General features: G+C 50.0%; 5 protein-coding genes across 19 annotated transcripts; 1 reads left to right on the top strand and 4 right to left on the bottom strand.

The window, feature by feature from the left end:
• Positions 1–13,633: 13,633 nt before the first annotated feature.
• On the bottom strand, positions 13,634–39,243 carry C1H19orf47 (chromosome 1 C19orf47 homolog). 2 transcript variants are annotated; one of them, XM_006995820.4, is made up of 11 exons: positions 39,141–39,243; positions 35,785–35,900; positions 31,749–31,800; positions 28,753–28,840; positions 28,553–28,667; positions 27,050–27,131; positions 23,522–23,659; positions 20,813–20,962; positions 17,313–17,383; positions 14,960–15,305; positions 13,634–14,381 (listed from the first exon to the last, which is right to left on the bottom strand). In XM_006995820.4, exons 2-11 carry the CDS (start codon positions 35,827–35,829, stop codon positions 14,284–14,286), a joined length of 1,185 nt encoding a protein of 394 aa, XP_006995882.1. In that variant the 5' UTR covers positions 35,830–35,900; positions 39,141–39,243; the 3' UTR covers positions 13,634–14,283. The 2 variants fall into 2 exon arrangements, with proteins under 2 accessions (XP_006995882.1, XP_006995881.1); XM_006995819.4 differs by lacking the exon at positions 13,634–14,381 and having other exon boundaries at positions 14,675–15,305.
• A 126-nt stretch (positions 39,244–39,369) lies between these two features.
• On the top strand, positions 39,370–62,482 carry LOC102917724 (5'-3' exonuclease PLD3). 14 transcript variants are annotated; one of them, XM_076574757.1, is made up of 15 exons: positions 39,371–39,518; positions 44,179–44,323; positions 44,963–45,145; positions 47,139–47,199; positions 50,775–50,865; positions 50,980–51,054; positions 51,147–51,289; positions 51,704–51,887; positions 53,200–53,314; positions 53,391–53,518; positions 55,402–55,602; positions 59,224–59,363; positions 60,721–60,886; positions 61,789–61,888; positions 61,993–62,482. In XM_076574757.1, the coding sequence occupies exons 5-15, from the start codon at positions 50,839–50,841 to the stop codon at positions 62,178–62,180; spliced, it is 1,467 nt and encodes a 488-aa protein (XP_076430872.1). In that variant the 5' UTR covers positions 39,371–39,518; positions 44,179–44,323; positions 44,963–45,145; positions 47,139–47,199; positions 50,775–50,838; the 3' UTR covers positions 62,181–62,482. The 14 variants fall into 14 exon arrangements, with proteins under 14 accessions (XP_076430860.1, XP_076430872.1, XP_042129217.1 ...); XM_042273283.2 differs by having other exon boundaries at positions 44,179–44,327; XM_076574745.1 differs by lacking the exon at positions 47,139–47,199 and having other exon boundaries at positions 39,370–39,518; positions 44,179–44,327.
• Positions 62,483–63,323: 841 nt separating this feature from the next.
• LOC102918242 (homeodomain-interacting protein kinase 4) lies at positions 63,324–72,144 on the bottom strand. Its single transcript, XM_006995823.4, has 4 exons — positions 71,392–72,144; positions 65,922–66,278; positions 64,600–65,475; positions 63,324–63,817 (listed from the first exon to the last, which is right to left on the bottom strand). Exons 1-4 carry the CDS (start codon positions 71,854–71,856, stop codon positions 63,638–63,640), a joined length of 1,878 nt encoding a protein of 625 aa, XP_006995885.1. The 5' UTR covers positions 71,857–72,144; the 3' UTR covers positions 63,324–63,637.
• Positions 72,145–81,338: 9,194 nt separating this feature from the next.
• Positions 81,339–100,534, bottom strand: LOC102918546 (periaxin). Its single transcript, XM_015989254.3, has 7 exons — positions 100,452–100,534; positions 95,549–95,592; positions 95,365–95,463; positions 95,141–95,266; positions 91,514–91,670; positions 85,933–86,129; positions 81,339–85,326 (listed from the first exon to the last, which is right to left on the bottom strand). The coding sequence occupies exons 4-7, from the start codon at positions 95,165–95,167 to the stop codon at positions 81,544–81,546; spliced, it is 4,164 nt and encodes a 1,387-aa protein (XP_015844740.3). The 5' UTR covers positions 95,168–95,266; positions 95,365–95,463; positions 95,549–95,592; positions 100,452–100,534; the 3' UTR covers positions 81,339–81,543.
• Positions 100,535–107,802: 7,268 nt separating this feature from the next.
• Positions 107,803–111,053, bottom strand: LOC102919065 (SERTA domain-containing protein 1). The gene is made up of 2 exons (XM_006995826.4): positions 110,898–111,053; positions 107,803–108,808 (listed from the first exon to the last, which is right to left on the bottom strand). Exon 2 carries the CDS (start codon positions 108,803–108,805, stop codon positions 108,092–108,094), a length of 714 nt encoding a protein of 237 aa, XP_006995888.1. The 5' UTR covers positions 108,806–108,808; positions 110,898–111,053; the 3' UTR covers positions 107,803–108,091.
• Positions 111,054–116,403: the final 5,350 nt, after the last annotated feature.

Below are 116,403 nucleotides of genomic sequence, written 5' to 3'. Positions count from 1 at the left end.
TATTAAAAGAGTCGTAGCATCAGGAAAGCTGTCCTAGACTTATTTATTTGGCTTCTTTTGACACAAGGTTTCTCTGAGTAACCCCGACTGTCCTGGAACTACCTGGACACTGGTTGGCCTCTAACTCACCGGGATCTACCTGCCTGGGCTTATTAAAGGGCACCAACCGGATAGTTCCTAGCTTTTTTCCTTCCTTCCTTCCTTCCTTCCTTCCTTCCTTCCTTCCTTCCTTCCTTCCTTCCTTCCTTCCTTCCTTCCTTCCTTCCTTCCTTCCTTCCTTCCTTCCTTCCTTCCTCCCTCCCTCCCTCCCTCCCTTCCTTCCTTTCTCCCCCCACCCACCCCACCCCACCCCCAGTCTTTCTTAAAGAGGAATAGGCGGATCTCTGTGAGTCCCCCAGCCTGGGCTACAGAGTGAGTTCCAGGACAGGCTCCAAAGCTACACAGGGAAACCCTGTCTCGAAAAACCAAAAAAAAAAAAAAAAAGAGACAGAGAGAGAGTAATAGAACTGGGCCGAGCAGTGCAATGCCTTTAATCCCAGCACTGGAGTGGCAGAGCCAAGCAGATCTCTGCGAGTTCGAAGCCAGCCTGGTCTACAGAGAAGAGATCCAGGACAGGCACCAAAACTACACAAAGAAACCCCTGTCTCGGGAAAAAAACAAACAAACAAACAAACAAACAAAAACAACCAAACACACAAACAAAAGGCATAGAACTGGGGTTGGTTAAGGTTCAGCTAAAGCCGGCCATGGTGATAGGCCTGTTACAGCATCCACGGGGGAGGCTGAGGCAGGGTTATCGCTGAGTGCCATCGGGGGGGAAAAAAAAAAAACAACCCACCCCACGTTAGAATATCCTCTTCTGTGACTATGGACAAACTATCTTCTATATCCACATCTGCAAAACTGAAAAAAATCTTGGAGTATCTTATAGAAAAGAGTTCTTATTGAACTGTGAGTCCGAAATATTAATGCACATGATATATATCCAAATAAATGTGGGATTTATAACTTCTCTTATGGAATAACTTGAGCCCATGAAAGACGGAATAAAATCACCCACAGGAAAACGCTCTCAGGAGAAGGGAAGGGCAAAGGGTTGAACACCTATGACCCAGCTCTGCAGAGGCTGAGACAGGAGGATCAAGAATTCCATGCCAGCTTGGGATTCATAGGGAGACCCTACCTCAAAACTTCAAGGTTTCTTTTAATTATTATGGGTGGGATTGGTGCACGTGAGTGCAGATGCTTCAAGAAGCCACAGAGGAGGGCATCATTACCCTGGAGCTAGAGTTTCTGGCAGTTGTAATCAACCCTATGTGAGAGCTGGGAACTGTACTCAGGTCCTTGCAAGACCACCATGCATCATCATCATCATCATCATCATCATCATCATCCCAAGACTAGGATCTTCAGAGAGGGCTTAGCAGTTAACAACACTCCCCTGCTCTTTCAGAGGACTGAAGTTCGTTCGGTGGGGTGGAAAGGGAATGTTTTAGTTTCAGAAAAATAGTCATGCAGCCCTGGTGGGCCTGAATTCATTACACAGCCCAAGCTATCTTTAAGCTCATGGGAATCCTCCTACGCCAGCCTTTCTAAGCACTGGGATTACAGGCAGGTGCCACTATACCCAGAGAGACAACATTTCTAGCATCCAATTTTACATTATCAGAAAAGGTAATGTTGGGCTCACAAGGTAGTTCAGCAAAGTAAAGGTACCTGCTGCCAAGCCTAATGACCTGGATTCCATCCCTGGGACCAATGTAGTGGAAGAGGGGAACTGACTCCCTCAAATTGTTCTCTGACCACACACACACACACACACACACACACACACACACCATGGCCACAAACATACACTCTAAATACAAACACACCTTTAATCCCAGCACTTGGGAGGCAGAGGCAGGCAGATCTCAGTGAGTTCAAGACCAGCCTGGTCTACAGAGTGAGTTCCAGCCAAGTCAGGGCTACATAATGTGACCCTGTCATCAGTTAAGGGCTCTTGTTGCTCTTGTAGAGGACCTTGCTTCTGTTTCCAGCACCCACATACCAGTTTACAACACTTTTCTGGTCTTTGTGGGGACCAAGCATGCATGTGGTATACACAGATACTCACACACATGACTAAAACTAATAAAAGGGTTCCAGAATATATATTTTTTCAAGACAGGATTTCTCTGTGTAGTCTTGGCTGTCCTGGAACTCGCTCTGTAGACCAGGCTGGCCTTGAACTCTCAGAGATCTGCCTGCCTCTGTCTCCTGAGTGCTGAGTGCTAGGATTAAAGGAGTATGCTACCACCACCACCACCAGATTATTTTTAACAAATAAAATAGTTCTTCCTGGGCTAGAGAGATGGCTCAGAGGTTAAGAGTACTGGCTGTTCTTCCAGAGGTCCTGAGTTCAATTCCCAGCAACCACACGGTGGCTCACAACCATCTGTAATGAGATCTGGTGCCTTCTTCAGGCCTGCAGGCACACATGCAGACAGAACACTGTATACGTAATAAATAAATCTTAAAATAAAAAGTTATTCTGGCTACATAGTAAATTACAAACCAATTGGACTGCATGAGATTCTATCCCCAATAAACCAACTAACTAACCAACCAACAAAAAAATAAAATAACAGGGGCTGGAGAGATGGCTCAGAGGTTAAGAGCACTGGCTGCTCTTCCAAAGGTCCTGAGTTCAATTCCCAGCAACCACATGGCAGCTCACAACCATCTGTACTGAGATCTGGTGCCCTCTTCTGGTGTGCAGGCATACATGCAGACAGAACACTGTATACATAATAAATAAATAAATCTTTAAAAAAAATAAAATAAAATAAAAAAATAGTTCTTCCTTTAAGAGGCCTGAGGTGACCTGTGAAGAGGGTTCACTACTCTCTTGACCCAGAAAACCCTACAAAATCACGCAAATCAAGAGGTTCAAATCTACATGTTCACATTAAGAACACTCTTGTGCTAGAGAGATGGCTCAGAGGTTAAGAGCACTGGCTAATCCTCAAGAGATTCTGAGTTCAATCCCCAGCAACCACATGGTGGTTCACAACCATCTATAATGAGATCTGGTGTCTTCTTCTGGCCTGCAGGCATACACGCAGGCAGAACTCTGTATATACATTAATAAATAAATCTAAAACACAAAAACAAAAACAAAACACCCATGAAACTGCCCAGGCCATCAGGATATGCATAGCCAAAAAGGTCCAAGTGTCTGAACAGTGTCATTTAAAGAAGCAATATATTTTGGCAGTCATATATTTTGTGGTCTCATTATCTGTGCTCAGGCCAAACAGTGAGGCTTTACACAGGCGGCCAAAGGAGCACTGGATTTCTGCTGCACATGCTTACAAATGCAGAGTGATGCTGGACTTAAGGGCTTAGATGCAGCTTGTCCAGTCATTGAACACATCCAGTGGACAAAATCCCTAAGATGTGCCCACAACTTTACAGAGCTCATGGTCGGATTGGCCCGTATGTGAGCTCCCCTTGCCACAATGAGATGATCCTCACTGAAAAGGAACAAATCATTTCAAAGCCAGAAGAGGTTGCACAAGGGAAAAAAGATATCCAGAAGAAACTGAAGAAACAAAAACTTACAGCACAGGAATAAATTCAGCATAAAATAGGTGCATACCAAAATAAAAAGAAGTAAAATAAAAGTTAGCTAAAAATAAAAGGGAATGATTTTTTTAAAAAAAAAATTCAACAGGATCTCACTGTGCAGCCCTGGCTGACCTGGAACTCACTCACATAGAATAGACTGATCTTGAACTCAGAGATCTGCCTACCTCTGTCTCCCAAGGGCTGAGATTAAAGGTGTGCACTACCATGCCCCACCTGGCTTCTAATTTTTGATGGTCCTCAGAATCTCAAGTACCACTGGGTGTACCACTACACCCAGTTTAAAAAAAAAACACAAAAAACCTATATGAGAGAGAGAAATCCTCTCTCAAAAAAAATTCTCTATATATATTTCATGTTGAGAACCTGTTGCAAACCCCCCCTCCCCCCCCTAAAAAGAGTTACCCAATAAGGAGATGTATTAGTTATATTTAAGCTCTCGCCACAAGATGGCACCATACGAGCTGCTCATCCCTACTTCAACTGGCTGGCTTACAACCTTTTCTATGGAAATCTGAGGAACATCTGTGGTATTATTCTGAACACTTGCTGTATAAAAGCAAGCCCTTATATGACATCTAAATGACGCATGTGAAATGGGCATGGCAGCCTGTTTCAAATACCTACATACTCTTTCCCTCCCTCCCTCTCCACCCCCCCCCCTTTCTCTGTCTCTCCCTCCCCCCCTCTGTCTCTGTCTCTCTCTCTGTGGTCTAGCTCGGTAGGTAAAATGCTTGCCTGGCATGCACAAGGACCCAGGTTCTATCTCCAGTACCACATAAACTGGGCTTGGCGGCCAAATCCATAATCTAAGCACTTAAGAACAGGCAAGAGGATCAAAAGTTGAAGACCACCCTGGGCTACGTGAGACCTGTCTCACACAAAACCAAAACACTTTTAAAAGTCATCAAAGAAACTCAGAAAACTGCCACAGGTCAGAGGAGTAGAAACAGAGGTCAACTAACTTGAAGGTCTGGCAGCTTTATGTCCAATTTAACAACACAAATGTGACATGGTACTGACTAGAACCAAGCCAGCTGTGTGTGGTGACACATCCAGAATCCCAGAATTTGGAAAGCAGAGTGAAAAGGTCAGAGTTCAAGGTCAACTTGAACTTGTACAGCAAGTTCTGAGGCCTACCTGCCCTACCTGAGATTATCGAAGAAGAAGACTAAGAAGAGGACATCTACCAAGAATAAGCCACTGGAAGAAACTCGGGGCTCTTAACACTTGGTTCACTGGTACATTGTAACACTTAGTACATCTGCCTGTTTAAGATGTTAGCAAAAAGAATCTTTGGTGTGGGAAAAAAAGATAACTCTGTACTATTCTGGCAACTTTTTGGAAACTATTCAGCTGACTATGGTACCACAGAGCTGTAATCCTAGCACTAGGTGAGACATGATAAGACCCCATTTCAAAAATGCCAAAGCAAAACAATAAAAGCAGGGGTTGAGGGGCATGGCTCAGGGGTTGAGGGGCATGGCTCAGGGGTTGAGGGGCATGGCTCAGGGGTTGAGGGGCATGGCTCAGGGGTTGAGGGGCATGGCTCAGGGGTTGAGGGGCATGGCTCAGGGGTTGAGGGGCATGGCTCAGGGGTTAAGGGGCATGGCTCAGGGGTTAAGGGGCATGGCTCAGGGGTTGAGGGGCATGGCTCAGGGGTTGAGGGGCATGGCTCAGGGGTTAAGGGGCATGGCTCAGGGGTTGAGGGGCATGGCTCAGGGGTTAAGGGGCATGGCTCAGGGGTTAAGGGGCATGGCTCAGGGGTTGAGGGGCATGGCTCAGGGGTTGAGAGTATTTGCTGCCCTTGCAAAAGACCCAGGTTTGCTTTCCAGCACCCACATGGCAGCTCACAACCATCTGGAACTCCAGCTCCAGGAGTTAAGAAGCCCTTACGGCCTCCATGGGCACCCACACACATACATGTCATAAATAATAAATCTTTAAAAATCGAAAATTCAGGGCTGGAGAAACAGCTCAGCAGTTAAGAGCACTGGCTGCTCTTCCAGAGGTCCTGGGTTCAATTCCCAGCAACCACGTGGTGGCTCACAACCATCTGTAATGAGATCTGGTGCCCTCTTCTGGTGTGCAGGCATACATGCAGGCAGAACACTGTATACATAATAAATAAATAAATCTTTTTAAAAAAAAATGTAAATAAGTGTCTTTAATCCCATAACTCAGAAGGTAGAAGAAAGTGGAGATCTGGCTAAATAATTAAAATTTAAACCAAGAAAAAAGAACAAAGCCAGATAGATGATGGTGGCGCACGTCTTTAATCCCAGCACTCGGAAGGCAGAAGCAGGTGGATCTTTGAGTTCTAGGACATCCAAAGCAACACTGAGAGACTTGTAGGGTATTTGTACACTGTGTGAAGGTTTATCACTGTGGTTGGTGTAATAAAAAGCTGAATGGTCAATAACTAGGCAAGAGGTATAGGCAGGATTTCTGGGGAAAGGAAGGAATCCAGGCACGTGGGAGATGCCAGAAAGACAGAAAGGAAATAGGAGGAACCAAGATGGAAGAGAGGTAATGCCACATGACAGATCGAATTAATATAAGTGAGTTAAATTAATTTATAAGAGCTAGTTAGGAACAAGCCTAAGCTACAGGCCAAGCTTTCATAATAATAAGTCTCCATGGCCAGCAGGACAGAGATTCGTTACAGTGACTATCTCAAAACACCAACAACAAAAAAAAAAAAAAAAAAAGGAAAAGAAAAGAAAGAAAGAAAAAAGAAAAAGAAAGAAAAAGAAACTACCCCAGATCTTGGTTTTATTTTGCAGTGCTGCAGTGCTGGGGATTGAACCTAGTGCCTTGTGCCTGCTACACCAGCACCCTACCACTGACGCACGCGCACGCACACACACACACACACACACACGCACGCACGCACGCACGCACGCACGCGCGCGCGCGCGCACACACACACACACACACACACACACACACTCTAGCACTCTGTCTAGCAATTTGCATCCAGGAAAGAAAAGGTAAATAAAACTCATCTCAGGAAGTTCCTGAAACTGATAAATTGACAAGGCCCCTTCCCAGGGTTAGATAATAGTGCAGTCTGCTGAGAAGACACCTGCTGAGGTGCCTGAAAGGACAGAGAACTCTAGAAATGCAGATTTCAAGTGAGTCATCACCTATGCTGTGCTGTCAGTGATGCAGCTGTCTTTGGGTCACCCCTGCCCCATAAGAAACCACAATAAACTCCTTGGTTCACTAATTTAGATTTTGGTGAAATCACACTTTGTCTCTGGGACCCTATCTGGGGTAAACTGACATTTGTTCCTGTCTCCCCAGGAAACTATTTCATTTTTGTTTTTTGTTTTTAACAGAGTCTCACTCACACTATAGCCCAGGCTGGTCTCGAACTCAGAGCAATTCCTCTGTGCCAGCTTCCTCAGTGCTGGCACTATAAGCATAAACTATCACACCCAGATGGGCTGATTGTTTTGAGACAAGGTCTCTTCAAGTTGCCCATGCTAAAGTTGAAAAAAAAAAAAAAAAAAAAAAAACAAACAGGGTTGATACTCAGTCAGGGAACAGTTGTGAACCCTTTTACTGCTAAATGTGAAAAGGTATCCCTAGGAATCTTACATGACCAGAATTTGCCAGCCTTCGATGTTCAAATTTAACTGATCCTCTGATAGTCTACCTCACAGAGGGAGGTCCATTCCTGAGAACACTGCCAGACACTCAGCAGCTCCAGGTCTGACAGCAAAGACTGGAAACTACATGGATGATGCTGGACATGACAGCACCCCAGAACTCAGCAAACAGAAACAAGGAACAAGCCATGCTTAGGGAAACTCTTACAGCCAAAGGAAGGTGATAGAAAGTTCAAGGTCAGCCTGAGCAACTCAGTAAGAGCCTGTTTCAAAATAAAAAGACTGAGAATCCACACCCACTCTTGGGCCTACGCCATCATCTTCCCAAGTCCTGTCGCTCTGTCTTAATGCCCATGTTGGTCTTTTAAACCCTTCTGTGTTTTATTTTTGGTGTTTTTAGCCCCACTCTGTGTAGGGCAGTCTAGCTACAAACCCAGGTGATCCTCCTGCAGGTGTGCACTCAACTGGCTTGAAAGCTTTTCTTTTGCATGTACATGGAGGGGTGAATGTGCAGGTGTGAACATATGTAAAGATCGGAGGTCAATGTCACGGGTTTCTCAGGAACCATCCGAGTTGGTTTATTTGTGTATGAGCGTTATGTGTGTATGTGTGTACTTGCTTGCTTCTTATGTGGCTGCTGGGGCTTGAACTCAGGTCCTCCTGCTTAGCTGCAAGTATGTCTCCAACTGAGCTATCTCTCCAGCAGCAAAAGCCTTTCTTCTTTCTTTTTTTCTTAGAGTGAAAAGCAGAAAAAGGAGATTTATTCAAGATGGTTACATTGAAAAAGGAATAAAGCAGTGGTCGGGTGGTAGTGGTCCACACCTTTAGTTCCAGCACTTAGGAGGCAGAGGCAGGCGGATCTCTCTGAGTTCCAGGCCAGCCTGGGCTACAGAATGAGTTCCAAGACAGCCAGGACTGTTACACAGAGAAACCCTGTCTTAACCGCCCCCTCAAAAAAAAAAGAAAGAAAAAAGGAACAAAGCGATGAAGTGACAACCACCTACACCCCAAGTCCATCTTCCAGATCCTGAAATGAGGGTAAAGTTTAAAGAGAATGTCTAACCACTTGGCCAAGATGGGCTCCTGCACACCTCTAACCCACACTTGTCTGAGCTGGTGCTGTAATGTGGTCTGATAAGATGTAAAGCTCTTCCGGGAGACGAAAATCCAACATTGCTTACCAAAAAAAAAAAAATTAATACCAGGCATAATGGTCTGTAATTGCAGCATTCAGGAGGTAGAGGCCTGCTTCAGCTACATAGTGAGTTAAGGCCAGGGTAGGCTGGTCAAGACTGTTGGGAGGGAGGGAAGGAGGGAAGGAGGGAGGACAGACAGACCACACAGAAGAGGGCTGAGGAGCAGTAGCAGCAGAGGCTGCAGGCAGTCAGGGTCAGGGCTGGGCATTAGAAAGGCCAGAGACAGGGCCTGGGAAGCTGGGGATTTACAGGAAGGGCTGGAGTCTGAGCTAGCACCTGGGAAGCTGCTATGGGAGTTTGAGCCTAAAGAGCACCCCAGCTCCAGGTGCTGGGCCTGGCTTGGGAGGCCCCAACTGCCAGGAGAAGAAGGAAGAACCCAGACTAGCCAGGGTTAGCCTGGGGATGGAACTGAGCTCCGAAAGCAATCAAAGCTTCAAAGGGAGGTGGACAAACTAACAGGTGACTATGTATTCTTCCTGACACTGCTGGCTCAGTGACCAGGTGCGTCTACGTCAGCCATGTGACTGGTACAGCAGCAGGAGCTGGACTCTCACAGCCATGCCCGGGCTTCGGTCACCAGCGGTACCATACTCTGCCAAATTGTACACCGTGCCAAAGGATTTGCACGTATAGTTTCTGAGGACTTTCCTGGCTTGAGCTGAGTTCCTGTTTAGAAGAAGGCAGATCAAAGTGATCCCCAGCCAAACCAATAGACCAGCATTTCCTATGAGCTGGGACCACAAACCACAATGGTTCCTCCTCTCTGTGCCAGTGGCTTTAGTAGCAAGGCTCCGAGCTGCTCCTGCGGAGGCCAGGTTAGCATGACATCACGGTACTCCTTGACTGAAGAGTGTGTACGTGCCTAGCATGTAAGAAGCCCTGGGCTCAAACCCCAGCACTACAGAAAAAAAAAAAATTCTTTATGAATTAAGCCAGGCACAGTGGCACATATACTATAACGCCAGAATCTGGGAGGTGGACTGGGGAGGAACAGGAGTTCAAAGCTAGCCTCAGCCACTGTGATGGCTCTTCTTGGTTGTGAACTTGATTACATCTGGAATTAACTAAAAACCAAGAAGCTGGGTATGCCTGGGAGGGATTTTTTTTTTTCTTTTTTCTTGTTTTGTTTTTTGAGACAAGGTTTCTCTGAGTAGCTCTTTCCTAGAACTTGCTGTGTAGACCAGGCTGGCCTCGAACTCACAGAAATGCCCCTGCTTCTGCCTCCAGAGTGCTGGGGTTAAAGGTGTGTGTCACCACTGCCTGGTTAGGGTTTTTTTTTTTTTTTTTTTTTTTCTTAATTAAATTATTTGTGGCAGCATGCCTTTAACCCAGGGCAGCCAAGGCTACACAAAGAAACCCTGTCTTTGGGAGAATTATTTGAAGTGGGAAGACCAATTTTTAATCCAGATCTTTTGAGGTGGAAAGATCCACCTTTAATCTGGGCCATGGAGAAGGAAGCTTGCTCTCTTTGCCTGCTTCCTCTCCTTCTCTTGGCAAGCCCACTCCTTCACAGGCATTAGAGCTGACTTCTTCTGGGATTCTGGTGTATACTGAGGACCAGCTGAGACATCCAGCCTTGTGGACTGAACAACTACTGGATTCTTGGACCTTCTGTTCACAGGCAGCCACTGTTGAATCCTGAATTGCCTGAATCACAGCCTATAAGCCTGTCTAATAAATCCCATACACACACACACATTCTATCAGTTCTGAATCCTGACATAGTGACTCTGAGACCAACTGGCTTCAGGAAACCCTGTCTTAAAAACAGAGAGAGGGGCCAGGCTGTGGTGGCACACACCTTCAATCCCAGCACTCAGGAGACAGAGCCAGGAGGATCTCTGTGAGTTTGAGGCCAACCTGGTCTACAGAGTGAGCTCCAGGCCAGCCAGGGCTACACAGAGAAACCCTATCTCACACACAACACACACACACACCAAAAAAAAAAAAAAAAAAAAAAAAACCAGAAAGAAAAGAAACGCAGACAGAGTGACTAGAGAGAGGGCTCAGTGGGTAAGAGTGTATTTTGCTGAGGACCCAGCACCCACATCTGGTGGCTCACAACTGCCTGTAACTGTAGCTCCAAGGGACCTGATACCCTCTTCTGGCCTCTACATACAGTACATTCATGTGCATTCATGTGTAATCCACACATAAACATACACATATATACCTAATTAAAGACTAAAACCTTCAAAAGAAGGACTGGTGGAGGTGACTCACTGGGTAAAGGCACTTGCCACCGAGGCTGACCAGCTGAGTTTGAGGCCTAGGACCCACACACTGGGGGGAAACTGACTCGAGCACATCACACAAGTTGTCCTTTACTTGACACCCCTCATCAGAGAGGTGGTGGTAGGATAACAAAAATAAAAAAACCCACAACCCCGAAATCGAAAGCATTTCATGAGAAGTGGTGGCTCTTGGCCTGCCTTCGGAGGTGGAGGGACGAGGGCGGCTTCGGTCCCAAGGCCAGCTCCAGCTACCCAGGACAGCCTGGGCAAAACAAACCTGAGTCTGCGTGTGTGACACACCCCAACCTCAATGCCACTTGGGCGAACACGTAGGAGACGGAGAAGCGGTCAGGATGGAGAGTGGAATGAGACATGCACAGAAAGAAGGCTGAGGGTGGCAGAGAAGCAGGCCATGGCCTCGAGGCCCCGGGACATGGTTTGTTGTTGGTTTTTCTTTTCCAATTTTTCTTTTCTTTTGGGAGGTTACAAGGGTGGAAGGGTGGGAATGGAAGGACTAGGAAATGAGTGGGATGGGGCTGCATGATGTGAAACTCCCAAAGATTCAATAAAAAATTATGTTTAAAAATAAAGTATGCGGTAGGAGAAAATTTAAATAAAAAGGGTTTAAAAAGGAAATAAATGCTTTAAGACAGCTAGTACACTTGCTAGCATTGTTGGCATGTGTGAGACACTAGATTTGATTCCCCCGCATTAGAAGAAAAACAAACAGAAAAGTTCTCTCTGGAGCCCATACTTGGTCCAGGCTAGATGCAGGACCCAGAGGCTGGACAGCCCAGAGATCCAGGACAGAATCAAACATGACTTGATAAAAAAAAAAAAAAAAAAGTGAATTAAATGATTCCAAATGATATTCTGCTATACTAATAGATTGGTGCCTAGCCCAATAGTCATCAGAGAGGATTCCTCCGGCAGCTGATGGCAACAGATGCAGAGACCCACAGTCAAACACTAGGCAAGGGAACCCAAAGAAAAGAGGAGGAAGGACTGTGGGAGCCAGAGGGATTGAGGACACCATGAGAACGTGGTCCACAGAATCAACTAAGCAGAGCTCATAGTGGGTCACAGAGACAGAAGCAACAATCACGGACCCTGTATGTATCCGAGCTAGGTCCTCTGCATTTTATGGTTGTGTAGCTTGGTGTTCTTGTGGGACTCCCAACAGTGAGAATGGGGGGCTGGCTGCCTCTGACTCTTTTGCCTATGATTGGGACCCTTTTCCTCCTACTGGGTTGCTTTGTCCAGTCTTGATAAGAGGGTTTGTCTGTCTTATTGTAATTTGTTATACTGTGTTTGGTTAATATCCCTGGGAGGTCTGAAGAAAAATGGAAGAGGAGTGGATCTGGGGGAAGAGGGGAGGTAGGTTGGGGGAAATGGAAAATGTTGGTCTGCATGTAATGTATAAGAGCACACACACACACACACACACTTTTTTCTTTTTGTTTTTTCAAGCCAGGATTTCACTCTGTGGCCCTGGCTGTCCTGGAACTCGATCTGTAGACTAGGCTGGCCTTGAACTCACAGAGATCCGCCTGCCTCTGCCTCTGGAGTGCTGGGATTAAAGGTGTGTGCCACCATCATCTGGTAAGAGAATATGCTTAAAAAAAAAAAAAAAAAAAAGTTCCCTGAGTCCTCCCTCCTTTTTACATAAAAAAATTTATTGGTTTGCTTGTTTATATGTGTTTTGTCTGCATGAATGTCTATGCACCATTTGCATGCCCGATGTCCTCAGAAGCAGAAAAGGGCACCAGGTCCACTGGAAATTGTTACAGAAGATTGTGAGCGACTAGGTGGGAACCCGGGTCCTCTGAAGAGCAGCCAGTGCTCTTAACTACTGAGCAATCTCTCTAGTCCCTTGTCTTCCCTTTTGTTTGTTTGTTTTTATTTTTTAGAGATGTGATCTCACTATATCACTATATATAGCTCTGGCTGTCCTGGAATTTGCTCTGTAGATCAAAATGGCCTCAAACTCACAGAGATCCTCCTGCCCGTCTCCCAAATGCTCGGATTAAAGGCGTGTGTCACTATGCCTGGCTTTTTTTTTTTTTTTTTTTTTTTTAAATCTTTCCAGTTTTTGGGACAGGATCTTACTGTGTATTCCAGGCTGATCTTAAACTCGGCCATCCTCAAGCCTCGGTCTCCCAAGTGCTGGAGTTACACACATACCTCACTATACCAGGTGCCTTGAACAGAGTTTGTTCTTCCCTTCGTTCCTCAGCTCTGCCAAGAGCTCTTCCTCCTCTTCAGCAGCCATGCCTTTCTCATGGCCAGCCATCTTCCTGGTCATTGCCCCACCTCAAGGCCTTTGACTATGTCTGTCCTTCCGTCAGAATGTTCTTCTGAAGTTTGAAAAATTACCTCTTCTTATTCTCAGTTCTCCCAATGGTGCCACATCACAATCTTCTGACCACACAGCTGCAGCAGTCCTGGCCAACACCCACCCCTCCCACCCCTCCCCTTTTCTTTGGGCAATGCCATCTTAGGACAGCGGAGAGGCTGTCAGTGGTTGGCTTATGCCTGTATAGCAGCAGTTGAGGCAGAGGCAAGAGAATCCTGAATTCAAGGCCAATCTGCGCTACAAAGTAACACAGTGTCTCAAAAGGAAAGAAGCAGTGAGAAGAAGGCCGATAGAATGTTCATGTAAAGCCCTGGGCCCAGGCTCCTGCACCACACAAAACCCTGAAATGGTGCCAGAGGCCCACGCTGTCAGAGTTCTCGAGGTAGAGATTAGAGAATTTGGAACACAAAGTCGGACAGAAGACATGGCTCAGTGGTTAAGAGCATTTGTTGCTCTTCCAGAGACCTTAAGTCTGGTTCCCAGAGCCCACATAGGGGCTGCTCACAACTGTCCTTAACTCCAGTCTCAGGGATCCAAAATCTTCCAGTCTCCATGGGCATTAGGTACTCAGGTGCCTGATACATACACAGAGGCAAAATATTTATACACACAAAATAACTGTGTTTTTTTTAAAGAGAGATATTTCAAGTCTTCTCCAACTATATATCAAATTTGGGCCATCTTGGGTTTCAAAGAAAGAAGAAAGAAAAAGAAAAGAAAGAAAGCCAGCTGGGTATGATGGCAAAAGCCTTTAATCCCAGCATTTGGGAGGCAGAGACAGGTGGGTCTCTTGAGAGTTTGAGGCTAACCTGATCTACAAAGCAAGTTCCAGGTAAGCCAGGGCTATATAATGAGATTCCATCTCAAAATAAAACCAAGCCACCAACCGACTGTGTGGCAGGAACCGGTGAACTCCACAGGAGGAGCCCTGGGGATAGAGCACTGTAACTCGGAGGGGAGGAGAGGACCTCATCAAGGGGACTGTCACCATTTACCCTTCAACTCAGGTGCTGACGCTTTGGGCCCAGCCCTTCACCAGCGCCCCCCACGGAAGGAGGGGAAGGACAGTTTGGAAGTCACAAAAATATATTAAAACAGCCGTCACCTTCCCCCAGTGCCTTTCCCAACCCAGGGTCTGCTGCCCACCACCCACCAAGGAAAAAGACCATCAATCAGGGCAGGGAAACGGAGGTGCCCCAGCTGCAGGCCAGGATCTGGGGGGGTCCCTCCAGCCTGGGAATGGAAGGCGGCTAACAGTCTTTACAGGTTCGACGCCACCGTCGACGAGGGGGCCGCTGGGAGGTCAGAGGTGCAGGAGGGTCAGGCAGGATGCAGCGGACGGTCGGGCCTTGCCACAGGGACAGAAAACAGAAGAGAAATGAAAAGAGTGAAGAGAAGAGAGACACCACAGCAGGGGGAGGGGAGAAGAGGAAGGGAAGTCGGGGTGGGGCAGAGGGAGTGCCTCCAGGGGGCGCCCCAGTGAGGGGTGGGCTGCGCGGCAGGGGCAGGCAGGGCACTTGGCTTTGGGAAGAGGTAGAGAGGGATCTACCAAGGCCACAGTTAGTGCACAGAGGACAGAGGGCAGGCCGGGAGAGTCCCGGAGCAGGCAAGGGCAGGCCACAGGAACATCGAAGGCCAGGAAAAGGCCTGTGTACCAAGTGCTTGGAACCAGCAGCATGAATGCTGGAGAGCCAAGCCTTGTGTCACCGAGAGCTGGGAGGGAGGGATGGAAGCAGGAACCTGCCTGCCATTCCATGCTGCACCCCACCCTGTGTGCCGGCTAGAAAGTCCTTCGGCCCAGTCTTTTGAACACGCTCACAGTGCCTGCATGGTCCATCTGGGCACCAAGGCTCTCAATGGAGCTGCTCCCCCGGGGCCCTACCAGAGTCCTCTGAATGGCGAACTTGACCTCAGCTGAGGACTTACTCTTGGTGCTTGTGACCTGGCTGTCCTGGGCCTCAGACACAACGGCAGCCTTGCCCAGTCTCTGGAGGACACTGACTTTGGGCAGGGACTCCGGCTTCTTCTCTGGCCCAGGGCGAGAGGGAAGTGCCGGGCGCCGCAGCCTTGGAGCTGTCGTGGTTGCAGAGCTTGTGGCCTTGGCTTTGACAGTCAGTGCTGGCTGGGGACTGGTCTTGGTGGGGCCCCGTCCTAGCTTCTTTAGGACCCCAGCATACTGCAGGACAGAGCTGCTGCTGTCATTGTCACTGTCCCAGGCCAAATCCTCATCCATCTCTGGGGTGGCCCCTAGGCGGCTGAAAACTCCTGTGGGCTGCAGATGTCAGAGAAAGGACAGTGGGTCATTTTAGTCACTCAACAGCTGCCTGCTCTGTGCTGGCCTCTAAGAAAGTCAGCTGGCAGTTCAGTGTCATCCTATGTAATGGTGACAGGGACCAGAGGCCAGGGGGCCCAGAGGAAGACCTGACTGTGCCAGGAGCCCAGGAAGGTTCCTTAGGAAAGGGCTCAGGCCACTGGAGCTCCGAAAGCTGAATGGCAGTAGCTCTAATAACGACAGGGAGAAACAGGAGTGCCTGGCCAAGGGCAGGCTGAGCACTGGCAGGATTGCCCAGGTCATTTTAGCTGTTTACGGTGTCATGCTTTCAACAGAATTCAGGGCCTTATACATAGCTGGGAATACTCTACCACTGAACTATACCCCAGCCCCCCATACTCAGTCATTTACTTAGCAGGTAGTTTATGAACCCCAGCCTAGGATGAACAGTGTTAAGGATACCATCATGGTTAGGACAACCCTGGCCATACCCTCCTGGAGTCATAGCTTGATGGAAGAGGTAGCATCAGAAATAACTTGACTAATTGAACAATATCAATGGTCAGTCGTGTACTATGAAGGACAATATGTCTTCATGGATTTTCTTTTCCTTTACTTTGAGACAAGGGTTACTACGCAGTCCACAGTCTCAAGCTGGAGATCCTCCTGCCTCAGTCTCCTGAGTGTTGGGATGATAGATGTGGGCCATCACTGCCAGCATTGAAGGGGAGTGGCAGGCTGGAGGGCAGGAGTCAGGGACAATCCATGTCTCCTCAGAGATGCCAGGGACTGCAGGCCCTCCGAGATGAGTGAGCAGAGAAGAAGCACGCCTTCGGTTTCGGAGGCAGAAGTGACAGCCACACTTCCTGAGCACTCACTAAAGCCTCACATGGCTGAACCTCCAGTCCTAGGAGCCCGTATTACCATCGCCATCATGGTAAGATTCTGGGAGGTGAGAGACAGAGGGCAGGCGGTTCCACGCTGGTGAGCACGAGACTCAGCGGAAGCCATAGTGTCCACTGTGGGTGATACCTAAGGAGCGCTTGCTGTGTCCCACATCCCAGCCTCTTGCTGACACCCATAGCCGCCCTATTAACTGGCATTATATAGATTCAGGAACCGAGGTACAAATGGCTAAAATGACAATGCCAAGGCCATCCAGCCTGTCAGAGTGAGCTCTAGGGTATTCTAACCACACTCCATGCCCGGGGCCTAGGGAATCGCTGGTTACAGCAGTCAGACTAGGTTTTGCTGTGGGCATAGTTTAAAAAAAAAAAAAAAAGAACCACCTTGGAAGCACCGGTGCGAGTCTGTGATCTCAGTACTCATGAGGCTGAAGGAGAATGATCTTAAGTTCTAGGCCAGCCTAGGCTCCAGGAAAGACTGACTCAAAACAAACAACACCCCCTCAGACATCCAGTCCTAAAGAGGGCAGGTGCGGCAGTGCATGCCTGTCATCTGAGCACTTGCGAAGTGGAGGCAGGAGGATCAGGAGTTCAATCACTTGGCTACAGTGTCAGACCGCCCAGAGCTATATGAGACTCTGTCACAAAAAAGTAGAAGCAACAGAAAAACCTCCTCTTCGTGCGGCAGCATGGCTGTAACAGTGGGGACAGGGCTATAAGGGTTAATGCAGCACTGTGGGACCCTATCCATGCATCAGGCAGAGGTGGCGGAGCTAAGGACAGATGGAGGCATCCAGCTTGGAATGCATTCAGCTGACTGAATGCAGACAGCAGGCACCTGAGCTGGAGGCTCAGGACAGGATTGCTATGGTAGAAGATCCTGAGACTAGTTAGGACCTGGGGGTGGAAGAAAGAAATCCAGCAGCCAAGCAGATTGTTACGAAAGGACAAAGGGCAAACAAGAAATCCACCTCAGCCAAGAGAAAACAGGCTCAAAGGGTGGGAAGAGAGCCCGGCCACCCGGGACACAGACCGTGGTGCAGGAAGCACACCGAGAGGACCAGCACGGCCCACACGAGCCGCTCCAGCACGCCGTACTCACCTTAGTCCCTGTCGTCGTGTCTGCTTTGGTCTCAGCCCCAAGGCGATCAAATACGGATGTTCTATGGAGACCTGGGAGAGAAGTGGCACCATGAGGCAGCACCTGCCTGTGGCCCCATGGGACCATGTCTAGGCTGAGCACAGCACAGACGCCAAGGTGAGATGACCTAGGGACAGACCATGCGTGCTCGGCTCAGGCCTTGCAACTAGCTGCACTGGTCGCTCCTGTTGCCCTGCACACAAACTCCCAAGGGTCAGATGGGGAAAGACCAGTGAGCTGGCTAGCTTTATGTCAACTTGACACAAGCTGAAATCCCCTAAGAGGAGGGAGTGCCTCCATAAGATGGCGGTAGACAAGCCTGGAGGGCGTTTTCTTAATTAGTGATTGATGCTGAAGGGCGCAGCCCACTGTGGGTAGTGCTATCCCTGGGCAGGTGGTCCTGGATTCTATAAGAAAGCAGACTGAACAAGCCATGAAAGAACCAGGTAAGCAGAACCCCTCCATGGCTTCTGCATCAGCTCCTGCTTCCAGGTTCCTGTCTTGTTTGAGTCTCTGTCCTGACTTCCCCAGTGATGCGGAAGTGTAAGCCAAATAAACCCTGTCCTCTCCAACTGCTTTTGATCATGATGCTCATCATAGCTACAGTAACCCTAACTAAAACAATCAATGAAAACTGACACCTGAAATTCATTGTGTCTCTGTATAAGTTGATGTGGAAGGGAACATGTTTCCTCTTTGAGATTGGGTCTCATGTAGCCTAGGCTAACTTTGAACTCACTATGTAACCGAGGCTGGCCCTGAACTCCCGATTCTCCTGCCTACACTTCCCAAATGCTATCCCATCCAGCTTTGTTCCTTTTAAGTCTGCAATTGTGGGCATCTGGCAGAATGTGATGAATGGTAATGAGTCCTCTACGAAATAAAACCTACATCTCAGTCAGACAGTGGTGGCACACACCATTAATCCCACTACTCTGGAGGCAGAGGCAGGTGGATCTCTGAGTTCAAGGCCACCAGCCTGATCTACAAATCGAGTTCCTGGGCTACAGCCAAGGCTACACAGAGAAATCCTCCCTCAAACAAACAAACAAGCAAACTCTACATCTCCACCAATAACAGTGTTCACAATGTTCACTGAGTCATAGCCCAAAATATTATGGAAACAAATGACCATTAAAAAAGAATAAGCCACCAGCTCAGACATGGTAGCACATGCCTTTGATCCCAGCACTTTGAAGGCAGAGGCAGGGGGATCTCTGTGAGTTAGTGAGCTCCAGGACAGCCAGCATGACAGTTGACCCTAATAAGGCAGGCACAGCACACTTCGGTTGTAGGACAGAGAAAAACCAAACTAAACTGATAGGAAAACAAGCTTCCTCCTTGATGGCTAGCTTCAGTGTTGAAAGGTACTATGCAGGCCACTGGGGGGAAAAGCCATCAGGGGCATGACCTAGCAGTGAATTCTGAATGCTAAAACATCAACCTGCCAGGCAAGATGTGCCCACTGGTCTAACAGTGGCATGAGGTTATGGAGTTAACCAACAGCTCCTGATTAGATTTGAGGCCTGCTCCACAGGAGGAAATACAGGCCTGGTATGGTAAACCTGGTCCAATGCCCATAGCTTAGGAGATCATAGGCCCAAATAGAAAATTTAATACTGTTGTTTTGGTAAATGGACATGTTATCAAGTTGCCTTCTAAATATTCATGTTTAGGGGGATGGGGGCTCTGAAAAGATGGCTCAGCAGTTAAGAGCAATTACTGCTCTTGCAGAATTTCCCAGTACCCCCATGGCAGCTTACATCATCTGTGTGACTCTAGTTCCAGAGGATCTGACACCCTCTTCTGGCCTCTGTAGGCTCTTACATGCATGTGGTACACATAAACTCACATACACATAGACTCACACATGTTCACATAAATAAAGAATAATTTAAACATATCTACACGTTTGTTTATACCCATATTAGTGCTGCCCTCATCTTGGTCAGAGAAGCTTCTTCGACAGTGGGCAGCAGTTACTGCAAAGACTCAACTGGTCAGAGCGCCGAGAGTTGTGTGCACTGAGTGCTCAGCCCTGCACGGACCACCTACATCGACCTCCCTAAGGCTCACAGGACACTCACTGCACGAGGGTGGGCAGGAGAGCATGGGAGCTGGAGAAGCTGGGAAAGGCTGACTTCTGGGTGTGACATGCCACGGGAACTAACTGCACTGTGGTCACTCACACAAGGCCTGCAGAACAGCAGGCCAACAAGGTCATTCTGGCAGGCAGCTCTAATAGGGAGCAGTAAGCCCCCCCGCCCCAGAAAAATAAAAGGACAGGACGTGAATGTAAGAGGGGGGCATGCTGGGGTATCTGGCAAGGGTAGATCCAGTCAAGGTAGAATGTACACATGGATGAAGTTATCAAAGAACAGAGACTGGAGAGACGGCTCAGCAGGTAAGAGCACTGGCTGCTCTTCCAGAGGACCTCAGTTCAATTCCTAGTATCCCAGTTCCAGGGACCCTAACTCCCCCTTTTGGCTCTCGAGGACTGCCACACATTATGCACATGAATTCACATAAGCAGACCCACAAAATAGTTTTTTAAGTAAAGTATGAAAGAATAAAAGATTAAAAATGAAAGAAAGACATAACTGGAGGAAATTTTATATTGATATCTAGAAAATAATGTTATTTGTGCCACACACATAAAAAAGACTGAGGCTTTAAGTAGGAGGCAGAACACTACCCTAGCATGCACAAGGTAAGATCCCCAGCACCTCAAAAACAGAACGTAAAAAAATAAACCAACTGGCCAGGAATTGGCAGTGCACGCCTTAATCCCAGCACTCGGGAGGCAGAGGCAGGAGGATCTCCGTGAGTCTGAGGCCAGCCTGCTCTACAGAGCTAGTTCCAGGAGAGCCAGGGCTATATAAAGAATCTCTGTCTGGAAAAACCAAAAAATAAATACATAAATATATAAAAATAAGGCCGGGCGGCGGTGGCGCATGCCTTTAATATATAAAAATAAACGAAATCAAGGAGAAAGAGTAGAGCCTCTATATTCAGTACATTTGCAAGTCCACACACTGCCCTGCTCCAGAGAGGGACAACACCCACAGGCATGGGGCCCAGGAAGAAGATGTACACCATCTGAAAGTTCCTCCAGGAGCACCGGCAGAACTTTCTAAAATGTCATCACCACCACGGGGCCACCGTCTCCACAGCACTGAGGATGAGCCCTTGCTTTGCCTCACAGTACTGGTGTCCACTGAGGCCACTCTTAGCCAGGTATGGTCACCTGCTTGCCAGGCCAGCCATAGCCGTCTTTTTATCCCTGCCCTCCAGGGATAAGGCATGAGGACCCAGCTTCATGAACTGCAGGATGGCAGTGCAGAGGTGAGGGAGTCTCTTCCTCTATGGCAGCTGCTCCCCTCTAAGCCCCCACCCACTGGGCAGGACCGTCACTGGTGACAAGCTAAGAGAGCCCCATCTGCAGCCCACACAGCCCCAACCTTTTGCTGCCTGCTGCTGCTCCAGGATCTTGCGGGTGCGGGGGGTGGTCCCCTTCGGCATGTGGATGATGTACTTCCCCTCCATCTCAGCAGTCACCCGCCGCCGCTTGGTAGGAACCACCAGGCTCTCCTCGTCCCTGCGGGCCAGAGCTGGTAAGGAGACATGGGGTCAGCTCCCTCAGGCATGGATGTTCTGAGGTTGGGGGTGGTGGGAGAACTAGCTATGGGCATGACAATCTGTCAGTCTCTGTCCTCCCTCTTTGGAGACAAGGTCTCCCTATATTGTCATGCTGGCCTCACCTCACGATCATGCTGCTTTAGCCCTGGAGGGCTGGGCTTATGGACATGCACAATGCCAGCTGCACACCAGTCTTTCATCTCCTTACTTGTGTGACTGATCTTTCATGTGCACAGCTGCCCCCGTCACCAGACTGAGCCACTGAGGACATTAGTCACTAAACCACAAGATGTGCTTGGGATTCGCAAGCAGTGGTGACTTCCCAGACATCTGGACTGTGGGACCCGCTGGGTGGGTAGATCCTCCAATCCCATAGTGCTGCCTTCAGAACTGCATGTGCTTGTGCCTTTTGCCTATTCTTTTTGTGCTTTCACTTTTTAACAAGTAACCAAGGTCCATACTTACCGTTTAGGTATTTTGCAGAACTAATTATACTTTAAAATATATGTATTGGGGGCTGGAGAGATGGCTCAGTGGTAAAGAGCACTGGCTGCTCTTCCAGAGGACCTGGGTTCAATTCCTAGCACCCACATGGCAACTCACAACTATCTGTAACTTCAGTTCCAGGGGATCAGATACCCTCTGTGGCCTCTGCTGGCACTAGGCATTCACACGATGCACAGACATACATGTAGACAAAACATCCATACACATAAAATAAGTTAAAAATAGGGCTGGAGAGATGACTCAGAGGTTAAGAGCACTGACTGCTCTTCCAGAGGTCCTGAGTTCAATTCCCAGTACCCACATGGTAGCTCACAACCATCTATAATGAGATCTGGTGCCCTCTTCTGACCTGCAGTCATACATGCAAACAGAACACTGTATACATAATAAATAAATAAATCTTAAAAAATAAAATAAGTAAAAAATAAAACTATCTATACTTATGATATGTGTGTGTACATCCGTGGCTCTCTCCCTTCACCACGTGGGTCCCAGGGACTGAACTAAGGTCATCAATCACGGCAGCAAAAGCATTGGCTCATTGAGCAGTGTCACCAACCCTAAATTAAACTTTTTTTCTGTTGCTAAGCCAGGGTCTCACTATGTAGCCCAGGCCGGTCTGGAACTTGTAATCCTCCTGCTTCAACCTCTCCACTCCAGCATGCTTTACGACACCTACTTTATACTTCAACCACAAAAAAGAATTCCCTTCACAGTGTCAGGAGGTTTCAGCACTTTATTAACTACTTTTAGCTTTCTGGTTTTTCTTTTTGGTTTGCTCTAACTCTAGCTAGCATGGAACTCTCTAGATAGACCAAACCAAACTTGAATTTGGAATGACCCCCCTGCCTCTGCTTTCTGAATGCTGGACTTACAGGTATGTACTACCATGCCTAGCTTCTCACATTTATTTACTTTTTGTTTTTTTTACTGAGTTTCTCCGTATAGCCCTGGCTGTGTTAGAACCCCCTCTGTAGACCAGGCTGGCCTCCAACTCAGAGATCCACCTGCCTCTGCCTCCAGAGTGCTGGGATTAAAGGTGTGCGCCATTACTGCCTGGCTCTTACTTTTACTTTTATGCTTATAAATTTTTGTGGTGCTGAGGATTGAATCCAGGGCTTTTGTCAACGTCATCGAAGCTACATAACAATCTCAAGGCCAGCCTCAGTTACCAAGGAGAAGTGGAAAAGCCAGGTCTCCAGTCTATCTTGGAGGGTTTCTCACTGTCCTCGAAACCAAGACACCATCACTGCCCTTCTAGAAACAGTAACAAGGAGCCAGAGAGACAGCTCAGTGCTTAGGATCAAGTACTGTTTTTGCAGAGGACCCAAGTTCAGTTCCCGGAACCCACATCAGAAAGCTCACAATGGCCTGTAACTTCAGGTCCGGGGAAACCACTCTTCTGGCCTCCACGGACACCTGTGCACACAAGCACACACCCACATACATACACATAATTAAAAAAATAAAAATAAATCTTTAAGTTAAAAACAAACAGAGGTCTACTTGTGGGACTCATAGCAGTGGGAGCAGGGCCTGTCCCTAAGGCCTTGCTTAGCTTTTGGGACCCTCTTCCTCATACTGGGTTGCCTTGCCCAGCCTTAATACAAGGTGAGGAGCCTAGTCGTACAGAAACTTGATATGCCATGCTTTGTGATATCCATGGGAGGTGTATTGCTGAACAGAAACAGAGGAGGAGTGAATAGGGGAGGCAGGGGTGGGGGTGGGATGGGAGAAGAGGGTGGAGGGGAAACTTTGGTCAGGATGTAAAATAAATTTAATTTAAAAAAGAAAAAAAGAAACAAAAATTAAGTTCTCAGACTCGATCAAGTTCACAGAGGTCAATGACCTTTGGGTGGTCTGAAGCACCTTGTCACGCTCAGCAGCACCCCCCACATACACCACGCAAAAAGCAAACAAGCACGCACGCACGCACGCACGCACGCACGCACGCACGAGCGCGCGCCTTCTGCACACCCACATTCCCCTGCAGCTCTGCCCAACACCTGCCCGAGAGTCCTCACCGGCAGCCTTGGCACCCTTCGCTGCCATCTTGTTGGAGACGGTGACGGAGATCTTGGAAGTGCTGGTGTCCGACCGCCTTGGGGGAGTGTGGGGTGGAGAGTCATGGTTCAAGCTGTTGGTGATCATTCGAGAAGCCGCTGTGGGAGGACGGAAGTGAGTCCAGTCAGGCTATGGGTGCCCTGGAGAAGGGACTGGGAAATGGCAGGAGGAGGATTCTGGAAGAACGGTCCAGGAGTGTGGGGCCAGGACGTCAAAGGAGAGCACTGGACTAAGGAAGCAGCCGCTGCTGTCACCCTGTGGCTGCTGCGTCCTCGTAATGTAAGGGGTGCTTAAGGAACCTGGAAGGCAGCTTCCTATTCCCAGGAACAGCTCACCATGTCTGACCCCTCAGAGAAAACTCCTCTAACGTCCCACCCCACCAGGACCCCCTTTTACTTCTGCTCCCCTGACCCATGACACACTTTCTTCCACAGTCCTCATCACTTGACGGGATTTTTTTTTAAAGACTTTGTCTCACTCTGGGCTGGCCTGGAACTCACAATGTAATCCTCCTGCCTCAGCCTCCTGAGTGTTGGGATTATACACACGAGCCACCATGCACAGCTTTGGTTTCATTTTTCAGTTACTTGAAATTATAAAAGGCATGTAGGCCAGGCATGGTGGAACACACCTTTAACCCCAGCACTCGGAGGCAGAGGCGGGAGGGAGGGAGGGAGGGAGGAAAGAGAAAAGGCCATCCAGAAAGGTATGAAAATGTTATGGACAGGCACTTTTGAAAGACTGGCAGCCAGAGTCGTGGGATCCCTGACTCTGGAAGGACAGCCATGCTTGTCTCTGACTTTGGACAATGGCTATCCGCTACCTTATACTGAATGCTATTCAGCAGAGCCTTTAACAATTGAATGCTGAGGCTTTCGGGCTGAGGCTAGAACACAGGGCCTCATAGGCTAAGCCTACACTCTAGAGCCGAGTTACACAGCCAGCCACAAAGCCGTTAGGATCGAACCCTTTTCTGTATGTGTGTTGTGGGCTTGTTAGAGAAATGAAGCCTGATTTCTACAGCCTCCCTGCATTAAGACCTCCGGCTGTGCCCTGCCAGCACGGACTCCAAGTTCAGCCTTGTGACTTTGTCCAGTGGCACAAGAGCAGAGCCCCGGTGCTGGAGCCTGCCTGCTACTGCTGTTTTTAGGAACCCTGTGACTCTCACCGTAGGTGAGCATGCCTAGGCTAGCCTGCTGCATAATGGAAGACACCAAGTCACCTCTATTACTCCAGCTGACATCAAGCCAGTAATCAGATGTGTAAATGAAGCCATACTTCAATCTAGACGTCATGAACCACAGAGACCCGCTGAACTGGGTCAGAGTACCATGACCAGCCAACCCATAAAACTGTGAGAAGTACATGTCTATGACTTCGTGTTTATTTATCTGTGAGAAGTAAATGTCTATAACTGCTTGCTTATGTTTATGTGTGTGTGTGTGTGTGTGTGTCCATTCATGTGTGTGAATTGTGTGACACAGAACTGTGACACTCAGATGTGTGTGTGTCCTTTTCTTCTACCTTGTTTGAGATGGTTCCTCTGGAGGCCTGAAGAGGGTGTCAGGCCCCTGGTGCTGGAGTTACAGGCATTTGTGAACTACTTGATGCCGGTGCTGGGAACTGAACTCAGGTCCTCTGGAAGAGCAGCCAGTGCTCCTAATCACTGCGCCTCTCTCCAGCCCCTACTTAAACGTCTAACCCTCCTGCTACCACTTCTCAAGGGCTAGATTAGAGGGTGCACCACAGTGCCTGACTGTTTGGAGCTGGGGTCGTGTCCAAGGCCTCGTGTATGCTGGGCGGGCACTCCGTCAGCTGAGTTCTAGCCCAGCTCCGTATGTTTTTAAATAGGGTCTCACTCTGTTGTTGCCCAGGTCTTCAGTCTGTGTGTGCACACTCATCTGCTCACTGGGATTCACTACAGCCCATACATCAATACATTGGTGCTTCTGCAGCTGTTTGCAGATTTGCACCGTCACCCAGCACATGTTCCCAGCCTATGGCAAAGGGATCCTGTGGCCTCTGGTGTCAGCTCCTGTAAGTGTCCTTCCATGGTCTACTTACTGCGAGAAATGTAAAAACTGGTCTCCTTTCTGCTTTTGCTTGGAGACTATGCAGCTTTAAATGACACCAAGCACACTGCTAAGTGCCGTGTGACACTGCACCGCATGGAGAGGCCATCGTGTGCTTCATGGAAAACGTGTGGCTTACAGGCTCTGCTCTGGAATGAGTCACGGTGGTGCTGGCTGTGAGCTCAGGGAATGACTCAACAGCATATAGTAAACAAGGTGTCCTTAAAAAGGACACATGGGGGACACTGAGACGACTCAGTGAAGAAAGGCAAGACTGTGGGTGAAGGTCCTGATCACCGAGACCCATATGGTGGAAGTGGGGGTCACATAACCACCACATGTGCCATGGCACTCGAGTACTCCCCAAACACATACACACAGAATAAATAAATGTAAACAATAAATACATTTTTTTAGAAGTATGGCTAGTTAGTTTTTTGTTTTTGTTTTTGTTTTTTTTTTAAATCAACTTTACACAAACTAGAGACATCAGAGAAGAGGTCAAAAAATGCCTCCATCAGACTGGCCTACAGACATGTCTGTGGGGTATTTTCTTGACTGACAACTGGTGGGGAGGCTGCCCCACTGTGGGCAGTGCCACTCCCGGCAGGTGACTGGTTGGGAAGGTGTAAGAAGGAGAGCTGGGTGCCGGGCGGTGGTGGCGCACGCCTTTAATCCCAGCACTCGGGAGGCAGAGCCAGGCAGATCTCTGTGAGTTCGAGGCCAGCCTGGTCTACAGTGAGTTCCAGAACAGCCAGGGGTATTACACAGAGAAATTGTCTTGAAACCCCGCCCCCCAAAAAAACCACAAGCAAACTAGGACAAAGAGGAGTGTATAAGGTAAGGTATACGGGCTGAGGTGCGGCTGAGTGAACGGCACCATCAGCCTGCTGCAGCCAGTCTGCTGCGGCCAGCCTGCACAGGCTCTGGGCTCCATCCCGAGCACCACCAAAGACTAAATCAGATGTCGTGACCCCAGAAGCAAGATGCTACGGCAGGAGGATAGTGACTTCAAGGCCAGCCTGGGCTATATAAACTTCCGTTTAAAGAGGAGGGGGGCAGGGGAGGCCAGAAGGATGACTTAGCGGGTCAGGTACTTACAACCAAGCCTGATGACCCAAGTTTGAGCATATGGTGGAAAGAGAAAACCACCCCCCACAACATGTCCCCTAACTTTCTTTGTCTTGTGAGACCCCCCCCCCACACACACACACACACTAATTTAAAAAATCATGACTACAGTGAGAAAGGGCTACACAAACAGTCACTCCCTGCCTCGCTCATTTGGTCCTTTATAGAGGGAGGGCCTCAACGGCTCTGCTTCCACCTCTGCAAACTACAAGGGGGGCGGAATGCAGATGTGTTCCCTTCAGTGAGGGATACAATGAAGGAAGAGACTGAACAGATGCAACTCACCACTAGAGGCGCCACGGCGAAGCTCACCCTGGAGGGGACTGGGGCTGCAGGGCACTGACTCAGTGGCAGCTTTGCACATGTCCTGGAAATGAAAGGTCGCAGGTTAGCCCAGAAGAGGTCCTAGAGCACTGAGCAGCACCCAGAGGCCTTAAAAGCTGTTCTGCCGGGCTGGAGAGATGGCTCAGAGGTTAAGAGCACCAACTGCTCTTCCAGAGGTCCTGAGTTCAATTCCCAGCAACCACATGGTGGCTCACAACCATCTGTAATGAGATCTGGTGCTCTCTTCTGTATACATAATAAATAAATAATAAATAAAAAAAGAAAAAGCTGTTCTGCCAGCTAGGCTGTGGTGGCGCACGCCTTTAATCCCAACACTCGGGAGGCAGAAGCAGGGGGATCTCTGTGAGTTCCAGGCCAGTCTGGTTTACAGAGCGAGTTCCAGGACAGTCAGGGTTACACAAGAGAAACTCTGTCTTGAAAAAAACAAACAAAACAAAACAAATAAACCAACAAAAAACAAAATCTGTTCTGCTCTGGGGTTGTTTTTTAATCCATTTTTAGTTGTCTGGGTGTGTGCGTGTGCGTGTGCGTGTGCGTGTGCGTGTGCGTGTGCGTGTGCGTGTGCGTGTGCGTGTGTGTGTGTGTGTGTGTGTGGTGTATGAGAGTGCAGGTGCTTGTAGAGGCCACAGGTATGAGATCCCTTGAAGCTGCACTTATAAGCAGTTGTGAGCTTCATGATATTAGTGCTAGGAACTGAACTTGGGTGCTCTGCAGGACGACCTTGAGCTCTTCATCTTCCTGCCTCCACTTCCAGTGCTGGGATCACAGGTGTGCTACCACCAGCCTGGCTAGCTTGCTTGCTCCTTCTCTTGCTCTCTGTTTTTGGGGTGGAGGGAGATCTAGTCTCCCTATGTGACCAGGCCAGGTTCAGATCCTTGCACTAAGCTCCCGAGTGCTGGGGTTAGAGCTGTATGCCACCACGACCAGATCCCCAGGTCTTTCCAAGCCGTCTATTGGGGTTGTCAAGGCACAGAGATCACATGGTGGCTTAGGAAAATGTTGAGATCTATTGCACATGTTACTATAAAGGTTCAGGGCATCTGGTGGCTGTATCAGCAAGCTCTGGGTTTGATTGAGAGATCTTGCCTCACTGAATAAGGTGCAAGAGTGATTGAGGATAATTCCCTTTATCAACCTTGGGCCTCCACATGCACATATACACGTGAACATGCACAATTCATGTGTGTCCATGTGTGTATACCACACACATGTGAAAAATGGAAAAAGAAACACAAAATTATGCTTTGCCTCACTGCAGAGGGGAGACAGAAAACAAGGCTCAGAAAGTCAGGCAACATGCCCAACGTCACAGAGCAAAGAGCTAACCCTGCCTCCACCACTGCACCTTCCTTTGCTGCCAGGCCTCCCACTGGCCCCTCAACAATCCCCTCCAGCCTCACTCACACTTTCCCCAGGCAGTCAGAGGCACAGAAGGGCACCTACCTGGCGGTGGACCACCTTGGCATGCTTGAGGATGGCAATGATGTCACCCACTACAGTCACGCCCAGCTCGTTCATGATTTCCTTATTGAGATCTAGCAACATGCTCTTCTGGATCCTGTGGAGAGGATGGTGATGAGGCCCCACCCAGCCAGTTCCCACCTCCTCCTGCCCAGGTTACCCTGTCCCATCAGCCTCCTTACCGATTGTCCACAAACATCACAGCATAATTCACAGCAGGTCCTGGGGGAATGCCGGCTTCCTTGAAGAACTGGATCCACTCGGAAGTGGCTGGGGGTTAGACAGGACAGTCATTCATAGCAAACTGCAGCAGCAGTGGCTTCCACAAATCGACCCAGTGCATGCCAGCCCTGCACTGTGAGCTCTCAAGGGACTGAGAACCCCTGAGCACCTGTGAGTCAGCAGGCACTGAGTCCCCAAACTGGGACCTGGGAGGTTTAACATGCCAGGCATGATGCTCCCAAGTTCCCGGTCCTTTGACCTTGTTCTTACAGCTTCACCTCGTCCTGGTGCCTTATCCCATGTGCCTGGCCTGAAAGCGCTCAGCACATGGCCCGGCGGGGAGCCCAGGCCTGGAGCCAGTCCATGGGCTTTAGCAGGGAGCAACCAAGCCTCAAGGAGAGGCTCTCATTCATATCTGTTATCAGGAAGCTTGACTGTTTCAATCCTGGCTCTGCCATTTCCTTCCTGTGAGCAAGGAAAAAGCTGTGAGCAAGTCAAAGCTCAGTGCCTCAGTTTCCCCATCTGTAATTTGTAATGGTACTATACATCTACCAAGTACTTCCTGGGCACACAGCACAGGTCCAATCCTGTTCCTTAGACCCTTAGTCAAGAAATCCATCCTCACCTGGCTAACACTGCAGTACTAACAGTACCCATGTGCTCAGGTCACTGGGTGGACGGGTGGACTGAGTCCAGACAGCCTTAAATGGTTTGTTTGTTTGTTAGTTTTTTAAGACAAGGTCTAGTGGAGCCCAGGCCTGGCCTCAAATTTACTCTGTAGCTGAGGATGACCTTGAACTCTCGATCCTCCTGCCTCCACCTACCCAGGGCTGGACTTGCAGATGTGTGCTGCCACCATGATCAGTGTATGTGGTGCTGGGGATTGAACCCAGGGCCTTGTGCGTGCTAGGCCAGCGCTCTGCTCACCAAGCTAATCCCCACCTGCTTCCCTTGAGTCCCTTTTTTTTCTAAAGACAGGGTCTCAGCTAGCATGGTGACACACACCTTGGGAGGCTGAGGCAGGTGGATCTCTCTGTGTGAGTTCAAGGCCAGCCTGGTCTACATATCAAGTTCCAAGATAGCCAAGGCTACATAGTGAGACCCTGCTTCAAAAAAAAAAAAAAAAAGGTCAGGATCTCATGAATCTCAGGCTTGCTTTGACCTCACCAAGTAGCTAAGAGTGATCCTCCTGCCTTACTGTGCTGGATCACAAGTGTGCACCACTTACAAAGGCCCTACAGAGCCTGGTGACCAAGGAGTTGCAGAATCTCTACATCAGGCTCACACCACCACGTCATGTATTTAAGAGAAAAGGCAAGCACGTGACCAACTGAGCTGTCATAAACCAGTGGCCATTAAGAAATACCTAGGCCACAGGTGGTGGTGCCAGCCTTTAATCCCAGCACTCAGGAGGCTGCAGCGGTGGGTTTGAGACCAGTCTGGGATACACGGTGAATGCTCCGGAGAACTACAGAGTGAGATGTTATCTCCAAAAACAAACAAAAGAGATGTAGCCCCTACCCAGAAATGTTACATTCCCTAACAGTGTATCTTAGAATCAGCAGGGTGAGGTTACTACACAAACACCAGGAGAAACCGTCAAGACTATACACTATCTATCTATCTATCTATCTATCTATCTATCTATCTATCTATCTATCTATCTATCTATCTATCTATCCCGGAACAAAACTGTTGGTCTGTCTGCAGTGCTGCAGATGCAACATGGCTTATGAAGGTCCGTTAAGGGCTCTACTCTAGCTCTGAGCTACCTCCTCTGCCCTTAGTAAACCACAATACTGAGCCATACTCCAAGTCCCTACAGGTGAGTCCTGGGCAAGTGCTCTACCACTTAGCTACACCTCAAGCCCTAAGCAATATCCCTTGACAGTGGCATCCGTAAACAAACATGTAAAGTACTACACAGCATTCAAAAGGAAAGTCAACAGTTCAGCTCCAATATCACGCTACATAAAGGCACACATCATGATGATACACTGCATGTTTTGTTATGCAAACGCAAAGCCTGGGCCTTGCTAAATATTTGTCTTTTAGTTGCTTTTAATTCCACTGCCCCCACTCCCACAGGGTTTCTCTGTGTAGCCCTGGCTGTCCTGGAACTCTCTCTGTAGACCAGGCTGGCTTCAAACTCACAGAGTTTGCCTCTGCCTCCTGAGTGCTGGGATTACAGGCATGTGTCACAGCCCAGCTTTCGATTTTCCTACATGTGCAATAGATCTCAACATTTTCCTAAGCCACCATGTGATCTCTGTGCCTTGACAACCCCAATAGACGGCTTGGAAAGACCTGGGGATCTGGGCGTGGTGGCATACAGCTCTAACCCCAGCACTCAGGAGCTTAGGGCAGGGATCTGAATGTGGCCTGGTCACATAGGGAGACTAGATCTCCCTCCACCCCAAAAACAGAGAGCAAGAGAAGGATCACACAAGCTAGCCAGGCTGGTGGTAGCACACCTGTGATCCCAGCACTGGGAGTGGAGGCAGGAAGATGAAGAGGTCAAGGTCGTCCTTGGCTCCAAGGACTCGCAGGTGAGCCTGTTAGCATGGGACTGCATCTCCGGAAAGAGAGTGGGGGATAATCAGGGCTGTCTCCCAGCAAGCACATTTAACATCTGTTGAGAACTGTGCCCAGGATTCCACATGTGGTAATCTCCTCAATCCAGACTGCAGGATTACCATCTCCATCTCACAGGTCCAGGTGGAGCATGCACCAGAGGGCCTTACCAAGTTCCCCAGGCCAAACTCCTAATGCAGGAGGCCCAACACAGGAAGAGAACAGCCAGCCTTGCACAGGCTCCAGCCCCGCCCCCACCTCAGTAGAGCCCAGCTGTTCCTGCCTGTTACCAAGCCTCCCCGCTCCACCTCTCTAGACCCAGACCACACCCCAGAAAGGGAGGTGGGCAGGCAGAGGGGCCCTGCAGGGAAATCAGACTCACCCATAGTCACCGAGACCATCGTCTCCCTGGCCGTGACCCTGCTTCCTGGAGCCTGGAAGAGAGAAGGGAGAGGTCCCATTCGTCGGCCCATGGAGAGCCTCAGGCTCCCGGTGCTGCCTGCCCGTCTGCCTGCCAGAGGAGCATTCCTGGACTAGGGGCTCACAAACCAAGAATAGCCTGGAGCAGCTGGCAGGACGTCAGCAGCCTCGGACAGACAGGGCTGCCATCACAGCTACCACTTCTGCCTGGGAAGGAGCTCAAAGATGGCGTCTTAGTTAGGGTGTCCGCTGCTGTAATAAACACCATAACAAAAGTAACTTGGAGAGGAGAGGGTTTATTTCATCTGACAGCTTGTAGTCCATCTTGGAGGGAAGTCAGGGCCGGAACTCAAGGAAGGAACCTGGAGGTAGGAACTGATGCAGAGGCCATGGAGGAGTGCTGCTTACTGGCTTGCTCAGTCAAGTTGTCTTATAACACCTTGACCACCTACCCAGGAACGACATCACCCACAGTGGGCTGGGTCATCTCATATCAATCACCAATGAAGAAAATGCCCCCAGACTTGCCTACAAGCTAACCTAACCAAGCTAACCTTTTTTTTTTTTTTTTTGGTTTTTCTGAGACAAGGTTTCTCTACTTTGTGCCTTTCCTGGATCTCTCTCAGTAGCCCAGGTTGGCCTTGAACTCACAGAGATCCACCTGCCTCTGCCTCCTGAGTGCTGGGATTAAAGGCATGCGCCACCATCGCCCGGCAAGCTAATCTTTTTGCTGTTGTTTTTTGGTTTTTTGGTTGGTTTTTTTTTTTTTTTTTTTTTCATTTTTTAAGCAGCAAGAATACTCAAAAGGGCTGAGAGTTGCAAACGCCAAGAATGGCTTTGCATAGTAAATGGAATAGAACAGCTCTGAACTATAGCTTACTTTTCCTGGTTTGGTCTGACAGAATGATTGAATGCTTTTGTATAAAAATCAGAGCCTTACGCGACAAAGAGCACGACAACGCCAACAACAACAGCACCACCAGCACTGGGTGGTCGCTGAGACACACTCCAAGTGCAACGCGCTCCAAGTCCATAGGGACACACTGCAAAGAGATGGCTCAGCCAGCCAAAGAGAAGAAGGCACCAGGCAATCAGAGAGGGCAGAGCAATGGCTTTCTGCGCCATCTGTTCCCCTTCATCCAGTACCGTTGAAGTGGACCAGAGAGCTCCTTCTTAGGTTGTTCCTGACCCCACTCAAGTAGATGCTCCTCCGACACAGCTTGGGCCTGTAATGGGCAGACCACGTCTGGGCCCCCAGCCCTGTCCCAGGTCTTCTGCCACTAGCTAACTGTCGGAAGAATCCATCTAGAAGGAGAGCCGAGAACCAGGCCGGCCTTGATGCCCAGTCCCAACACTACAGGACTTAGACGTTTGGAGCAAGGATCGTGATCCTCCTTGGAAGAGAACGGGAACGTTACACTTCTGGTAGCTGTTTCTAGGTAGATTGAGCTACTGAGTTCATTGAATAATATTAAAAAAATAATTTAAGACTGTAAACTACTGATGCAGAGCAAATAGCTAATACCTGCCTGCCTGGGTCTGCTGTCAGCAAATCTCCCTGTGCTGGTAGCATTAGCCTCTGGCAACCTGCTCCTGAGACTGGCCAGGCCTTACCAGGGCCAGGCCTAATGTATCATGGATGAGTTCTTAAGTACATTAAAGTGGAATTTTCTTTCTTTCCACACAAAAAAAAAAAAAAAAAAAAAAAAAAAAAAAAAAAAAAAAAAAAAAAAAAAAAAAAAAAAAAAAATCAGAGCCTTAAAAACAAGGATTTGGTGAGATTGTAAAATGGTGTGCCACTTTGGCAAAACAGTTTGGTGGTTGGTCAAAATGCAAAACATTGTTACTCTGTTATTCAACAATTCTACCCTTAGGAATATATCCTCAAACTACTGAAAATGTGCACCTATGAAACATGTACATGAAGGTTTACAGCAGTGTGTTGCTAATAGTAAAAAAGTTAAAACAACTCAAATAGCTATCAAATACTGGAGAGAAATAAAATGTGCCTTATTCATACAATAGAATATTATTAAGACATAAAAATGAATGAGAAACTGACAGATTAAATGACTTTGGTGAACCTTCATAATTTCATTTGTAGATCTTTCCATTTCTAATTTATAAATACATTTGGGGTTATAAATTATAAATGTACTACCTCCTGTCAACATTGTATACTTCTATTTGATGATTTCTGTGTCAAACATTATATGGAAATGTTTCCAAGTATTTTCTGTATTAACTGTGAATGAACAGAACAAAATAAATTGCCTGTGATGGAAAAATAAAATAAAATAAAATAAAATAAATGAAAAAAAAAAAAAAAAAAAAAAAAAAGACAGGGTTTCTCTGTGTAGCCCTAGCTGTCCTGGAACTCGCTCTGTAGTCCAGGCTGGCCTCGAACTCAGAGATCCACCTGGCTCTGCCTCCCAAGTGCCACCTGGCTCCTACAAGCTAATCTTATAGAGGCATTTTCTCAACTGAGAGTCCTCTTCCCAGATGACCCTGGCTTGTGGCAGGTTGACATGAAAGGACCAGCACAGAAGGCAAATGTCCAAGCTTCCATTCCTCACACCATGAGAGGTCTAGCTGGAATAGTGGCCCCCAAATCCCAGCACATGGACCCACCCACTGCTCAAAGGAAACTTCCTAACAGAGTCAGGCACAGTGGATGCGCCTGCTACCCCACTACTCAGGAAACTGAGGCAGGGGGACAGCCCAGGCTACAAAGTGAGGCTTTCTCTATTTGTTTGTTTGTATGTTTATAGTCCTAGCTGTCCTGGAATGTACTCTGTAGATCAGGCAGAACTTGAGATTCCCCTGTCTCTGCCCCTCAATGCTGAAATTAAAGAAGTATGCCACCACATCCAGTGTGAGGCTCTTTCTCAAGCCTTAAGACAAAAATCAAACATGGTAGAGTGTCTGAAATTCCAGCATTCAGAAGACTGAGACAAGAGGTTCACGAGTTCAAGACCAGCCTAGGCGACATAAGACTGCATCAAACATAAAAGATTTAGTTGGTATGTAGCTCAGTGACAGAATTTTTGCCTAGGATTCGCAAGGCTTGGGTGTGGTCCACAGCCAAATAAACAACCAGACAGGTTTCCCAAGAACCTTCCATGTGGGAGGTACTTAAGGGTCCGGAGGGGACAGAACCATGGAGCCCAGCTGGGAGCAGAGAAGCAGGGGACAGACAGCAAACCAAACAGCTACAAAGGCAGTGCTGTGGAAAAAGCACAGACGGCCGGGGAAGGGTGGGAGCCGTTTCCAACAGGCTGATCTGCAAAGACTGAGGTGTCGTGTAGAGCCCTGGGGGAGGAGAAGTGAGTGTGTGGCTCTTTAGCGGAAGACTATTCCAGGAAAGGGGACACTGAGTCTAGTGCCCTAAGCTAAAAGCTCCTCGGTGTGTTTAAGAGCCAGACCGGCAGGGGATGGGGTGGGGGTACCAGACCCTAAGAGGCTCCAAAGAAATGGAAAACCAATTGTCACTCAGATGAGCCACTGCTTAAAGGGGTTAAAGAGCTTTGGAGGCCAGCCCAAGCTACACATCACGTTCAAGGCTAGCCTGGGCTATAGAGCAGACCCAGGATCAAGCAGGTGGGTGGGGCTAGAGGTGTAATTCAGTTCGGAAAGTGCTCACCCAGCATACATGAAGCTCTGGGCTCCATCCCCAGCACCATACATACCAGGTACACACACCAGCAGTCCCAGCACTTTGGAGGCAGAGGCAGGAGGTTCAGAAGCTCAAGGCTATCCTTAGCTACACAGCAAGTTCTGGATTTGACACCAATAAACAGTACAAGAGACAGCTCTGAGAAAGTCAGGTCACGGCACATGCCAAGCACAACCAGCCACCAGGTCGGAGCATCACGAAGATGCCTTGCAACAGCCTCACCGGGGAAGACTATTATTAGTCCCGTTCTCATCAATTAAAAACAACACACCTGACTCAGCAAGGAACAGGCACTTGCCAAGTGTCTCATGTAGCAACTGACCTTTCTGAGATTCCAAAGCAAGTTCTCTCTGATTCCGAAGCCCATGGAGCAGGTCCTTGGGAGTGTTTACTCTGTGCCAGGAACTGAGAATATGTACCTCTCCTTACATTTTGAGCCTGGGAGGAAGAAAGATGAACAAAAAGAGGAAACAAAGTTAAAGACAGAGTGAACAGTAAGCCCAAGAAAGCACAGCAGGTTAACAGCAGGGCCAGGACTTGAACTCGGGTCAGTCCAACGGATGGAGGCTGAGGGACTGCTACACAGCACGCATAACCAGCCTATCCTTGGAAGGCCTCAGTTAATACTAAACAAGAGGGCTGGAGAGATGGCTCAGTGGTTCAGAGCATTGGCTGCTCTTCCAGAGGACCCGGGTTCAGTTCCCAGCACCCACATTGCAGCTCATAACTGTCTGTAACTCCAGTTTCAGGGGACCTGACACCTTCACACCAATGCACACCTACACACCAATGCACATAAAGTAAATTTAAATAAATTATTAAATTAAAAAAAAAAATACAGGCGGTGGTGGCTCACGCCTTTAATCCCAGCACTTGGGAGGCAGAGCCAGGAGGATCTCTGTGAGTTCCAGGCCAGCCTGGTCTACAGTGCGAGATCCCAGGACAGGCACCAAAACTACAGAGAAACCCTGTCTCAAAAAAAAAAAAAAACAAAAAAACAAAAAAAGAAAGAAAGAAAGAAAAAATACTAGGGCAATGAAGTCACTGTTTGAACTCAATTTCATCTCCTTTATACCATTTTGTCTGTTTGGTTTGGTTTGTTCCCATTTGTTGAAACTAGGTCTCCTGAATTCGAAATCTTCCTGCCTTCATCTCTGAGGCACTCTCTACTATCTTAAAAACCATTTCCAGGGTCCAGAAATGCTCAGAGGTTAAGAGCACTTCTTGCTTTGGTTTGGTTCCCGGCACTCACACACAGGTCACAACCACCTGTAACTTTAGTCCAAGAGGATCCAACAGCCTGGGCTCCACGTGCATCAGGCATGTGTGTGGTGCAAACATGCACAAGCAGGGAATATACATACACATAAAAATAAATGAATCTTCTTTTTAAAAAGTCCATCTCCCCAGCTGGGTAGATGGCTCAGTCAGTATTGTGTATGACGATTTGAATTCAAATCCCCACCACCCACTTCTAATAAAGCCAAGCTCTGGGGAAGTGAAGACAGGCGGATCCCTGGAGCTCAGCGGCCAGTCTGTCTGCCCAAATGGGTGAGCTCCAGGTTCAGTGAGAGACCCTGACTCAAAATACACGATAAAGGAGGACCGAGTAAGACACCCAACTTTGGCATCCGCAGGCGCGTACATACATGCACAACTGCACATGAGTGAACATACAAACAAGTACACATAACACACATACACACAGGTTAATATTTTAAAAGTCCATCTCTTTCTGAATAGTGAAAATTGACAAAATTAACATTTTTAAAATGACAGCTCTCATAACTCAAGGAATTACTATTTATTAGAATCCACGTGCTTTTATGTCCTTAGGAGACTTGATCCAAAGCGTGGTGTTGGAGGCTGATGTAGGAGAGCAAGAGTTACAGAGAGTAAGGCTAAACACCAAGGTCTCCAAGAAACCAAGAAGGGCGGAATAGGAGGAGCCTGGCTTTGCTCTGTTTTTCTGGGACTCACCTCTCAGAGCCATTTAAACGATCCTATTACTACCCATCATGCCAGCTCAGGAAATGGAAGATGAAATTTTGAGTTCCAGGCCAGGTGTGCTGCATGGAGACCCTACCTCACAAAGCCAAGAGCTGGGAAATGGCTCAATGGTGGAGCACTTGCCCAGCAAGCGCTTTACACCTGATCTTAGCCAAAAGGCCGAGACGCGATTAGCTAGCAAGCACTATAAAGAAAAAGATTAAAAAAAAAAAAAAAAAAACAGAAGAAGAAGAAGAAAGAAGGTAACCTACCAAAGAGGCCTGCCTCCAACTCAGACAACATTAGTTCAGTCCCCTGAACCTACATCCCACGTGGTAGAGACAACTCCCAAAAGTTGTCCTCATCTCCACACAAATGCACACACAGGCTCACTGCCCATTAGTGTGGCGTGGGGCAGTGAGATGGCTTCATAGGTAAAGGCCACAGGCCAAGTCGTCCTCTGACCTAGCACACACAATAAAACCTTTTTTTTTTTTTTTTAATTTTAAAATGGTGTCAGAGGGATAAAATAAGCAAACTCCAAGCTCCTGCTATGAATGGCACGTAATAAGTATGCAGTAAGTTAAATCTTAACTAAACCAGTGACAGAGTGGGGCAGTTGTGGACGGAATGTCAGCTGCACGCAGGTATGAGTGGGGATCCAAATATAAGCCTACTTAGCCAGCCGGGCATGGTGACGAACACCTTTAATCCCAGCACTTGGCAGAGGCAGGTGGATCTCTGTGAATTCGAGGCCAACCTGGTCTACATAGCGAGTTCCAGGACAGCCAGAGTTACATAGAGATCTCAAATATAAATAAATAAATAAATAAATAAATAAATAAATAAATAAATGAATAAATAAATAAATAAATAAATAAATAAATAAATAAATAAATAAATGGATAAACAAACAAACAAACAGACCAACAGACAAACAAACAAATTATTCAATTTTCAAGTATCTTTCATTCACCGCCCACAACTGAAGAGGCTGTTCTATTGTATTTCAAGTTACATTTTCCTTCTCCTGGCAAGCAGTGTTCATTTCCCAAATAGGATAACAACGTAAATTTCAGCCTTTTAAATTGAGGAACATGCACCAGTCATTATTTTAAATCAACTTCAAGACTCGGCAAACAGCAGGGTATCGATCTTGCCCCCTTGCTTTCTCTGGGCTTCCCCTCCTCTATTTTGTTAGAACTCTCAGCTACTACAATCCCAATCCACCGAGCTCTTGGCATGCCAAAGATATTCATCAGAATCTGCACGATGAACCTATGAGCCTGAGACTATCGCTGTGCAGAGGAAGCTGGGGTTCAGAGAGGTAAAGACACAGGCCCAGTGCCGCACCGCGGAGCTGAGATTCGAACCCACACCCGCTGGCCTGCATAGCCCGGCCATCTCCCGCGCTATCATCATCGGCGCTAACAAGGATGGAAGAGTAACGAGAGGAGGAGCGCTGGGCGCAGCCGCGGCGTGCACGAGCTGGCTGACGTCCCATTAAGAGGGTACTACGGTCGGCTTCGGGCCCCCATTGTACAGAGGGGGAAACTGAGGCTCGGAAAAAGAAATCGCTTATCCGGTAGCGCGGGGTGGCCCGCACTGGGAATCCAGACCCTTGGTCACTCCGCATCTTCATCCCCAACCTCCTCAGACCCAGCCCCGACAGCCAGGCCCGCACCTCACCTGGCCCTGCCGGCCCGCACCCCCACGAGCAGCCTGCCCGCCCTCCTGGTCGCGCCAACTGTCAGCCACTCCTCCCTCCGCCCCGGCCGCCCGCCCCGGAAGTCCTGCCCTGGAAACCGGATCTGACTGACCCGCCCACCTGGCCGCTCTAGCCTCCCTAGCCGCCAACCAGCGAGCGTGCGCGTATCGCCGTCACGTGACGGCACACACCGCCCGGGCTCCTCCCCTCTCCCGGTCCCTGAACTCCCAAAGAGCGCCGCCAATCAAACACGCTCAGCGCTGGGCCCCCGCCCTGGCCGCGGCCTCGCCCGAGTGCGCCTGCGCACAGGTGGGCAGGAAGGCGGGGCCGGGCTCTGGAGTAGAAGCCGTGGAGTGCAGGTACCGTGCGATGCGGGGCGCGACGCCTCTGCTGCCTTCCCTGGGTCACCCTCTCGGCTGCAATGCACCTTTCCTATGTCGTCCTTTGCCCACGTATGTGCGCCCCCATTCCTTCTCAAGTCAGATCCCACCCAAAGCGTCACCACCACCCCCTTCTGTCGCCATGACCTTCCTTACATCGCCCCCCTTTAGAAAACATTTTTTTGTTGTTTAAAATTATTTGTGTATCTGTGACTGCAGTTGCCCGAGGAGATTAGAAGATGTCAGATTCCCCGAATTTGTAGTTACAAATGGTTGTGAGCCGCCAGACCTGGGTACTGACTTTCTAACTCGGGTCCTCTGGAAGAGCAACAAGTGCTTTTAAGTGCTGAGCCACCTCCAGCCCATCACCCTTTTTACTCGTTTTCATTCCCCTTCAGGCCTGATTGGCCCTAGATTGCAGTTTTCTCTATTTATGTGACAGTGTCCCATTGTAACCCAAACTGGCCTGAAATTCACCAGACTGGCCTGGAATTTTTTTTTTTTTTTTGAGACAGGGTTTCTCTGTGTAGTTTTGGTGCCTGTCCTGGATCTTGCTCTGTAGACCAGGCTGGCCTCGAACTCACAGAGATCCACCAGGCTCTGCCTCCCGAGTGCTGGGATTAAAGGCGTGCGCCGCCGCCGCCGCCGCCGCCGCCGCCGCCGCCGCCGCCGCCGCCGCCGCCACCACCCAGCTCTGGCCTTGAAATTTTGATCCATTTGCTCAGGTTCCTGAGGGCAGGGATTACAGGCATGCTGAGCCAATCTCTGTCATCATTGTCTAGTCAGTCACCCACACATCTCTTTTATCATTTCTCCTTCACAAAACCCTCGTTTGCCCTAAATCTCATCATACCAATCATTACCATATTAACTGTCTCCATCTCTCCCCTAACACCAGTGGTCCTGACAATTGCCCTCTGTATGTCATGACTCCAGCGTTCCCCACAAGTAGCCACCCAGCCTTACAGCTTTCTCCTCCCATAGGTACATGCTCTACATATTTCCACAGTGTGGTATTAAAGCCTAGGGTACGCCAGGGTCTCGATTTCACCCCTAAACTTGTGGGTAACCCTGGCCACCAAATCATGCTTCTCCAATCCCTGCTTCCCCTTCTGTAAAATGCACACAGTGGCCAACAGGTTTGTGTGTCTATAAACCCAGTGCTTAGGAGGTAAAGAAAAGAATCAGGATTTCATGGTCATCCTCGGGTACATAACAAGTTTGAGGCCAACCTGGGCTACATGAGACTCCATCAAACAACAAAAGCACGTAGAGACACTCTTACCAGGGAGACGTGTGAAGAGTCTGAGCACCTGTTCTTTTGTTCAATTGTTTGTTGAGTCTTGCCTGGCTTTAGGCCGGCTTTGAATTCCATGTATAGCCAAAGATCCTCTTGCCTCTACCTATAGGCACTGGCCAAGATGCCCAGCCCTAATAACTTGTTCCTGTAACACTGTTCATTTACTGTGGCATTTGGGCTAACGTTGCCACTTTGTTACTGACCATGTGGCCCTCATCCATGACTGTCATCACTGTATTGCATGGCATGGGCCTGGGGAGATGGATCTGTGGGTAGCGCTTGGGTGTAAGCATGAGGATCTGAGTTTGAATCCCTTGCTCTCAGGTAAAAAATCAGATGTGGTGGCACATATCTGCAATCCTGGATGGTTGTGAGCTGCCAAGTGAGTGTGGGAAATGAATCCAGGTCCTCTGGGAGAGTGGCCAGTACTATGCTAAGCCATGTTTGCAGCACCAGATTCTTCAGTCTTACTGGCCAGCTAGACTTGTTGAATCAGTGAGCCCAAGGTTCAGAGATACTGTCTCAGAAAATGAAAGATGAGTCAGGCATGGTGGCACATGCTTTTAATCCCAGCACTCAGAGGCAGGGAGAGCTCTGAGTTCCAAGCCACCCTGAGCTATATAGCTATAGCAAGTTGTGGGCCAGCCAGAGCTACCAAGTAAGACCCCATCCAAAATAATTCAATAATAATTATTATTAACATAGTATATTGTGTATTAATTGTATATTACACAATTATAATTATATATAATATAGTTGTGTGTATTATATATTATTAATAATAATAATTCAAATAATAATTGAAGAATAGGGGAAAACACTTGACATTGACCTCTGGCTTACACACACACATACACACACACACACATACACACACACACACACACACACACACACACACACACACACTGCACTCCCCCCTAGCCTGGCCTGCGCTCATTGTCCTATAATGTCAGTGTGTCCATCCACACATGCACACACACACACACACACTGCACTCTCCCCTAGCCTGGCCTGTGCTCATTGTCCTATAATGTCAGTGTGTCCATTGACCCCGCTCTGCCACCACTGCCACACCACCCTAGGATCGCCATGTTGCAGTGACCTCTGCAACTTCATAGTCATGGACCCAAAACGCTGGCCTGTGAACTATCAGCCAGCTTGCTTCTGTACTTAGCCTCTCTATTCTGTTGGATTGTGTGACCCTCATGGCCCACAGTGAGAGCAGGTCCTAGCGCTGTGGAAACTGAGGGGGGTTGGGTAGGCTGTTTAGACCTAGTTCTCCCTGGACTTCTAGAATGGGGGACTGCAAGCAGAGACATGAAGCAGGACCTCAGCAGTGAACTGGGCATGGTGATACATGTTTTTAGTCCCAACACTAAGGAAACTGAGATGTCTAGAGTTCAACACCAGCTTGGTCTATGTAGGGAGCTCCAGGACAGCCAAAACTATAGAGTGAGACCTTATCTCCAAACAAACAAAATTCAAACTTCTGTAGTGATGAGTCACCATGTGGAGAGGTAGCTTAGACTTGTCTTATGCAATGATTTTTTTGGGGGGGAGGGGATCAGTGTTGAGATGTCTCATGTAGTATAGGCTGGCCTTGAACTTACTGTGTAATTGAGGAGAATGACCTTGAACTTCTGATCCTCCTGCCTCCAGTTTCCTAGTGCTGAGATTACAGATACATGCCAACACATAGGGTCTGGCTCAGGCATTATTTTATACTAATTAGCCATGTGAGTCTGGGCTGGAACACACTGGCTCCATTACTCTTTGGTTTGGGTTTTTTCATTGTACTTTGAAACAGCATCTCACTGTGGAGTCCTGGCTAGCCTGGAACTCTCTATGTAGACCAGGCTGGCCTGGAACTCTCAGAGATCTGTCTGCTTCTGCCTCCCAAATGCTAGGCTTAAAGGTGTGCGCCACCACAGATAGCCTTCCTTGGTTGTGCTGTTAGTAACTAAATAGCTGTATGACCTAACACTGTGTATTCCCTGCTGTGCCTAGGTTAACACACCTGCAGTATGGGGATGAAAACATAGGGTAAGCCGGGCGTGGTGACTCACACCTCTAATCAGCATTTAGGAGCTTGAGGCAAGATCAGGAGTTCACTGTCATCTTTTGCTACCTCGTGAGTTTGAGGTCAGCCTGGGCTATGTGAAACCCTTAAAATGCTAAAGAAGAAGAAAAGAAAAGAAAGTACAAGTTATCTGTTCAACGTATTTCCTTAGGATTTGCTGTGTGCCCACCATTGTGCCAGGCATTGGGAACAGATGGATAAGTGACCAGAACAGAACACAAAGACTCCTTGATTTTATGGGGGTCTATGGTCTGGTTGGCATAAGGACAATAAGTAAATGAGTAAGGAAAGTATTTGATAGGTTAGAAGGGAACACAGACTGCATGGTCGTCTTGTAGTTTCAGAGCCTGGTACGATGTCAAACACCTCTAACCCCTGCCATCCCTTAGGAGATGGAGACAGGAGGATCTGGAGTTCAAGGTCATCCTCCATCCTCAGCTACATAGTAGGTCCCAGACCAGCCTGGGCTATATAGTGAGTTCCAGGACAGCCAGGGCTACATAGAGAGACCTTGTCAAAAAAAAGTGTGTGTGTGTGTGTGTGTGTGTGTGTGTGTGTGTGTGTGTGTGTGTGTGTACATGCTCAGTGGGTGGTATTTGCAAATGTGTGCACATGCTCAGAGGCCAAAGAAGGACATCATCTGTGGCCTCCTTCATCACTGTCTGCCTTGTTCTCTTGAGACAAGGTCTCTCGCCCAGCAGCCCTGCTCTCTCTCTGCCTCTCCAGTGCTAGGGTTACAGGTGCCACACCTAGCTTTTTATGTGGCTGCTGGGGATTCAGACACAGATCCTTAGGCTTAAGTGTGTGCAGCTTACACACTTGCCCACGGAACCATCTCTCCAGTCTCTGGTTTTCATTTTGTTTTTTTTTTTTTTCAGAAAAGGTCTCACTCTGTAATCCAGACTGGCCTGGAACTTGTGATCCTCCTGCCTTAGCCTCCCAGGTGCTGGGATTACAGCATTTTGTACTGTTTCTAGAATAAAGCTCATCAATGGGTAGATTTAGTTTCATAACTAGATGGATGACCTGCATATGTGGCATATACTGCTGCTTCCATGCCTAGGTGCTGGGGCACAGGGGTGACTACAACAGCCCATAGGGCTCACAGCTCTGCAGGAGTAAGGGAGCCATCTGCAGGCAGGGGCAGCCCCTAGAGGAGGGAGCTAAGATACAGGAAGGCCGGGTAGAGAATTGGGGATAGGATGGGGAGGCATGGGGTGGGGAACCCAAAAGCTAAATGTGTAATCTCTTTCAAGGAACTGTGTGGCTGAGGTATGAAGAATGGTGAGCAAATAATCATTCAAAGATCATTCAAGGCCCTGGGGCTACAGGAAATAGCTGGGACTTTGTTCTGAGGACCTGAGGGAGCCACGGAGCTTTTGAACAGAAGAACAAATTCAGGCAGGTAGGGGATTGGAAGGTTGATGAAGAGCGGGATCCTGGGGAGGTGGCTGGAGTGGGAAGCCTGATGGATAAGGCCAGTTCAAAGCTAAGACCAGATTCTCAGGGGCCCAAGTAGCTATACATGGGGTCTGGCGCAAGTCCCAGGACTGAAGGAAGAGGTGACAGGCTAGGAATTGAAGACATTGAAAACTAGATAGAAGGTGGTGGTGGTGGTGGTGGCGGCGGCGGCGGCGGCGGCGGCGGCGGCGGCGGCGGCGTCACACGCCTTTAATTCCAGCACTTGGGAGGTAGAGGTAAGTGGATCTTTGAGAATAGGCCACCCTGGTCTATAGAGTTGCAGGACAGCCAAGGCTAAACAGAGAAACCTTGTACAAAAACAAAAAAGAAAGCTAGGTAGAATGGTCAGATCAACTTCTCTCTCTCTCTCTCTCTCTCTCTCTCTCTCTTGGTTTTATTGAGGCAGGGTCTCTCTTGAGTAGCCCAAGGTATCCTTGAACTCACTGTGTAGCCAAAAGAAAAAGAAAGAAAAGACCCTGAACTCCTGATCTTCCTTCTCCCACTTCCCAAGCGCTAGGATGACAGGCATAAGCCGTAACACCTAACTACAACACATTTCCCCTCTGTTTTTTGAGACAGGATCTCATAAGGCCCAGGTGAACCTCAGACTCCTTCAACTCCTGATTCTCCTGCCTCTGCCTTCTAAGAGCTGGGATTACAAGCATATGTCACCTCAATCACCAGTGCCCTTGAAACAGGAACCTAGACACCTTTAATGCCAGCAAGGAACACCTCGAGTTCAAGACCAGCCTGGGTTATATGGTGAGATCCTGTCCCAAATTAAATGGAAAAGACAAGACAAAAAGGAACGGATTTAGGAGTGATAGACGACCTGGAGTCATGGTGGGTGGAAGGTCTATGGGGACACCTAGGCCATGCAGCGTGCAGAGCTGGAGTTGAGGGGACCTAGAGAACTTGGAGACAAGGATGCGGACTCAGAGAGGGGAACTGAAGCGGTAGTACTGGCTAGTGGTCCACAGGGTACAGACCGGTCCCTCCAGGACATGGTGAGAAGGTTTGTACCAGAGGGCAGTGGGGTGCCTTAGAAGGTGCTGAGCAGGAGTGGGATAGTTTAGAGTTTTGATAGTTTAGAGTTCAGAAGTACTTATCACTCCCGATGCTGTTCTGGACCTATGTAACTGGTTCCTCAGACCAAACACACACAATAACTAACTAACTAACTAAATAAATAAATAAATGTAACTTTTAAATTAGAAAACATACAAACATACCTTTAATTCCAATGCTCAGGAGATGGAGGCAGGCAGATCCCTTTTGAGTCCCCGAACAATCTGATCTACATAGTGAACTCCAGGTCAGGCTGGGCTACCTAGTCAGACTTGGTCTCAAAAGACAAAACCAAAAAGAAATGTGGTGGGTGGCACTCCTGTGGTCCCGGCTGTCTGGAGGCAGAGGCAAGAGGATCAAGGCCAGCCTGGTCTGCACAGTGAGTTCCAGGCTAGCCAGGGCTACCTAGCAAGACTGGAGAGAGACCGAGAGAATGGATGAGAAGGAGCCAGAGCCAGGGGTATCCCAACAACCTAGAAAGTAGAGATGGGCTTAATGGCCCTCTGAAAGCACAAGGCCCTGGCTTCATCCCTGGCACAAGAAAAGAAAGGAAGGGAAGAAAGAAAAGTTCAAGGACTACATAGTAGAGACACTGTCTCAAAGAGACTCAGTGTAACTGGGCAGCGGTGGCGCACACCTTTAATCCCAGCACTTAGGAGGCAGAGCCAGGCGGATCTCTGTGAGTTCGAGGCCAGCCTGGGCACAGAGTGAGATCCAGGACAGGCTCCGAAACTACACAGAGAAACCCTGTCTCAAAAAAAAAAAAATCAGTGTACCTGGCACCTGGCATGGTAACTAACACCTTTAATCCCAACACTCAGGAAGCAGAGATCTCTGAGTTCCAGGAGAGCCAGTGCTAGGTAGAGAGGCCCTATCTCAAATGGAAAAGAAAAGAGAAGAATGGATGTGAGTCTCGCAGAAAGCAGCCGCTTTTCCCAGGTTTCAAGTCTTGAGCCCAGAGCCTAGGGCTTGCCCATTTAACATTCATACATCCCTTAATCCCAGACATAAGATGATCCCTCAAAGCGAGAAATCCAGAGTCTGCTTAAAGGGCAAAGGGATTTATTAAGAAAGGAAAACTCACAAGATAGAACAGAGGAATTGTCACAGGGTCCTGGAAAGGTAAGGCACGGTCCCACACTGTTCTTCCTCCTGAGACTGTCGCAGCCCCCAAGTCCCACGAGGGAGTGACAAGAGTGACAAGAGACGAGAGCAACCTACAGCACGCCTTGTCTCAGGTCTTAGGGTAGCCACGCCCCAGGGGCAGGTACTTCAATGTCACAGGTAGGTGGGACAGTTACCTGCTGCATCTCTGGGGGTAGCGTTTCAAGGTCATAGACAGAACATTATTCACTACAATACCTGCTTTGGAAATGAGGCCAGCTATGTTCAGAAAAGCCAAGACTGGCCGGGCAGTGGTGGCACATGGCCGAAACCCGGCATCTATCTCAAGAGCCCAGCCAGGGCTGGAGACTCGGGTTCAGTTCCCAGCACCCACATGGCAGCTTATAACCATCTGTAACTCCATTTCCAAGGGATCTGATGCCTTCTTCAGGCCTCCTTGGGCAGGCACCAGGCATATATATGGTACACAGACACACATGTAGGCCAACACCTATACACATAAAATAAATAAATTTTTTTTTTGAAAAAAGCCCAGCCAGTTTTGCTTCCTCTTTGTCTGCAGATGGTGGTGTCACACCTGAACAGACAGGACCACAGGCCAAGGAGCTGTGGACAGGAAGAAGGTATGTTTCCTGGCTGAGGTGCACCCCATGTATAAGAGGAAACTGAGCAGGAGGATCAGCTGGGTTGATTGTGCTGGGGCCTTGGGAATGCCTGCATACAGGTGGCACAGGCCATGGAGGAATACCAGCTTCTGACTGCCATACTCTTGTTATGGCCTACGTGCCCCCCAGGGTGGGTCTGACTCTTGCTCCATCTGAGTCCACCGATGTCTGGAGGCTAGGGATGGGGAGAAGGAACACCCCAACCAGGATCGTGAGCCAAATTACACTTCAGTTTCTACAGAAATTATGAGCATTTGGGCTGGCGGGATAGCTCAGTGAATAAAGGCTTTTGTCGGTGAGCCTGATCGCCTGAATTCAGTCGGCTGGTCCTACTGGCAGATAGGGAACTGACTCTTGCAGGATGCCCTCTGACCTCCACGTGAGTGTCATGGCATACACAGAATAAATGTAGTAAAAAAAAAATTTTTTTAAAGATTTATTTATTTACTTATTAAGTATACAGCACGTATGACTGTAGGCCAGAAGAGGGCACCAGATCTCATTACAGATGGTTGTGAGCCACCATGTGGTTGCTGGGAATTGAACTCAGGACCTCTGGAAGAGCAGTCAGTGCTCTTAACCTCTGAGCCATCTCTCCAGCCCTAAAAAAAATTTTTAAAGAAATTAAAAATAGCATTTAAACTGATTTAACAATTAGTTGTTTGATACAGGGTCTGTAGCCCATGCTGGCCTCAAATCTCAACAGTCCTCTTGCCTCACACTAGAGAGTGCTAGAATGACAGGTGTGTGCCACCATGGCCTGCTAAATTAATTTTTAAAAAGATTTATTTATGCCAGGTTGTGGCGGTGGCGAATGCCTTTAATGCCAGAATTCAGGAGGCAGGGGCAGGGGGATCTCTGTGCGTTCCAGGACAATCTAGTCTACAGAATGAGTTCCAGGACAGCCAGGGCTACATGGAGAAACCCTGTCTCAAAAAAAAAATATTTTTATGTATGTGTGTATATATGTCATGACCATAAAAGAGCATCGGCTTCCCTGGAGATGGAGTTACCTGTGTGAGCTGCTCCTGTTGGGGCTGAGAACCCAACTCAGGTCCTCTGTAAAGCAGAGTTTGTTCTTAACCGCTGGCCCATCTCTCCAGCTAGAGATCAGGTCTGTCTCAAACTCTCTTTGTAGCTAAGTTCATGACCTTCAACTGGTGAATCCTGCTTGCACCTCCCAGGTGCTAGGATGACAGACTTGTGCCTTCACACCCCATTTCCGACTTTGTGTTCTTCAATAAAATCGGCTTTCTCATCAAAGCCTTCAGAAATCATAAAAGTCAAACCTTGACTTCTCCTCCCATCCCCCACCCTGTAGTTCACCCACTCCAAGGCTGCTGTCTTCTGCTTCTGTGGGTTCTTCCCCCAGCCTCAGAGAACCCTGGCACTTGCCCTTGCTTGCTGGTTTTTGGAGCCTGGTTTTTCTTTCTTTCCTTTTTATTTATTTATTTTATTTTTATTATTTTATTTTTTTAGACAGGGTTTCTCTGTGTATCCCTGGCTGTCCTGGAACTCACACTGTAGACCAGGGTGGCCTCGAATTCACAACAGATCTGCACAAGAAATCTGCCTGTGTGTGTCCCACATTCTATCTAAGCAGGATTTAAAAAAAAAAAAAAAAAAAAAAAAAAAAAAAAACAAAAACAAAAACAAAAACAAAAAAAAACCTTTTTTAATGTTACTTTTTATTTAGGTCTTTTGAGACGGGATCTGATAGAGCCCAGGCTGATGTTAATTGGATTTAAAGCTAGGGAAATAAACAGGTGGTCCCTTCTCTCCACCTAGCCAGCCCCAAACACACAGGAAGTGACAGGGACAGAAAAAAAACGCCCAGCTTGTTTTTCTTTTCTGAGACTGTCTCACTCTGCAGCCCAGGCTGGCCTGGACTTGGTTGATATCCTCCTGCCTCAGCTATACCAGGACTTGGGAAACTCAGATAGGCTTGCTAAAAGGCCAGTCTAGGTATACAGTGAGTCACAGACCAGCCTGATCCACAGTATGAGACCTTGTGTAAAACCACTCACCATCCACCCCAAAAGTTAATTAATGAGAAAGCCGGCTGGGGATGTAGCCCCTTGGTAGGGCTTTTGCAGCGTCTGGGATTTGAAGGTCAATAACACACATACACAGACCAAGAAAGAGGGTCATCCCTTGGAGGTAACCACGGGCTGTGCGTCTCAATAGCAATGCAAGCTCTGTCCCTGTCACTTCCTGTGTTTGGGGCTGGCTAGGTGGAGAGAAGGGACCACCTGTTTATTTCCCTAGCTTTAAATCCAATTAACATCAGCCTGGGCTCTACCAGGTCCTATCTCAAAAGGCTTAAATAAAAAGTAACATTAGAAAAATTTTTTTTTAAATCATGCTTGGATAGAATGTGGGATCCAGAAAGCTTTTTTTTTTTTTTTTTAAATCTCTAAAAATATCAATTGACTTAAAAAAAAATACCGTCGTCCCAACAGACGACCAAAAAAACCTCTGTGGCCATCAGCGTCCGTTCTCCCATCCCATCGCGTGGACTGTCTTCTGCTGAGCTTACCCTTCCCTTTGAGTTAACATTATTCAACCTTGAACTCCCCATTTTATCTTCTGAGCGTCTTCAAGATTAATCTTGTTTTTCACTAGGTGCCCATGGTACAAAAACTCACATTTGTAGATCAGAAAAAGGGTGAGAATTCCTTTTTCTCTGACTTTTCGGTCTCTCTCGGGGTATGGTGGGACAGGGGTGGCGCGAGGCGAAACTCACCCCGCAACCCTGTGCTCTCACCCCACCCCACCCCCGCAAGCTAGACCAGGTTGCTGGGGACCGCCCCCTTCCCCCTTCCCGCAGCGGGGAAAGCGGGCTGTTGCGCGCACTGCGCAGACTCCCCGCTGCAGTGGGCGTGATCCGCGGAGGCCCCGCCTCCTCCCTCCCGCCCCTACTCAGCTGCTTCAGCAGAAGCTGGGGCCCCACCGAGGTCGCTGCCGCCGCCGCCAGAGTAAGGCTGGGGTCATATTAGGGAGGGGGCCTGGGGTGTGGGGAACGGGAGGCCGCGATGGCCCTGGGCTGTGAGCCTCAGGTGTCTGGTCAGGTAGGTGTACCTGGGAATAGGCAGACCTGGAACATTCCGTGAGTCACCCCAAGACTGAGAAGAACCAGGCACAAAGATTCGGGGCTCCACGGGCCCCCAACTAGAAATGTCTTTTTGGAATTACCTAGATTCGAGCTCAGCAGGGAACAAAAAGGGGTGCTGATGGGGAACAACGTGGGTGCTAAAGACCGACAAGCTGGAGGCTTTGAAAGGCGGCAGGATGATGGCACCGGAGAGGCGGGGGAAAAAAAAAAGAGGCGTTGGACCTTCAGGGATTTCAACATCCCTGCTGACCAGTGACCAGCTTCCTCCTTTTGGGGTGATGGGCACAGGGCCAAGGGCCCCCGTGATCTTCGGATAGAGGGTTTTAGTGGATCTCATAAGCCCAAGAGCATCCACTTGCTGCGATGTCCCTGAAAGCTCAGACCGCCCCACACAGTGCCTGATTTTTGTTTTTCCCAGTTTCCAGTCCCTGACACACCCACCTTGCCGCCTCGGCTCTGCCCTCTCCCAGCTGCCGGGCAATATGAAGCCTAAACTGATGTACCAGGAGGTAGGAGGATGGGATGCCTAGCGGGGACGGGCTGGGTGTTTTGAAGGGCAGGAGACCCTGGACCAAACCATCCTATGACTCCCACTTCCCCGTCACCCCTTCTTGATCCCACAGCTGAAGGTCCCTGTTGAGGAGCCTGCCGGAGAACTGCCCGTGAATGAAATCGAGGCATGGAAGGCAGCGGAGAAGGTAGGAGTAAGCTGCTCCCCTTGAACTTTCTCAGAGACTGTTGGGGTGGCCAGCCTTGTGTAGGCTGACAGCTCCCTTCCCCTCGCCCACAGAAAGCCCGCTGGGTCCTGCTGGTCCTTATCCTGGCAGTGGTGGGCTTTGGTGCCCTGATGACTCAGCTGTTTCTATGGGAATACGGGGACTTGCATCTATTTGGACCCAACCAGCGCCCAGCCCCCTGCTATGACCCCTGCGAGTAAGTGGAAGGGGAGCTGGATGGTGGATGGGAGGGGTCCTGCCAGCCCAGGGACACTTAAGCCTGCAAGAGCACCATGCGCTTTGGTGCACCATGCGCTGTGATGAGGGGGCTGTGTGTGCCCACGTCCATGCCCACTCACCCCTCCCTTGCTGTTTCCATGGCAGCCACAGCGTCATCATCCTTTATACAGGTCTGTGAACACATGGGCAGCATCTCTCATCTACATCTGTGAATACACACATATCCCTCCCACACCTCTAGATAGACCAGCCACACACACACACACACACACACACACACACACACACACACACCAGACTTCCATCCATATCTGGGGACCAGCAGAGCCTTTCTATCCCAACCTATCATCTCTGGCCCCCTATGGCTGACAGCTGTCCTCCATACCTTCAGAGCAGTGCTGGTGGAGAGCATCCCTGAGGGTCTGGAGTTCCCCAATGCCACCACGAGCAACCCCTCCACTAGCCAGGCCTGGTTGGGCCTCCTCGCCGGTGCTCACAGCAGCCTGGACATCGCATCCTTCTACTGGACCCTCACCAACAATGACACCCACACGCAAGAGCCCTCTGCCCAGCAGGTACCCAAAGCCTCTCTTCCCACCCAGCCCTCCCGCACCTCCCAACTACCAGCTGGCTGTGGGAATGGCTGTGGGAATGGTCGCAATGGAGAAGGAGTGGGAGGGACTTCCTGCCGCCCTGGAGACAGGTGGGAGAGTCTTACAGGCTAACTGTACACAGATGTTTAGTAACAGCTGTCTTCGGACAACCTTCTGAACTAAGAGTGGTGGTTTGTGTCTTGATTATCTGGAGGCCTCTGAATGTCAAGGAGTGACTTTGGTTATGATGGATTAGGCTCGCAGATGTCACCCTGAATCCATCACACAAAGAAGGAACAAGTTCTAGCCCAGCCCAAGCCAGGCTGCCACCACCCTTGCAGTGTGTGACCTTAGGCAGGTCCTCTCTCCTCCCATATCGTATCTGAAAATTGCAAACAGCATACTGCTCCCCTGCTGAGCTCCTGTAAGGATGCAGTGGGCTAACCTGTGCAAACTTAGTCCAGTGCCTGGTACAGACTCAGCGCTTTCTGAGTGTTTACTGTTAAGATATGATTGTTATAGTCTTGGCAGTGGTGGTACACACCTTTAATCCCAGCACTCGGGAGGCAGGGGCAGGTGGATTTCTGTGAGTTCGAGGCCAGCTTGGTCTTCAGAGCGTGATCCAGGACAGCCAGGGCTACAGAGAGAAACCCTGTCTCACAACCCACCCCCCTCAAAAAAAAAAAAAAAAAAAAAAGACGTGGTTGTTAAGCCTGGCATGAGAGTTCTGGTCTGGAATCCCAACACTTAGGCAGCTGGGCCTTGTGGTGTGGGCGGATAGTCCCAGCTACTCGGAGGCTGACGCAGGAGAATCTCAAGTGTAAATCCTGCTACAGCTTCAAATCAAGTTTGTGGTCAGCCCGAGGAACTTAAAGAGACTCTGTGTTCAATACTTTCAGTGAAATAGAAAAGTGAGGGCTGGTAGGGTAGCTCAGCAGGTAGCTCAGATAGCCACACGGACCTGACAACCTGAGTTCAATCCCAGGAACCCACGGTCGAAGGAGAGAACTGACTCCGGATAGTTGTTCTCTGACATCCGCATGTATGTGTACATGCATACACACACATATACACAAAGGGGAGTGTGTAGGTAATACTGGAGTGGAGCACTTGCCTGTCACGTGCAGGGCTCTGAGTTCCATCCCCAGCACCACACACACACCAAGAAAGACGAAGGGTTTCAGTATTGTCATCTGTGAATCCTCCAATGTAAGGTTTAAGTAAAGCCTATTCGTTCTTAACCTTAATATTGGAGCACTGGCTGGCCCAGGCCCTCAGCAGCTGTCTCCCACAGGGTGAAGAGGTTCTCCAGCAGCTCCAGGCTCTGGCACCCCGAGGCGTAAAGGTTCGCATCGCCGTGAGCAAACCCAATGGACCTCTGGGTGATCTGCAGTCCCTGCTACAGAGTGGTGAGCTAGCAACAGCAAGGGTGGCAGGCCTGGGGCCGCCCAAGCTGGCCCCTGACTGCTGCCCCTGTGCTCACAGGTGCCCAGGTCCGCATGGTGGACATGCAGAAGCTGACCCATGGCGTCCTGCACACCAAGTTCTGGGTGGTGGATCAGACCCACTTTTACCTGGGCAGTGCCAACATGGACTGGCGCTCGCTGACCCAGGTCTGTGCGTACTCTGCCCGCCTTCATTCTCTCCTCCTGATCCTCCCTATCCATCCTGTGGTCCAGCCCTCCACTGCCTTGGTCCTGCAGTAGTTTAGGGTTTGCCCTGAGTCCTGTTGGCAGCCGCCAGGACACAGAGCACCGGAGGTCCTGTCCACTTACCTGGCCTTCATTGTATGTTCCTTGTGTGTGTTTGAAGCCCATCTCTGAACTGGGGGACTCTGGGAATCTGGGGGTAACAGGTAGGTTTCCTGGATGTGCAATTCAGTGTGGAGCCTGCCTGTCACCAGGTAGCACAGCTTCAAGAGCTCAGGGCCAGGATGGGGAAGAAACAGAGGCTGGGGTGAGTTGAGATGGTGGGCGGCACAGGCAGTGTCAGGGTGGGATGGGGGTGCAGGCAGAGGGTCACGGGTGGGGGTGGGTGTAAGCAAAGATCAGGTACAAAATGGGGGACCAGGCAGAGGATCCAACATGGGGTGGAGATACAGAGGGTCAGGGCAAGATGGGGGTGTTGGCAGATAGAGGGTCAACTGAGATGACGTGGAGATGAAAGCAGATGGGAGGAGGCACGGGCAGGAGCATGGAGGTGAGGCTGGAAGGTGGCAAGGGCAGGGTGGCCAAGCATAGAATGGGGAAACTGAGGCAGAGGATCTAGGGTGGAATGAGGCGGCACAGGCAGAGCTCAAGGTTGGAATAGGGGGAACACAGTGGACTGACTGTAGCGGTCTAAAGGAGACATTGGACCCAACCTGGGGTCTTAGGGAAGGGTCCCCAAAGAAACACGACTAGTCTGCCTGGAGCATCAGTAGGGACCCGCACAAGAGGGGCTGACTCAGGCAGGAGTGTGTAGGAGGCAGAACAGACATGACTCTAATTCACCCCAGCAGATGCTGCCCCAGGCTCCTAGTCTCAACAACTATGCAGGGACACGCTGAAGACACAGTATTCCTATGTGCCTATCCCCCCCCCCCCCCCAGCGGAGCCTGTCGGGAGCCCAGGGGAATGCTGGCACAGTCTGGGGAGACAACACCTGAGTCCGCTGGACCTGGCTGGCATAGGGCAGAAGCCACAGGCTTGCAAAGTTTCGGGAAACACACAGCTCATAGGACCTAATGCTTCAGGCCTGTCATCCAAGATCCTTGGGAGTCTGAGGCAGGATGATTGAAAGTTCAGGACCAGCCAGGATAACTTAGTGAGACCTTGTCTCAAAAAGTTTTTTTTTTTTTTTTTTTTTTTTTTAATGAGCAGGGGATGGACTGCAGAGGTAAAGAACCTGTCTAGAATCCCTGAGTGAGGGGCTGGGATGTGGCTCAGTGGTAGAACCCCTGCCTAGAATCCCCAGTGAGGGGCTGGGGTGTGGCTCAGTGGTAGAACCCCTGCCTAGAATTCCCCAGTGAGGGGCTGGGAGTGTGGCTCAGTGGTAGAGCCCCTGTCTAGAATCCCCCAGTGAGGGGCTGGGGGTGTGGCTCAGTGGTAGAGCCCCTGCCTAGAATCCCCCAGTGAGGGGCTGGGGTGTGGCTCAGTAGTAGAGCCCCTGCCTAGAATCCCCCAGTGAGGGGCTGGGGTGTGGCTCAGTAGTAGAGCCCCTGCCTAGAATCCCCCAGTGAGGGGCTGGGGTGTGACTCAGTGGTAGTGTAAGGCCCTAGTTCCAATACCCAGTGCCACAAGAAAATAAAAACCCTGGAACTTTGCAATAACTGAATGTTTCTTCAAAACATAAGTCAAGTTTAGAGCTACATATTTAAGGTCTAGGATGTTGGTTTTCAGAGCGGAGGTTTTAGGTACAGGAAAAGATCGAGAGGCTTTGGCTAAGGCAGCAGACAGGACATGCCATCTGTGAGCTCCAGGCCAGCATTCCCAGGCTCCACATTGCTCTCCCACAGGTCAAGGAACTGGGAGTGGTCATGTACAACTGCAGCTGCCTCGCTCGAGACCTGACCAAGATTTTTGAGGCCTACTGGTTCCTGGGCCAGGCGGGTAGCTCCATCCCTTCAACCTGGCCACGGCCCTTTGACACCCGCTACAATCAAGAGACACCAATGGAGATCTGTCTCAATGGCACCCCAGCTCTGGCCTACCTGGCGGTAAGTTGGGGGAAACGGGTCTTCACGTCATCACTTGCGGCCTCCATCCAGACCTGCCTGGTGATTGTTGGGGAGGGAGGTCTGGATTTCACCCTGGGTCACCACTGTGCTTTGTCAAAAGCTTCGGCTGTGTCCCAAGCTCCCTTAGCACGGGATTCATCTGGAAAATGGGTGTCCTGGCATTTCCACCGTCTGTGTGAGGTACACGTGGGCTCGGAAACCCCAAGCCCTTGGTGATGTCTAAATCAGCCACAGGTAGCTCTTTCCATTTGTTTATTTACTTAGCTTGAGATAGAGTCTCGTGCAGCCCACGCTGGCCTTGAGCTATGTACCTGAGGATGGCCTTGAACGACTTTGGGGGGGTTGTTTTTTGAGACAGGGTCTCACTGCATAGCACTCACTGGCTAGCCTGGAACTCACAGAAATCTTCCTGCCTTTGCCTTCTGAGTGCTGAACTTCAAACATGGGCCACCACAGCCAGTCTTCTTCTTCTTTTCTTTCTTTCTTTTTGGTTTTTCAAGACAGGGTTTCTCTGTAGCTTTGGAGCCTGTCCTGGACAAGCTCTGTAGCCCAAGCTGGCCTCGAACTCACAGAGATCCGCCTGCTTCTGCCTCCCGAGTGCTGGGATTATAGGCGTGCTCCACCACCGCCCGGCTTCTTCTTCTTTCTTCTTTCTTCTTCTTCTTCTTCTTCTTCTTCTTCTTCTTCTTCTTCTTCTTCTTCTTCTTCTTCTTCTTCTTCTTCTTCTTCTTCTTCTTCTTCTTCTTCTTCTTCTTCTTCTTCTTCTTCTTAGGCGTGCTCCACCACCGCCCGGCTTCTTCTTCTTTCTTCTTTCTTCTTCTTCTTCTTCTTCTTCTTCTTCTTCTTCTTCTTCTTCTTCTTCTTCTTCTTCTTCTTCCTCCTCCTCCTCCTCCTCCTCCTCCTCCTCCTCCTCCTCCTCCCCCTCCTCCTCCTCCTCCTCCTCCTTCTTCTTCTTCTTTTTCCAGTACTGGAAATGGAAGCCAGGACCCTACACATGCTAGCAGAAGGTCTACCACAGGGCTATATCCCAGCTATTTCGATTTAAATAAATTAAAACTAGACACAAGCTGAGGAGATGGCTCAGTGGCTAAGTGTTTGCCGTACAAGCCTAAGGACCTGAGTTCAAATCCCTACACCAGGCACAGCAGCATGCATCTGCATTCCCAGCCCTGGGGAGGCAGAGTCTGGGAGTTCTCTGGCCAGCCACCTATCCAGATCTTTAAGTTCTGGTTCAATGAAAGATCCTGTGTCAGAAATAAGGTGGTGTCCACTTTTAATCCCAGCACTCAGGAGGCAGAAGCAGGAAGATCTCTGTGAATTCTAGACCAGTCTGACCTACCTAGTGGCCAGGCCAGTCAGGGCTACATAGTGAGACCCTGTCTCATTATTTAAAAAAAAAAAGTAGAGAATGATTAAGGAAGATAACCACTGATACAGGGTTTCTCTGTGTAGCCCTGGCTGTCCTGTCTGTAGACCAGGCTAGCCTTGAACTCACAGAGATCCTCCTGCCTTTGCCTCCTGGGTACTGGGATTAAAGGCATGCACCACCACCTCCCAACTATTATTTTTCAAAAATACTTTATTTAATATGTGTGCATGTGATATATGTACACGTGAGTGAGGGTGCCCGTGGAGGCCAGAGACATTGGCTTTCCCTGAAGCTGAAGTTACAGAGGTTTGTAAGCTGTCCTGTGTGGGTGCTGGGAGCTGAACTCCAATCCTCTGCAAGAACAAGGCACACACTCTTAACCACTGAGCCACAGCCTCCCCTACCCCCCCCCCTTTTTTTGGTTTCTGGAAGCAAGATCAAATAATTCTATAACTCAGGCTACCCTGGAACTCCGTACTTAGCTGAGGCTAGCCCTGAACTTCTGACACGCCTGCTTCTACTTCCCAAACATCAGCATTACAAGAGTGCCCACATCTTTTTCTTTTGGAACAGATCTGTGTAGCCCAAACTTACACCCATCTCTTGATCCTCCTGCCTCAGCCTCCTGAGTGACGGATTGTAGGCAGACTTGCCACCATGTGTTGACTCTTTCGTGGGACAGTTATTGAGCATGATAGACAAAACACTGCCGATTTTAGCTATTGCCACATTTTTCAGTTGAGGAAGGCCATGCGGGGCTTTCTGTGTTTCCCCTTGAGCAAGTCATCGAGCCCAAAGTCATGGTGGAGGCTCATGAATCATGGATGCAGGGAGACATGATCTTTGGTGCCCTTTGTAACGATAGTCTTCCATAGAGATGAACACTTCCTTCTTCCATGGCACTTCTATTTTTAAAGTTGCAGTTTCCTCGGGACCCGAGCAAAGGGCCCGTTGTGACCCCTGACACATGCAGAATTGCCTGGTCAGGGTTGCATGTGACAGAATAGATCTCCAAATCAGTTGCCTGGAGGTGGCACTAAAACCCTGTCCCTAGCCAGTTGAACTTGCACCTGCCTGTAATTCTAGCACCAGGAAGAGTGGAGGCAGGAGGATCAGGAGTTCAAAGTTATTCTGGTGGGCTGGAGAGATGGCTCAGAGGTTAAGAGCACTGGCTGTTCTTCCAGAGGTCCTGAGTTCAATTCCCAGCAACCACACGGTGGCTCACAACCATCTGTAATGAGATCTGGTGCCTTCTTCAGGCCTGCAGGCGTACATGCAGGCAGAACACTGTATACGTAATAAATAAATCTTAAAATAAAAAGTTATTCTGGCTACATAGTAAATTACAGACCAATTGGACTGCATGAGATCCTATCCCCAATAAACCAACTAACTAACCAACCAACAAAAAAATAAAATAACAGGGGCTGGAGAGATGGCTCAGAGGTTAAGAGCACTGGCTGCTTGCTCTTCCAAAGGTCCTGAGTTCAATTCCCAGCAACCACATGGCGGCTCACAACCATCTGTAATAAGATCTGGCTCCCTCTTCTGGCCTGCAGGGATACATGCAGGCAGAACACTGTATACATAATAAATAAATAAATCTCTAAAAAATAAAATAACAACAAAATCATAAGGAGCTAGGGAAATAGATCAGTGTACCACTTGCTATAGAAGAAGCATGAGGACTGAGTTCAGATCCCCAGAACTCAAAAACAAAACAAAACAAAAAAAACCTGGCATAGTAATGCAAATCTATAATCCCAACACCACTGTAGGTATGGTGGCAAAGAGACTGCCTCAAACAAAATGGGGGGCAAGGACCAACGCGCGAGGGTGTCCTCTGACTTCCACTCACACAGTGCGGCACATGCATTCACATATGTAATACACACATATATGTGTACATACACTGAAAAAAAAAGCAAGTCTCCAAGTAGCAAAGTGGCGTTATTGCTGCTGGATCAGGACCATCCGAGAGTATGAATTCTGAAGCCCAGCACTTCACTCTCAGCCGCACTGATTGGCCATGTGACCTTAAACAAGTAGCTTACCCTTCCAGAGTCTGTTTCCTCACCCGCAAAACAAATGGTAATTCTCCTTCCTCTCATGGAGACTGTTTTTTAGTGAGCTCCATAGCACCCGGTTCATTGTGAGTGTTCCGAACTTGGGGTCCACTGTGATGCTGCCTCCAGCAGGACACGTGTATTGACTCTCCCCTCACCCCCCAGAGTGCACCCCCACCACTGTGTCCGAGTGGCCGCACTCCAGACCTGAAGGCTCTGCTCAACGTGGTGGACAGTGCCCGGAGCTTCATCTACATTGCAGTTATGAACTACCTGCCCACCATGGAGTTCTCCCATCCCCGCAGGTACTCTGGGCTGGGGAGGGCTCAGGATGGGGAACTTCTGTGGGAAGAGGGCTAAGGGGACTCCAATAGCAAGCAGGAGGCCCAGGCAGGAGAGCAGATACAAGAGAGAATATGGAGGCAAGGGCCGTATCTCAGTGACAGAGCTCTCATTTAACGTGCTAGAGGCCCCAGGCTCACCCCGAGTGTCACCAAGAAGGGGTGTGGCAGGGGTGATTGAATGTGGGGTCGGAAGATAAGATAGAGCTGGGAAGAAGGCTCACTGAGTAAAGTGCTTGCCGAGCGAGCGAGAGGACCCATTTGGACCCCCAACACCTCAAATAAGAGGCATGCGTGACGGCATGCATCTCAGGTGGATCCCAAAGACTCACTGGCCAGTCACCCTAGCTGAATTGGGGTGATCCACATTCAGCAAGAGACCCTGTTTAAAAAAGTAAGGTGGACTGAGGCTGGAGAGATCACTCACCAGTTAAGAACACTTGCTCGATCAGTTCCCAGCACCTACCTTGTTCCGAACATCCGTGTTAAGTGGCTCACAGTTGCCTATAATCCAGTGAGAACACACACACACACACACACACACACACACACACACACACACACACACAGGAGATGAGAGGAGATTGGGCATGGTGGTGCATATCTGTAAGCCCATTCTTTGGAAGAAAGACTGAGGTGGGAGGATGGAGACCAGCCTTGGCTACAGAGTACAACTGTCTCAAAACAAAAGATGGGAAGATGAGTTTTGGGGTGTCCAAACGATAACCAGGAACAGGAGGTGAGGAATATGAGAATGCAGGAAGAGAGCTTGGGAGCCCCAAAGCTGTAGGTAAAGTCTATAGCTAAAACTGCCTCTTCTAGGGTGGTACACATAACATAAAAATGGATACATCTTTTGAGGCTGGAGAGATGGCTCAGCAGGAAGAGCACTTGCTCTTTCAGAGGACCCGAGTTTGGTTCCCAGCACCCATCTCAAGTGGCTCACAACTGTTTGTAACTCCAGCCCCAGGTCATCTGATGCCTTTGTCTTCTATGATACTCACAGGCTCACATCTACACGCAGACACAGCTACACATAGTTAAAGCAATATTAAATCATTTTTAAAAAACCAGTAAGTACATATTTTTAAAAATTAAAAAGAAAAAAGCCAGGGTGGTGGTGGTGGCACATGCCTTTAAGCTCAGCACTCAGGAGGCAGAAGCAGGTAAATCTGAGTTCGAGGCCAGCCTGGTCTGCAGAGTGAGTTCCAGGACAGCCAGGGCTACACAGAGAAACCCTGTCTACAAGACCAAAACAAACAAACAAAGAAAAAACTTAAAAAGAAAGATCTGCCTCTTCCTCTCCTCTGCTGCACCTCAGGTTCTGGCCAGCCATTGATGACGGCCTTCGACGGGCCGCCTACGAGCGAGGCGTCAAAGTGCGCTTGCTCATCAGCTGCTGGGGGCACTCGGAGCCGTCCATGCGGTCCTTCCTCCTCTCCCTGGCTGCTCTTCGTGACAACCACACCCACTCTGACATCCAGGTGGTAAGAACCCAGCCCCTTTCCACTGCACGGTCCTGGGGACGCAAGGGTCGTGACAAGGATGACCCAGAGTGTACAGCCATGCGGGGGAAACTATGAACCATGGCTGGCTGGGATTTGGGGAGTGCGGAGAAAGGTCCGTCACTGAGGTGGGGAGTCTCAGGGAGAGGGGCAGGGGTGCATGAAGCTGACACACAGAAAGACTTTGTGAGGGGCTGTGGCTTGGGTCAGTCTCTAGGACCTCATAAGCCAGAGGTGAGCCCACACTTACAATCCCAGCACCTAGCAGGTAGAGCAAAGAGAATCAGAAGTTCAAGGTCATCCTTGGCTATACAATCAATTCAGGCCAGCCTGGGAAATGTAGTGAGGCCTGGTCTAAGAACCAGGTGCAGAGGACGAGGAGGGATGGCAGTCTGTGGAACTGGAGAGATGGCTCTCTGGCTGACAGCACTTGCTGCTCTTCCAAAGGACCAGATTTTGGCTCCCAGCACCCCATGTCTGGCAGCTCACAATAGCCTGTAACTCTAGCTCCAGGGACTCTCATGTCCTCCTCTGGCCCTGGCACACACACCCACACACATAAACGTAAAAGTCTTTAAGACAGAAAGAGGAGAGACAGAGGCAAGACAGACTTTCCCTAGGAAAAGTGACATCGGATATGGGGCTTCAGGGGGGAATACAAGCCACTGTAGGTCTCTCCCCACCCCTGCCCCACCTCAGCTGGTGTTTACTGAGGACCAGCTGCACTGGGCGCTGCTTGGGTCCAAGGATCCACCCCACCCCAGGGAAGCAGCCCGGTCCCTTGGAGACACCGCTGACATGTCCACCCTGCCGTCCCAAAGCTGCTCACAGCTCCCCAGCTTGCACCCGAGCTTCTCCATACCGTCCCCTCCCCTCCCCTGCAGAAACTGTTTGTGGTCCCTGCGGATGAAGCCCAGGCTCGAATACCCTACGCCCGTGTCAACCACAACAAGTACATGGTGACTGAACGCGCTACATACATTGGTGAGTGCCCTGACGCAGTACCATGGGCGTATCAAGGGAAAGGAGGTCCTGGGCACTAGCTCCCGGCCACCCCATCAGACCCTTACTCTACCCCTTGTCCCCAGGAACCTCCAACTGGTCTGGGAGCTACTTCACAGAGACAGCAGGCACCTCCCTGCTGGTGACGCAGAACGGGCATGGTGGCTTGCGCAGCCAGCTGGAGGCTGTTTTCCTGAGAGACTGGGAATCCCCGTACAGCCATGATCTCGACACCTCCGCTGACAGCGTGGGCAATGCCTGTCGCCTGCTTTGAGGCCCAGCCCAATGGACAGGCCAAAGCCTTCCAGGCCCCCTTGGACTCAGCTCTGGGTCCTGGTTTTTGTCCCCATGCCCTCGCTTCTGTCTGCCTCCTTGTGTCTCCTCAATCTCCCTACTGTGCTCCTCTGGCTACCTCCACCTCTGCTGGCCTGACACTCTGGCCCCTGTGGACCTAGCAGAGCTGGGGGAGGATCAGGCCCCAAAGTAGTGGGGGTGCATGCTGGGCCCAGACCTTTGGCCCACCCCCACAAAGGGGCCAAGATTATAATAAGTAAATAATTGTCTGTACAGCCTGTACCTAACTGAGTGGTGTGAGATGGCTCGTTGGTTAGGGGGCAGGTGGCACGGACTTCTAATGGAGACATCTCAGCATGCAATGCACGCAAGGCCGGCGTGGGCTGGGCATGCAGCGTGTGACCACACTGGCAGGCATGGGCTGGGCATGCGGCGTGTGACCACACTGGCAGGCATGGCTGGGCATGCATATAACCAGCATGTGTTGTACTGAGCATGTTCCAGGGCAATGTAGAAAGAACTACTGCTAAATGCCATTGCGTAAGGGGGGGGGGCACAGAGAGACCAGAAGATCTGAACAACAGAGCATGTGCCAGGTCAGAATTTATTCCCACCAGTGCGTTTCCACTTAGCATGTCCTGAGCGTGAGTGAGTGAGCGAGCGAGCGAGCGAGCGAGCGAGCGAGCATGCCAAGCCTATCACAGATACAGAGGACTAGTCAGTGGTGCTTGCAAACTCAGATGAACTTGTGTCCAACAGAGAACATTCTGAGGGTAGATTCCCAAGAGGCCAAGCCCTTGGCTCTTCCCCCTCCCCCTTTTAGTTTTAAGATAAGGTCTCACTGTAAGCCCAGACTGGTCTTGAACTTGTAATTCTCCTCCTGCCTCAGTCTCCTGGGTACTTAGAATTACAAACCCTCTCCACCATGCCAAGTTTCATTTAGTTTATTTAGGGAATAACAGGTTACTGTGCCCAGCACAGCTTTTCTCTTCCAGTGCCATAGTAGCTGGGCCTTTGACCTCAGCCAGTAGCCAATCAGTCACAGCCTGGCAGAGGCAGACCGTGGGTGCCAGCAGGGCTCCGCATGGGTAGTACAGGTTCACGCAGTTGTACCAGGCAGGAGCAGGGTTTGGAACAGTTATTTATTGAAATACACAGAGGCAAGTGGGCCCAGGCACGGTCCTGGCCAGTGAGGTGTGGTCCTCTTCCTGACTCACTGGCCTCAGAGCCTCAGGCCAGACACTAAAGGCCTCCAACATTTAAGGTGGGATATAGGCATGTTGCCAGGGGCAGGGAATAGGAATATTCTGGATAGCTATTTTTCTGTAAGAATAATCTGTGGGTTCAAAGAATGGCTCTAAGGAGCCATTTCAAAGCAAGAGGGAATGCCAGCCCAGCTAGCTCAGACCCCAGAAAACAATCGGGATGGGGTCCCCATCAGTGGTGCCCTCCAACATGCTGCAGAAAGCTGGTGGTCCTGGGTGGCCCATGTGGGTGGGGATGGCGGGCGGGGAGCCCTTGAGCTCGAGACCCCCGGATGCCCTCTAGGGTCCATTCTGGCTCATTCAGCCACTCTCCAGGACAGCTGCTTGGATCGAAGAGCTCAGGGCCTGACCTCTGTAGAGGGGAGAAAGAGGAACATCAGCAAGAAGTGTGGGTGCCTGCTGCGGTGTGTACCTGTCTACTGGAAGGGGTAAGCAGGCATGAAGGCCCTCACTTCCTGTGCAGGCTTTCTCACAGTGCAGTATTAGGGATAGGAGCCAGGGCAGACCAGGCTCATGCTAGGCAAATGCTCCGCCTCTGGGCCACACCTCCAGCCCCTCACCGGGGGATTCTAGGCAAATGCTCTAGTGCTAAATTCTAGCCCCAGTCCCTCACATTGGATTGTCGGTAAGCACTCTACCTGCCACTGAAGGAGAGTCCCCAGCCCCTCACTGGTGGATACGAGGCAGGGATTCTACTGCAAAACTAAATCCCCAGCCCTATTGGCAAAGAGGAGGTGTTCGTGTTTGTTTTGTGAGGTAGGGTGTTATTATGGAGGCCAAACTAAACTCGACCTTGAGGTGACCCTCCTGTTTCTACTTCCTGGGATTACAGCTAATGCGCCACACCACCCAGCACCTTGCCCATTTCTTAACAGGCCCGTCACTAGGTGCCTGTTTTCTGTCCCAGCCTTAGAGCTAGTATAAGCCTTGAGCTGTCCCGAGGGTGCTAATGTGAACTGAACCTTGTTTCCTTCTGTAGGAAGTCAGTGTTTACTGAACCCTAGGGCCTGGATGTGAGGTGACAGAAAGCTACCGCTGTAGGAACCATGGCCCTATTGCCTGTGTACCACCATAGATTAAGCTCTAGGGGAGGCCAAGACCCCGGCTGGGTGCCAGTCTGTGCACCCTGCTTACCTCAGTGTCCATGGTCCTGTCTTTGATGCTGGGCCCATCTCCTTCCCGTTGTGAGATGATAGATGGCTCTGTGGAGGCCCCACGGCCTTCTCCTTCCTCCCAGCCACTGCCCCGACAGGACACAGCATCCTCTGGGGAGGCCTGACTTAGCCGGATAAGGTTACTGAAATTGGAGTCAGATTTGGAGCCTGCCGGGGCCTTGCGGGCCTTGTGGCGGCCGGTCAAGCGGCTGCCGTAGAAAGCCAGGATAGGCTCCGGGCCTGAATCAGGGACTCGATGGCCAGTATTCGCTACTTTGAGTGGGGCCAGCATGTCAGAGACCGCGTCGGACCGTGTGTCGCTCCACAGCCCCCGTCGGGCCTCCTGAAGACTCAGGTCATCAAGCTGGTCGATGGCCCTCTGCATCCCTGGAGCCTTCTCCTCCCTGAAGAAGGACCCGCCGCCCGCCATGCCCGCCATGCCCGCCATGCCCGCCATGCCCCCCAGGCCTGCGGCGTCCTCCTCCTCGGCCAGGCGGTAGTAGGGAGGCCCATCCTCTGCGCCGGCTATGACCGGCGGGGGCGGTTTGCCGTCCACCTGCAGGGACAGACGGCAGCCGCGGAGAGACAGCTGGTAGTAGCGGGTGGCCTCGTGGGCGCTACGCAGCTGCTGCATGGACACGAAGGGGTGGCGCAGGGCCGCGCTGGGGCTGATGCGCTCGTGAGACTCCCATGTTAGCATGCGTTTGATCAGCTCCACCATGCTCTTGAGGTCGGCATGCTCGGCCAGCGCCTCCCGGTCTGGGAAGCTCAGCCGATTCACAGCCCCGCCACCATTCACTGTCTCAATCTGGTCCAAGGACTTGAGCATGTACTTGCGGCGTTCCAGTGGGCGAACCTGGTGGGGCAGGGGGATGCCAGGTGGGGATGTGTCTAGACTCAGGGTTCCAAAAATCACCTGCTGTGGGAGCCAAGTAGGAGCCCCCTGACGTCTGCCCAGGTCTCCTGCTGCGTGGGCTGCCCAGCCTGGCCCCTCATACCAGATCCTGGGTTCCTCATCCATAGCTCTCCTGTCATAGGGAGAGGATATGGGCTTCTGCTCTTTGGTCCTCCTGTCCCCTAACTCAGGCTCCACACTTCACCTAGACCTTCAGTCCGACCCAGAGACATGGCTGTGACCTTCAGATTTGCTGGACCACCAGATTTGTTTTACCAGCCAGATCTGACAACTAACTCCCAAATTTCTGGTCCTCCCCCAGGGTCTAACCTAGATTGTTCTTAATAGAGCAGCAGCTCCCCCACCGCCAGCACAGATTGTCTTCACCCTGCCTGTCCCCTTCATACCTTGGTCTCAGCCAGGTAGTCGGCAGAGGACTTCAGCTGCCAGGGGTTGGTGGCATCAGGGTGGGGGTTCCGCTTGAAGAAGTGGTGAGCCTTGCGGGCGGCGTGCAGCAGGTGGGGCTTGGGCAAGCCCTGCGTCTCACAGATGTAGCGCACCTGGTCATACTCATTATTGCCCGGGTAGAGAGGCCAGCCCAGGTGCAGCTCGGCCATGACGCAGCCCAGGGACCACACGTCCACCTTCTCGCAGAAGGGCAGCCCCAACAGGATCTCTGGGGCCCTGTAGAAGCGGGACTGGATGTATGGCTCCTTCACATAGCGCACCTCACTGAATATGCTGGCCGAGCCGAAGTCAATCACCTGTGGAGGGCATGGAACACAGGGTGGGTGGGCTGGTGGAGTGGTGGGGGTGACCAGACTCTGGCCCCTCCTGGGACTCATCCCTGCATTTCTCCTGGATCTGTCTAGCTCTGTGCCTTCGAGATTCCTTTCTTATGAATGTCCCTGTCTCTGTCCTCTAGCTGTTGCTTCTGGGTTAGATGTTAGGTCTGATTCTGTGTCTCTGATTCTCTGTGCTTGAACTGGGGCCTATAATAGTTGGGGACCCCCCCCCTGCAGTGCAGAGCCATGTATATAGTAGGCACATATTCTCCCATGTCCCCTGCGCTTCGTTGGTTAGTTTTGAGACAAGGTCTCAGGTATCCTAGGCTGACTTCAAACTGGTTATGTAGCCCAAGATGACCTTGAACTCCTGTTCTCCATTCCCTACTTCCCAAGGTCTGAGATTGTAGGCGTGCATAGCCAAGCCAGGCTCCCAGCTACCATATTTTAATACTTCACATACCCCATATTTCACTTGTATGTGGGGTGGGGCACATGCATACGTGGGTGGGTGTCATCACCTGCGTGTGCACATGTAGAGGAGAAAGGTTGATGTCAGGCGTTTTCTACCACTCTACCTTACTTTTTAAGACAGGGTCTCTCACTGAACCTGAAACTCACTATTTTGGCAGGATTGCCAGGCCACTGAGCTCTTAGGACCCTCTTGTCTTCCCTTACAAGCCCTCAGCCCTGCTTTTATAAACCCAAGCCCAGAGCTAATGGTGCTGGGGATCTGAATTTAGGATCTTCTGCTTCTGTGCAGCAAGCATTTAACCCACTGGAGAGATGGCTCAGTGGTTAAGAGCACTGGCTGCTCTGCAGAGGACGCAGGTTCGATTCCCAACACCCACATGGCAGCTCACACCTGTCTGTAACCCTATGTCCAAGGGAATCAAAGCCCTCTCCTGGAATGCCATAATACATGCACAGGCACTCACCTGTAAACTCAATTAGCCTTGTGGTGGTGGTGGTGGTGGTGGTGGTGGTGGTGGTGGTGGTGGTGCACACCTTTAGTCCCAGCACTTGGGGGACAGAGGAAGGAGGAGCTGTGAGTTTGAGGCCAATCTGGTCTACAGAGTGAGTTCTAGGCCAGCCAGGGCTATACAGAGAGACTGTCTCAAAAAAACAAAATAAATGAGTTAAATTAAAAAATAAAATTCCAGTCCAACAAGAGCTTTGTATTTCATTCAAGGCTGTGTCTCTAGAGGTCTGGAACAGTGCCTGGCACATTGTAGGGCCCAGGAAAGAGTGAATGATAAACAAGTGGGTGTTTTAGACCAATCAGTATTTTTGAGTATCTGTGTTCCATGGTACTGGAGATTGAACTTAAGGCATCATGTATATCAGGTAAATATTCTACTACTGAGCTAGGCTCCCAACCTTTTTTTATAAGTGTTTTTCTTTTTAAGATTTATCTATTCATGTATTTTATGTATATGAATGTTCTGTCTTCATGCACACCGAAAGAAGGAATCTGATCCTATTACAAGTGGTTGTGAGCCACCATGTGGTTGCTAAGACTTGAACTCAGGACCTCTGGAAGAACAGTCAAGTGCTCTTAACCACTGAGTCGTCTCTCCAGCCCCCATAAGAGTTTTTTAGTTTTATTTTTTATCCTAGTCTTGTGTGTGTGTGTGTGTGTGTGTGTGTGTGTGTGTGCGCGCGTGCGTGCGAGCGTGCGTGCGTGCGTGCGTGCGTGCGCGCGCGCGCGCCGCGCACCCTTGGAATCTACTGGGGCCAGATGAATCAGATGCCTCTGGAGCTGAAGTTACAGGTAGTTGTGGGCTGTCCAATATGGTACTGGGAACCTAACATGGGTTCTCTGCAAGAGCAGTCTGGCCATTTAACCACTGAGCCTCTCTTTAGCCAGCTTCTGGACCTTTTAAAAACGTATTTAGTTAGTTAATTAACCTAATTAATTAACTAATTTAAAAACCTAAATCAGTGTTCAGGTTTTGTTTTGTTGGTTTGAGACAGGGTCTCTCTACATATCCTTGGCTGTCCTGGATCTCACTCTGTAGACCGGGCTGGCCTTAACTCACAGAGATCGGCCTGCCTCTGGCCCCTGAGTGCTGGCATTAAAGGTGTGCACTACCCTGCCAGGCATAGTGTTTGATCTTTGAGATAGGGTTTTGTGTCTCCCATACACACTGTGTAGTCTAGGGTGACTTTGAACTCCTGACCCTCCAGCTTTCACATGTACCAGCACACTGGGCCTTTGACATTTATGCAGAGGCTGCTCTTAGTTCCTGAGGCAGGTCTTGAATTCATGATAACCCTGCTTCAGCAGCCTTAAGGAACTAGGATTACAGGCCTGCATTACCAGGTCTAGCTCCTCTCTGGGTCTCCTCTCTCTCTCTCTCTCTCTCTCTCTCTCTCTCTCTCTCTCTCTCTCTCTCTTTCTCTCTCCCCAGCTGCCTCTTCACAGCTAACCGCTCATCTCCCAGAGTCTCTGTCTTCATTTCTGTGTTATAGACTGGGAGGGAACCACCCTGAAAGCCAAGTCCCTCTATCATCTTCAGGCACTGTCAGCACCCTGAAGGCCCTCAGCATGCCATGGGCCGTGGGCAGGAGCCTTTGTCTCTCCCCCTCGCCACCAGGTGGCGCTCTGCTGGTTTCACTGACTCCGTGACTCACTCAGTGGAGGCCATGGCTTGGCACTCGGCCACCCCTCATCCTCCTGCACACAAGGCTGATCATGAATAATTACTAGTCAGGACTCAGAATCCCCGAGAGCTTGAGAGACACTGGGCATTGAGTTTGTGGGGTCCCTTCATTCTGAAAACACTGTAGGGGTGCCAGTGACCCCCAGATGCTGTGTGAGCCCTGCTAGATCTACAAAGATCTCTTCTTCTGTCCTTCCATCCCTCAGGGCAGAAATACCCATCTCTTCCGGTCTCTGTGTCTCTGACATTCAGTGGGGAGCTGGGAGAGGCCAAGGACCCAGTGGAGGCAGCTTTGGTCCAGCCCCGCCCTTGGGTGCTGACTGCTCAGTCATCACCAGGCTCTTGATGACAAATGAGCAGGCAGAGGAGCCTGAGCTCTTACGGAGGAGGCAGAGAGGGATATCTGAGTAGGTGGATGAGCCACAGAGGCTCTGCAGGAGAAGAGGAGACGACAGCTCAGGGGCCCACCCAGGTCAAGAGCAGAGGCTAGAGCCACCTAGCTTGCAGTTGCCTAGGCCCACAGGTTCTGGTCCAAGGTGAATCGTATCTTCCTCTCTCACGCTTTTTTTTTTTTTTTTTTTAAGACAGAATCTCAAATAGTGTAGACTGGCCTTGAACTTGCCACACAGCCAAAGACAACCCTGCACTTCTAATCCCTCTACCTCTTCCTCAGCAGTGCTAGAACGATAGATATCTGCCCCCATGCCCAGCTCTCCCTCACGCATTTTCTCTTTGAAACTTAATTAATTTGGGCAGGGGGTGCAAATGCAATCACGTATGTGTAGAGGTCAGAGGACACCTTTTGGGAGTCAGTTCTCTGCTTCCACCATATGGGTCCTGGGCATTGAACTCAAGTCCTTAGGCTTAGCGGCAAGCAAGCACCTTTACTGGCTGAGCCCGCTTACTGGCCTTTCTTTTTCTTAGCTGTGAGTGTGTGTGTGTACATGTTTGTGTGCATATGCACACACATGTCAGAAGTTAGCCTTCTTCTGCCACTCTCTATCTTGATATAAGGTAGAGAGTGGTAGAAGTGGTACCTGAACTGAGGTCCTCATTCAACGGGCACTTTGCCACCCAGGTATCCCTGAAGCCTGCCTCCCTCACACTGTGAAACCCACCAATGAATTCTGTTGTCTCTAGCTCCAAATCTGCTCAGAATCCACACATACCCCAGCTACCTCTTGTTACCCGCGTCTCCTACTTGGGTCACCCTATCTGGCTTCTTGATCTTACTTCCCCCTAAAAAATGAACGCCTAAGTCAGAGCAGGCCCTCCTGCTCTGAATTCATCTACGAGCCCAGCATGCCGGTGTGTGCCTTTGACCCCATTGTTTGGGGGGCAGAGGCAGGAGACTCTTCCATGAGTTTGAAGCCTGCCTGGTCTACATAGCAAGTTCAAGGCCAGCCAGGGATACCTTGTGAGACCTTGTATCAAAAATAAATAAATAAATATAAATAAAAGTAAAACCAGTTTGACTGCGCCTATGAGGCCCTGCAAAACCCCGCCCCTGCCTCTTTTACCTCATTTCCTCCCTCTTCACCCCATTCGTTCTCCTTCAGCTCCACAGAACTCCCCTGTGTTGCTAGAATACTTCAGCACCACACGCTTCCACTCAGGGCCTTTCTGCTGGCTGTTCCTTCTACCTGGAACCTCTCCCTTCTTCATGGCCCTCTCCAACCCTCAAGACTCATTCAGGTGCCACCTCCCTGACCACCTCTTACAAATTTCAACCTCCACCCCATCCCACACCTGAGCAATACCCCACATCCTTCCCCTCCTGCTCTGTCTTCTCACTCCCATGACACATTTTACTCCTGGCCCGAGTACTGTCTCCCCGACTAGAGTGTCAGCCCTGACCTGAGCCAGAGGAGGGAAGCTGGATGGAACAGGGTTGGGGAGACTTCAGGGCCTGGAGGGGAAACACAGAAGACCTCCAGTCTTTGACAGAGAGGACCTCAGAAATGAGATGGAGAAGCCAGGCATGGTGGTGGATTCCTGTAATTCAGATACTTGGGAGGAGGGACCCACTCGAAATTCAGACCAGCCTGGACTGCATGAGACCCTGTCTCCAAAAAACAAAACCCAACAAAACGAGCTGGCTGTAGTGACACATACCAATCAATAATCCTAGCACTTGGCTAGTAGAGGCAGGTAGGTCATGAATTCAAGTCATCCTCAGCTACACAGCGAGTTCAAGGCCAGCCTGTGCCATGAGACCCTGTCTCAAAAACAAAAACAAACAACAACAAAACAAAAGAATTGGGATGGGATATGGAAGAGTGCCAGACAGCAGCAGCAAGGACAGGCAGCTCGGGAATCAGGGACACCTCAGAGCCACATCGTGGAACTGACCAGGGAGCCCCACATGTTGGCAGAGCATCCCAGGCAAGGTTGAGCAAAGCTGTTTCCCAGGCAGCCTCACTCACCTTTACCCTGAAGGGGCAGCGGGTCTGGTCCACTAACATGATGTTCTCAGGCTTGAGGTCAGCGTGGATGATGGCCAGCTCCTTGAGCCGGGCCAGTGCTCTTAGCACCTGCAGTGTGACAGTGCGGATGTGCCGGGCAGGAAGAGGTGCGAAGTTGTTCTCTTTCTGAAACTCAAAAAGGTTTTGCTCCAGGAGCTCAAACACCAAGTAGAACTTGAGGGCATCGTGGAAGAACTCAAGAAAGCGGATGACGTGGGCCTCATCGGGATCCAGGCCTCGTACACATCTTAGCAGCTTCAGCTCATTCTTGATGATGCGGCTTCGGTACGCGTCATTCTTCAGGATCTTGATGGCCACCATCTCACCTGTACTCCGACGCCAGCCCTTAGCCACCTCTCCGAAGGTGCCCTTGCCCAGTACCTCAATGATGTCGTAACAGTCAGTCTCTGACTGGATGGTGGCCATGGTGCCCTGGCTGCCAGTCACTACTCTGCCCTTTCCCCTGAACCACTTGCTTGGCTGCCTAGACGTCCCACCCTGATGATGGTCTTTCAGTCCTCCTAGCGGGGGAAAGATAACCACACTCGTGTCTCTCCCGATGAGGCTAGCCCCTGCCTCCCTGGCACCCCTTGACCCTCTTGGCCACACAATGAGTCTACCAGGGGCTACACCCCTCCCCCCAAAGCCCTCCTGGCTTGGGATGAGGGGGCTCAGGCCCCCCTGAATGGATTCCAGCGTTGCTGAGTGGCTTTGATTCTGTTGTTAGAGACCTGAGTCCTAGGCTAGAATGGGGGGTGGGGTGCCAGGCTGGGCCCCTCCCCCACCCACTGATGGAACCCTAGAGAAGCTGACAGGGTAGACTCAGGGATATTTAATCGTTGACCTTGGGTGTTCGGAAATAGGAACAGGCTGATAGGCGTGTGAGAATGTGGAAAGATTTCCCAAGTTTTGTGTGTGTGTGTGTGTGGTAAGGCATAGAGGAGGTGTATGGATAGGGTAAGATCCAGATGGTAAAGGCACTGAATGCAGGCTAGAAAGTTTGAACTAGACGCTGGAGAGCCGTGGAAGGCTTTGAGCAGGGGAATGGGTGGTGTCAGACCTGAGTCTTCACATAGAAAGCTTCTGTGTGAGAATGGTTGTTGTTTTGCTTTCAACACAGTGGCTGCACCTTCAGCAACTGCTGTCCCAAGTAGCATTGCAGCTCCGCAGCTAAAGGTAGCAGTTCTATAGAAACCGTCTTGAGAACTCAGGATTCAAAGATTGCCGTGAAATTCTGCTCGCTCAGAGAGGCTGAAGAGCAAATAGCTAAACTTCTCCCAAGAAAGGAGTGTCCTTTCACTCAGCCCTCACTAAAGAACCGTCACTATACTTAATTCCTTCCTATCACTTCCTGTCAGCTAGTTGCTGACCCAGCCTCCTGAACTCAGGTTAATTTTATTTAATCAAACAAATGTAACATGTCTTTGCACCATTAACGAAAGCAGCAGAAACAAATGTAACACATCTTTACATGGTTAAAATAATATCCCACAACATTTCCCCCTTTTTGTCTAAATAAAAAGAAAGGGTTTTAACTTAGACATAGTAAGACTGTATACAATAAGAACAATTATCAAGTAAGGATTACATTCACAAGTTCAGTCCACTTGTGTCTGGCAGATTTAAAGAAAATACTCCATTAGCTATCCTATCTTAGTGAATCCAAAGTGTTATGCCTAATTTACTTTCTATCATAACTAAGAAAAACTGCAACTATAACTAGTCTTCAACTCCATCAAAGTAAACAGGAACTGCATTGCAAGCAACTTCCAAAACTCTAGAAGTGACAGAGATGTCTGACTACCTGGACAGTCACCCAAAGTTCCTCTGCAACATTGGGGCATCTTCAACATCTTCAGCCTACAAGCCTAAAATATCTGGCAGATTTTTCAGTGAAGCAGGAAATTTGAAGGATTGTTCAGCTTTGAATTGGCAAAGGTTGTCAGTCACTTTCCTCTGTGTCCTGCAGAATGTCTGGCAGACTCTTCTGTGAAGCAGGAATCTCAAAGGACTGTCCTGCTTTGTCTTGGCAAAGTTCAACAGTCTTTTTCCTGTGTCTCACTGGTCCAGTCTGCACAGCTTATTGTCAGCAGTCCAAGCAAGAGCAGTTTCTTGTCCAAATGGCTAGCCTTGCCATTTTGAAAGAAAACTCAATATAGAGTTTCACTGATGCTCATCTTCCTTTTATGAAGTAAATTGGTGCTGCCAGGAGCAGACATGTCTCATTGTCATGAAAAACCCTAAACATTTAAAATGCATATTCAATAGGTCTTTGAAGTGTTTGAAGACCATTTATCTACCTAAAATATATCCATGTATAATCTTGAATGCATGCCTAACATATCTACAAATTTGATTGTTATAGATGACTAACTACTAACCTGTGTTTCTTGATTATTCTAAATAGTTTATAATAATAGCTTTTAAAAACAAAACTTTGCCTTATATTTTTAAATGAACTGCATAGATACAATACCGTAAACAAGATAGAAACATATAGACAATATGTTATAATGAAAATAGCCTTAAATTTGTATCAATATTCAAAAATCCTTTAAAAAGTGTAGAAACACATATACATTATGTTAAAACAAAAACCTTAAATTTGTATCAATATACAAAAAGTCATACCAACACAAAATATTTGAGATTAATAGTTGTTTTTGAGTTTAAAGCAGATTCAATAATCTACCATTCCATCTCATCATTCCTATATTACCCCCCCTTTTTTCTAAACAAGATCCTCAAATATAATCTCCCTTGTATAGTTTCCTTCCTTACCAATACCAGTAACAATTACTAAAGAGCCCCCCTAAATGATGACAAACATCCATAACCCACCAAATGACCAAATACCATTCACCCTTCCTCTTAGGACTATGGGCATCATGTTCTTAAAATTAATTCCTGCTGTCTTGGGCAATGATATCCTTAGGGAACTCTGAGAAAACTGAGATATTGGTGAAGTCTTGAGAAAACTAGCTGTAGCGTTTGTTCTTCAGTCTCTGTGTAATGGGAAAGTGCAGGGCTTGTCTCAAGTCCTGGCTGGAGTAGTCTGTGAGGCTGGACCCCCTCAGCTAGAAGCTTTGGAGTTGTCCTGAGCAATTTGTAGTCTGATCCTGAGCTTGGGGTGGTGTTTGTCCCCTTATAATGGTATTACCACAATCCCTATGGAATCGTCGTTGTGGGGCCCCATCATCTATAAGAGACTTCAAAGGTCACTGTTATGAATGGTTACAGTTCACTGCTGAAAACTTAAAACATTTTAAATGTCATAAGCAGAATAGTCTTATAAATTTAGAGCTAATATTTATACCTTATAAAAAGTTTTAAATAGTAAAAAAAAAAAAAAAAAAAAAACCCAAAGGATTATGAGATTAGTGGCAATAGAAAAGTCCCTTAATTTTGGTTTTCCTCTGTCCCATACCAGGTGGCTCTTCTGACATGAAACAGAGATTTTGTATTTTCTTTTAACAAGCATGCTTGGGTTTAGAGAAGAAGAGAGCCATGATCCAACTCCAAAGTCAGCTTTAAATTTTAATTGAATTGAAACTAAGAAAGACCATTTGCCTTTTATATTTGTAAAGAACAACAGAAACAAATATTTGGGAAGACTTATGAAATTTTATCCTGTTGGCCAATTTTATTCTTGAACTATCTCTTCTCATCATCAAGAAGGCTCTCCTGTTAAAATCTTTATCAATCTTAATGGTATCCATAACTTTTCTTCTCCTGTGGAAATAAAAGCAAAACCTTAGCCGGGCAGTGGTGGCGCACACCTTGAATCCCAGCACTCGGGAGGCAGAGGCAGGCGGATCTCTGTGAGTTCGAGGCCAGCCTGGGCTACCAAGTGAGTTCCAGGAAAGGCGCAAAGCTACACAGAGAAACCCTGTCTCGAAAAACCAAAAATAAATAAATAAATAAATAAATAAATAAATAAATAAATAAATAAATAAAAGCAAAACCTCTTCCTCAACATATCACCTATCCTGGTTTCCATTCTGAGTTTAACACATCTTTAAAATATATAGGTTGATTTAATTCATCAGTTTTTTCTACTATCCAATGTCTCTCCGCAGATGTTGTTCCTTTTTCATTAGCATTTAAAATTTTTAAAGTCAATAAAGCACTGTGCAATCTATCTGCTTCATTAAATCTCTTTAAGTCTCACTTATCTACAGGATTCTAATTAACTTCTGCATAGCCTTGGGGATACATATCATCTGGTGGTTGTTGTTGAACAGTAACTAGATATATTAAAGTTGGTGTTCTAATAACCTTAGGCCGTTCCTCTCCAGGTTCATAATGCAATGGTACAGTGTGTTCTGCTCTAAATTCCTGACCATTTTTCTTTTCTTTTTTTTTATTAGTATGTCTTTCCAAGGCCTGCACATCCTACTAATTAATTTGTCATTATTTAGCACAAAAACCCCACTATGACTCTTATTGATAACATACTAATTACCAAACTGATAGTACTTATTATCAGTATCAGTCCTGATAATAGTTATTACACCAGTGTCAGTTAAATCACTTATCTTCTCATATTCTGCTTCTAATTCCGAGCCTTCTAAGGCAGCAGTAGACGAGGTTCTGGCACCCTGAATTGTTATGTTTCCCATTCTTAACATGGAGGAAAAAATTCTTCTCAATATTATTTAATTCTCTCCTGCTCTCCTACAGGATTTCCCAAGTCTCTCACCAATTCTGTTCCCTTCTCTGGGTAAGCGGCGGCTGACTGCTCCACGGAGAGCCCCAGATGGTAAGGGCAGCAGAGCTGGCTGGCGTGACCCCTCCCTCTATGTGGCCGCACACACATGGGAGTGTCAAGTGTTGTTTTTCATTCAATGCAGTGCCTGGCACCTTAAGCAACTGCTGTGCCACCCGGCAATGGTAACGGCACAGCTACACAGCAGTTCGGCCACACCAGCCACAGCCAAGCGGGAATTCTGCTCCCTCAGGCACTACAGGAAACTGTATCTACATCTCTGTCCTTCTCTAGAACTCAGGATTCAGAGGTTGCAGTGAAACCCTGCTCGCTCAGAGAGACTGAGGAGTGAATAGCTAAGCTTCTCTCCTTGCTCCTGTCTCCAGAAAAAGGAGCCATCCTTCTGTCCAGCCCCCACTAAAGAACCCTCACTACACTTAATTCCTTCCTTCCACTCCCTGTCAGCTAGTGGCTGACCCAGCCTCCTGACCCCAGGTTAATTTTATTTAATCAAACAAATGTAACATGTCTTTGCATCGTTAACAGAAGCAGGGGAAACAAATGTAACACGCCCTTTACACGGTTAAAGTAACATTCCACAGCAAAAGGTGAACTTCCAGAAGGGAGTCCTCAGACCCCAGCAGGGAGGCTAAGGGAGGCCGGGTGGATGAGGCTGGTGCCGAGCTCAGGAGCTGACTGGTGAGACCTTGGTAGGGCAGGAGGGCAGGCTGTGGAACTGGAAAGGTCGCTGGGAGAAACAGTCAAGGACAAGGTTGAGGGTGGTTCCTGAGACGGTGACATGGACAAGGGACAGCTGGGGGGGGGGGGCAGACGCGGGGGGCAGATTAGGGAAGTCGACGTTAAAGTCGACGTTAAACAAACGGCAAACAAGACAACTCCATTTCTCCCTGTCTTGGTTTTTCTCTTCCATATATTTTCCACTCGATATATGTTCTTGTTTTGAGACAGGGCCTTACTACGTAGCCCTGGCTGGCCTGGAACACACAGAGATCCACCTGCCTCTGCCTTCCAAACACTGGACACACCACCACACCCGCTGTTGTAAAATATTAGTTAGAGATGTGTTATATTCCTTCATGCTATGGAATAATTGTTTAATTGTGAGACCAAAATGAGCCATCTTAGAAATAAGACAAATGCTTTCACCCAAAAACTAAGGCCTACGATTTCTCCTTTTGGGAATAGGCCATTAGTTACTGAAACCAGTCAGTTCAGATTCCAGAAACCAGGAAGTGTAAAAGTACAGAGTCACAAGATAGTCACGAGGTAATGCCTGCCAGACTATGGAGTGTCCTCTCCCTGGTTTCCAGGGTAACTGACCACAGAAATGCCCCCACCTGAGGGCAGCCAATGAGAAATGGTGGCGGGCAACCACTCCCTTAGAAGTAATTTCTAGAAGTCCCGAGAAGCGAGCCAATCAGAATTGTATCCATACTAGCACCCCTAAATGATGTACCTTGTGACTTTTCCCTTTAAAAACTGAGCTTGCAGACAGGTGGGCACTTCCTCCAGCCTCCACTGTGTTGGATGTATTGGACGAAGTCCCTGCCTAGGCTTGGATATCCAGAATTAAACCTTGCTTTTGCATTCCGGCATGCTCGTCTTTGGTGATCTCTCTGGGGGTCACGATCTGGGCATAACATAATGACACAAAAATGTATTGTATTCTTTCATGTTGCATTTGTTTAACTCTGTGACGGCCGCGTTATTGTGCCTGCCTAAAACACCTGATGTTCTAATAAAGAGATGAGCGGCTGAGAGTGAGGCAGGAGGAAGGATAGGTGGGGCTGTGGTGATATTTTATCTGTGTCCCCCAATAAAATTTATCTGAGGATCAGAGGAAAAAGCCAGCCACTATATTAAACATGGAAGTCAGGCAATGGTGGCACACGCCTTTAATCCTATCACTCGGGAGGCAGGGAATCTGTCTGGATCTCTGTGAGTTCAAGGCCATACTGGGAACAGAGCCAGCAATGGTGACACATGCCTTAAATTCCAACACTAGGTAACCATAAAGGTCTGGAGGTCTGTACAGACAGACAGGAAGTGACAGAACTGGGCAGGAAGAGGAAGTGATGTAGCTGGACGGAGAGAGCAAATGATATAGCACAACAGAAAGGCATAAGGCGTGGGTAGACAGGAAGCAGGTCTCTTTGGAAGCTGAGGAGTTGGTGAGGTGAGGTTAACTGTGGCTTTTCCTATTCCTCTGATCTCTCAGGTTTTAACCCTGATATCTGGATCTGTCTTTTTTAAATTATTAATAAAACCCTTTAGCAATTTGTCTACATGGGGCCAGCAGGCAGAGAGAATAAATAGAAGAATAGAGGAAAGGGAGGAGTGAGAAAAGGAGGAGAGAGGACACCAGGGGCCAGCCACCCAGCTACATAACCAGCCTTGGAGTAAGAAGGAAAGAAAGGAATAGAGAATAGAAAAAGGTTAAAAACCCAGAGGCAAAAGGTAGACAGGATAATTTAAGTTACAAAAAGCTGGCTAGAAATAAGGTAAGCTAAGGCCAGGCATTCATAAGTAAGAATAAGTCTCCATGTATTTATTTGGGAGCTGGGTACTGGGCCCCCAAAGAGTAAATAAAATTTTAAAAAAGGGCAAAACAAAAACAAAAAGCAACCACACCTGGCTATTTTTTAAAACTGCTTTCTTTTCTTTTAGATTTATTTATTATTTTGTGTGGGGGGGTGTTGGCCTGCATGTATGTATGTGTACACATGCATGCCTGGTGCCCTCAAAAGTCAGAAGAGGACTTCATATCCCCTGTGACTAGAGTTCCAGATGCTTGTAAGTCACCATTTGGATGCTGGGAATCAAACCTAGGTCCTCTGCAAGGGCCACAAGTGTTTTTATTTTTGTTTGTTTTTGTTTTTCTGGGACAGGGTTTCTCTGTGTAGCCCTGGCTGTCCTGGAACTCACTCTAGACCAGGCTGGCCTCAAACTCAGAGATCCACCTGCCTCTGCCTCCCAAGTACTGGGATTAAAGGCATGCACCATCACCACTGGGCTTAAAAAGGTTTTAAAAATACCTAAAATTTCTGGGCTTGGTAGCATACAGCAGTAATCCCCAACTCAGGAGGCTGAGATGGGACACTCAAAAATTTGTGACCAGCCTGGGCTACATAGAAAGTTTGATGCCAGCCTAGGGTTACATGAGACCCTATGTCAGAAAAAAAATGTTTTTAAAACACTGATACTTAGGTCCGTCATCTGGGGGCTAGAGACTCTCAGAGACAACATTGGAACTGCCACACATCTCCAGTATATGGTGGATGGAGTCATCACCAGAAGCTTCAGCGATAATTGGCTCCCCAGAGCGATGCAGGGCTGTCTGGGAGTCATCAACTCTGGGTGGATCTCTGAGTTCGAGGCCAGCCTGGTCTATAGAGTTCCAGGACAGCCAGGGCTACCCAGAGAAGCCCTGTCTTGAAAAATCACAAGAAGAGAAGGGGGAGGAAGTAGCTCAGGGAACTTGTGGAGTGGACCTGAGGAGGAACCTTCCTCAGGGTTCAGGGAGCAGGAGAGAAGGGGGACAGGTGTGTGTGTGTGGGGTGGTGGTGATTCATCTCTAAGAAGCTTGACATTTTGGTAAGAAGTCAGGAGAAGGGAGAGAGGGGGAAAAGTACTCAGGGGAAGCCGAGGAAGGATTAGTGGTGCTGAGCATGGAGGCGGAGGCAGGCGGATCTCTGTGAGTATGAAGCCAGCCTGGTCTACAGGGTGGGTTCAAGGACAGCCAGAGAAACATAATGAGAGCCTGCCTAAAGACAAAACACAGTGGGAGAGTCTACCACGCGACAAGTGTGGTGGAGACAAAGACTGGTGGCTTGTGTGGACAGCCCTTTGCTCTCGCTTTTCATACTGGAAGTGTGTGTGTGTGTGTGTGTGTGTGTGTGTGTGTGTGTGTGTGTGTGTCAGGGCAGAAGTGAGTCCTGTGGAAAAGACTTTTGTGTGTGCGTGCGTGCGTGCGTGCGTGTGTGTGGCAGGCAGGGCAGAAGTGAGTCCTGTGGAAAAGACTTGGAGCTGGACTAGGAGTGTATGTCAGAGAGACCACTGAAGACAGTGGAGGCCTAGATCCTCCTGTGGGAAAAGGGAAAGGGAAAGGGTGGCCCCAGCCCGCAGGAGCTGAGGCCCGTCTGTGTCAGGCGTTCTGGACCCTGGAACCCGATCCTAAGAGGACGCCAAGTGTTGGAAGCCGAGGCTCTGAAGCCTTGATTCCAAAGAAGGAACCGGTAGGCGCCTCTTTGGGTGAGGCCCCGAGTGTACAGGCTGTCAAACCAGACAGACAGGAAAGGGAGTGTGGAACTGGCCAGGTGGCCTTGGTGGTGCAAGTCTGTAATCCTAGTCTAGGAAGGCTGAGGCAGGACGACTGGAAACAGATGAAGGGCAACTTGCTTTACAGAGCAAGATCAAAGCCAGCTTGGGAAACAGTGAAAGCTGAAATTAAAAGTTAAGGGATTGGATGTAGCTCTGTTGGTGGAGTATTTGTCTAGCATGGATGAGGCCCTAAGCTGAATTCCCAGCACCACATAAAACCAGGCACAGTGGCATATACCTCCAACCCAGCTCTTGGGAGATAGTAGAGGCAGGCAGCAGAATCAAATATCAAGGCCATCCTTGGCTACATAGTTTGAGACTAGTGTGGTATATATGAGACTCTGTTTCAAAAAGAGAAAAATGAAAGCCAAAGGGTCTGGGGAGATGGCTCAGCAGTAAGGAGTACTGGCCGCTCTTCCAGAGGACCTGGGTTCGATTCCCAGCACCCACACGGTGGCTCACAAGTGTCTGGAGTTTCTGTCCTCCACAGGCACTGGGCATACATACGATATACAGGCAAAACACAATACACATAAAATAATAAATTAAAAATGTTTTTTAAAAAGCTGGAGCTGCAGTTCTGGGGTCGAACACTTGCCTAGCATACATGAAGACCCTGAAGCTCAATTCCCAGGCCATCAAAAGTAAAATAACATCTTGTTTTTGGAAAGGGAAAGATGGACAAAAGTTCACTTGCAGAGGGCAGTGGGTCCCCCAGGAGAGCTCAGCTAACATTGCATAAGCCTGTGGGTGAGCACAAATAAGGAGACCTTCACACACACACACACACACACACACACACACACACACACACACACACAAACACACACACACACATAGAGGAACCAGGACACATGGCAACCTTTGAATTATTTTATTCACAAAGCTTGGCGTGATATACAGGCACTTCTGCTAATGAGGTGGCGCGGGCCACTGGCTCCCGCCTGAGTCAGTTGCCCACCTTGGAGCCCTCTGAGGATTAGTGCTAGTAATGTTACACACAAAATGGGGAGTTGGGCTGGTGGATGGGAAGGCAAGAGAGAAATCCCCATCTGTCCAGGGCTTCACATGGCAGCAGCCTGGGTTCCCTCCATCCTTGTGGAGCCTGGAGCCGCTGTTTCTGAAAACCCCACACTGGGCAATCGGACCCTGAACCCACCTTCTTCACGGTCCCTACTCCCACTCCGGGCCTTGGGGCTTAACGACACCCTGGGAAAGCGGAATTTGGGTGACTTCTCCCCAACCGGGGACTTGGAGGTTGTTTCACCCTCTTGTCCCTTAGAGACCTTAGAAGGGGAAGCCAAGCCTACACGAGGTAATCGGACCCTGACCCGACCCCGGTGACCCGAAGCCCCTTCCCCACCAACCTCTTCCTCCTCCTCAGGGCTTGGAGAGCCTTCTCCAGAGACTGACTCACTTTGGCTGAAACCCACTCTGGGCAGCCTGAGCTTCGGACTCTTAGCCTTTTCTCCAACTTCTGTTCCTTCCTTAGCCCTCACCAGACCAAACAGGGGCAGCCGAACCTTGAGTTTGTGTCCGGCATCCCCATCACCCTCTGCCACTCTGTACTCGGCGTGGCTACTCACTGGTGAAGTGAGTTCCACGTCAGGCAACGAGAGCTGGAAGGTGCGCTGGGCCCCGGGGTCCTGGTGCTCAGGACCCTCTCCTCTGCCTCCTGCTCCCAGCGTTGGCAACGTCAGCTTCAACGCACCCTCACTCTTTGCTGCTTCACCCGCCTGGGCTTCATGGCTCAGCCCCACATCCAGCTCTAGCTGGGGCACTGTCACCGTGGGCATCTTGAAGATGCCCTCCCCCACTAACAGATCACCACCTGCCACCTGGGTTCCAGGCAGCTCCGGCATCACCGAGCCTGCTGTGCCCTCTGCAGAAGGGGCTGTAATCTCAGTACCTGCCTCCCGAAAGCTGGCCAGTTCTACCTGGGGCAGTGAGATGCCCAGGGTGGGCACCCTCAGCACTCCCTCCTGGCCCTCTGCGACCACCTTAGTGGTAGACACCTGCAGGCCTGACGGTCTCGCTGCTGCACTGGCAACGCCCCCTGCCTCCTGAGCTCCTGGTGTGACCAGTTCCACCTCTGGGATCTTAAGCTGTGCAGCTGTGGCCTCCAGTTTTCCCCCAGGGCTAACACGCCCATCCTCCACTTCTGCTTCCTTCCCTCGGGACAGCCCAAAAGATGGCATCTTCAGCCTCGGCATCCTCACCTTCCCGTCCCAGCCCCGGCCCTTTCCCTCAAGCTCAGCCTCCCCCGCCATTAGTACTTCAGCCTCAGAGTCCCGGCCTTTCACCCCAAACTTGGGCAGCGCAAACCTGGGCCCTTTGGGCTTGCTCTCAGCCCCTGCTACCTCCACTTTGCCTGAGGGCAGATGAGCATCCAGGCTGAGCTGTGGGATGGACAGGTCCAGGGCAGGCAGCAGCCCTGCTTCCCCAGCCCCCTTTGCTTCCGCTTCGGCCCCCGCTCGAGCTTTGGGGAGTGAGATGGCAAACTTGGACACCTTCAGCTTGGTGGCTCGCCCAGGCCTCTCCACCTCTGCCTTTGCCACTTTGGGCCCCGAAAGTCCAAACTTGGGCAGAGAAAACTTGGAAGTGGGTTTGGCTTTCATTTCTACCATCTCTAGCTGCTCTTTCTCAACTTCAACCGTGGGCAGCTGTGGAGTTACAATCTCCACAGAGGGCACCCGGAAACCCAGCTCTCCAACACCTGCTGCCACCCTGGGGCCCTCTGGCTTCTCCACTTTGCCTTCTTGGACTTGTCCCTCCAGGCCCAGGGCCCCAGGCAAGTCAAGCTCCACAGAGGGCAGAGAGAGGGAGGGGACACCAACACGGGCCACCTCACTGCCCACCTCTGGCTGCAAACAGGGAAGTGTCATGAGTTTACCTGGAACCTCAAGACCTGCCTCACTGGGCTTGCCCACCTTCCCCAGCTTGGGCATGGTCATCTTGGGCAACTTGAAACTAAACTCAGTCCCTTCTGCCTGTTCCGCCCCTGCCGCTTTTCTCTGAACCTCAGGAACCATGGGCAACTTCATCTCTGGTACCTTAGGAAGCTGCACCTCTGGGACCTGTGACACTTGAAGTTCAGGCAGCCGAATATCTGACACTTTGGGCAGCTGCAGCTCGGGGAGGTGAACATCAGGTACTGCCATCTCAGGCACTTTGGGGAGTTTTATTTCTGGAAGCTTCATTTCAGGAAGTTTCACGTCAGGCACTTTGATCTCTGACACTTTGGGCAGCTGAACTTCTGGAAGTCGAACATCAGGCACTGCCATCTCCGGCATCTTTGGGAGCTTCATCTCTGACACTTTGGGCAGCTGCACTTCTGGAAGTCGAACATCAGGCACTGCCATCTCCGGCATCTTTGGGAGCTTCATCTCTGACACTTTGGGCAGCTGCACTTCTGGAAGTCGAACATCGGGCACTGCCATCTCCGGCATCTTTGGGAGTTTCATCTCTGACACTTTGGGCAGCTGAACTTCTGGAAGTCGAACATCTGGCACTGCCATCTCCGGCATCTTTGGGAGCTTCATCTCTGGGAGCTTCATTTCAGGAACTTTTGGAAGCTGTACATCTGGAAGGTGAACATCAGGCACAGCCATCTCAGGCACCTTCGGGAGCTTCATCTCTGGGAGCTTCATTTCGGGAACTTTTGGAAGCTGTACATCTGGAAGGTGAACATCAGGTACGGCCATCTCAGGCACCTTTGGGAGCTTCATTTCCGGGACTTTCATCTCCGGGACTTTGGGCAGCTGCACTTCTGGAAGGTGAACCTCAGGTACGGCCATCTCAGGGATCTTTGGAAGTTTCACCTCTGACATTTTGGGCAGCTGAACCTCGGGGAGTCGCACATCTGGAATGGCTGCCTCAGGCACTTTTGGGAGTTTGACATCAGGAACCTTGGGGAGCTTCACTTCGGGCCCTTTGGGTGCCTTGACCTCAGGCCCAGCCACCCCAATGCCAAAAGAGGGCATCTTGAGGGTGGGGAGCTTCAGCTTGCTCTCGGCGACAGCTTCGGGGCCAGAGGGCCGGGGCTCCAGGAGAGAAAGCCCAAAGGTGGGCATTCGAAGTCTGGGACCCTTTGCTTTGGCCTCAGGGCTTCCCTTGACCTCCTTAGCTTCAGTAGCTTCCTTCCCTCGAACCCCAAAGCGGGGGAAACTGAGGCGGGGCATCTTCAGGGCCACCTCAGGTACCTCTCCCTGGGCCTCCACTTCTGTACCCGGCAAAGCCAGGTCCACTCCCACGGAAGGTGCTGCCACATCCAGGGTGGGGACCTTCACCACTGCAGCCCCTTCCTGGGTGTCCAGGCATGGAAGTGTGGGGAGAGGGGGTAAAGAGGGCAGGGTGGGGAGCTCCACTTGTGGAACCTGGATTCCTGTGGCTGGGGGCTCCACAGCTGGTGCAGCTGGGGCTCCTAACCCAAGGGTTGGCAGGTGAAGGGCAAAGCCGCTGGCTGACTCTGTTGACACCTGAGGAACGCCCACCTCAGCACTTGGCAGCCGGGGCCCAACTAGCTCGATCTTAGGGGCTGTGAACCCAGCTCCCGTGGCTACCTCAGCCTCTGCCTTGGCCTTCCTCGGGGGAGGAGCAGCAGCCGCCATTCGGGCTACCTGGGCCTCTTCAGCCACTTCTCGGACGCGTAGCCGGGGCAGCTGGAGACGACGACGGGCAGGGGCCGCTGGGACAGCTCCCTTGGCAGCCTCGATTTTGAGACCCCGACGCAGTCGGGAGAACTTGGGTAGGGAGAACTCGACGTCGACAGGGGCCAGATCTGCAGGGGTCCCCAGGGCCCCCGGCACCATCTTCTTCTTCTTCACAGGGGACAGACTCTGGATGTTCTGAGGAGAGAGGAGAAAGGCAGGAGAGAGGAGGCTGTGGGACAGTGGGAGGCTGGGAGTGGACAGAGAAGAACACCCCACCTAGTATTGTACCAGGCTGGGGATGTATCCCCCAAAACACCATCCACCTGCCTGCCTATCACTTCCCCCCAGGGAGGCAGTGACAGTATTTAGAATCTCACTGTGAATGGACAGGGGCGGCAGCAATAGGGACCCAAAAATTCCAGGCCTTTATTTAGGAATTTCCCCCCCAACATACCCATTGCAGAGATGGGGAAACTGCGACCCAGAAAGTTAAAGAAACTTGAGTCACTCAGTAAACCAACAGCCCTTAGGCTAGAATCTGGCCTTCCAGGAGTATCCTTGGATCCTAGTGAGCCTGGTTCCGGAGGTGGGGACGGGTGTGAGCCACCTTCTGATAGGCGCATCCTCCTCCCAGGGGGTGGAGTTTAGGAGCAGAGAACAAGGGGCAGAGGGCGGATTAGTGTTGGGTTAGTGACAAGACAAAGGGACAAACTGGGCCGCGATGTCAGGGAGTAGGGTTTACGGCGCAGAGACCGGGTCGCTGGGGCAGTCCTGGGCCGGGACCGGGCTAAGCACGCGTACCAGCTTGGCCACTTTGGCCCGCGGGCCCTTCATCTCGAAGCCAGACACCGTCCCGGGCCGCAGCGCCAGGTCCCCTGTGGGCACAGTGCGCTTCAGGCAGAAGGAGACCTTGTAGGGCTCGGCGCATTGCAACAGGCGAAGCGCATCCTCATACTTGAAGTTCTCAAAGAAGACGCGCGCACTCAGCAGCTGGTCCCCTGCAAGCAAGGCGGAGGTGGGCGGAGAGTGAGTGTCTCCTGACCCCTCCCACAGAGGCACACCCACTTCGTAGGAGTCAGCCCAGTGAGGCCCGGGCCCAGATTTTGACCCTGCTCCTCTTGGCCTCTGGCTTGAGAGAGGACATCTCAGAGGTAAGGGCTCTAGGAAGGAAGCTGGTTCCATTGGTTTTGGCCCCGCCCCTTTCCAGATTGAACCAATCCTCTCAGGCCTCTCCACCGTCTTATTCCATCCTCATCATTCAGACAGAGGGTTCCTTGAGAGATCAGAATCAAAAAGTAACATCCATGAGCGCCCACAGGGGTTTTGTGTAGTTCAGTTTACAATATATAGCGGAGGATGATCTTAAACCCCGGATCCTTCTGCCTCCACCTCAAGTGCTAAGATTACAGGCATTTGCCACCATTACTAAAGTTGATAGCCTGTATCAGTTCCTTGCCCTCTGTGGATGGTTCCTTCCCCATGCTCTTGAACTCACAAAAACACACTGTTGGAACTAGAGCTGTAGCTCTCCTATAGAGCATGCTTGCCTGGCATGAAGGATGTCCTGGGTTCAATCTCCAATACCACACATACGTTCAAAAGGCACACTGGCAGAGGATTCGGACCTTGAGTTTTCTTTGTCTTCGCACACTGGCCTCAAATGAGCAGAGATCCACCTGTCTCTGCTTCCCAGGCGCTGGGATCACAGAAGTGTGTTCCCACCCTTGCTATCTCCCTGCATTTAATGATCGTCTGTGTGTATGTATGCCGTGTTTATGTGGGTGCTCTCCAAGGCCAAAAGAGGGCATCACATACCGACATGAGTGCTGGGAACTGAACTCAGTCTCCAGGAAGTGCAGCGAGCACTCTTAAGCACGGAACCATCTCTGCAGCCCCTGTAACACTTTTTACTATGTGTGTTTTAATATTTATTTTATTTGTGTGGTGGTGGGGATGTATGCTGGTACCCACAGAGGCCCGAAGAGAGCTTCAGATCTCCTAGAAATGGATTTACAGGTGGTTGTAAACTGCCCAGTGAAGGCGCTGGGAAACTGCTGGCTACAGTGTCTTAACCACGGAGCCATCTCTCCAGCCCTTGTTTTTTGTTTTTGTTTTGTTTTGTTTTGTTTTGTTTTCTGAAGCTGGGCTTTCCCACTGTAGCTCAGGCTGGTCTTGATTTCTCTTTCACTATGAATCCAAGACTGGCCTCAAACTATCAATCCTTTTGCCTCATTTCCCTGACTACTACATTTCCCAGCACTGGGAGGCAGAAGCTGGAGGATCTCTGTGAGTTGGATGCCAGCTTGGTCTACAGAGAGAGATCTACATCCAGGACTACACAGAGAAACCCAGTCTTGAAAAAAAAAAGATGTCTGCTTCTAACATCCAAGTTTATATTTTCATCCTTGAATAGTCTCTTCCACACTTATAAAAGGCCCCCCAATATCTTCAGGGAATTTTTTGGAGCACTAACCACCCCAGATATTAAAACTGTGACTATGCAAGTCTCATATAAACAGGCATAAAACCTATACAATTCTCCCTGCACTTTAAACTGTCTCTAGGTGCCAGGTGTGGTGGCGCACACCTTTAATCGCAGCACTCTGGAGGCAGAGGCAGGTGGATCTCTGAATCTGAGGCTAACCTGGTCTGCAGAGTGAGTTCCAGGGCAGCAGAAGCTACACGGAGAAACCCTGTCTCGAAAGAAAAAGGGAAAAAAAGAAAAGAAGCAGGGTCCTCTGGAAGCGTAACCAGTGCTCTTAGATGCTGAGCCAGCTCTCTGGCCCCAACTTTTTGTTTGTTAATGGTGCCGGAGATTGAACCCAGGACTAATGGTGCTAGAGATTGAACCCAGGGCCTTATGCATGCTGGACTAATGTTCTACCACTGAGCCACACCCCCAGGCTCTTGCTGACTCTAGGGAAGCCCTCTACCCCTCAGCCACAGCCCTAATCCTCTTCTCACTATTTTTGAGACAGGATGTTACTAAGTTGCCTAGGCAGACCTTCGATTTCCATCCTCCTACCTTAGACTCTTAAACAGCTGTTTATTTTTTGAGACAAAGTTTCCCTATGTGGTCCAGGCTAACCATAAACTCAAGATTCTCCTCCCCCAGACTCCCAAGGGCTGCTGGGATGGCAGGCCAGCACCAGGCTCCAGATTATGTCTGATACAGTGTAAATGCTATAGAAATAGTTGTTCCTTTGTTTTTTAAAGATTTGTTCATTCTTACTTTATGTGTATAAATATTTCGCCTCCATGTATGACAGTGCAGAGGCCAGAGGAGGGCATGAGACCCCCTGGAAATAGTTGTAAGGGACAGTTAGGAGCCACCATATTGGTGCTGGGAACTGAACCAAGGTTTTCTGCGTGACCAGCAAATGCTCTTAACTTCAGAGTCCCTCCTCTAGCCCCTCAGCTGTGTTGTCTAGAGAATAAAGACAAGGAGAAAAGTGCAGCCGTATGACCCCACCACACGCAAATATTTTCAGTCTCTGATTGGCTGAACTTTCGGATGCAGAATTCGCAGGTGTGTAGGGTGGATTGTCTATCCAGCTGCCCCTCCACACCTCCAGCCGGGTGTGCAAGAGACAGCTCTGATTTAAGAGGTCCAAAATTGATGGGTCTGGTGGTCCTGCATGCCTGTCATCCCAGCAACCCTTGGGAGGCTGGGGCAGGAGAATCGTGAATCTAAGGCTAGCCTGGATCACATGGGGAGACTCTGTCTCAAAAAATAAAACCAAAAACCAAACAGCGAAGGCCACCTTTGCAGAGCTTCTTTTGTGCAGTCCTTGAGAGCCTGGTGGCCTTTCTTTTCCGTTTCTATTTCTTTTGGGTACTTCTCGGGGCCTGGGCATGCTTTCCCTGACAGTGTTCTCTCACGCTTTCTCTGAGGCTCCCCGACCCCTTTATCCACGGGAGTACTTACCAACCTCCACTGCTTTCTCGGACCCTAACTTAAAAGGCCTGGCATTCTCCCTTCCACTTCCTCCTCTCAGCAAATGCTAAGATGTACAACTTGCTTGCCTTGGTGTTTTTCTCCCAGTCGGAAATAAAATTGTCCTTGAGTTTTAAAACAAATAAACAACAACAAAAACTACCCACACCTTGTCTTTCTCCAAACAGGTATCAGCAGGCTACTCTAGCCTCAGGTTAAAAAAAAAAAACAACTCCTGAGGAATACTAGAGATAAAACCTAGGGCCTCATCCATGCTAGCCAAGTGCTCTACCACTGAGCTACAGCCTCACCTAAAAGTGATCCCTAGGAATATCTTTGAGGCCTCTCTATCGTACCCCACACAGAGATCCTGAATATCCGGGATCCAAATAGTTCTTCTCTTCACTTCCAACAACTCCCCCTGTGGCCTGAGCATCCACCATCTCTTAGCAGCTCATCGAAGAGCCGTCTTGTAATTGATCTTGCTCCCGACACTGCCTCATACAGACTGCTGTGAATGAAGCAGCTCGACAAGACGCATCTCTTTGGGGTTGAGGATTTGCAAGCACAAGGCCCTGGGTTCGGTCCTCAGCTCCAGAAAAAAAAAAAAAAATGCATCCCTGCTTTTCCTCTGCTTATGCCACAGAATAAAAGTCACAGTCCTTATGCGCCCTCAAAATTGCCCTCCCCTGACTTCTCACTAGTGTCTCCCCACTATATTGTAAGCTCCTCAGGTCTTGTTCACTGTTGTAGACAAAGCAACAAGATGCTTTGTAAATAATTCTTATGGAGCAGGGATGTACTTCATTGGTAGAAAACTTGCTAGAATCCACCACTGAGAGGTTGGGAGCACAGTTCAGTCATAGAGCATTAGTCTAGGAAGCCCAAAGCCCTGGGCTCTATCCCCAGTATGACAAAAATAAACACATACATTTTAAAAATAATTAATTTAAAAAGAACAATTATTATGTTCTATATATAAATCAAATCAGCTTTATCCATATTTCTTAAAACATCTTTGATTTAATTATTTAATTAAGCTCTTCTCTCTACCTCAAGTTAACTCCACCCCTTCCCCTGTCCCAATAACACATTAATTAGCACTTACATAGTGCTTACTGTGTGACACTTAGCTGTGTGCTGTCTTCAAAACCTGACTCATTTAAGCTACATAATAACCTCATGAGGTCAGTGCTAATTATTCCCATTTAAAGATGAAAATATGGAGACACAAAAATATCACGAGGGTTCTGGGAGCCCAACACAGGCAATGAACTGGCCTTCAATAATCACAGTGCCAGCTGGGCATGGTCACTCAGGCCTGTCATCCCAGCTACCCGGGAGGCTGAGGCAGAAGGATCAAAAGTTCAAGACTAGCAAGAAGGCTCAGCGGTTAAGAAAAGTGCTCTCCAGAAGTGGTGGCTCACACCTTTAATACTCAGGAGGCGGAGGCAGGTGAATCTCTGTGAGTTCCAGGCCAGCCTGGTCTAACAAAGCGAGTTCCAGGATAGCCAGGGTTGTTACACAGAGAAATCATGTCTCAAAAAAAAAAAAGAAAAGAAAAAGAAAAGAAAGGAAGGAAGGAAGGGAGAGAGAGAGAGAGAGAGAGAGAGAGAGAGAGAGAGAGAGAGAGAGAGAGAGAGGAAGAAAAGAAAAGAAAAGAAAAGAAAAGAAAAGAAAAGAAAAGAAAAGAAAAGAAAAGAAAAGAAAAGAAAAGAAAAGAAAAGAAAAGAAAAATGTGAGCGTGCGCTCTTCCAGAGGATCCATTTTTGTCCTGGCACCCACTTGGCGGCTCACAAGGGATCCCCTGCCCTCTTCTGGCCTCCGGAGGTACAGCAGGTACAAGGCACACCGTCATACTTGGAGGCAAACCATCCACACAAATAAAATAATATAATTATTTTTCAAGTTCAAGCCCAGCCAGGGTTACACAGGAAGTTCAAGTACAACCAGGCAACTTGGAAAGACTCTCAAAAAGTTAAACAGGAATTGGAAAGCAGGGCATTGGTGGTGCATGCCTGTAATCCTGACTCTTTGGGAGATGGAGTCAAGTCATCCATTGCTGTACGGCGAGTTCAGTGCGGGCCTGGGCTCTATGAGGCCCTGACTCAATTTCCCGAGCCCCCAAACAGTGAAGAGATGTAATTCAGTGGTAGAGTCCTTGCCTGGCATGCTTGAAGAGCTGGATTCAGGAAAAGAACACGGAAAGCCTCACCCCAGTCCCTTAACCCCGCCTCCTGGCAAATGGGTCCAGTTTCAATTGCATCCCCGCCAGAACTCTGGGCATATACCGAACCACACCCACGCAGGTCAGTCCAGTCCCCACCAAGCCACCAGACTCCACCCCACCCCCGTCACGCCTTCGCCAGGCCCCCGACCCAAAGCAGATTCCAAACTCCGCCTCCGCAGATCAGCTCCGCCCAGCCCTCTCCAGGCCACGCCCACCTTCCTGCAAGCTGAGGCTCCTGGCCGCAGGTGAATCCTCCCGCAGCTCGCGGACGAAGATTCCTTCTTTGCCGCCGCCTGCTACGTTGATGCCGCTGACTCCCGTCTGCGCCTCGGTCTCCACGATAATCTCCACCAACTCCGCTCGTCTCAGCTCCTGCGAGGGGCGGCGAGGGGTCGCCATGACGCTCCAGGACCGCAACTCGCCCAGGGCTCGCCATGGCGTTCCTTCTCTAGGACCCGCGGTGTGGTTAAACTGCCCTACCCTCCCTCTCGCTCTCCGGGAGGATCGGGGTCCAGAGGGACAAGGAGCGGGGCTGGAAGAGGAGGGGGTGGGTGGACGGGGCCAGATCATGGGGTGGGGCCGCTTGGAAGTGCCTAAGAGGCATCTTTGAGAGGCTTATTCATCCTTCTCCCTTCCTCCCTCCTTCCATCTTCATTTTAAGACAGGACTCATGTAACCCAGAGCTGCCTTGAACTCAGGTAGACCAGGCTGGCCTGGAACTCACAGAGATCCACCCTCAAGTGCTGGAAGATGTGTACCACCATGCCCGACCTTTTTTTTTTTTTTTTTTTTTTAAAAAAATGTGTGTGTGAGTGTGTGTGTGTGTGTGTGTGTGTGTGTGTGCAATCAATGTGCATATGCACATGGGTGCCTATGGCAGTCAGAGGAAGGCTTGGGGTCCTCTATAGCTGCAGTCACAGGCAATTAGCTGTGAGCAGTCCAATGTGGATGCTGGAAACCGGAAACAGGTCCATTGACCTGTCCCCCTCCTTGTTTGTTTGTGGCAGGGTCTCAGGAGGTTCTGGCTGGCCTGAAACACTGCATTCACCAAATTGGTCTTAAAGTCACAGTGATCTGCCTGCCTCTGTCTCATGCTGATTGCGGGTGTGCCCCACCATGCTCACCCCTGCCCTTTTGTGAAAGGGATTCCTTTGGCCTAGGCTGAGGAGGGGCTCAAGGCAGTCCAGCTTCAACCACCCAAACCCTGGAATTAAAGGTATAAGACAAAGTGCCAACTCCAGTATCCATATTCATATTCTAAAGACCTGGTGGGGCTTTATTAACTGCATAACTAGCCTAGAGAATTAACCCAATGGTAGAGGAAAGGCCTAGCATGCACAAGGTTCTGGGTTCCATTTCCAATAAAAACTAAACAAACAAAAAGCCGGGCGGTGGTGGCGCACGCCTTTAATCCCAGCACTCGGGAGGCAGAGGCAGGCGGATCTCTGTGAGTTCGAGGCCAGCCTGGACTACAGAGCGAGATCCAGGAAAGGCACAAGGCTACACAGAGAAACCTTGTCTCGAAAAACCAAAAAAAAAAAAAAAAAAAAAAAACCAAAACACATATATAAAATATTCCACTTGATCGTAGTTATTCCTATAGAACAAGGGCATGCTTCTAAGAAAGGGAGGCACCCTTAAGCCATGCAAGATGGAAGAATGGGGTCTTGCCCCCTGTGGGCTTGAATGTATGTGAGAATGCTGTTGTGGACGTTCTAACCGAGACATGCGTAACTCCCCCGGGAGAGGGAATCCAGTCACCACGGGGGATGCGTGGGTAATGAATGGTGACCACAGCAGAAGTGGCATTCGTGGTATTTACTGGCCCTTGTTCCAAAACACACTGGAGGGTTCACATCTGCTTCCCAGAAGGGGAAGCGAGAGAGCTGATTCTGTCTAGGAAACCACTCTGCTGTGTGCATCTGGGGGTGCACGGTTTACTTTCTGGGACTATCACTGTGCCGTGAAGGTGGGCAATATGGAAGGAGCCTCTGGCGGTGAACGAGCACAGATGGAAGGGACAAGTGCAACCCACTGAAACCAGGACGGGCACCCATCCCAGAGCACGGAGAGGGAAAACGGGACTAGATGCCCTACTGCAGGGGCCTCAAGGGACTAGGGCAGGGCAATATGGAACATCAGAGTTGGAGTGTGCTCTGGGAACAGCGTGGTCCTTCCCCTCCCCTCTGGACAGGAATTGTGTTTTTTCCATGTTTTTTAGGAAGTCACAGGAAGGCAGTAAATCCTAGGCAGTTAAAGTACCTTACCTAATGCCACACAGCACATTAAACAAATATTCCATCCCAGGGCTCTACAGGCAACAACCCCCTTGCCTTTCCCCCTCAGCCTGAATGAGGCTCCTTTATAAGTAGAGCCACCCAGTCCAGCACCCAATAGAAGAGGTTAAAACTGCTAACATTTAATCGAAAAGCAATTATAGTCACTGAGGCATTCCCTCTGTGCCAGACTGTGCAGATGGCCAAAATGTGAATCCTCAAAGTCCCCAGAGCTGGGGACCATTGGCCCATCTCAAATGAGGATGCTGGGGCTCAAAGGGGTTAGGTCACCTGCCTAAAGCAGTGTAGGACTGGACTTGCCCTATGGTCCCCAGTCCTCTACGCTGACCCTATACCTCCTCACCTCTTCCTTGTAGGGGGTATTTTGACTCAGGGTCCTACTCTGTAGTCCAGGTTGGACTCTAACTCATAGTAGTCCTCCTGCTTCAGCCTCTTGAGTACAAATGCTGGGATCATAAGCATGTATCCATATCTGGTTATGCTAGTTTCTTCTGATGAAAAATTTCTGTTGAATTTTTTGTTTTTTGTTTTTCAAGACAGGGTCTCATGGCTCTGGTTGTCCTGAAATTCAGTATGGAAACCATGCTGGCCTTGAACTCACAGAGATCCACCAGCCTCTGCCTCTCAAGTGCTGGGATTAGAGGCCTGTGTCACCACACCCAACTATTTTCTAATTTAATTTTAAAAGATATGGGGAGAAAGAGCAAAAACAAAGATTTTCTGTTCGTTGATATTTTGCCTGCATGTATGTCTGTGTGCTACACCGACTGGTGTCCATGGAGGTCAGAGGAGTGGATCAGATCTCCTGGGACAGGAGTTGCAGATGGTTATGGGGCCCGTGTGGGCGCTGGAAATGGAAACCGATCCTCTGGAAAAACAGCCAGTGTTCTTAACCACTGAGCCAGCTCTCCAGCCCCCTGGGCTCCTTTTAAAAGTTTTGTTTACATTCATTTATTTATGTATGTGTATGTGTGTAGAGGTCAAAGGAATCGATTTTAGGAACTGGATCTTTCCTTCTACTGTGTAGCTTCCAGAGATTGAACTCGGGTCATCAGGCTTGGCAGCAGGCACCTGTCCCACAGAGACATCTGGCTGGCTGGCCCCTCTGCTGGGCTTCATCATCATCATCAGTGCCAAGGATTGAACCCAGGGCCTCGTGTATGTTAGGGTACTCTACCACCAAGTGACACCCACCCACCCCCCCTTTTTTTAAATCTTTTTGAGACAGTCTTAGATGCCCCAGCTGAACTTGAACTTGGGATCCTTCGGTTTCATCCTTCCAAGTGCTAGAATGACGGGCCTGTACCTCCAAGCCACGCACTCTATTCATTTAACCCTTCATGATCTAAAGAATCAGCCTCTGTGAGGTTTGTTTGTTTGTTGTTGTTGTTGTTGTTGTTGTTGTTTTTTGAGACAGGATCCCAGTTCTGCAGCCCAGGATGACCTTGAACTTGGAAGTTAAGATGACAGGCATAAAAGCCACCACGCCTATCTGGATGCCCCACACATTTACTAGTATTGCCACCCTGGCCTGTGGACACCCACCTCAGCGCTGCGGCTCCTGGCCTCCATAGCTCTGCAGAGAGTCGCCTGAGCCTCAGGCTCCTGTTTCCTCACCTCCTTCTGCTGTAGGACCAGCTTCAGCTCCTCATGGAGCAGCTGCCGCTGAGCCTGGGGGTACAAGACGGAGGTTTGAGGCATGGAGAGGTCGTGGGATAGAGGTGGGGCTTGCCGGTGAAGTCAGGCGGACAGAGAGTAGGGCCCCTCACCGCTTCCTGGGTGCTGGTCCTTTCTCCTGAGAGGAGCCCCACTTGAGGTGACGCACAGCTGTAAGCAGGGATTTCACGCTTCCTTTGAGGTCTTGCTGCCTGCCAAAGAGAGACAAAGGACCGTGGGACACCAGACAGGCCCAGGGAAGACGGAGAAGGGTATATGGTAACAGCCAGCACTCACCTGAGGGTCACCTCCAGCTCCCTGGGCCTCCTGGGTCCGGGGCTCTAGGAAGAACAACATACATAGTAGTATCACTTCCTGTGCCCCAGTGGCTTCCTGAGGGCCTGGCCCTGTACCCACTCTGGCAATTCTTTGTCCATAAGTGCCATATAGTTAGTTCCAGACCAGCCTGGGATACACAGAGAGCCTGTCTCAAAAGCGTGAATGCAGAGCCAGGCCTGGGAGCACGTACTTGTAATCCTACGGTGTCTGATCTATTCCCTGCTTATGGAGTCAAACCCAGACCTTTAGCATACAAGGCACCCATTCTACATTCCCAGCCCTTGCTTTGAGGTTTTTGTTTTGTTTTGTCTTTTTTGTCTCTTGAGACAGGGTTTCTCCTGGTAGCCCTGGCTATCCTGAAACTAGCTCTGTAGACCAGGCTGGCCTCAAACTCGGAGATGCGGCTGTCTCTTCCTCCCGAGAGCTGCGGTTAAATGCATACGCTGCCACTTCCCTGTGTTTGAGACATGCTTTCAGTACATGTTAGCCTCAAATTCTCTATGTAGTTGAAGATGACCTTGAACTCTTGATCTTCCCATTTTTGCCTCCCGAATACTGGGTTACAAGTATATGACAAACCGGGCGGCGGCGGTGGTGCACGCCTGTAATCCCAGCACTCAGGAGGCAGAGGCAGGCGGATCTCTGTGAGTTCGAGGCCAGCCTGGTCTACAGAGCTAGTCCAGGACAGGATCCAAAGCTATAGAGAAACCCTGTCTCGAAAAACCAAAAACCAACCAAACAAACAAAAACCAAGTATATGACACTGGTTTTAGTTTACCGGACACCTGCTTTGCTTCTGAAAAATACGTCCTCTCAGAGAGGCCAAGGGAACTTGTGCCTGTGTGGGGCACACAACCCAAGAAGAAGGCACAGAGCAGTCAGCCTCCAGCCAGGCCCTCCTGGGGGCTTGGAGGAGGGGCCTGTCCCTGAGCTTGGCCCCCACCTGGCATGCCAGCCCGCCAACCCCAGCCACACAGGAAAAGGTCAGGCACATGCGGCACATTCCCTTACACAATGGCCCATCTGCTGTGCCAGTCACATTCTGCCCCTGCCCACTCACCCACCCACCCACCAACCGCTGCACAATGGCCCTTCATAGCTCACCGCTGGGGCACAGAGCTCAGTTGGTAGAGTGCTGGCCTGGCATGCACAAAGGCCCTGGGTTCAACCTCCCAGCACTACATAAACCAGGCTTGGTGGTACATGAGTATAATCTCAGCACTTGGCAGGTGGAGGCAGGAGGATCAGACATTCAAGGCCATCCTTAGCTTCACGGGCCAGCCACATGAAACTGGGTATCAAAAACAGCAAACTTAGCCCACATTTGACAAACCTGAAACACATGCGCGCGCGCACACACACACACACACACACACACACACAAGAGCTATAACCACTCTACTGACTGCCCCCCCACAGAGTCTGAGGGTTCCTGTCAGCCACTCCCAAGGATCTTAGATTCTGCGTCCAAGCCCAGCCTCCCCTGTGAGCCCTCAACTCCCGCACAGAAGTTGAAGACCTCCCCTAAGGTGGCTTCCCTGTGAAACAGGCCCTGTGCGGGCAACCACAGACCTGGAATCCACCCTGAATATGCTAGTTGCAAAGTCAGAGATCAAGGCTCGGACAGAAGAAGTTACCTGTTGAGGGTCGAATAGCCAGGACGAGGCGGAGTAAAGACCGATGCCTTTGACCTCTGCTCTCTTCCTAACTTGCAATGCCAAGGCCCAAGCTGCAGAGCCACCAGCAAGAGCTGAAGTGGGCCAGAGGAGTCAAATTAAACAAACTCCAGAGGGACCTTGTTAGTGCCAGGCCTGGCCTAGGCAGCCTCATGGGCCCCATCTTACGGGCAAGTGAAGGAAAGTTGAAGACAGAATCTCATAAACTGGGTGTGGTCGAAGAATCCTGTAATCAATCAGGACTATGATGAGTTAGAAGGCAGCCTGGGCTACATCAGACTGTGTCTCAGCAATACTTGAAACATCAGGAATGGTAGGCAGAAAGATTTATAGTTTATGGCCAGTCTGGAATACATAATGCGTTCTGGGTCAGCCTGGGCTACAGCATGTGATCCTGTCTGGGGGAAAAAAAAGATCCAAATCCAAACGAGAGTCAATAAGGTTTGTGGGGAACCCGGGTCTGGCATAGTGGCAGATATCAGGAACATGGTATAGGCCACATTCTCCTTGCTCTGGGCCCAGGCAGTGAGGCTACACAGGAACGTGACACAGGAAGCCCAGGCAGAGCAGGGACAAGACACTGCCCTCCCTCCCTCTTCATCTTGGCCCGGAACAGCTGCCCAGCCCAGGTTATATTTAGGCCACTGAGCCCTTCCTGAGCCACATGCCCAGCTCCTGGGCAGGGGTGAGGGCAGCTTCCGAGGGAAATGCACCCTCCAGGGCACTCTTTGTTCTCAGCCCTGCCCATCCCACTAGGTAAGGAAGTTGGGGACAGGCTTCCTGGGAGTCCCTGGTATATGTCACAGGAAGAGGGAATGGGGTCCTCCTGGTGAATTGTGGCCAGGCAGAACTTTCTGGATGTCAACAGCTCATTTCTTGAGGCACCACCCTAGCATATGCCTGAAATCCTTCCAAACATTTCAAAGGACCCTGTTTCTTGAGCATTTACTATGTGTTAAGGTATAGAAATAATGTCTCAGCCAGACAGTGGTGGCACACACCTTTTAATCTCGGTATTCAGGAGGCAAAAGCAGGCAGATCTCTGAGTTCAAGGCTAACCTTGTCTACAGAGTGAGTTCCAAGACAGGCAGGGATACACAAAGAAACCCTGTCTCAAAAAATAAAACAAAAAGATTTATATATATATATATATATATATATATATATATATATATATATATGCAAACACACACACACATATACATATATATGTCTTTTTTTTAAACGCTGGGCATTGAACCCAGAGCCTCATGGTTGCTGGCTAAGCATTCTACTACTGAGCTACCTCTGAGCCCTCTACTTTTCTTTCTTTGTTTTTTTTTGGGGGGTGGGGTGGGGGGAGACAGGATCTCACTTAGCTCAGGCTAGCCTGATCCTCCTTCTTCTACCTCCCTGGTGCTGGGATGACAGGCTCAACCACACCAGGTTTCATAGGATGCTAGAGCTCAAGCCCTTGGCCTTTTGCACACTAGGCCGAGCATTCTACCAACGGATCTATGTTCTCCAACATAGATCCTCTTCCCCTTCTGGGTATGACAGACCCATACCACCAGGCCTACATCTATTTGTCCATTTTAGACGCTGTTCAAGCCCTTAGTGTGGCTAGGAGGCAGATACCATCATATGGACTACGGCCCAGCTAAGGATTCTGTCCTTCTTGGCTCCCTGACCCCAGGAGCTGCTGTCTACCCCATGTGACTCTGCCCACTCAGAGCCTTGACTTCCCTGAGCCACCTGTGATCTGCTGCCCTCAGCAATGGAAGCTAGGCCGGGTCCAGCTCATCCTGGCCCCAGCTCGTCCTGGCCCCAGCTCATCCTGGCCCCTGGGCACTATCGAAGGCCATTTAATGTGGCTGGGAGGAGATGCCCAGGTAGTGCAGCCTGTGGTCCCTTAGGTTGTCCCAGCTCCAGTACGTAAGTCTGAGTACATGGAAAAATCCTTCTCTTTGGGGGCCTCAGTTTCTTAACTGTAAGATGTATGCACCCAATAAAAGTAGCTTCGTGGGCATGGGGCCAGCCTGCAATCCCAGCACTTGGGAAGCTAAGATTGGAAGATTGTGAGTTGGAGGCCAGCCTGGGCTATTCGGTGAGTTCAAAGCCAGCCAGTCTGTCTTCAGTACACACACACACACACACACACACACACACACACACACACCACATACACACTCCACAGACACACACAGTAGGTTTGAAAGTTTGAGCCAACAGATACTTTGAATATTCCTTATCTAGGGTAAGTGCTCAGCTAATATAAACCAGTTTCTGGCAACAACAGAGTGCAGAGGGAGGGGGCTATCCATCTGTTTCTCAGATTCATGTTTGTATGTTTGTGACAGTGTTTCCTGGTAGTCCAGGCTGGCTGCACACTCCCTATGTAGCTGAGAATGCCCTTGAACTCCTGTCTTTCTCCACCTCTAAGTGCTGGGGTTACAAGCATGAACCACTACACCTGTCTTCCATACCCGGACTTTGCACCCCAAGTTCCTCTGAACCAACGGGGAACTTAAAGTCGAGGCACCAACTTTAGCTTGAGTCCAGCCTGCTACCAATGGGGTAGTGCTACCTTTCCAGCGCCCATTTTCAAAGACCAAGAGCTTCTCCCCAGCAATTCACACTCTCCCCCGGCCTCCATCTGCCCATCTTACAGATGGCAAAGTGGAGACAAAGGGTGAAGTCTCCTACCTAAAGCTGCCCAGCCAGTTGTGCACACCCAGGACTCACAGGACTAAAACAAGAGGGTGGTCAGGAGTCCAGCCCGAGCCGTATCGAAAGACCCTGAGACCTTATCTCAACTAAAACACTGAAGGAAGGGCTACAGAGGAAGGAGGCCAGCTCATAGAGCCGTGCCTAGCATGCATGCAGCCCTGCATCCATCTCCAGCACCGCAGACACTCAGCATGGTGGTGCATGCCTGTGGTCCCAGCACTTGGGACCTGCAAACAGGAGGCCCAGAAGTTCAAACATAGCCTCAGCTATATAATGTGGAGGCCAGCCTGGACTACCTGAGATCAAAGACCACCCCCCATCCTGAGGAGAAGATAGGATGTGAACCCAAAGCCTGGTTCCAAAGCCCATGGTTTTAACTCCTCTGTCACTCTCCCCTCCCAGGCCTCCCAGAACCCTAGGTTGTGGTCCCAGGGCTGCTCGGCCTGGCCAGCTGATTATTTCTGATTGTTTCTTACCGTTGAGCCTCCAAACACCTGCAGAGCTCCTGGTCCGGCTGTCCAGCCCCAGCCTTGGGCTGGGAGGGAAAAGGATTGGGAAGGGGGAGGAAGAGGGGGGAGCTTGGCCATTGGCTCCCTTGCTGTGATGTCACCAGAGGGTGGGTGGTGGGGAACAAACATCCCCTTCTCTGGGCTACATCCTTCTGCAAGGGGGTGGGGATATGGAAACACCAGGCCCTCCCTTGCCAGAGCCCAGACCTCCACCCCAGTCCTGGTTCAAGAATTTGCATACCAGCCCCACTAGGAGACTCAGCACCCCACCCAAACCATCTCTGGCTCCTGGACCCTGGCCTGGCCCACATAGTCCCTGAAATTCTCAAGACAACCTCCTACACCCTCTCCCTGATACTGTGGGTTCAAATCCCAGCTCAGGTACTCCTGGCTGTGGGAACTTCAGCAATCACAGGGCATCTCTGGGCCTCAATGTCTTTGTCTTTGAAATACGGGTGGTAAGAATGCTTACCTCTGAATGTTGTCATGGAGTCAAGTGGGTTTAAAGCCTAAGTTGGGGGCCAGTGAGACTGCCCAGCAGATGAAGGCCCTGGCCATTAAGCTCGAGGACCTGAATTCTGTCCCTGGGCCCACATCATGGGAAGAACCAACACATGCAAATTGTCCTCTGACTTCCACACACACAAGCACATACCCTGTGACACATACACACACACAAATACATTTAGTTGAAAAAAGAAAAATTAAGAACTAAGACAAGGACTGGAGAGAAAGAGCTCAGCAGGTAAGATCGTTTGCAGTTTTTCCAGAGGACCCAAGTGTGGCCTTACAACCGCTAGTAACTTCAGATCTGGTGTATCCAATACCTCTGGCCTCGTCAGCCTTCTATCTGTGCTCTCGGATCCACATGCACACATAATTAAGACTAATAAAAACAGATACTTTAAAAAAAAAAAAAAGACGCATACCTTTAATCCTAGCGCTCAGGAGTTCGAGGCCAGCCTGGTCTACAGAGTGAGTTCTAGGTCAGCCAGAGCCACATAGTGAGACCCTGTCTCTAAAACACTCACAAAAGTGTTTTATATAAATAAAACATAAAATATAAAAGAATACATAAAAAATAAATAAATGGCTTTTGTTGTTGTTTTTCGAGGTTTCTTTGTGTAGTCCTTGGCTACACACTGCATTTGAGGCCAGGCTCAAGAGATAAGATCTCAAAAAAACACAAACAACAGCAACAAAAATAAGAGGACTAGATAAGCCTCTGGGGGTGGGGGGAGGAAGAGGCTGGAGCTTTTAACCTTTATCATAGACTGGGCACAGTAGAACTCCAGTTTATTGTTTAATAAAATCACTGCTTAGGGTGATCCTTTCTATATCCCAAGTTACATGCTGGGGTCCAGTGCTTTGCCTCTGCCTCAGGGCGGGCTCATTATGTTCAGTTTGTAACTACCCAAGGAGGAGATGATGGAGCTGACTCCAACCTCAGTCCTCTGGCTTTCCAACTCACAGATAAGGAGATTGAAGAAGGACAGTAACTTTCAAAGATCACACACAGCAACAACTGTATCACACACACACACTTAAAGCCAGGCCAGCCTAGCTCTCAAACCAATGCCTCAAGGCCTTACCCCCAACTCCATTGAACCCTGGCCCCGCCCCCAGCTGCCCTGACTCACCAGACCCCCGGGCGTGGCAAAGGAAACACAGATACCCCCACATGCCTCTGTCACCCACAAGGCTGCTGCCTCGGATGCTCTCAGCTCTCTGAGCTAAGGACTAGAGCTGGGGCCAGGCTGAGGCTGGGGGATTACCCCCAAAGCTATAGTCAGCAGCTTCTGGGCCATTGTCCATCCAGGTCCCAGGGCTGCACCCGGGTCCCTCACACTGGTTCGGGTGGCCTCTCTGTGGACCCTCCTGTCAACCCATATGGAGGGACTGGGCCCATGCTGAGGGTATGGGGTCAAGAACAGGGTGGCAGGATCCTAGCATGCTGGGGCCACCCCCTTCCTCTGTGAAATGCCCCCTGCCCACTCTGAGCCACCAGGGGAAGCTGGAATGTGCTGAGCTCTGGGAAATGCCTTCCAGCTCTGGCAGGCACCAAGCAACAGGGTGTGGCCAGAATCTAGCCAGCACCATCCTGGAAACAAGGGGGGTGGCTGCTGATGAGCAGAAGACCCTCACCTAACTGTACCCTCTCTCTCATGTAGTCATGGAAACACCCAAACATACGTTTTTTCTTGTATTCATACCAGAAGCATTCACTGTGGCAGATGTGGTAGCAGATATCTGCAACACCAGAACTTAGGAGGTGAGGACAGGAAGATACGGAGTTCAAGATCATCCTGAGCTACAGTCTGAGTTTAAGGCCAGCCTGGGCTACATGAAACCCTGTCTCAAAGCCCAAAACAACCAACAAAAATGAAAGAAGTTAGGACATGCTGTCCTCTCCATTTCTCTCAGAAAACGGAGCTCCCTCAGGGCATTACTATGTAGCCCTGGCTGGCCTGGAACTCAGTATTTAGACCAGGCTGGCTCAGACTCAGAGACCTAGCTGCCTTTGTGACCAGTGCTGCCATTAAAGGTGTGTGCCACATCTCCAGCTTCACAACTTCCCTCAAGTTTTTCTTTGTTGTTGTTGCTGTTTGGTTTTGTTTTTCAAGACAGGGGTTCTCTGTGTGTAGTCCTACCTGTCCTGGATCTCGATCTGTAGACCAGGCTGGCCTCGAACTCACAGAGATCTGCCTGCCTCTGCCTCCTGAGCGCTGGGATTAAAGGTGTGCACTACTACTGCCTGCCTTCCCTCAAACTCTAAAAAAAATGTGTATTTATTATTGTTGTATGTAGCTACTGTTGTTGTTGGTGGTGGTGACAGTGGTGGTGGTGGTGGTGCGTGCGTGCGTGCCTGTGTGTGTATGTGTGTGTACACCACAGTGTTCATGTGGAAATCACAGAACAACATTCAGAAATGGGTTCTCTTCTCCTGCAGATTCCAGGGACCAAACTCAGGCCATTAGGCTTGAGGATAAGTGCCATTACTTGCTGAGCCATCTCAGGAGCCTTAGATCACCTTTCTCCATCTCAGACAAGAACATTTAGTCTTTCTTAGAGACTGTAACCCAGGCTGGCCTTGAAATCAATGGAGAGACTCTTGTCTTTGCCTCTGGAGTCCTGGGATGACAGCTGTACAGGTCATGCCAGGCTTCAAATATTTTCTGCACACCCCTCCCCCAGCTCCCCTGTGGTAATAATGATGGGACCCAGGCCCTTAAAATGCTAGGTTGGCACCCTATCACTGAGCCTCTGCCCCTCCCTCACTGGGGGATTTTAGGCAGGTGCTCTGCTGTTGAGTCCTGCCTGTAGCTCTTAGCATTCTGTCTTTTAGCCAATAGACATGGTGCTAACGGTGAGCTCAATCACTCGCATGAAAGTTCCAGTACTCTAGAGACTGGGCAGGTCCATCACTTGGCCAAGTCTAGGGGTTAGAGACCAATCTGGGCAACATAGTAAGATCCTATATCAACCAAAAATAAAATAAACAACAACAACAAAGCAGGCAACAATAGAAAGACTTGTTTTGATCCCCAGGACCCATGTAGTTGAAGGCAAGAACTAACCATTGCAAGCTGTCCTGCGACCTCCACATGGCACACCATGACACTTATGTACCCTCCCCAACAAAGAAAGTGCAAGTGTAAAAAAAATAAGGAGACTTCATGTCAGTCGACATTTTTGTTGTTGGCTTATTTTTTGAGATAGGGTCTCTGTCAGCTAAGGCTTTCCTTGATTTCACTATGTAGCCCAGGCTAGCCTCCAGACCATAGCAATCTTCCTGTTTCAGCCTCCAACAAGGAAATTCTGGGACTACAATCACGAGCCACCACATCCAGGTGTTTACCTGCTTCTGAGTGAGGGGTTTGCTATGGAGCTCAGGCTGGCTTTGACCTTGTGACCCTTCTGTCTCAGCCTCCTGGGAATCCTGGGATTATTGTGCTGGTAGTGTCTGTCCATCTTTCCTACATGATCTTTCCTGCCTTGCTGTGACTCATGTCTCTGTGTCTGTCTCGGTCTCGGTCCTTCATGTCTGTACTTATGCCTGTTTCCTCTTTTGTTTCCTCTCCATCTCTGTCTGTATGTCTTCCTCTCTCTCTGTGTTTCGTTTTCTCTAACCCAAGAGGTGTGGTCATGGGAAGCTGAGTTTATGGAGGTGGCATCAGCCCAGGCCACCTCCGTAAACACAGGACATCCTGTGGGACGGAAGGGGATGTAGAGAGGTAAAGTGGCCCTCCTGGGACCACCCTCTCCGGACCCAGCCTGAGCCATGCAGGATCCTAGTGACCAGTTCAATCCAGGGACACTAACATCTCCTCATCCCACACATCAGGCCTTTCCTCCCTGCTCTCTCTGGAGTCCAGTCCCAGGGACCCAGTGCCTTTTCCTTGGTGTTCACAGCCTCTTAACATAGTGTCCCTCCATGGGTTCAGCACCAACCCCAAGCCTGGTACTTACTCTTCTAGGTGACCCTCCTCTCCCCTAGCAGCTCCATCCTACAGCGGGCCCCATGGTGTCCCTTTGTCCCTATGGCTGCTCCACTCCTCCCTAAGGACCTGACTGTGGGCTCCTGAGTTCCAGTGTGACCTCACACCCCGTGTCCACCTGCAGCTGGCAGCATTCGATACAGCAATTATTGGCTCCCTGGTATTTTCACAGAAAAGTTCCTGCTCGTGCCCGTGTGCTCTGGCCCCTGCCTCCCGCTTGTCCGAGTCTCATCATTGAATTTACAGCTTTTCTTCGTCATTCTAGCCAAACTCAGCTGCTTAGAGACCCCTGAAAACATAAGATCCATCATTTCTCAGCCCCTATAAATGCTGTTCCCTTCCTCTCTCTCTCTCTCTCTCTCTCTCTCTCTCTCTCTCTTTCTCTCTCTCTCTCAACAACCCTCTAACTATTCCAATTTATAGAGAACTGGATAGCTAAAAAAAGTTAGGTCACTCAGTCGGGAGACAGGTTTTTGTGGTGCAGGTCTGTAATTCCAACAAGTTGAGAGGTTGAGGCAGGAAGATCAAGAGTTTGAGGGCAGCCTAGACTGCAAACTAAAAGGCAAAGCCGGGCGTGGCGGCATGCACCTATAATCTCAGCACTCAGGAGGCAGAGACTGGCAGATCCCTGAGTCTGAAGTCACTGTGGTCTACCTAGTTCCAGAACAGCCAGGGCTACAGAGAGACCCTGTCTCCAGAAGGGGGAGGTGGGCATGGGAGGCTGGGAGTATGACTCAGTGTTAAGTGCTTATCGAGCATGCATGGAGCCCTAAGCTAGTCCCCACCACCACCACCACAAACAAATGGACACACAGACCAAGCGGTCCAGCTTTTGAGCACCCCTTTCTTTCCCATGCTTTGCTTGAAGCGTGACACCTCAGCAGTATCTGTGAACATCATTACATTGTCCCTGGGCTGATGCTCCCTGTCCCCAGTGCCTCTTAGCTGTACAGGTTGCATGCTGTGCATCTGTTCCATTTTTATGTCCCAGGTACCATGCATTTACATCTCTGGAGATGAAGGTCAAGTGCCTTCAGGAAAGAGCTCGAGTTCCGTACAAAAGGCAAATCCTCTGTACCATCTCACTGGAGCCCTTATGATGAGTTTGTATTTGGGGTCCTGTCCCTTTCTCCTCACAACTGACCTCGGGATATCTCTCTAGACTCTACAGTCCAGCTGATGCTCAGGTTCTACTCCAGAAGGGCACGCCTCCTCAGCCAGCAGATTCCAGGGCCCACTGCATTCCAAGCAAAGTGCTGGCCCTGGCTGGCACTGTGACTCCTTTTCACACAGCCATTGTGTATTCAGGCCATGACACCCCCAGGACAGCTCCCCTCCAAAGGCATTCGCCACCACTACAAACTGTCCTCAGCCACCGTCTCCTCCCTCTTTATTTCAGTAGTTGTTAACACCTATTGTGTACCCAGCCCTGTGTAAAAGGTAAGTTTAAGCCTGGAGGCTGAGGAAGGGGACTGATGAGTTCAAGGTCTGTGTAGACTATATTAAGGACACCGTCTCAAAAAACAGCCAGGCAGTGGTGGCACATGCCTTTAAACTCAACGCTCAGGAGACAGGGGCAGGTGGATCCCTGTGAGTTCAAGGCCAGCCTGGTATACGTAGAGGGTTTCAAGAATACATAGACCCTGCCTCAAAAACATAATAAACAAATAAACGAATGAATGAATAGGCCAGCCGGGACTACATGGTAAGTTTAAGGCCACCCTGCTGGTATACCTAGTGAAAATCTATCTCAAACACTACAGTTGCACATTCCTGTAATCCCAGCATATAAGGAGGTAAAGGCAGAAGGATCAAGAGTTCAAGGCTAGCCTCCGTTACAAAGTGAGCTAGAGGCCATCTAGGCTACTTGAGCCTCGTCTAAAACAAACAAACAAACAAAACAACCCGGGAGACCCACACCAGACTGTTCCATTGTAGATCTCCAAACCAGACACAAGGGGGAGCAGCAGAGCTCAGCCCAAGCGCCCAAGGTCTCGGCCCCTGGCCGTCGATGTCCTGCGGTCTAGGCATGGGAGTCTCCAGGGTTTGGGTTCGGGAGCTTAGACGAGCCTTAACCTGGCAGCAGTTGCAGCCATGTCCCATCCGCTTCTCTCGGTGGCCCGCCTCAGCCACTTCCAGAAATGGGCACAGCTTCCTCCGCTGCTCCAGGAAGCCAAGCTCCGCCCGCCCCTTCCCGGCCCCTGGGGCTGCCTGCAGCTCCCGCCTCTCCGGCTCCACCCAAGCCTCAGTCTTGGAGCTTCCGGCCCCTGGGGAGGCAGGAGTGGCCCTCCCTCCCGTGTCACTGTCCCCGGATCCAGGACCCATCCTGCCCTTTCGGTGGCAGTCCAGCCCCCGGCTCCTCCCTCCCTGCCCTCCCCACCATCCTTCCGCTCCCCGGGCCCTGCCCTGCCCTGCCCCCACGGCCGCCAGGAAGGACGCAGCCCGGGTCCCGTGCCAGCGCTGTGAGTGTGCGGCCCCTCCCAGCCGGGCCAGGAATGCAGCTGGACCGCGGGGGCGGCCGCAGACACACGGCTCCGGCCAGGCCCAGCACGGCGCTCAGGCAGGCAGGTGGCCCTGGCTTGCCCGGACCAGGATTGCTTCTAGAAGGAAAGCCAGCTGCCTGCCCCTGAACCTCCAGCCTTCTCTCCACTAAGCTCAGTGACTTTATTTTGGGAGACCTGAAAGTTCCTGCCCTGTGCTCAAAGATACTTCATGCCGGACGTGAATTTTAGTCCCCTATAACTGTGGAGGTGTCACGGGATTATGAGTTTGATGTTATTTCTTCCTTGACTGGCACAGATGCAAAAAAGCACACGCACTTAATATTTCCCAAAGCTGTCTTTAATTTCAAAAATTACGAGGTCGCTTCCCACACTGGGGATAATGGGATGGGATAGCCCAGACTATTATCCCAGGGGATCAGTCCAAGCCCCAGCCTGGCCCAAACACACTGCAGTCACCAGGTGTCATTTCCCGTGGAGGGATGTGAAGTTGCCCAGGACTCGGCACTGCCTCTCCAAGGTGACCCCTCCTGTGTCATGCCAAGGTGGAATGGTCTAACCATCAGGCTCAACTCAGATGCCAGCCAACCATCCCTAGGTCTAGGGGTCAGCGCCCAGGCCCCGGTGGCCGTTCTAGTGCCTGTGTGCCTACTAATACGTCCATGAGGTAGTCCAGTTCAGCCTCGTCCAACTCTGGAGTTTCCTCCTTGGCTGGACCATTCTCAGGGCCAGGTTTGAGCCCCTCAGAGGCTGGTACCCAAAGTTCACTGTCATACATGGAGGTATCAATGTCCTCAAATAAGCCCTCCAGTCCATCGTCCAGCAGACAGCCAGTGGCTGGGCCTAGCAAGTCCAAGGTGCCCAGGTTAGGCGGGACACCCCCAACGGAGCGGCCTGGGGGCCCCTCATCTGCTTGGGGTTGGGGGACCTGGTTCAGGTCCTCAATGTGGTTGAGATCTTCCAGGAGGCTGGCCATGGAGGCTGAGAGGCCAGCGTCGGAGCTCGCCAGAAGGCTGTCTGTCACAGAGGGGGTCGAGGGTGGCATGGGCACAGGAGGCAGGGCGGTTGTAGGTTCCATGGATGCCTGGATGCGCCGCAGCGTGTTCACCACCAGCACCAGGTGCCGGAGGTCTGGCTCACTCTGCCGCAGGCTATGATGAAGCTTGAGCACGGAGAGGTCAAACAGAGAACTGGAAGCTACGGCCGGAGGGGTCTGTGCCACTGCTGGGTGGCTTTGATCCAACCACCAGGAGTCCACTGAGAGAGCTTCCTTCTCCTCCTCCTCCTCCTCCCGTTTACGCTTCAAACCCTTGCTCAGCATCGTCTGCAGAGGAAGGAAGCACTCGGTTATGGAAAGCCGATATTCAGAACACGCCCAGCTCTGACAACTGCTGTCAGCGTGAGCCTGACAGGTCAGCTAACCTCCCAGTCTAGGGTTTCTAAGCCAACACGGCCTCGACCTTGCTATGGAGCCAACTTCCGATCTTCCCTTCCCCACCTCCCCAGTGCTGGGATTACAGGTGTGCGCCACCAGACTTGGTCTACAGAATGCTGGGATGGAACCTAGGGCTTCCTGCATGTAAAGCAAACATTCTACCCACTGAGCCCCCTCCGTGAACTTCTAAGATACACTGTAAGTTGCTATACAGAGTAGATGAAAAGAACAAACAGCCCCTGCGACATAGGCATTAGTACTTTCAAGTTTTACTTTTATTTTAAATTTTATGTTCATGTGTACACACACACACACACACACACACACACACACACACACACACACACACGCAGATGCCCAACGAAGCCAGCTACTGGGGTCCCTGGAGCTGGAGTTGCAGTGTGAGCCATCTGATTTTCGTGCTGGGAACCTAACTTAGGTCCTCTGTAGGAGCAGCAAGCTCCTAACCGCCATAGTTAGTATTTATTTGCAAGTACTTTTTGGTTTTGCTCTTTTCATTTTCTTATTTTTTCAAGCTGATTTTTGCTCTTTTGAGACAGGGCCTCACACTGTACCCCAGGCTGGTTGGCTATTCCAGGCAATCCTCCTGCCGCAGTCTCCCAAGGGTTAGGATTACAGGTATGTACTGCCTCTTGATTGTAAATGTAGCCTTCTTATACAGTTCAATACAGAGTACCTGCTTTGCATCGAACACTAAATAATCAAATACAGGAAATGTACTGATAATGGTAGGAAGGTGCCATCCTGGAGGTAGTCAGGGCAGTTTTTGTAAAGATACATTGGAGCTGAGCTCTGATTTATGCAGTGTAGGCTATGGAAACCAGGGCCAGGCATTCCCGGAAGAGCCACCGAGACCGAGAGAGGCAAACCTTAGCTGGGGAAGAAGAAAAAAAAAAAAAAAAAAAAGAAAGGAAAAAAAAAAAAACAAACCACCACACAAGGAGCAAGCGCACAGAGTGTCACGGTAGGAGTCCCAGTGGGGGTGGGTAGCAGGCAGGAGGCGCGGGCAGAAGTAGGAGGTTTGGATTTTCAGAGTGACAGGGCAGAGTCATGGAGGGAGGACCCAGGCAGGGGGATGAGCGGTGCTGTGAGCTCCTGCCTCGGGGAGGACTGGTGTTGGGGTGAAGATTTGGGGACAGTGGGCTTGAACTGCCTTCGGAGGCTGCTGCACTCGCTGGGATGCTGACCGCTTCGGTTTAGAGCCTAAGCTGTTAATAGTCATGCAAGGAAGTGGTGGATCCCGAACTTATTGGGGAGAGAGAGCCATGGGCAGCGGGAGCCAGTCATTGACAGAAGTTTGAAAATCGATACTTTCTTCATGGTGAGAAGCCTAGGGTTTGGGATCCCTAGTCCAATCTTCCGGGGGCACAAAGGCTGTAGGGGCTCAGTCCTGGGGACGCTGCCTAGACCTGGCATAATACTAAAAATCGAGTCTTTACACTTTTCGCTGAAGACCCGGGAGCAGGCAACCGCAGGAATTCAGCCCCCACCCTGACTCCGCCCCCCGAGTCCAGGCGCCCCCTAGCGGTACCCCGGCCTGGGTTCCCCGGGGACTCCGGCCCCTCAGACCCGGGGATCCTCTCCACTCCTCAGCGTCTGGCCTGTGCCTCCCCGGCCCTTGCAAGCTGCGACCCCCGCGGGCCGCTCAGCTCTCAGGGCCTTCCCTCGCTTCCGGAAGGCAGCGGAGGCGGCTCCTCCCGGAGCGGCGGCGGCGGCGGCGGCGGGGGCGGGTGAGTCACGCAGCCGGAGCCAGGGAGCCGGCGCCTCCGCCCCCTTCTCGGGCTCCGGCGTGATTCACTCAGCCCGGCCCGGACGGGCGTCACGTACAGGCCCCGAGCGCCTCGATCCCGGACAGCCCGGGTGAACATCTACCTAACCGGGGGCTCGAACGCGCTAAAGAACCCGGCCGGCCGCCGGTACCCTCTCCTCGCCCCACCAGGCCCCTTCATTTACATACCCGAACACTCGCGACCAATCAGAACCAAGAGAGAGCCACACTCAGCCAATCAGGGAGCGGCAGCCGTAGCATCGCTTGCTCGCTCGGCTCCGGCGACCGACACCTGGGACGGTAGGCGCAGTTCTGACTCCGGCGCACGACTCCAGCCACTCCACAAGCCCTAGTCCCCGCCCACTCGCGTGGCGGCCCCGCCCTCCAGCTCAGGGATCGGCTCTCGGTGGTGGTGCTGGGCGGGGCCTGAGCGGGGCGTTCCAAAGAGGAGGGGAGGCGGTCCTCAAGGCGCATGCCCGGGCGCGCTACCGGAGCAAAGGGTGGACTAGTGGCGATTTCCCCTATGGGGCGGTGACAGGTAGGGGCTTTGGACGTTTTAAGGTACAGGCCGGTCACCTCAAGTGTGATCGTGGAAAAATGTATGACTTCTGGGAGAGGGGAACCGTTTGTTCCATCGACCTTCCCCTTGAGAGTTACAGATTAAGAGCGTTGTCTCGGTGGGAGCATTATACCAGAATCAACTACAGCCGGGCTCCGCTATAATTAAAGACCGGAGTAAGGTGGGGATGGAATGACATTAGGGTCACATCCTGGACATCAGTTCCGGAGTATCTGTGTGGCTTTGGGCAACAGTTTAAAATCCCTCAAAATCTCAGTTTCCTGAGGGGCGTGGTTGTTCACACCCATAATTCCCCCGCCTGGGAAGACTGAAGCCGGGGGATTGCTTTGAGTTTGAGGCTAGATGGGTCTACATAGTGATTTCCAGGCCAGCCTGGATTTCAGAGTGAGATCCTGTCTCAAAAAAGAAAAGGCGAAATTTTTTTATTGTTTTGTTTTTTGAGACAGTTTCACTAAGTTGCCCAAGTTAGCCTGGAAAACAGAGCAATCATCCTCTCAAGTAACAGGAATTATGGGTTCCTGTGGCCAGATCCAAGATCCAACTAATTGTCTGTTTGTTTGTTTGTTGTAGGGGCTTTTTGTTTGTTTTTTGTTTTTGGTCTTTTGAGACAAGGTTTCTCTGGGTAGCCCTGGCTATCCTGGGACTCTCTTTGTACACTAGGCTGGCCGCAAACTCACAGAGATCCACCTGTCTACCTTGGAGTGCTGGGATTAGAGGCTTGAGCTCCACGGCTGGCCTCTAGCTACTCTGAAAGATGCCTGGGGAGGTGCAGTTCCGTGAAAGAGTGCTTGCTCAGCAGTCCACCTGTGTTTGATGAAAAAAAAAGCCTGATGATCTACTCAAAGTAGAATGTTTAGGGGCAGAAAAGAACTCAGTGGTTAAAAGCATTGATCTTGTAGAGGACCAGGTTCAGTTCCCAGCACCCACAGGGCAAGTTACTACTGCCTGTAACTGTAGCCCCAAGAGACCTGCATACACAGAATACATATACAGACAAGCAGGCACACACACGTAAATGCAAATAAATAAAAACAATTAGATTTTAAAAAGAGTAGGATGTTGGGTTGGCAAGATGGCTCAAAGGGTAAAGCCACCTGCGCCGCTGAGTGATAAGCTGAGTTCTAGCCCCAGGTCCCACGAGGTAAAAAGAGTAAACAGACTCTCTCAAGTTGTCTTCTGACTTCACACACACACACACACACACACACACTCTCTCTCTCTCTCTCTCTCTCTCTCTCTCTCTCTCTCTCTCACACACACACACACACACACACACACACACTCACACAAATTCATAAAAATTCTTTGGCAGAGCTAGCCTGAGATGTTGGAGAGGTGGCTCAGAGGCTGAGAGCACTGGCTGCTCTTCCAGAGGACCTGGGTTCAGTTCCCAGCACCCACGTGTTAGTCCAATGCTTATCTGTAACTCCAGTTCTAGGGAGTCAGATGCCCTTTTCTGGCTTCTTTGGATACCAGGCAAATATGTGGTATACAGACACACGTGCAGGCAAAACACCCATATACATAAAACAAAATAAAACTTTTTTTAAAAAGCTATCCTGTAATCAATAAAGATTCAAGCATTATCTTGGAAAAAAACTAAACTGGGTGTGGTGGCCCACACCTTTAATCCCAACACTTGGGAGACAGAGGCAGGTGGATTGCTAAATTCAAGGCCAGCCTGGTCTACAGAGTGAGTTCCAGGACAGCTGGGCCTTTAATCCCAGTACTCAGGAGGCAGAGCCAGGCGGATCTCTGTGAGTTCGAGGCCAGCCTGGGCTACAAAGTGAGTTCCAGGAAAGGTGCAAAACTACACAGAGAAACCCTGTCTCGAAAAACCAAAAAAAATAAAAAAAACCAGAGAGAAAGAATAGTAGTTGCTTGTTAGCCTTTGGGTTAAGGTCAAAAGGTCTATTAGGTGAACACACAAAATTCTCTCCACACAATCTATTGTTATGGCCTGGCCAAAAGGAGGTTCAGAAAGAGCTGTGTGTGGTGGCACACCACTATCCTCCCCGCATGCAGAACACAAAAGCAAGAGAATCAAGAGTTCAAGATCAGCTTGTGCTTTATAACACAAATGTGTCAAAAAAAAAAAAAAAAAAGTAGCCTAGAGCCTGCTAATGGCTCAAGCGGCTCACTATAGGCCACACACAAAACAGCTCACAGGAGCCGTATTTGTTTTTGTTTGTTTTGTTTGTTTTTGTTTGTTTGTTTTTTAACCTATATCAATTGGGTATCTATTATGAATGGGCTACATACAAGCATAACAATCCTGCATAAGTGACCCAGCTTTTTATTTCCTGGGTCAGGGGAGAGGGCAAAGACAAAAAAGAAACTTAGCCAGGTTGACTATTGGAATCCTACTGCCCAGGAAGCAGAGGCAGAAGGATGCACAGTTTAAAATGAGCCTGGGGCTAGACTCCTGTCTCAAAAAACAAAACAAATAAACAAACAAAAACAGAGCAAGCTGGCTGGTGGTGGCGCACACCTTTAATGCCTGCACTTGGGAGGCAGAGGCAGGTGGGTCTCTGTGAGTTCAAGGTCAGCCTGATCTACAGATTGAGTTCCAGGACAGCCAAGGCAACACAGAGAAACCCTGTCTCAAAAAAAAAAAAAAAAACAAGATAGGGCTGGCCATCTGGCCCAGTGGGTAAAGGAGCTTGCTGCCAAACACTGCTTCCTAAGTTTGGTCTTCAGAACTCTCATGAAGGAAAGAACTGACTTCCTCAATTTCTCCTCTCACCTCCACACAAGTGCTGTGGTGTGTATGTACACACACACACACACACACACACACACACACACACACACACACACACACTAAAAAGAAAAAAAAACTAAAATAAAGGCAGGTGTGGTGACACATTCCAGCAATTCTAGCACCGTGGAGCTGGAGATTCAGGAGTTCAAAGCTAGCTTCAGCTACACAGCGATTTCAAGCTCTCCAGGGCCCAGATAAATAAATGTACAAGAAAAATAAAACAAAAGGTGTGAAACTTGGAGTGGGGTTATGGGGATGTCTCAGTGATATTTGATACTTGGCTTGAGTCAGGGTCTCACGTAACCCAGGCTGGCCTAAACTGTTGTGAATATTCCTGAAGCCCTGACCCTCCAGCCTGTACCTCTCCAGGGTGAGACTAAGAGGTGCCACTTGGCAGAAACTCGACAGCAGAGTGAGAGAGGAAGAATGCTGAAGCCAGAGTTTCCAGCGCAGGCTAGAGCCAGTGCAAAGACCCCGAGGTGCTGTTTGTCAGGCAGGTAAGCCAGTTGAACTGGCTTGGAAACGCCCAGAGAGGAAGTAAGAGAAGTCGCTAGAAGTTTAGACCTTTGTCCACATCCAACAAAGTGAGACGAGACCCTTGAAGATGACGAAAGGAGAAAGAAAGAAAGGAAAAAGAATTTGTGCCTCTTGAACTGAACACGGCCGGAATACAGAGAGACCCGGGGAGAGGTGCCTGCAGCCAGGGCGGTCCGAGGGAGCCTTCCCTAGGAGGTGACATTGGAGCAGGGACCAGAAAGTGGAGAAGGAGTTAGGAATTCAACGATTGGGGGAAGGGAGAGAGAGACTGGGCCTTGAGAAATGAAACCAGAGGCTAAGCCACCAGGCCTGGCAGGCAAGGGGAAGGGGGGGGGGGACCTCGCCAGCTGGGGAGGGAGGGAGGGAGGGAGGGAAAGAGGAAAGGAGGGAGGGAAGAAGGATGGTCCGGGGGAGCGTCCCGCCCCTAGCCAGCCGCCCCACCCGGCCCCTGGGGAGGGAGGAGGCGCCAGGCCGGCTGCCGGCCTCTGCTGCTGCCTCCCAGGTCTCCTGCCCGCTGGCCAGCCCGGTTCGGAGGGTGGGCAGGTGGGTGGGACTCAGCCACCGCGCCACGCCCAGGCCCTCCGGGGCCCATCCCCCACCAAAGTCCAGTAGAGGCGGCCGGGTTGGGGAAGGTGGACTCTGGCCTCCCGGGCTGGTCCCTCTGTAGGGCCAGCCTTTCCACTTCTAGGGCCAGTTCTTAATTAGGGAAGGAGCTTGGCCGCCCTGAGCCTCCATATGTTCACCTGGAAATGAGGGGGTGCTTCTTAGACTGGCTGGTCGCTGCTGTCAAGCTCCTGGGTTATTCCTCCACCTCCTCTTCATCCTTCTTTCCCTCTTCCTCCTCCTCATCTGTTTCTTTCTGAGCACGTTCTCTCTCAGTAACGTAGACTTACCCAGAAGTGGTCATTCTCCTACCCTACCTCCCAAGTGCGGGGATGACAAGGTTTGTGCCACCACGCCCAGCTCCTCTCACTTGCTTTAGGGAAGTAAAAGACTTCGAAGAAAAAGGTGAGTCAGACCTCATCCCCTCAGCCGAACACTCTCAGTGGCTTCCCTCTCTGCAGGAGAGAGGCTAACCTCCTCCTAGTGGGGCAGTCATTAGACCCTGCATGCTGGCCCTCACCCTCTCAACTCTTCTGGTGATCAACCCCTTGCTCCATACTGTGGCAATCATACTGAGGGGCTTCACTGTTGGACAAACGTTCTGCGCATGCTCTGACTTCAGGGCCTTTTGCATTGGTGGTTTCTCCAGCATAGCTTTATCCCTCACCTCCTGTAGGACTTCATCCGAATGTCACCCTGTCCATGAGCCCATTTTTGGTCATTTCATCTAAATAGTATTGCTGCCCCTCACGCCCCCAGTCACATGACTTCCCTTCTAGAACTCATGGTCTTCCTGCCTCAGCCCCATATGCTTGACTCAAGGCATACACCTTCACCCCAGCTCCGACCGTTCAGATCTGGAGGTCCCCAGGAGGTGCTGTGATCGCAGGAGTAAGGGTGTATGTCTAGAGAGTCTGGCAGGGAGTTGTGACCATTGCCAGGCCTGGAGTTCATTTTTCACGTTAATAATCTTTCTTTTGTGTGTGTTTGTTGCATTCATATTCATGTGTGTGGGGATCATAAACATGTGTGTCCACATGCATGTGGCAGCCGGAAGCCAACACTGGATGTCTTCTTCCTCCATCACTCTCCACTCCAGGGCCTTTCACTGAACCCGGAGCTCACTGACTCTAATCTGGCTAGCCAGCCTGCTCTGAGGATCCCCTACCTCTGTCTTCTGAATGCTGGGGTTCTGGGGATCCAAGCTCAGA

This window comes from Peromyscus maniculatus, chromosome 1 (genome assembly GCF_049852395.1).
Source record: "Peromyscus maniculatus bairdii isolate BWxNUB_F1_BW_parent chromosome 1, HU_Pman_BW_mat_3.1, whole genome shotgun sequence".
NCBI classification, from domain to species: domain Eukaryota; kingdom Metazoa; phylum Chordata; class Mammalia; order Rodentia; family Cricetidae; genus Peromyscus; species Peromyscus maniculatus.
This window is presented reverse-complemented; position numbering and strand designations above follow the sequence as displayed.

Bases quoted from the DNA above. Each gene is read 5' to 3' on its own strand.
- C1H19orf47 (XM_006995819.4), bottom strand. From the start codon at position 35,829: ATGGGCTTCGGAATCAGAGAGAACTTGCTTTGGAATCTCAGAAAG. The intron at 23,660-27,049 runs GTGAGTTGCATC...GTCCTCCCACAG, and splicing joins TCGCCGTGGCGCCTCTAGTG to CGGCTTCTCGAATGATCACC. The intron at 20,963-23,521 runs GTGAGGACTCTC...TCTCCTTACCAG, and splicing joins GAAGGGTGCCAAGGCTGCCG to CTCTGGCCCGCAGGGACGAG.
- LOC102918546 (XM_015989254.3), bottom strand. From the start codon at position 95,167: ATGGAGGCCAGGAGCCGCAGCGCTGAG. The intron at 86,130-91,513 runs GTGGGCGTGGCC...CCTTGCTTGCAG, and splicing joins GAGCCTCAGCTTGCAGGAAG to GGGACCAGCTGCTGAGTGCG. The intron at 85,327-85,932 runs GTACGCGTGCTT...CTCTCTCCTCAG, and splicing joins GGGCCAAAGTGGCCAAGCTG to AACATCCAGAGTCTGTCCCC.
- LOC102919065 (XM_006995826.4), bottom strand. From the start codon at position 108,805: ATGCTGAGCAAGGGTTTGAAGCGTAAACGGGAGGAGGAGGAGGAGGAG.
- LOC102918242 (XM_006995823.4), bottom strand. From the start codon at position 71,856: ATGGCCACCATCCAGTCAGAGACTGACTGTTACGACATCATTGAGGTA. The intron at 66,279-71,391 runs GTGAGTGAGGCT...TGCCCTCCACAG, and splicing joins GCTGCCCCTTCAGGGTAAAG to GTGATTGACTTCGGCTCGGC. The intron at 63,818-64,599 runs GTAAGCAGGGTG...TCCCCTCTACAG, and splicing joins ACAGGACCATGGACACTGAG to AGGTCAGGCCCTGAGCTCTT.
- LOC102917724 (XM_076574743.1), top strand. From the start codon at position 39,581: ATGCACCTTTCCTATGTCGTCCTTTGCCCAC. The intron at 51,055-51,146 runs GTAGGAGTAAGC...CCTCGCCCACAG, and splicing joins CATGGAAGGCAGCGGAGAAG to AAAGCCCGCTGGGTCCTGCT. The intron at 53,519-55,401 runs GTCTGTGCGTAC...GCTCTCCCACAG, and splicing joins ACTGGCGCTCGCTGACCCAG to GTCAAGGAACTGGGAGTGGT.